The 142,274-nt window shown below is 41.8% G+C and overlaps 3 protein-coding genes across 10 annotated transcripts; all 3 read left to right on the forward strand.

Moving 5' to 3' along the window:
* Window positions 1-1,499: 1,499 nt before the first annotated feature.
* Window positions 1,500-65,393, forward strand: mib1 (MIB E3 ubiquitin protein ligase 1). Of its 5 annotated transcripts, none has more exons than XM_068738036.1 (22): window positions 1,500-2,346; window positions 3,595-3,766; window positions 16,956-17,085; window positions 21,419-21,523; window positions 22,555-22,621; window positions 23,046-23,250; window positions 23,752-23,935; window positions 25,068-25,212; window positions 25,330-25,463; window positions 26,323-26,430; window positions 26,558-26,755; window positions 26,889-27,040; window positions 51,875-52,007; window positions 53,079-53,165; window positions 53,604-53,762; window positions 55,559-55,740; window positions 56,544-56,733; window positions 56,834-56,912; window positions 57,028-57,189; window positions 58,670-58,741; window positions 59,469-59,569; window positions 60,453-65,393. In XM_068738036.1, the coding sequence occupies exons 1-22, from the start codon at window positions 2,118-2,120 to the stop codon at window positions 60,591-60,593; spliced, it is 3,135 nt and encodes a 1,044-aa protein (XP_068594137.1). In that variant the 5' UTR covers window positions 1,500-2,117; the 3' UTR covers window positions 60,594-65,393. The 5 variants fall into 5 exon arrangements, with proteins under 5 accessions (XP_068594137.1, XP_068594138.1, XP_068594140.1 ...); XM_068738037.1 differs by having other exon boundaries at window positions 58,673-58,741; XM_068738039.1 differs by having other exon boundaries at window positions 57,028-57,114; window positions 58,673-58,741.
* A 20,820-nt stretch (window positions 65,394-86,213) lies between these two features.
* gata6 (GATA binding protein 6) lies at window positions 86,214-92,426 on the forward strand. 3 transcript variants are annotated; one of them, XM_068738017.1, is made up of 7 exons: window positions 86,214-86,317; window positions 86,992-87,899; window positions 88,403-88,575; window positions 89,358-89,483; window positions 89,578-89,665; window positions 89,771-89,868; window positions 90,269-92,426. In XM_068738017.1, exons 2-7 carry the CDS (start codon window positions 87,050-87,052, stop codon window positions 90,422-90,424), a joined length of 1,491 nt encoding a protein of 496 aa, XP_068594118.1. In that variant the 5' UTR covers window positions 86,214-86,317; window positions 86,992-87,049; the 3' UTR covers window positions 90,425-92,426. The 3 variants fall into 3 exon arrangements, with proteins under 3 accessions (XP_068594118.1, XP_068594120.1, XP_068594119.1); XM_068738019.1 differs by having other exon boundaries at window positions 89,828-89,868; XM_068738018.1 differs by lacking the exon at window positions 86,214-86,317 and adding an exon at window positions 86,566-86,831.
* Window positions 92,427-120,526: 28,100 nt separating this feature from the next.
* On the forward strand, window positions 120,527-141,916 carry cables1 (Cdk5 and Abl enzyme substrate 1). 2 transcript variants are annotated; one of them, XM_068737999.1, is made up of 10 exons: window positions 120,527-121,228; window positions 128,966-129,037; window positions 129,174-129,266; window positions 130,446-130,523; window positions 134,533-134,641; window positions 135,758-135,914; window positions 136,033-136,136; window positions 138,981-139,087; window positions 139,243-139,450; window positions 140,207-141,916. In XM_068737999.1, the coding sequence occupies exons 1-10, from the start codon at window positions 120,654-120,656 to the stop codon at window positions 140,345-140,347; spliced, it is 1,644 nt and encodes a 547-aa protein (XP_068594100.1). In that variant the 5' UTR covers window positions 120,527-120,653; the 3' UTR covers window positions 140,348-141,916. The 2 variants fall into 2 exon arrangements, with proteins under 2 accessions (XP_068594100.1, XP_068594101.1); XM_068738000.1 differs by lacking the exon at window positions 128,966-129,037 and having other exon boundaries at window positions 121,146-121,228.
* The last annotated feature ends 358 nt before the right edge of the window (window positions 141,917-142,274 follow it).

A 142,274-nucleotide genomic window follows, 5' to 3' on the forward strand; every position in this document is an offset into this window, starting at 1 on the left:
CTGCCAGTTACTTTTAACACAAAACTCTCTAAGTTTTTATGTACTCTGCGTCCAAATGGGGGACCCTCGGGTGTATAATTAAGCTTCTGAAAAAATGATTGGGGGATTTCCTGAAGGGGTAGTCTACAGTGAAACAGGATTAACAGCCAGGCAAGGCATCTGCCCCAGGGGCTACAGGCCCTCAGGGGGCCCAGCCACTCAAGGTTCACCATGTCGTGGCAATTAGTTAGTGGTAATTCAATTAACTGAGAATGTGTTTGTTGATACCGTGTGCACCATTATAAACTGAAATGTTAGCCACCTTAAAGCAACACCTGTATTATTACCTAATCTTGGGGCCTTATCTAGTCGAGAAGGGCCCTGAGTTAAAGTCTATATGTTTAAAGTCTTGTTATATGGTGCAGTTTACCAGGCAAATTGCTGCATAATACTTATACAATGCACAGAGACTGAAAAAAACCCCAAACTGGGTCATGTGGGCTATTATATTGAAGGCCCACCGTAGGTGTCTGATTTCAAAAGTAGTCCATACCATAAATGTGTTTCGGTATTATCAGATCAGCATGTACCGTATCTGGTGAGTATGATATGACTTGAAACTAATTTTTTTATGGAATTAACAATAAGATTTTGCACAATTTAGGTTGATACTGGTTATAGATGAACATACAAGTGGCCTTATCTACCTCACCTTCTGGACTCTGGAGACACAATGAACATCTCCGGAGTACTTATTGATGTCTTTATTCATATTTCTTCTGTCTACTATCTGTATATGGACTTTTGATGTGCCACTGGAAACATTACAGATTCAAGTTACAAGTGTTGATCATGATTGAATAATATATAACTTTTAAAAAGTCTGATGATCATTCAATATGCCAATGAATAGCTATATTCAATGGAAAAAAAATGCATTGCCTTTAAGTGAAAAGAATAAATTCTATTCAGTAATACCAGCTGGTGGCCTTTGACACACTCATGCTGCTGCTGTTGCTTCTCTGTGGGCTGGACCTCATTTAATCATGAGTATTTGAATTAATGTCAGCTGTCATCAGCTCAGAGCACTGTAATGTTACCACTATATATCCAAAGTGCAGTAAACAATATATGAGTGGATGCATATGCAAGAGAATATTCAGTTTTTAGTATGTATTAATTAATTTGTCAATGATGGTTTGTATTCTATATGTTCCCACGCCCATAGAGAAACTATATGTATATTTTCTATGTAATTAAAAAAAGAATTTTTGTTCCACAAAATCAACTAAAACATTGATATTTGTGTGTGTTTTGGCTACTTGTCTGCGTGCACTAAATTAGGACAGGTGGGTTACTTAAAATGATTATTACAATTAAAAAAAACATTTATTAGACACTTTCCAAATATCTGTCTGGATCTATCTGTCTGGGCTTGCATGTTGCAGATGCGCATGCGCACCGTGGGCCAGACTCGTGCTTGTTTTCCCAAGCCTCGCGTCTTCGGGCTTTGTCGTTCACCTCCGTACCTAGTTGTTGCTCGTCTGAGGTCTGAACGATGATTGACAATAATGGCGACGCGTTTATTCTGAGTTGACTCGAGGGGAACCCTCTCTGGTTGACAAAGGGAACGTCTCGGATGGATTTTCAGCTCGACGGACAGAAAACAACAAGGATAAGGACTACATTTACCTCAAACGGAAAGGACTTGCTAGCCAGGAGAGGTTTATCCTGCTAGCATTGCTACAGCTAGCAACTCGGCTCGGCTAGCTTGCTAAGTTGAAGAGGTGGCATTCTTCTGTGTGGAGTGGAGGAGAGAGACACAGCCAGCTTGCAGATCTGGCTAAGCTAGCAATGTGGCTACTTAATAGGCTTTTGGGCTAAACGTTTATTTAGTTTCTCATTCTCTAAGTCAACGCCGAGGAGGCACTGGCTTACAGTTACCGTTAGCTTGTGGAGGATAGTTTTCTAGGAGGCTCCAACAGCCTCCTTTAGGTAGCTAACTTAGCTAGCAGGCTAGCTTTGTGGATTGTTCGTCTCCTTTCCTGTTAGGACTTGCTCGCACTTGGGATTTGTGGAAACTGTCCACCAGCGGCTTTGAAACTTGTAATATTGCACGTCCTTTTTTTTAAGCAAAAATGACTACTGGCAGGAATAACCGAGCGATGATGGAAGGAGTTGGAGCCAGAGTGGTCCGCGGACCCGACTGGAAGTGGGGGAAGCAGGATGGTGGAGAGGGACATGTTGGCACCGTGAGGAGTTTTGAAAGTCCAGAGGAGGTGGTGGTTGTCTGGGATAACGGGACGGCTGCTAACTACCGTTGTTCTGGAGCGTACGACGTGAGGATATTAGACAGTGCTCCAACAGGTAACTTTATGCCAAATGTCGAGTTATGCTCCACGTAAGAGATACTTTATAGATATAGTTTCATGGTCTATATTTTGAGGCTTCTGTGGGTGCAGGAATGAGATCGATAAAACGTTGCTGCTGTAATTAATGTATTACTGTATGGTAGTAAGGCTAAGCTGTCTGCCGTTCAAAATAGTTATGTTGTTGAAGAAACGTTTAGTGTAAACAATTCTCGGAAGCATTCTTCTGTGTTGAAGGCAGACAATGTCAGCTTGACTTCCCCGATGTGTGTATGTGTGTGTGTGTGTGTGTGTGTATGTATATATATATATATATATATATATATATATATATATATACACACACATACATACATATATATATATATATATATATATATATATATATATATATATATATATATATATATTTAAAAACAAGTATTTAAATACATCCTGTCTGAACAGATGTAGCTATGTCACATACAGCACTAGTCAAGATATGCCAATAAGCTGATATATCTATACACACAGGATATGCACGTTAAGAATATGTGATTTTATATTACACCTTGAGATGAAAACATTTCAACATTCTATAAAAGTATATCAGTAAGATGTAGATGTAAAAAGTGTCAATCCTTACAATTTCTCGAATTTCTATTTAAGTGAAAACAATATAACTGTGCTTAGAGTTTAGCACATGTGTGCATAGTTCTGCGTTGTGTGTACATAATAGAGAAAACTTTAATACAAGCATTCAATTTGTAACGCTGCAAATATATAAATATTGCAATCATTTCATCAGTGGGCCACAGGCTCGATCACTATTGTGTTACCTTCTTTGGCGATGTTGACTTAACATTTATTGAAAGGAAAATCTTGATATTGCCACTTTAGATACAACTTCACCATTTTGTTTTGCTTTATGTCTCTGTACTTGTCATAGTATTAATTGCCAACACAGTTACAATTTGCAGCATGTATCCCATTGACTGGCTCCATATATCATAACCTGATGATGCAGTCACGTGATAAGGAGCGGAAGAGGTTTTTTGGTGGTTCTTAACATGATCTTGAAGGATCAACCACATCTTGAAAAAGATGTGATTCAAGCCCTTAACTCCAAAATTAGTCAAGCTGTTCTCACGTTAACAGGTGTGGGATATAGCCCTCCTAAAAGGTAATATGGACTAGGATTATGTGGAATATGTTCCATTGTGTGCACAATTATGTCAAATTGTTGATTAATTCTGCCCCTCCTCAGGCATCAAGCATGACGGAACCATGTGTGACACCTGCCGTCAACAGCCCATCATCGGCATTCGCTGGAAATGTGCTGAGTGCACCAATTACGACCTTTGCACAACCTGTTACCATGGAGACAAGCATCACCTGAGACACCGCTTTTACCGGATCACCACCCCAGGCAGCGAGAGGTTAGCTTAACCCAAACATTAGCCGGTGTTGTGCTCTCACCTTAGAGACCCGCCGTTGTATACGATAGAAGTCTAGCCAGGTAATCCACGCACTTTATTGTGATTGGTGGCCCCGCCCCTATTCGTCTGGCCTTATGTTGCTGTGTGTGTGTGTGTGTGTGTGTGTGTGTGTGTGTGTGTGTGTGTGTGTGTGTGTGTGTGTGTGTGTGTGTGTGTGTGTGTGTGTGTGTGTGCGCGTTTTTCTATCCTGGTGGGGTCCGTGACCTGACATATCACTCACGCCATGGGGACCAATTTTCTCTGTGGGGACCAACCCCTGGTCCCCACAGGCACGAGCATTGCAATCAATAGAAAACAGCCTGCTGATATGCCTGGTGCCGTTTTTTTGAAGAAAAAAAAATGGACCCCACAGAGCTGATTTTCACTACTTTGTGTGTGACCTAGTGGTGAGAGGGGGTATTGCAGTGTGTGTCGTTGCACTGGTGGGGACCGTTTTCCAGACAAAGTGTGTAAGTGTGTGACTCAAATAAACTTCATATTTCATAGATATTATCACAATTTGTGCACTTTAACCTTTTACAAACGAGGCCTATTTGCAGGCCTCAGCTAGAATAAAGATAAGAAATACCTAATTAAGTGTATAATTAAATAAAAAAATAAAAAAAAAATAATTTTTTTAATATATTTTTGAGATGAGAAAAATCATGGAACTATCAGAATACATGTTACAGGTTAACATAAGATAAGGATGGAACACAGCACAACTTGGAAAATTCAAAAGCTCGCTCTGGAAATAGCAATTTCAGGATATTGTTTTTTGGAAAGTATGGAAATCCAAGATTTTAAATATGCTCAGCTCTTAGAACAACTGATATAGGCTCTATATACACAGTTATACATAGATACAGTGAAACATTTATAAAATATAGAGCATATAAAATTAAAAAACTGATTAAATATTCCAATATTTGAATAATTTTTTTTTTCTAAATTCAAAAACACTCTATATCGCTTCTATGTATCACTCCTGATGTTCAATGAATCAAAAGACAGAAGATTGGACCTTTTTTGAGTGTTTTAAGCTCTTTCTAAGCCCTTTTTAGTTGTTTAGTTTAAGGTCAAATACTGCTTTAGGTTCAGCCCACTCTCTCTGTTCAGGGCTGTATCTCAGCCCCCCTTTCTCCGATTTTCACCATTGAGACATCCTTCGAACCGTAGGAGCCAATAGAATTGCTAATAATAGAAAGCTAGATGATTGACAGCACTATTAGCCAATAAAGCTCAAAAACGTCCCAGCTCTGAAATCTGATTTGCTGAGCTTCCAACCCTCCCAAGAATCCGAGGAGTGTCGGAGAGACACGAATCGAACGGATTCACACGGAGCACCAGCAGCTGGACATACATGCAGTGGAAGTACGGAGATATTCCATTTTTTTGCTGAGATTCGACCAAAAGTAAGTACAATATTCGATGAAAGCTGTGTGACTTTTTGTGTTCGAAGCTGAATATCTCTGCGATGGTTTACCGGGGAGAGAAATGGAAACTATGTCCGTAATCTCCGTCAGGCGGACATGCTTTTTCATGCTGCATGTTCGTAGGTAGCACGTTGCTAACGGAGTGTAGCAGCTGTTTTCTCCGGTCTGTCCCAGTCATATCGAGTATGATTTATGATATTTTGTTATTTGTTTGCTTGGCTGATGGGAGATGTGTTTGTCTCATGTAGAAGTGACCTTGTTCATGTTGTTCCCAGGACGCTGAGGTTTCTGCAGAACTATAACATCATTATATTCGTTCTTCGTGGGTTCTCTGCCAGTTACTTTTAACACAAAACTCTCTAAGTTTTGATGTACTCTGCGTCCAAATGGGGGACCCTAAAGTCCAAAGGACCTCCAAGTGTTTTAAGTTGAGACTTAAGGGCAATAAGGGCCTGAAAGTGGACAGCTATAGTACACAGAACCAAGTAAGAGACACAAACGTTCCCCAGTACTTAAACTGAAACTATAGGTTTGCCGGTGTTCTGATATTTATACAAACTGACACTTTAAGCTAGCCAGTGTTCTGATATTCATACAAACCAAAGCTACAAGTCAGCCAATGTTCTGATATTCATACAAACCAAGGCTAGAAGTTAGGTCATGCTCTAATATTCATCCAAACTAAGGCTATAAGTTAGCCTTGTTCTGATATTTATACACACTTTAGGGCTATAAGTTAGCTGTAGTTCTGATATCTATACAAGCATGAAGCTATAAGTTAGCTGGTGTTCTGATATTTATACATGCATGAAGCTGTAAGTCAGCTGGTGTTCTGATATTTATACAAACCAGTGCTATAAGTCAGCTGGTGTTCTGATATTTATACAAACATGAGGCTACAGTTAGTTGGTGTTCTGATATTCACACAAACCAAGGCTATAAGTCAGCAGATGTTTTGATATTAATACAAACTATAGGGCTGTAAGTTAGCCATTGGTATGAGAACCATGGCTATAAGTTAGCCGTGTTCTGATATTTATTCAAACTGAGACAAGAAGTTAGGTTGTGCTCTAATATTCATACAAACTAAGGCTATAAGTAAGCCGGTGTTTTGATATTCTTACAAACTGAGGCTATATGTCAGCCATTGTTCTCATATTCATATAAACTGTGGCTATAAGTAAGCAGTGTTCTGATATTTATACACACTATAGGGCTATATGTTAGCTGATGTTCTGATATATATATATATACAAGCATGCGGCTATTAGTTAGCTGGTGTTCTGATATGTATACAAGCATGAGGCTACACTTAGCTGGTGTTCTGATATTCGCACAATCCGAGGCTATAAGTTAGTTGGTGTTCTGATATTTCTACAAATTATAGGGCTGTACGTTAGTCAGTGTTCTGATATTAATGCAAGTGATGGCTATTAGTTAGCTGATCTTCTGATATTTGTACAAGTCAAGGCTACAAGTTAGCCATGTTCTGATACTGATACAAGCACGAGGCTATAAGTTAGCTGGTGTTCTGATATTCACACAAACCGAGGCTATAAGTCAGCAGATATTTTGAGTCATACAAACTGAGGCAATGAGTAAGCAGTGTTCTAATATGAATACACACCATAGGGCTGTACGTTAACCAGTGTTCTGATAACAAACTATGGCAATAAGTTAGCTGATGTTCTGATATTTACACAAGCCAAGGTTCTAATATTCATACAAACTGAGACTATAAGTTCGGTCATGCTCTAATATTCATACAAACTAAGGCTATAACTTAGCCTCGTTCTGATATTTATACACACTTTAGGGCTATAAATTAGCTGTAGTTCTGATATCTATACAGACATGAAGCTATAAGTAAGCTGATGTTCTGATATTTTTACAAACCATTGCTATAAGTTAGCTGATGTTCTGACATTGAATACAAACTGAGGCTATAAGTTAGCTGGTGTGCTGATATTCAAACAAACTGAGACAATAAGCTAGCTGATCTGACATTTATACCAACTGAGGCTATAAATTGGTAGTTTTCTGATATTTATACAAGCATGAGGCTTTAAGTTAGCTAATGTTCTGATATTTATACCAACTGAGGCTATAAGTTAGCTGGTGTACTGACATTAAATACAAACTGAGGCTATAAGTTAGCTGGTGTTCTGACATTCAAACAAACTGAGACTATAAGTTAGCTGGTGTGCTGATATTAAAAACAAACAGGCTATAAGTTAGCTGATGTTCTGATATTTATACCAACTGAGGCTATAAGTTAGCTGGTGTTCTGACATTCAAACAAACTGAGGCTATAAGTTCGCTGATGTTCTGATATTCAAACAAACGGAGACTATAAGCTAGCTGATGTTCTGATATTTATACCAACTGAGGCTATAAGTTAATTGTGTTCTGATATTTATACAAGCATGAGGCTATAAGTTAGCTGGTGTTCTGACATTCAAACAAACTGAGACTATAAGTTAGCTGGTGTGCTGATATTAAATACAAACTGAGGCTATAAGTTAGCTGATGTTCTGATATTTATACCATCTGAGGCTATAAGTTAGCTGGTGTTCTGATATTCAAACAAACTGAGGCTATAAGTTAGCTGATGTTCTGATATTCAAACAAACGGAGACTATAAGCTAGCTGATGTTCTGATATTTATACCAACTGAGGCTATAAGTTAGCTGGTGTTCTGACATTCAAACAAACAGACTATAAGTTAGCTGGTGTGCTGATATTAAATACCAACTGAGGCTATAAGTTAGCTGGTGTTCTGACATTTAAACAAACTGAGGCTATAAGTTAGCTGATGTTCTGATATTCAAACAAACGGAGACTATATGCTAGCTGATGTTCTGATATTTATACCAACTGAGGCTATAAGTTAATAGTGTTCTGATATTTATACCAACTGAGGCTATAAGTTAATAGTGTTCTGATATTTATACAAGCATGAGGCTATAAGTTAGCTGATGTTCTGATATTCAAACAAGCAGAGACTATAAGCTAGCTGATGTTCTGATATTTATACCAACTGAGGCTATAAGTTAGTAGTGTTCTGATATTTATACAAGCATGAGGCTATAAGTTAGCCAGTTCTATATATTTTCAAGAAACACAAATTAAGCAATGCAATGGTACTATTTCTGCACTGACTCAAAGAAGTGAGGGAGGAACACACTTTTCCTGACATTTGCGGTCCCCAGTTTACCTATCCCCATCCCCCACTCGCGGCAGTCTCTCACTTTCCTGTTGACCATCAGAAGGAACACGAGGCATCAGCAGCAGGCCGCACAAAGTACGGACAGAAACACAACTGATGGCCAAGAAGGAAAACAAATGACAGCAAAGTAAGTAACATTACATAAAACTAAACCGTTAACCGTTTTAGTTGATATTTGTTAGGCTAAGCACATGTGGCGGCTGCGGGCGGCGTGTCGTGTCGGAGCCGAACTACGCAGTGAGTTAGACAGAGAGCCTCTCAACGATGAACGGGTCTAAATGTAGAAACAGTCAGTTGGTCACTAGTGGAAACGGACTTAGTCTGCTTTGTGTTAGTTTAAGTTTCAGTCGGACTTTAGTTGCAGCTATTTTAAATACGAGGACGCATCGCTTTCATCCGCTCCATCTGCTCTGCACGTCCGCACTTACTCACTCATGTAAGAAGCAGGTTAGAAACCCGTTTAGCGTCACCTGCACTGGTCTCTGAAATCCACTACCCTGTCCCCAGAAACCATACTTCTTGTTGACAGTCATGCAAGTTAAGAAGCCAGCTGACTGGAGAAAGCCACTGTAAGCTGATGAATTAAGTGCAGGTTAACACACTGACTAGAGCTTCTTGAACTTCACTCAAGCCAGTTTATTATCTCTATAACAAGTTTTTAAGTATGGAAGATTATTACTTTGAATAGGTTCAAGCATGGACTTGATTAACTTTATCTCCACAAGCTGTAAACATTAAGTTTTCTTGACTTAAATATAGCCAGGTTAACTGTAGAGCTGGTCACACCTCAAATGACATATTACTATTAGAAGTTAAAAGTGATGGATCTCTAGGTAAATAGACGTCACATCAACTGTTCTGTGTTTAACCTCTTGCAGACAGTGCACCATCCACCAGGCTGAGCGCACGCTTAGATCGCCTGAGGAAGCATCACAATCAATGCTTATTCAGGCACATGGAATATGAAAAACACCAAATGCAGGTAATGATGGTGGGGCTCTTTAAAAAGTGATACAGTATTCATAGAACCAAGACTTGAACATCTGATCTTAAATTACAAAGACTTTTCAATGGGGCCTCCTGCACATTATGTTTTAGTTTTAGTAATAAAGAAAATGTGTGTATGAGTGTAGAGATCTGGCTCTTCAGCTCTTTGTGAACGTCTTGTTCTGGAGAAATGGTAATATGTGTTTGTCTCTGGTGTTTAGTCCTCAGGAAGTCCAAACCCAGAGAGGGAGACCTCATCAGCACCAAGCCTTCCATCTGAGCTACTGGAGTCTTCCAAGTGTTTGGTAAGTGTCAAACAAGTAGTGCTTTTAGTTTGTCCCATATGACAGCCTCCTGATAGGTTACTTTACTTTAACCTGGCCTTCATGGCTGGTATGTTATATATACATGTAAATGCATATCTTCCCCCAAATTCTATATACTTTGCCTCTTTGACCTGAAAAACTCACACATTACATGACAGTGGTTTAGCAGACGCTTTTATCCGAAGCGACTTCCAATTCAGATTCTATCACACCGTAGGCACAGCTACGGGAGACATTTCAAGGTGAAGTGTCTTGCTCAAGGACACCTCGACATGCGACTGGTGGAGCAGGAGCCGGGGATCAAACTGCCGATCCTCTGATTGAAGGACGGCCCTGCTCTCCACTTAGTCACAGTCACCACACCATGACTAAACTATGTGTTAATACAGCTCAATATAAGTGTAATGAAACAAATACTTGAACAAATAATACATTTATATAAGAAACAAATTGAATTGGAAATTAAACATGAAACCCTTTTCTTTAACGAACACATTTAAAGGGTTAATTAGCTCTCCATGACAGCTAGCTCTATCATGCACACTCTCCTCTTCTCTCTCACACACACACACACTATCTCTATCTCTCGGTGTGTCTCTTTCTTTTTCTCTTTCTCTCCTTGATGCAAGCAGACCAGTTCATAGCAGTGAAACAATTAGAAAGGGCGAAGGGAGAGACAGAGAACTGCAATTTTTAATGTTGACACACTAAACACCTTTTCTATTTTTCTCTTTCTGAAACTCATTTTCTTGAGAAATGCTAATACATGTGTCCTCTGTATTTGCCTCTCTCCCTGCTGTTTTAGCCCTCAGGAAGTCCAAACAAAGATGGGGAGATCTCATCACGATCAGAACTTTCATCTGAGCCACTTGCAGCTTCCAAGAGCTTGGTAAGTGTCAAACAAACCCTTTGAACTGGTCCTGTCCCTAATGACAGGCCTCCTAATAGTTTACTTCACCCTGTTATTGTTACTTCCCAGTTACAATGCAAGTATCCACCCAGGTAATCAGAAATGACTGATGACATTGAGCCCATAGGTATCTGACAGACTTATTTACACTTTCTTACATTATATCCTTGTTTTTATATAGACTTAGGAATTAAAAAGATAGTGATTTTAACATCACTCATTATTTTGACAGAAACCTCAACACTTAAGAGAGGAAAGGAGACTGTTGAGTCTGACAGTCATGATGGTGCTTCAGGTGCTTTTACACATTAAAGGTTGTGTTTGTTTTTTGTTGGTGATATGTCTTAACTCAACCTTTCATCAAACTTAAGAAAAAATATATATAAATAAATTGACTGATTAATGACATACAGGTCTATCTTTCTTCAATATTTTAATAGGATTCTCAACACCTAAGAGAAGACTGCAAGTGTCTGGCAGTGAGGACCCTACAACAGGTATTTCACACACTAAATGCACGCCTTGGTATTTGTCAATTACCTACTTTTACAAAAATGGTTGAATTAAAAAAAAGAATGTGCTTGCGTTCTGATATTCTACCAAATTTACACAAACTGATTTTGAACTGAAAAAATAGAATACTGAATTAAAATTAGGCTGTCGGGCAGAAATCTGTGGTGGAGCCAGTCACCTGGGCTCTACCTCAGCTGGCTGGATTCTTTCAACGAATTGATTGATCTGCTGCATGAAGCAGACGAGCAGCTTTTGGCTAATCTTCTCAACCAACTCATTCCTTCAAGATTTGCTGCCATTGCCCAGTTGACTGGCTCCTCCCACATACATTTAATTGACAGCCTGATTTGTAAACTGAGTCAGATGATTGTTTATATTATATTATAGTACAGTGGTTGATGATTTTAATAGACTAGGTGACAATTGAGTGGTTGGCATATTTGCAGAAAGTTGGTTGTAAAAACAGTTACCATGCGCAGTATTGCAATCACTGTTTTTTTCATATTTGCGTCCCCTGTTATTCTGTAGTGGCAACCTACATAATTTTCATTATTTACTCTTCTAATAGGACCCCAAATATTCAACAGTGGACAGCCGACCTCTGATGATCCAGACAGTGTTGATCCTGCTATCACAGGTAACCCACAGATTGAGGCCATGGCACTTGGTGTCTGCATGTCCATTGCCCTTTTCTGACTGAACAGTTAAACAGGCATTATAAAACAAGGTCAGATTGGCAGCTTTCTCAAACTCACTTGATGATTTTGTTTCAAAGCTGCAGATTGCTCCAAGTATCACTTTTATTATCTGAAAAGACACCCTGTCTGTACATGGTTGAAACAAAATACAGAATTAACTGATTATTTTTTAGCAATCTTAAAAAAAACATAAGAAATGTAAGGATTAATGATATACAGTGCTATTAATTAAGTGACTGATTGATTAGTGTTTAGCATTTCTGCTTTCCTTCTAAGAAACTTTGATTCCTGGTCAGTAAATGTGCCTACTGAACCTCCCGATGTGTAATTTTGGATAGTGGTAACACTAAAACAGGTATATCACGCGCTCATTGCAGAGAAATATGACCACGTTTAAAAAAATGTTTGCTTTAATTTGAGAGATATGTAGTTAGTTTGTATAGACCACCAGTCTTCACACTGGAGCAAATACATACAGATAATTAAAACAAAGCAGTTAATAAGTAAATTGATGCCAACTTCTGATTTCTGTTATTGATATACTCATCATTTGTTATTTTTACAGGATCAAGATCTAAGAAAAAACAGTGCCCTGAGTCAAACAGAGGTGACCCTAAAACAGGTATTTCACACACTGAATGCTCTCCTTCTATTTTGTTACCTGTTTTTACAGAAAGATAGACAGATAGATAAGAAATTAAAAGAATAATGTCCTATCGTTTTAATATTCTACCTTCTTATTATTCTTTATCACAGTCCTGTTTAATCTGTCACTCACTTCAGTTATGTTGAGGGCTTGTGCATCCTAGCCTGATTGAAAAGGTTTCGATGAATGGCTACATTTAGACATTGAGGTTGTCTGGGTTATCTCCAATTGAGGCTCTAAAATCCTGATATAATCTGTTTTGGCCTATAAATCCGAATTCTCTCCTGTCTACCATATATGTTTATTTGCAGCCAAGCACATGCACATTTCCAATTGGATTTAAGTCAATATGTTATTTATTTTCATGTTTAAAGATGCTGTCATTTTAACAGTACTTTCCTGCTAGAGTTCATGAACAAATTGCGCAGCTCTTGAGGTGGGCAGGTTAATGCTAAGCAGTTGAATTTGGTATGTACAGCTGTGAAAATCTTTTTGAAGTCTTATTACTAGATCTACTGTTCAGTTTCTGACAGGAGAATACATACACCTCAGTCAATTTAAAGTTGACACCTACTAGCTTATATTAAAGTCAACACAATAGGGGTGTCTGCCATCTGAAGTTGTCCATGTGTATCTACTCTCCTGGTACAAACTGAACAGCTGACCTGGTAAATAAGACAATTTCCACAGTTGAACATATGAAACTCCATAAATCAGCCAACTCAAGTGCTGTGTTGGTACCTGAAAAGACAGTAGGCTGCTCTTAAAGTGACAGCAGCTCTATACAGGGAAATGTTTTGACTTAATCCACTTCAAAACATGAGTGCGCAAGTCTTAAAATACTATATATTTTAATGGGTGGGAAAGGAATTTGGTTACTGACCATCTGCAGGTAACATTGTTTTCAGTAAGAGATAAGACCTCTGTACTGACAACAGGAAATAGTGCCATGTAAATATAGTAAATCGTTCAGCTTATGCTATTTGTTTTCTGTTGTGAAGAGAGCTTGATACTTAACGCATTAGCTTTTAATCCTTCGCATCCCAAGTTTATTCCTACTCGTGTAGTATGAATATGATGAAATAACACATTTGATTAAATTAAGGCTGATTGGTCACTGAATGATGATTTACATTGCTTATTTACACCCCTGGCTGTTTTTTTCTTTCTTTGTGTCTTTCTTAGAAACCTCAAAGTCACTTAATGAGATACACGCAGTGGAAAAGACGCTGATGGCCTTCATACAATCTGGGAAAGTACCAGGGAAGTCCGACTGTGTTGCATGTATTAAAGCTTCACCAGAAGCCCTTAAGAAAAGAAGCTGGACCGCAGTAAAGTTCTATGTGAAAAATCGGATCACTGCCATCCAGCGTGAAAGTGCAAAGAGAGTTTACTAAATAGAACTTTACACTAGTGCCTTTCATGTTTCATGTTTCAAACATATAATGCTTTTTGCATTTTTTTGGAACCGTTACAGTGCTTAAAACAGTTTTTGGCACCTCATGCCTTTCATGTTTCACACATATAATGCTCTTTGCATTTTTTTGGTAACTAGCAGTGTTTAAAACTGCCTTTGGCACCTCGTGCCTTTCATGTTTCAAACATATAATGCTTTTTTGCATTTTTTTTGGAACTGTTACAGTGCTTAAAACTGTCTTTGGCACCTCGAGCCTTTCATGTTTCACAAATATAATGCTTTTTGCATTTTTTTTGGAACTGTTGTTACAGTGTTTAGAACTGTCTTTGGTACCTAGTGCCAAAACAATACAAAAGGATGCTTTGAATAAAAGCTTTGTTAAAATCTGAGCTTAATTTGTCTCTCCCCTTTTGTACAGTAGGTCTAAGTGTTTTCCCAGCAGATAAAGTTTGAAGACTTCATTGTTTAAAGGGTAATAATTTGCCGGAGTGGATAAAGATAACATCTATATTGTTGAACCAATCAGGTGAAACACCATGTCTTGTTTGTTAGAACGGCCAGGTAAATTATCTATCATGTATCAACTGTTTAAATGTTTGATTGTATCCCAATAGAAGTAACCTGACTTTTGAGACCCATGGGGACCAGTCCCCAGGGGGGTCAAAAATTCAGGTTTTAATTTTTCTTGAGTGTTTGATGTTTAAAGTAATTTTCGTGTTAACTTAAAATTATCATGATTTTAGCAGTTAAAACCATGTCTCTAGACCCTTCAGAAAGGGTGGACCCCACCAGGCGGCTTCCACTCAGTGGATCCCACGGTGTAGTAAAAACGTGTGTGTGTGTGTGTGTGTGTGTGTGTGTGTGTGTGTGTGTGTGTGTGTGTGTGTGTGTGTGTGTGTGTGTGTGTGTGTGTGAGAGAGACGCAGACATTTGAGAGGTCTTTTGTGCAGACAGGCTCTATCTCTATGCTCCCAGCCCTCAGTTGCCAGGCAACAACTCAGCCTCGTTTTTTAAGATCCAGTCATACCTTTTGTAAAAAAAATCACATTAATGCAACATAGAATTTATTTGAGTAGATTTCCCAGATTTTTTGTGTTGTTCTTGTGTTTATGTCTTCAGAAGGCTGCATGCTCATGAAACATTGCATACAGATTTATTTAAAAAGTCTGTTTCACAGCTGACTTTAGAGCTTTGTCTCTGCAGAAAGCTTTGTAATTGCATTATAATGAACAGAGATAATGAAAACGTTTCACTACATCACTATTTAAGACAGCTTCCTGTTAAGTTCAAATGACTTACAAGTATGTAATAACTGTCTCAGATTTTACCAATCTTATAATAATATAAAGAGTAACACTAGACGTGTACAGGTCAGTGTTTTCACTTCATCTTGTCCCAGCAGGGTGCTACAGACATCATTTGTGCTTAATATTGTTTTATTTATCACTATTGTCACTCAAAATGGCATCGTCACTGCAGGAGCCCTGTTGCTCTGTCTGTGTTTGTGTGTAAAACTACCATTTATATGAACTCCGCACTTTGTATGACAATAAATGCATTTTAGTGAGAAGTTGTTATGCTGTGAAGACAGTGGTGGGTTTACTGTCAAGCCTCCTCAGGAAGTGTTGACATTGTTAGCAAGACATTATATATCATTGTTGTTGTTGACTAACTAAAAGTTGACCTAGAAAAAATAATGTTAAATTAGTTTTAGGTCTTAGTCGGGACAATGGAAGTTGGTGCAGAAGCTGTTACAGTTTGGGCAAACTTTGAATGAATGCCTGTGCAGACAAGATCAAGTGAAATTATTGAAGGCAACTTTCCTTTTCTTTAAAGATGCTCTACACAGAGATTAATGTGGCTCATGTGTAGGAAAACAATCAAATCAGTTCAAAGTGATTTGATTTAAAGACTTTAAATGTATTATTTGGACCTGGTTGTGAGTAAGCACGCTCATTAAATTCCACAACTTGTATTTGATTGTGTTATTGCAAAGACTGTCAGTACTGTGATGACGCTTCATCCATTTCAGCCCTATTTCAGCCAAATACCGTCATTGACTAAATGAACACATGGCCCAACAGCTGGCAGCCTTTTCAACCGAGTACGACTTCATTTCCCCCGAGACAGACGTGGCATAAAGCACAATGGGTGCTGGAAGTCTCCCCGGCGTAGTGGGGTGTTTTGTTACACCGCATTAGATTCTGTCACTAACTGCTGGAGAGGGAGTGGTTTAGAGGTCACGAGCGGTCTGCATTGGTTAGACCCTCACCGTCCAGCTGTCGCGTCTACCACCACGGCTCACACTTGTTTGATGGTTTGAGCTCAGCTATTAATCGCTATTACCTCTTCATTGGTTCGGCTCGTTTAGACTTTTTTTACGCTGGCTTTTCATTTGCATCTGCAGTGCCATGATTGTTGGGTTTGGCTGAGAATGGAAGGAGTTGTCAGTGATGTGTAAATTCCATGTCATTACAAAGATGATTGTTATTCGTAAATGTTACAAGTTACAACACGACCCCTGCCACTTGCACAGCGTGTTTCCCTGAATCAAACGTATACCTAAAGGCAATGGAAAAAAGAAAAGATCAGTGCTGATGTCTTGCCAAATATTTCTGGTTTGATTTGTTTTGCTATCGTCAAACATCAGTTGCTCAGTGGACTGCATGGTTGATTCAGCAGATTAGATGCTGTTAAGGCCACTCACCGTCAGATCTTGATCTGTAGCCATGTCCCATTTGCTGAAAGTAATTTACACCATAACTCCGGAGCAGTAGACACACAGAGAAGGGCAGTAAACGACACAAGGTATCAGAAGGGAGGCATCGCCTCTGCAATGCACATTTGTTTGTAATTTGGAAAAAAATCTGTCAATTGATCCATGTAAACAGAGCCCCTGTAAATACCTGCTTTTGAGTATTCTGACAGTGTCAAATCAGTGTTTTAGGCTTAACCCAAATTAAAATCGTTTTCTTTGTTTTTGAGTAGAGTTCTTTTGGAGTCACGTCGAAAGTCAAAGAAAATCACAGCCAGAGGGATCTTCACCGGTGGCCGGGTCGTGAGAGGAGTGGACTGGCAGTGGGAAGACCAAGATGGAGGCAACGGAAGGAGAGGAAAGGTAATAATGATAATAATAATGAACTTTTTTACAAAGTGCTTTGACAGACAAAGCAAGGCAATAAAACAACAGAGAGCTCAACAGTGAGGCCCAACAAAACGAGACAAACTAAGGTAAAAGTTAAACCATGATAAAACAGAACAGTGGATGAAACAATAAAACCAATTGATACGATAAGAACAAACTAAGGAATAAAATAATAATAACAAAAATAAAAGACAGCCACAAAGCAGTTAAAAGACAGAATCACATCAAAGCTGGTCTGTTTTTAAGAAGTGATTTAAGAGAGATTAGTGTTTCTGCGAGCCTCATCTCCTCCGGCAGCTCGTTCCAAAGCAGAGGGGCCCTTATGGCAAAAGCACGCTCACCTTTAGTTTTGAGTCTCGACTTTGGAACAGCCAGAAGAGCCCCACCCGAGGATCTAAGGCTGCGAGGCTCAACATTTCTTTCTTTTTATATATTTTGGGGCCAGACCCAGACGTGCTGTAAAAGTTATCAGTAAAAACAATTGTAAAACGAACAGTGAGAGGGAGAATGGATAGAAGCCAGGACCGGGGGGATGTGACGTTGTCTGTTTAAACCGGTGAGAAGCTGAGCTTCTGCATTCTGAACTAGTAAGTCTTGAGAAGATAAAAGTATGAATGACTTGTTCCAGGTCGGCGTGTGAGTGGATTGGTTTGAATTTGTGAGACGGTTCTAATTTGAAGGAAGCAGGACTGGACAACTTTTGTAATTTGCAGTTTGAAGCTTAAATCTGAGTCAAAAAGTACTACTAAGTTTCTGGCAGTGAAGTGCAGCATCTTTTAAGACGGTCGATTAAAATTGTCTACTGTGTCAAAAGCTTTACTTGGGTCTCAAAAAATTTAAATAGGTACGGTTCCAGCCAAGAAATAGAGCCTGTAACTCCGCTTTGCCCATTTTTCTTTCTCCACAAGCCAGTGACCTGTAAATACAATACAGAGATGAGATCAGTGAGCACTGAGGCCAGTAAGACAAGTACTCCTGTAAGTCTGCCCGTCAGTTACAAACCTGGGCCAGTGCTCAAAAGATGTTTCTGGCTTTATTATTTCTCATATAGTGAAAAGCATATGATCTTTATCACTCTGCCACTTGTTTTTACATCACCTGAGAGCTTCTCTGGGCTCCAACCACTGACTCTTTTCAGTGGACAAGGCACGATGGTAAAAAATAATAAAAATAAGGCAGAGAGTGAGAATTGTCTCCAATAAATCCCTTTTCACAAGTGAGGTATAAAAGTTCATACATCTTTCCATTCCTTGCTGAATGAACATGACAACTAAATGATTCACTTCCAAAAATGTAGGCAAACTCAGCTTTTTGTTTTTAATTCAAAGCTGCACAGCTAAGTAGATAATAAATCCCTGGTGGTAAAGCAGACTTAGTACGTCTGACAGAGGCCATCACGACCACATGTGTGCCGCTGAGTGGAGCATGAACGCCCTAAAGGCTGCATAGAAGGATCCTTTGCCCTAAACGACCCGAGAAAGGAAAAAACAAGCTTGCATCTCAGGATATGATTCGATTTGAAATGTGCAGGAGCCTCAACCAAACAGGAAGGGCACTGCCTGACTCAACGTGTTTTGTAGCACGGACATGTTGCAGGCAGGCGAGAGCACAGTTGAGTCCTCTGGTGCCTCGTTAAGCGTTGTTCATACTCGCGCTTGGCACCGTAGCGCAGCCCTCCGCAGATTGCTTCCGAGCATGCGAGGCGTTTCTACACAATATGCTGTTCGTTACATTATTTTCCTAAAACGCCAGAGGGCGTACAAACAAAAAGAAGTGTGAAGAATCAAAAAGACAACACGTGTAACCCATAGAATGTGGGTGTACGCGGCAAAAAGCCATAAACCAACCTCCACAATGCAGAGGAGGGATTGTAATAATCTGTAAACTCATATCTCATATTCATGGACTACTTTATTGCCTTTGTTCAAGCTCTGTAAAAAAGAAAAGTATTAAATGCATTATAAAGAAACGAAGGTTGAATATCCTGTAAACAATTTCATTTGGCAGGTAAAATATATACTTAAATGTAGATTTTTAAGACGTCCTGTTTCTAAAGCATTTAAAAAAGAATTGGCCTTCTTTATTGGGGAAAAGTAACAACTCTGATTCTGCTTCTTCCTTAAGTGAAGAACACTTAAGTGAGCCCTGTTAGTTAAACTTTAGCAGCTACAGCCAATAATCCAGATTTATCCAGAAACTCATGTCGACAAGAGGTTGACTTGTGCACAATGTGTTGTAAAAATATCAAAATGTAAGAGTACATTTGCATAGAAATGATGTTGGGAACTAAAAACATTTACGCCTTTGTTTAATTCTGCGGATTGCTATTTCTGTTTACTGAGGCTATAAACTCCTTCCTGCAGGTTAGTCCGGGCTCAAGCACATTATTATAAAGTAATACTATGTCTGATGAGTCCAGCCCAGTCTATTTAGATTTATACTGTAAAGTGCTTGTATTTTGACTCTGGTCCAGACCCCAGAGTATTCGATTTAAGAGCCCCTGCAGGCGATTTAAGACTTAATTCTGCTGTGTTATTTAATGGCATATCTCATTACTGTTTTATGATGCTGTAAGCAATATGCTCTCCAGAAAACTGCTATTGCATGTCCTGCAGCTTCGATGATCCGTTAGTTTAGCATGAATATTACTTCTCAAGGCCAGTTCATCAATTACCGCTGTAAGGGCCCTAAAAGTAATTTAACTATTTGTTTTCTGTGTTTCCTTAAAGGCAGAGCTTTTGAATAAATAATTAATTTACTCCAATACAGCTCTTCTCTTGACACCTTTTCAATATGATGAAAGTTGTCTCATGTGAAAATCCCCAACCCTCTCTTCCAAATTTGAATTGATTTTTCTGTCCCCATTCATAGCTCATTGCTTATTTATGCCAATAACACATCATTTTCCTTTGCTTACTGTGCCCTTTATTTATTTTTTTGCCAAAAGCTGTGAGCCTGTCTTGAATACAGAAGTCGGGTTCAGCATTAGTCATAATGTAATACAACAAGTACTAACTCAAGAAAAGCCTGTGTAACAATGTAGTGACGGATGTGCTTGTTGAGTCTTTATGCAGGGTCTTAATTAGTTTTCAAAGTGCATGCTCAGGTTGAGGGAGAACCATGTGTTTGTTAGCTCATTAATGGTCCAACAAACCGTGAATAGGCTGAGGAGAGCTTTGTAGGAAGAGGTTTAATGACGTAATTTAATAACTTTTAGGTTTTCTGTGATGATAGGAGCGTTTTCTTAAGTATCTCCTGAAAGTTTTCTCAGGTTTTTTTTTCTCACTTTTTTTGTTTTCAAGCCTAAAATGTCTGTAGCAAAACAATTCTTACTGACTGTCGGTATATTTAAAATACCTACATTGGCATGACTATGAAGAGAAAATGCTTTTCGTGCTGACCTAAGCATATTACGACCGCAGTGTGGATCCAGCCCAGCATTATCTTTGAATTCATCAAAGATAATGCAGCTAACCTTATTTGTATACCTAGAGTCTGATTTTCATTCATTATTTCTTAGAGGAATAACAACTGCATTTAATTCCCTTTAAATAGGGTAGACAAGTCTTCCCAACTGGTGAAAAAATGAGACGTACAAAGTTTAGTATTTCTTTTAGAGTTAGGGAAGTTTTCATTTTGTTGTACCACTGTTTTCCCAACATGGTTAAAGAGGACATGCTGATGCAGTAAATCTATACACACAGCCACAGAGTTTCAAATTCAAGGGACGGTTGATTCCCTAAATACTCAGAAATACTAGGAGTTGGATACATCAAGAACACATTAGATTAGGCTTTGATTCTTGGGGTCGCAATTAGATTCAATTTGAACTCAACTGCATTGCAATCTTACAAGAAATACTAAACTTTGTGTACGACCGCAGCGACACAGCAAATTGGTACCCAGTGCATGGCCAGTTGGACTCAACTAGAGGAGTTCAACTTGTGTTAGCAGACATATTGTCTTTGAGCACGGAAGTGAATACTTATGTACTTTGCTCCTGGGTTGCTGTTCTGTAGTTCAACCTTCGCTCTGCCCTTTAGTTCTAAAAGATGATTTCCCTTCAGGGATCAATAAAGTGTCATATTCACCATCATGATGAGGTTTCAAGATGAAAAACACCTGCTTGAAAGCTCCCATTAAGAAAATGATCCCCTTCTGGTCGATATTGTATTTTTACACACAGTATGCCGACACTTTAATTTCCAATTACACCCAGCCAATAATTTATCCCAAAATTAGGAGTAAAACTCAATGTGCCCTTATTTGTCTTTCTCATCTTCCTCCTCCTCTTCCTCCTCCACAGGTGACGGAGATCCAGGACTGGAGTGCAGCCAGTCCTCACAGCGCTGCCTACGTACTGTGGGACAATGGGGCCAAGAACCTGTACAGAGTTGGCTTTGAGGGAATGGTGAGCAAACTTCCAGCCTGACCCTATCGCTCAGTCAGTCTCTCACACACACACACACACACACACACACACACACAGAGCCTCACAAAAGATCAGCTGTCAGGTGGCTTTTGTGTTTGACCGCTGGGCCGGGGCTCTTTCTTTTGCTGCCAGGCCTTTGTGAGAGCCACGCAGCCGGCATGAGTAAGGCACAATTGTACAGGCAGCTGGAAGGGGAAGGTATCTACATGATAAAGGCAAGCTGTTCTTTCTGCTTTTTAGGGGGAGAGAGTGAACATGGAGGTCAACTTTAGAGGTGGGGGGGCAGCTACACACGCGTCTCAAATGAGAAGCCTCTTCCTCATTGGTGGAGACTGCCCTTTCCTTTTTATGAAAGAGGCCAATCGGGTGTCTCGGTTGCATAACAGATTTGTCCTTTGTCATTTTAATAGGCTGATAGGGAAGTAGGTGGCATCTGCCTCTGGATCAAGTAAATGGACTCGACCCCCCATCGTGACTGGTTTATTTTCACTTAGTTTTTTATGGAAAATGATCAAATCCTAAAAATCCTGCTAAAAAAACTACAAAGTTACGGCACATTTGCTTATGTTAAGTACCGTTCCCTGTTAATGAATGTCTGGTTTGTGCTCAGAGCATCGTGAGATCAAAAGTGTCTTTCTGGCTGGATGCTGCAGGATAGACTGGAGTTATTAATTTGTCTGGGCTTGTTCTACTCAGGACTTTAGTGCTCCTTCCGTTCAGAGGAATGTTTGCTCTGCCTCACAATCATCTCTGCCCTCTAACTCTGCCACAGTGGCTGCGCATCTGAGTCATCACAAACAATGTGATGCCTTCTTTCTGTAGCAATGTAGTGTTTCATAGTCCTGCCTTACCCTCAGGGCACTGATATTGTTGGTATTCTAGGCAACTACACTCACACTACAGCATGAAGTGAGTAAATTCTCTGTGCCATCATTCATGGTCCTCCTGCCCCCCCTCTAATGTAATTACCTCGGGTAATTATCTAATCCCTTCCCTCTTTTCTCTCTCAGTCGGATCTGAAATGTGTCCAGGATGCCAAAGGAGGCTCTTTTTACAGAGACCACTGTCCCGTTTTAGGTAAGTGAGCCTGTGATCCGTGTCCGCCGTCATTATTGCACCAATTCTCTCTCACCTATCGTTCTGGTGCAGTGAATTCAAGGGCATTAGGGGAGGTTTCACTTGTAGTTAGCGCTGTTTGGCCACTAGATGGCAGCGCTGCACAGTCACCTGGCTGCCAAAGCCACGTACAGGCTCAGTTCATGCAGTGAGAGGTTTGATAGTATTATTATCCACAAATAGCCACACTTAGTGGTTGTAGTAATGCTTTGCCTCCGTTTTGTTGTTACCAATTTGCTGCCACATATGTGGTTAAAAAGTTTTGTAGAAATTCAACATTGTTGATGCATTGATGTGCAAAACCAATATATACAATTTTTTTTAACACACTTTTAGTAATGCAAATGTTACTATTGAGAGACCTAACGTTACCTTTATCTCCCAGGTGAGCAGAATGGCAACCGAAATCCTGGCGGTCTCCAGATCGGAGACCTGGTCAACATCGACTTAGACCTCGAGATTGTTCAGTCCCTCCAACATGGCCACGGTGGGTGGACCGACGGCATGTTTGAGACGCTCACCACCACCGGCACAGTGTGTGGCATTGATGAGGATCACGACATCGTCGTCCAGTACCCCAGTGGGAACAGGTGCGTCTTTAGATGGACTAGCTCAGATTTATCGGCTGCTGATAAGTGGAACCAATGAAACCGCGTCTCATCACCACAGCGTCCCATAAATTCAGTTTTATATAACCCCCTTTCACCTCATCTCAGGCAAATGCCACCAAACGCTTAAGTACATCTTCATTACAAGATTAAATTATGGTTTGGAACACTTGAGAGAAGAGCCTCTCTAAAAGTTAGTGGTCAATTTGTTGTAAAATATAATTAAAAAGTGGATCTTCTTATCACCTTAAATGTCAACTTCAGTCTGCTTCAAGTACTCATAAAAACTCATAACTGTCAGACATTGATCATTCAAACAAAGGTTTATTATTTATTTATTTTATATTTTCTCATTACTTAATTGTAGCTTGCGAAACCCCAAATATTCCATGCGACTGCTCCGAATCTACTCTTGGTCAGGTATCATATTTTATGAGTTGTGAATAAATATGTTGTTTAACGCATTAATTTCCGTATCCTCAGGTGGACGTTTAACCCCGCCGTGCTGACAAAGGCCAACGTGGTGCGCAGCGGCGACGCAGCAGCCGGGGCCGAGGGAGGCACCTCCCAGTTCGTAGTGGGAGACCTGGTCCAGATCTGCTACGACATCGACCGCATCAAACTGCTCCAAAGAGGCCACGGAGAGTGGGCCGAGGCAATGCTACCCGTAAGAGTGCTAACGTATTTATGTGTAATGTAACGCAGCGTCACATGATACTATCCACCGGACTGTGAAGTTGTGTGAGTGACGGAACATCTTCTAATTTGAAGTACACTTCAGTGGATAGTGTCATTAAAACAAGCGAGAAAATATGTTATGTTTGCTATTTGAAAAATCATTGCTGTTGATATTTGCACCAGACATTTTTGTGATTGTTTAAAAAAACAAAAAAACATTTTGCCTTCATTACAAGAACACAATTTATATGCAGCTTCTATAAATTAGGCTGAATTAATCTAGCTGTGTGTAATATTTCTGCTGTTTCCTTAACACTCAGCCGTGCGAATCCATCATCCTCTGTAAAGAAACGTTGCAGTGTTTCTGCAACAGAGAGACAATTCCTCAAATCACTCCGCGTCCGTGTTGCTGCCAATTTGTTTGTTTTGATCCTTTTCGGTCTTGACACAACTCCTCTATTCTTCCCTTATTATGAAGTTTGTTCATCGCTGCCCAGCATGCCTGAGGTTATGTAACGCCAGTCTACTTCAATATGCCACTTGTCCCTGCCAAACTGCCCCCCCCCCCCCTTCAGCATCTAATGAGCCTTAAAACCCAGAGATGGGTTGTAGCTTTGATCACTAGCCACGGCGGTTTGTCGCCCGCTGCTGCGTCTGCTGCAGCAGCTCCCCTGTTATTGATGGCATCCTCCAGGACGGCCCCAGACCCGCCTCGACACACTCAAAGTGCCTCTTTCTCATACAGCCGAGATCCAGACGATATGATTCAAAATTGGAAAGCATTTTGCTCCGTCCTCTTTGTATCGGCTGTATAGATGAATAATAGTCTAACCAGTAGCAGGGTCTCGTTCTTTAATATCCATCTTGTTTCTTGTGCAAGTAAATGTCCTCTGAATAATGAGAACACATCTTAAATCTGTAATATTTTGTTTTTTTCTGTCAAGTTTTATTTTTGTTACTGCTCTGGGTGGGACAATTGCTTTGTTGAGCTGGTATTTTTTCTCTCTTTGTCCTTCCCAACACTCGTTCAACCAATCTTACAGGCTCTGTTACACAGAACATAGCCCATAGACAACAGCCCTCCACGTACTAATGAGTTTTGTCGCAACATTTACCAACAGACCCTCGGCAAGGTGGGCCGTGTGCAGCAGATCTACTCTGACAGCGACCTGAAGGTCGAGGTTTGTGGAACTTCTTGGACGTACAATCCCGCCGCCGTCACCAAGATTGCCCCCTCTGGCTCCGCTGTCAGCAACTCCTCTGGAGGTACGCGTGAACAAGCAGTGGAGAGAGTGTCATCATGGTTCTTTGTCCTCACTGCCGCCTGTTCTCTTGACACCTAACACGCAATCACTTTCTGCTCTTTTCCCTCCGTTTGGCCAGAGCGTCTGTCTCAGCTGCTGAAGAAACTGTTTGAGACACAAGAGTCCGGAGACATCAATGAGGAGCTGGTCAAGGCAGCAGCCAATGGTGACCTGGCCAAAGTGGAGGACATCCTGAAGAGACCTGATGTGGATGTAAGTGCTCAACATACGGTATTTTGGTATGAGCTGCTGCTGGACTTCTAGATATTAGATAGTCATTTTGCTGTTGAATATCTACAGTCTATCTATCTTGAGTCCATTGATGATTGTAGCTGGAATATCCCTGGCTAAGCTAAGCTCTGCTCTGCTCTCAGTATATTGAGGAGGCTGAGTCTCTCCTCGGGAAGGGCTCTGAGATCCTCCCACTCCTGCACCTCTCTCAATCTGAAAAGCATTAAGGCTGGGCCCAGAGGAGGCACCGAGGAGCATTGGTGTGCACTGCAGCACCGACCCGATTCCCTCTTTAAATCAAGCTGAGATCTACAAACCCTGACACAGGCTACAGGCCAGGGGAAACATCCTTTTGCCACAGGACAGAAGCCCTGTGCCCAGTGTAGGTTATGAGAACTGGTTACGTCAAGTCTGCAACACTGTCCTCACTCAGAGAGCAAGAGCGCGTGTGTGTGTGTGTGTGTGTGTGTGTGTGTGTGTGTGTGTGTGTGTGTGTGTGTGTGTGTGTCAGTTGTGAAGGCTGGCCAGATGCCCTACTGCCTTTCAGTGGAATTATTTGCTTAAAGCTGAGCACATTGAGCTCGGCCAAGTGATCCGCCTGCCAGGACAAGAGACGTCTCGAGACTCCCAAAGGAGTCCACATTAATATTTATGGTCTGAGTTTTTGCACTGCTGCAGTTGCTGATGTAACATGCACACACAGCCGTGCATGCGCAGCCACTCATACAAAGGCTTAAACACGCCCTCACCGAGCTCTTAGCCCCTCAGGTGAACGGCTACTGCAGCAGACGCGTATGGAAATCAACACACACCCATATTCTCACTCTTGATGTGTTGACAGGTGAACGGCCAGTGTGCTGGACACACTGCTATGCAGGCAGCCAGTCAGAATGGTCACGTGGATGTCCTAAAGCTGCTGCTGAAACACAACGTGGACCTGGAAGCTGAGGTTCGTATAGTTAAACACATTCCTCCTCTCTCATCCATTTCATTATCACAAATGCATCTTTGGCTAAGTAAGTGCTTTTCACTATGTAGAAAACAACACTGAGTCATTATGCTGGTGTGTCATTCAGGACAAAGATGGAGACCGGGCAGTGCACCACGCATCCTTTGGTGATGAGGGCTCTGTCATTGAGGTACTGCAGAGGGGCGGTGCTGACTTGAATGCCAGGAACAAGCGAAGGCAGACTCCATTACACATAGCTGTCAACAAGGGACACCTGCAGGTGGTCAAAACCCTGCTGGACTTTGGCTGCCACCCCAGCCTTCAGGTATCTATCACTGCGACGTATTTACGTGTAAAAAAAAAAAGAAGCTCTGTGAGAGTAGAGAGGTCGTTTATGGCAGGGTTTAAATCACAGATAAGTACGAGAATAGAAAGTTACAAGAGGTTTCCCCTTTTAGGATTCCGAGGGGGACACGCCGCTGCACGATGCCATAAGCAAGAAGAGAGATGACATGCTGTCTGTGCTGCTGGAGGCTGGTGCTGATGTCACCATCACCAACAATAATGGCTTCAATGCCTTGCATCACGCGGCCCTTCGAGGAAACCCCAGGTATGAGACACTGTCCTGCTCTCCCGCTTGCTGTCGCACCTATTTGGGGGTCTACGAGGGACCAGGGTGTGTTTAGGTGGAATCTGTGGAGACGGCATCCTCAGGATCTCAATAGTCTCACCTTAAACACCTTAGATATTTTTGATGTCCACACACTGATTCTTTCTTGAGTGATTCAGCATTGAAGCACAAGACTCCAGAACTGGAAAAGAGATTGGAAATCAATTGAGGAATCAGATTATTGGCACCTTGAGACTTTTTAGCCCTAATAACGAATGGGCACCAGACCAGTGTTTGATTGTATACGTGACAGTCATAACACAAATATCTTCAGTGCCAAAATTGTGTAGATTATTTAGACTTGATTATTGAATAATAATTCAACTGATGCATCATTTTTCTCAAGAAGAAAGACATTTCAGAGCATTATTATTATCAAATCTTTTCAAATATTAGTCAAAACTACAACCACTACACTTCCTGTTTTGAGGCCGTGGCAGAATCACTAATCTGTTACTACTAATCCGTTACTTAATCATCCTCCGTCGGAATGAAAGATGTGAGCTCACCACCTACAGGTCTAAAAATAGCAGACAGACTCGGTCGGGTGATTGACATAAACAAATAGATAACTTCATCATCAGAAGTGTGTAAAAGCATGGCACTTCAGAATCTCATTTATTTCACAAATTTTACGATACGTTTTCAGTCCTGGATTATTATTGCACTGTTGAATGTGTACCAAGGAAAATATGCAAAACCTATAGATCAAAGTTCCAGTATTTTTCAAACATGTTATGCAATACACTACTACTGCTCACCATTAAAATTCTCCAAAAGTCTTCAACCGTAGTAAATCTAAAATAAATCAAATAGATATTTGGATACAAATCGATGTTTAATGTTCTTCCACAGATTCCACCTCAATTTAAAAAGAGTTTAAAGCCGTTGAAACTAAAAGAAGTTCAATTCCACTACCTCACTGATCACATTTTATCCTACGATACAATTTACTTTGGATCTCAATTTACTTTGACATTGATTGAAGTTTGAGGCGGGGCTTTAGGTTTCATCCATCTCCCCAACAGATGGTACGGTCTCAAGTTGACATTAGACTACCTTTTAGGCCTTGAAAGCATCTGTCTTTCATTGAATTGTTTTTTATTAGTGTAGTTAATAGCCCTTGAAGTTCATTTGTTGTTTCTTTTTTACTGTTGTGCCGGTCCGTCTCCGTGTGTTGTGAGCAGAGGCCGGCCTGAAGCGGCAGCCGTTCGCCTTGTCCTTGGCTACAGCCTATTTCTGGCTGTAGGAGGTTACCGCTCCACTCTTTGGCTACTTCATTGTTGTCTCTCAATGAGCATATTAAAGATGGCTCAGTGAGACGGCTGTCTGTATCAGGTTGTTCATCCGGGGTCTCTTAAACTGATGGACATTGACGTTACAGGGACAGCGTTATAGAACAGAGCGGCCTCTAGAAAAGTTCACATCTGCTTCACGCGCTGAGCGCTTTTCCGTGTGTACGTGTATGGTTGTGCATGAGCGTGGTTATCCCGGGCTAAATGTCATTCCCCTTCACTGGCATTCATTCGTTTTGGCATGAGGACAAATAGAATCGAGGTCAGAGGGCTGTGGAACACCTGCCACCTGCCACAAGCTTGGCCAGACCCAGCCCTCCACCTCTGGCACACTAAAGCCGGGGCCTGTTTCCTGTGTGGTACACTGACCAACTGAGTCTCAGATTGACTTAGACATGAAGAATAACGATATGAAAACACAAAGCATTGCTTATCAAGGAAAATCCGTTGTCAGTGGGTTAATCTCTCGTGACATTTATTGGCAAATACATTTAATTAACATACAGATTGTGAGGGAAGGACTTATTTTCTCTGACAAGCAAATCAAATCAAAGTGATGGTTGTAATAACAATAATTTGGGACAAATTAAATAACACTTTTAGGGGAAAGACGGGGATCACAAACAGAAAAGGTTCCAACCAGACAGAAATAAAAAATAAAAGGGACAAATAAAGACAAAGTATGAACAGCAACAAAAGTGCAGTTAATATAAATACTTAAAATAATAAGTGTTTTGATATTTTTCTACTTTATTTTATTTTTTATTTATTTTATAAAAGATGCAGAACTAGCTTGCCCGACCGATCTCCTACAGCAGGTCGGTCCAGAGCTGATGATCCTTGAAATTATTTAATTCATTAAATGTAATTATATAGATTAGAGTCTGATTCATCCACATGTTCATTTTATTTTTTAATCATACCCACGAATTGACAAAAAAAATATAGAAATCGCACACACACACACACACACACACACACACACACACACAAAACACAAAATTGGCCATATGGTCCGAAATCCCAGCCTGACTTTGTAGTCCGTGTGGGAAACGATATTACTAGACCACTGTGTTGTCTTTTATTACAGCTTTTAAACTTTAATGAATAATAGTAAACTCATTTAGGAAAGGTCACAGACTGGCAGGGTGTAAACACACTTGCTTGCATTATAAATATTAAAGTGCAATGGGTGTGTAATGTGTACATGTAAACCAGGATTCGGTGTAAAGCAGCAGAAAGCCGGTCCGCTGTAGCACGCATTGATTTAGCAGCGAAAAAGTGCTGGAGTAACAGTATTCTCTGTATCAGGGCTGCTGTTGTGTTGTGTGTGTGCGTTCCTTTTCTTCAGTCCACGCTCTGTCCCCTCGCCTTCAGAGAAACGAAGATATATGTCGCCTTCTCCAGTCTGCCCATTTACTTTTATTTCACGCTCGAGCACCTGCAATATCGGGAAGACAGTCCACAAGTCCTAAAGCCCTCCAAAAGCTCTCCCTAGGTTGAAATGAAAGTACCTTGTCTGCTGTGTTTTTAGTGGAGAGGCAGTTGTTTCGATTGAGTGCTTAGAGGAATTCCTACCACCGAATCATATTTCAAAAAAAGTACCTTTGACAACTGTCATGAGGAAGTGCTTGGAGTTGGGAGTTGATCGGAAGCCCCTTGGATAAAGGGTGTTATATGAAGCCCCCTCCAGTTTATGATCGATGCTATTAATGCTCCCTGATAGTAGGTCCGCGCTCCCTTCCTCGTGTTTAGATTGAGCACCGGCAAAGAATGTCCTGGAATACACGTCTTAAACAAGTCTAATCTATCGTTTTTCATCAAAACTAATACAACTCATGTAAAACGGGGGGAAAAAATTGCTTCCACTTACGCTTCCCCTTTGTAAGTGATGTAAGTTATCTACATCAAATACTAGCTTCGGAGAGCGCGTCAGAGGCCCGTGTGTGTGTGTGTGTGTGTGTGTGTGTGTGTGTGTGTGTGTGTGTGTGTGTGTGTGTGCGCGCCTGCGCGCCTGGGTTTTTTAAGAGTGCAGGTTTGTCTTCCAGCGGTGGAAAGAAGATTGAGGAAGATGTATAGGAAGAACCCTATGGGTGACGGATGAATCTTTCAACTTGGAGTCCCAAATACAGAGAGAAATCAAGCCAACCAACAGGGGTGTAGCAGAAACTGGGGAGTTTTACTATATTTCACCTTGTTCATTTATACACACACATACCACTACAGCGTGTGAAGGCATTTCCTCATAAATTAGACCTAGTTGTTAAGTTTTACAGTTGCTACTAAATTGAAAGTGCTGGTATAACTGGTAGTAACGCGTTGAGGAAGGGATTCTCTCGGACATCCACATTATGTTTTCTCCCAATTGTGTTTACCGCGGCCCGAGCCTGCGAGGGGAGCCTGGCTCGTATCTGTGTCTTCCCCCTCGGGCTGCTGGGAGCCAGTAGCTGTTTCAATACTGTAAACAATACGATTAATAGCCCATGACTCATAAACGGGCTCCAAACAAGCCCTGCAGCGGCGGTCTGTGCCCTTTTACGTGTCACCTCCTTGTAATATTTGCCCTCCTCCCTCTCTCATATAGTGCTCGGCTTTTTTTTCTCCTTTTTTTTTTTAATATGGCATCATACAGGCAAACCCCACATGGTAATCGAGGGCTCTGCCATTAATCACACCCTGCTCCAAAATGCAGTGTTCCCAATATAATGTCTGTGCTAATAGGCGGCAGTATTGTAACGGAGATCACAATTAGATAGGAAACGTGTTGTGGGCTCTTTTGAGGCAATTTTGCGGAATGGGACAAATGTTTGCATTTCTAGAGACTTGCTGCTTTATTCACATGCGCTTCATGGCTGCCAATGATTGAATCAGGAGTTTCTCGCCCTCTCTCTTGCTCATTTCAGACTAGGCTAATCAAGTCAGACTATACTGTAATTGAGTAAGCTAGTGCCTCTTACGGTACGCCAAATAGATTTCATGGTTATTGGTGCAATGGAAAACACTTTAAATTCATAAGAAATGGAGAATACTGTGCTTTTTTTTTTTACAATTAATTTAATACGTATTTTTGTTTATGCTATATCCACATCCTCAAATCAGTTTGTATAATGAGACAAATTGGATAAATCACAGCGTTTAGAGCAATTGTCAAACAAATAATTGTGTTTTTTGTGGTTATGTGGTGTTGAGCACCAAATTAGGACAAAGGAAAAGGAGGGTGGTCAGGAGACGCAGTGTGAGGGGAGTTTGGTTTGATCTGCAGTAACAGCGAGTGGACGTGTGGGACTGTTTGAGAGCAGCCGGCCTGTGATTTGCTGAGCTCCTGTCCTCGAGAGCATCTGGCCGTCGTCTACCCCGGCCTGTCCCAACACCAGTGCAGGAGATATCAGAGGCTGGAGGCCAAGCAGTTTGAATCTGTGCAATCTCTTAACAACTGTATTTTGCACCTTTTTTATTCTTATAGTCTTATTTCTTATCTATAGCACTTTACACTTTACCGTTGTACCCCTGCTGAGCTGCGTTGACTGTCTCCTTTATTTTCATTTGCCTATTCACACCCACAGTGTAATTGACTGTTAGGGTCCAGTGACAGTCAGTTTAGGAGGTGTCTTAGCAGGACAGCCATGCAGACATGCAAGCGCTGTGTTTCTGAAATAGCGCACGCTGCACATCCGACCCCCCCCCCCGTGCTATTTTTGAAACAGCCATTGATAGTGTGGTCCGAATATCAATAAGTTTGGAGGCAGAGAGTCAGGAAAGTGGACCATACCAAAGTTTGGAAGCTAGGATCGGTTTTTATTTATTAGTCAGAAATGAGACATTTAACAGTACAAGTTTGAACAGTGCAGATGTTGTTGGTCGAGGTCACTGCCATGACAGTGATTGTGTCGAAGGAGCTCCTGTAGTCATCAAAGCATAGCTACAGCTGGTTGAAGGGGACCAAATCCATTCAAGAGGTGATTTGGTTCCATTTTACCAGCTTTAGCAAAGCATTGTGGAATCACTGTTTCAGAGATGGGACTTGTTGTGAAGTGAACTGTCACAGAGGCTCTGCTGCAGTACAGTTTAATCCAAAAAGAGCCAGAGACACACACAGCAGAGAAAGGCCATGTTGCATTTAAACATGTTATTAAAAAGCCGAGATGTGGCCCATCACACCATGTCCACCCACTAGTTGAAACGGACGATGTTGTGTCTTCTCCGCTCTCTCTCTGCTTTTTTTTTTTTATCTCGCCCCGTTCACCTTCACCCACTCTGTGTGACACACATTACATTTAACACACTACACCCCATTTAGCACCACACCAATAACACACAGGTACAGTTGATCAACCTTACCTAACTTTCTCTTCTGCTGCCTCCCAGGCAGTCTATTTATCCTCCTCGCTATCTTTTTTTTTAAGTTTTATGCTTGCTCCCCCTCCCAGTGAGCGAGAAAAATTGTTCCCTGAGAAAAGGATAATAATAATCTGTGGCAGTGCACTTGAGTCAAATGTCCCGGAGTCATGAAGCAATTACAGGCTCTGACAGATGGGCCCTGCTGCAAACACGCCGCCGCTGCGGTCACCGAGACGGCCGACAGACAAATGCAGAGGCATAAGCACACACACACGAGCTCTCTCGCTCGCGCTCCTACAGCAGCACTCTGGGGTGTCAAGTCACAACATTAATTTAAAGCAGTCATTTAAGTCCTAGAGACTGATTTGTAGTGTGGAGGGTGCTGTTTGAACAGTGACTGAGGGCAGATTATTTCATTTCTCTTTCAGGGCTCAACAGAAGTACAGTAATGCAACATTTTTCCGCTAAAAATCCATCCCAGTGCTAATGCAGAAAACGATCACAGTGGCACCCACATAAAGATCTTTGATTATGTTTTTGTGTGCCTAAAGCTGACGTTAGTTGTCGTCAATCATAAGCTCAATAAACCATCAAACATTTCACATACCTTTTTTTTTTTTTTTCCAGCTTTCAGTATCATTACTGGTATAAATGTTCCTTTGACACTATTTTGCAAGCGGAATATGAAGCATAGGTCAGCTGTTATAATTATTGACTTTTCTGCCAAGGCACGGATACGGTTCTCCGAGTGGCCAATGACAGCTGAGGGATATACGGCCCTGCTTGTAGACAGGATGGAGGTCAGTGTAGGGCCAGCTTGATATGGCACACCAGAGGCAGGTCTATTTGTAACATACACATGCACATTCATGCTCGCTCACTTACACACACACACACACACACACACACACACACACACACACACACACACACACACACACACACACACACACACACACACTCAGAGTCAGGTGGCCAGGCCGCTCACCTCGTCTAAGGGCCATAACAGGGCAAAAGCCGGGGGGACGACAGGCACTCAGCATTTGATAATGTCAGCATCTGCTGTGTTTGTCACTCAGACAGCAGCTCGGTGCTATTGAGGGCCCGGGAGCAACATGCAATGCAAGCCATGGACTCCTGCTTGTTGAACATCATGCAGAGAGGTCTGAATGGGGGGGAAAACTGAAGCCCAAAAAATACAGCTTCATTAAAAATACAGCTTCATTATGACACTCTCCTAAATTGACAATAAAAAAAGGGTTTTTACATTTCAGAAATTTGATCCAACTTAGTCAGAGGGAAAAAAAACAGAAAGGGATTTATAGACTTCAAACTATTTCGTCATTATGACTTAAGTATGTTTTTAACCATCGTCATTAAACTCAGGTGAAGTGAATGCAGATTGTCAGAGTTGGTACCGGGAGTGTCACCTCCGCTTAGAGGTTTCTTCCATTGAAGGGGAAAGAGTAAGTGAGCCTTACACTCGGCATATCAATTAGTTCAGAATGAAGTGTCTTGTATTTCATTAGAATAAAGCTGTCGTACTACAGGGGCATACGCACACCTTTTCATTGCTCCACTGCGGGAGAATTTTTTGTCGGCACTGATGCATTCCAGCCTTCCGCATCTAAACAACATTTGTAATTGAGGAAAATAAATCTAGTTTTTATGAAGAAGCAATTTATGTACGCAGGTATACCTCAAATAGTTGCGGATAACCGGCCTAATAATAATCATATCCATGTTTATTTCTATTTATCATTTATTTCATGTAGGTTTTTAAGCTAGAGCCAAAGTGGAACAAATGACCTCTAGTAGAGCAGTGTATCGACATTAACAGGGTTTAAAGAGAAGTAAACCTGGTCTAAAACTGGTACAGGGATCGTCTGTGATCACAGGCCAGCGAGGGGGTCAGAATAGGTGAAAGTGCTCGATATGAATAGCTCTCCACCACCCCCCGCCTCATTTCTCCCCGCGCCTCTGTCCATATTCTGTTGCCTTTTATTTGTTTGAAGCGGTCAACAATTGGAATCAGCTGACGGGCCACAGTCGACTCTGATCCTGCATTGTCACTTTTTGATGGTCTAATCTGACTGCCATGCAGCCCGGCAAAGCATTTGGCAAGCATAGCAAACGTGAACAATGAGAGCAGGAATCAGAGGAGGGGAGGGTGGATGTGGGGGGTGGGGGGGTGCGCGGATAAGGGCAGCAGCATAAAGGGAGGGCCGTCGTAGTTAAACACACAAATATTGTTAACGCGGAAGCCATATGATACATAGTATAGAGCCAGTTTGTGGCAGCAGCAACCTCACTCCCTCAGTCCCCCATTCTGCCTCCTCAGCAACTATTTCCTGCTCTTTCAGTTGCAAGTTTTAAACACAAAAAAGGCAGAGTTTTGGTCCAATTCACCTTGCTTTCTTCCCCCCTTGAGCCATGTGGGAGCACTGGAAAAGATTATGGTATTACTGGTCAGGAGCAGCTCTGGCATACCTCTCATGGCCTGCTGAAGTTGGCTCTAAGTTGCAGCTGGCTGAATTTCAAGGGCTGTAATGCAGTAAAATCATCCGATAATGAAAGGAGGCCCTGTTCGTGTGACGATGTCACAAGGCCTCTGTTTGCCCATAGTAGGTGTGAGTGGCAAGTAGCGTCTTAAACGCACTCTGCTGACAGAGCAATCTCAAAACATGACCGCTATCACATTGTGCTAACTAACGTAATTGTCCAATGAGTTGATGGCAGATCTTGGATGAGAGGTTTTTATTGGCCAAGTCAGCCAGTTTTAGAAAGCGGTAAGTTCCCTACAGTGAATGTTGCTGCAGTGAGACTGCCCAGAGACAGTATAGCTAATGTATGAGCCTTCCCACTCACATTCATTCTCTCTCTTCTCCCCCCTCTCTCTCTCTCTCTCTCTCTCTCTCTCTCTCTCTGCCCCCCTCTCTCTCTTTCTCTATACTTTTTTTTCTTCTCTCTCACACCATGATCACAGTCATATTAACAATCTGCAAAGCACAAACACATCCTCAGACACTGCTGTCCTGCATCATTTTCCCAGAACGAGGACAAGCACCTCACCAAGAATACATACTTCTTTACATTCCATAGCTGTCATATGTTCATATGGGTACATAAAGAAGTATGTACACCAAGAAGGTAATCTTAGGTATGAAAATGTCTCACCTTTTGCCAAGGTCAGGAAGTTATCAGCAGCAACATTTTTCCTCACCGTTCTCTCTCTCTCCCAAGTATGGTAGTCTGCACCGTAAGGTGACTTTGAGTGTAAATGCAGTTCAACACTCAAGGCTTTGCTTTGGTTGCCATGTAAGGCTGAGCAGCCGGTCCCCCCGCCCCTGTACATAACACAAGTTTTGCAGTCCATACCATAGTCGACTGTCCCGGTGACCCCCGCTGTCCTCCAGACAACTGGGAGAAACCAGGAGGATCAGGGGGAGGAATACAGCTCCCCCCCTTTTTTTTTCTTCTTTTTTTTACTGCAGTTAGAAGGTGGTCTGGTTCTCTTTCCAGGAAAAAATGTTGAGGTGGTAGATTAAGGAGTTGGACAAAAGCAGCAGCAGAGATGAGAAGAGTTTTTTTTTCTCCTTGGCAGACAGTCCGTGGTGTGAGGTGCCTCTGTGCAGCACCGTGTCTTGTAGGGTGATCATCACGCTCTGGACCGTGTGTCCTGGGAGCAGGGGTGCACCTATAAGCTGACACACTAAAACAGTTTCACTTCTCTCCTCCCACTTCTCTTTCAGTCTGCCTCCCTCACCGCCATCTCGTTCTCCTGTTTCACCCCCCCCCCCCTTTCTATATCCCACCTCTCACTTTTTACCAATATGTAGCTCTCGCTTGTCTCTCTTGTGTCAGCAACGTCCCCAGAGGCGAGCCGGAGCGCCTGCTGATGTTTGAAAACGGGAGTGATCCAAGTGGAACAGGAAGCTATTGTGAGCAGGATTTGGGCTTTAGGCGCAGAGGCAGGCCATAGGTCACATGAAGGCGTTAATGCCCACTCAGCACTTGTGGATTGGTCCTGGCTATACCCCCACCCGCCACCACCACCTCTCTCTCTCTCTCTCTCTCTCTCTCTCTCTCTCTCTCTGTACCTTGTTCTCTCTCTCCCCACACATAGATCACTGTTTTTATGGTAATCTGTTCTCGCTTCCCTTTTTTCTCAAACCTCACCTGTCTGTGCAGAGGAGGGTGGAACAGATCAATAACCATTTGCATGGCGGCGAGAATTGTTCAGCGAGCCTCTAATGAATCTTTGCCCCAGACCAACACATTCCACAAGTCAACAATGCCTCCAACCGCGCTGAGCCAGCCAGCCGGCCGCGTGCTGAGGCAACGGGTGTAAAAACAAAAAAAATGGTTTAGGGAAGACCAGCTTAAATTTGAGTTTCAAGACTTGGTGGCAGAGAAATGGAATAAACAGGAAAAAAAATTGCTGCAGTGTTTTTTTTGCAGCGGAAGGCTTTGGAATAGCAATGAGGGGAGGTTGAACTGGAGGTGACAGTTGGTGGATGAGCCCTGGTCCTAAAGGTGTGACGTCCTGTTTAGGAAATGTCACAGCCACCCGATAGGGTGAGCAAATAGCAGAGAGAGAGGGGGGCTGAAATTCCTTCCGACACTCAGCGGGATGAAGGTTGGGGAACGTGTGGTGTCTGTTCTGGTTTGGCCGATAGCACTGCAGCACTGTGTGCCCTGCATGCCCTGCCTAGCCTATAGCAATGCGTTACACCGAGAGAGAGAAGAAACTGGGTTACTACCCTAAGTACTGTGGGTTCAGCCAGTGACACACATCTACTCAGCCAACCCTTGCTGCCCAATACCCCCCCACCCCCCACCCCACCCACATCTGTGTTAATACACTTCTCACAGCTGTGTGCCGTCAATCCCCCACCCCCACCCCCACCCCCCGTTCAGCACTCCTGACCTGCCCGCTGTTCATTATTCTGATGCTTCGTCATCCCTCCGGTCGCCACGTTCCATCCTTTTGCCCCAATCAGCCAACCTTGGACCTAAAAGTGTGACGTGTCCTCAAACTTACCTCCCATCAATTTTAGAATGGCAGTGCACCCCCGACCCACCCCAGCCCCTCAGTTAAATTGAAAAGCGGTCTGGTAAGACCACCAAAAAGACAAAAAAAAGAACACATTAAAAAGTCCCAGTAATTATAGTATCCTTAGTCATGGTGGCAAAAAAAACCTCTTGGAAGGTGTCGGACGCAGAGGGCGAATTGTGCATAAGGGAATGTCTCTCCACACCGGTGCAGGTCTGAGTTAACGAGTCCGTCATTACATAGCGGCAGAGCTGCAACCATGAAGCCTAATGAGCCAGAGAGCTCTGCTGCTGCAGCATGTCCGGCCAGTGCCAGGAACACGAGAGAGAGAGAGAGAGAGAGAGAGAGAGAGAGAGAGAGAGAGAGAACAAGATGAGAGAGATAGAGTGGAGAGTGCAAAGAAAAAGGGCTAAAATCCATGTGGACCTTAGCAACTCCCCAGCCTCCCTCTTCCATCTCCTCCTGCATCCTCTTCCTCTCCATATTTAAAAAAAAGCTTTATATTTTTCCTTCTTTTAAGACAAGAGGAACAAGAGAAGAGAAAAAAAAAACCTTCAAAGGTTGTCTCTGGTTAAGTTCTGTCCCAGTGCTGCCGCTGCTGCAGAACAGTGCATTCCACTCCCCCGCGACTCACCGGCAAACCATGCGGTTAATAACTGATCGCATCCGAAGAAGAGCGAGAGTGAAGAGACGGGACAGGAGATGTCGAGGCCCGTCAGGGGTAAACTCCGTCCGAAAGAGCGAAGGAAGAGCATATATTACCTGTCAGATCAGTTTCTTATCTGAGCCGCTCCTCCTCCTCCTCCTCCTCCTCTCCTCCCTCTCCTCTCCTCCTCTTCCCGTAGTGAAGAGAGCCATAATGACCTAGAGAGCGCTCCAGCTGCTGCAGCCATCGTGTGTGCCGGGTGCACGCCTGACTCGCTGAATCAGCTTCTATGATTGGGGGGAGGAGGAGGAGGAGAAGGGGTGGTGGCGGGCGGGTTGAGCGCCAGAGTCAGGGAGGGAATGAGGGGGGAAAAGGAGAGAAAGCATACACACACACACATTCCCATACAAACACAAGTCATACCTTTAGAAGAGGAAGACGTAGAGCTGACATGAAGAGCTGCCATTTGGAAAAAAGGGGGGGGGGGCAGAGAGAGAAGAGGGGGGAAAAAGGAGGGGTGAAAATCTGCAGCACTCTCCTCTCCATCATGTGCATTCTGAGGGAGAAAGCTGGGAGGATGCCCTGGTCGGTGGAGGAGGCAGAAAGTGTACCAACCTTTTTCTCATTCCATCGACACACACACACACACACACACACACACACACACACACACACACACACACACACACACACACACACACACACACACACACACACACAGCCCCAGAGCTTCATTCTGCTCCTAAAATGCGCTTTTATTATTCAGTGGAACTTTACACAGCAGCTTAGAAGAGGGAGTTTATTGAATGGGTTGAGAGCAGAATTGTGATCGAGGTATTTAAAAAAAAAAAAAAAGACGTAGCTGTGCCTCTGCGGTAGAAGACAGCTGTACTTTTAATAGTCCCTTGTGATCCATGTAAATTTGATTACCACTGTCAGGGACTAGAGACAGAGGATATTGTAATATCTTTTTGGTATTTTTTGGAGTTTTACATTTTTATTTTTTGCGCTTGCGAATCTTTCAACATGCAGCTTATGCATTCTTAATAGTGCATCTCCAGGGTCACCTTTATTTACTAAGGAAAAATCAAGTAGAGATGCTGCTGCAGTTTCGGGGGGGGCGGGCGGGGGTGCAGAGAGCACAGGAAGAATACCGTGGCAGCAAATTAGGGACACGAGGTCAAGCAGCCAAAGGCTTGCTACCCCACAGTCCACTGTCCACAGTGCAGAGGGCTGAGCCGAACAGTTAGCACTTTGTGGGGAAGCCAAGCATCTGAAGCACGCCTCGGCCCCTGTTGCCGGGCTGCTCCTGTGTCTTGTCTCACCACCTCCCTGACCATATTTAGTCAAGCAGTGCAAAAAATAGTTCCCGCTCCGCTCCACTCCACTCTGCTCCTCTCCTGCCCTCATCCCCCTCCCCTCAGCAACTGTTGGCTACAGGCTCCGGGAAGCCTCCCTTCCAGCTCCCTGCCTATCGATTTCACCGGCCTGGAAGGAGAGAGAGCAGCGTTGGGCCAGCTAGCCTCTGCTACCATTTGCTGCGCTATTTTTAGTAGCTCCAAATAAAGTGGTGTCTCGTGCTTCCACTTGTATATTCTTGATTCTCCTCCCCCCCTCCTCCCCTGCTTTACATCCTTCACCAGCAGCTCCACCACCTCCTCCCCTGATACCACCCCCTCACTCGCTGTGTCCTTTTGACCACCCCCAGTCTCTATCGGTCTTCTCTTCTAACAGAGCTCGAACACGCTGCTCACAGAAGAGCTTCCGTGTGCTCACCTCTACACTTAAAACCACCGCATGTCTGAGAAATGGAGGAGAGGGAAAAGGGTGAACGTGTAGTGCAGAAAAGCATGACATTTTATTTTGTTTCCCCATTTATTTATTTATTTATTTTTACACTGCTTTTGGCAATGCAGGGAGATAAGTGGCAACGTTACCTCCGAGGCGTTGAGAAGTTCGGGTTGCTTTCTCCTCTTTTTGAGCTCTCATTAATTTTCAAGTGTCTTTTTCAAGCTTTCCCGAGGCGCGGCCACTGAAGGATCTGTTTAATTAGTTGGTCTCATCGTGGGGCACATCTATACTGTACAGAAGCGACGTCCTCTGTGCCCTCCTATCTTTCTCACTCTCTCCTCTTATACCTCAACGACGGCGCACGAGTCCTCTTGCTTACGCCCAACTGCATTTCAACTGCACAACGCCCCGGGAAGTGTGAGCCAGTGCTCTTTAAGGTAATCATATAGAAACCAGGCTGTGGTATTTTAGTTTAAAATGAATGAGATTGTTAAAACGCACAAACACCCTCAATACAGCATGAACATCTGTCAAAGTGTGTTTTCATGAGCCGGAGTAAAATGTCACACAATTCTCTGTTCCTTGATTTGATAAGCCTTTTTAACAAGCTCCCAGTCATTCTACCCTCACTTTGCAGTAATATCTCAGGCCTTTTTTTTCTAGGCGGAGATAATTCTGCATAAATTGCACATTAATTAATGTATTGTCACTGCAATTTATAGCTTTTGGATTGCTTTATCTTTACGGCTGTTAACAAGAATTGACCATTTGCCAGTCAAAATGGATTCCAAGTTAATGTGTCTGCTCAAAACGTGTCCGTACACGGCCAATCAAAAATGCAGAATTGCAGCTATATAAATAAAAGAAACTTAATGTTATTGCTCTAGAGTGTCTATCTATGTATACACACTACTTAAAACTGAATGTGCCAGACAGCCTTAATTCCCTACTGTGTGTAAATTCCCACACAGTACATGCACTTACTGTACACGTGCGTTTGAAGCTGATGGTGTTCATTAATTCCCGACTCCGTTGGTTAAGGTTTCTAACCATCTCCACCGATGATGTGTGTTGTGTATCCCCAGTGGGTCTCCACCCTGCCTGCTCCAGCCACCCAACCCACCAGTTTAATCTCAATTACATCCCGACATCCCATCTGCCCCCTGAAACTCAGCCGCGCGGCTTACATCTTCCCGCCATGATGAATAGCGCGGGGCCGAATGTTTAGCTGAGCAGTTAATCGATCAATAAGAAAAGGGTCGACTAATGGATGTGCTTTCTTTCACCGGATGAAGGGGCGGGACGTGTTGTTCTCCCATATCTCCATTCAAATTTAAAAATGTATTATAAAGCAGATTACTGTTCAGAGGATGGAATAAATGCAACATTAATTAAGCCGATTACAAGTTTTGTTGTAGAAACGTTGATTTTTGAAGCTATTCATTTCCCGTCGTCGTATTTATTAATCTAAATTAAGCGTATCGTTAAAAGGAAAATCAAGAAAAGTTGCAGGAGTATTCGCTCTTGATCCTGTTTCTAAATCATCTGCGGTGTTTTTAGACTTTATAAAAGGTTAGATAAAGAGTAAAGATCACCGCGTGTGACGTAAAGTGATGTAACAACTCTATCCGGAAGGTCCACCGCTGGTGAGTCAACGAGTGACTGCTGTGTTTGGTGCAAGTTAAACAAAAACACACAGTCCCCACCGTGAAGCGTAGTGATGGTGGCAGCAGCCTCCTGCTGTGAGGATAGTTCTCTGCAGCAGGCTTTTGATCATGAATCTGTAGCAGGACTTTAAGATGGTTTGTTTCTCCCTGATCTCATGCACCATAACAGAGCTTAGCCAGTGTTCACACATAGAGTCGAGTCTGTAGCTGCTGCCAGATGTGTCTACCAAATATTGACTTGCAGGGGGGAATATAATCAATCATTTAGCTTTTTTTATTTGTACTTAATTAAGATTAATTTGTAGAGATTTGTTTTTTGCTTTGACATTTAATAGTTTTGATCAATTTCAGGAAGACGGATTGCTTCCACTGTGATTCCTTGTTGTAAAACTATAAAACATTAGTTTTTGGTTCTTTCATGTAACGAGAGCTCATCCCTTTGAGTTTAAGAAAACGAGAGGCAGGTCTCCTCTCGGATTGGAAAGTTTTGCACCGGGAATTCTGCTGGTGGTCTTGTTTGGTCGTTCAGCTTGTTTTATTTCCTCCTGCCCCCCCCCCCCCCCCCCCCCCCCCTCTTTCTGTCCACCACCCTGCCCCTCCCTCCTCATCCCTTTACACAGTGCATCATTTGAAGAGGTGAGGCTGTTGAGCGCTCGGAGGAATAAAAGTGATTTATGAATGGGCCAGCCTACCTGGGTGCTGGAGGGGGAAGCCAGTGGCAGTCGGTCTCTCTGATCCAGCGGCCCATTGTTCCCTCCAGCCTCACTGCAGGGGAAGCTCCTCTTGCCTCTCGAGCCTCTGATCTTTTCACCGTGCCTTACCGGCACCGCATGCCACCGTCGAGTGACTCACAAACCACACAAATACTTATGCACTGCAGGGGTGCGTATGTGTTGCGAGACCACTTTCTCGGAGGCAAACGCACACACACACACACACACACACACACACACACACACACACACACACACCCACAGTGTGCTTCTTACAGTCTATGATTGTTTGGCAGTCGGCCACTCAAGTAGCTGCGTGTATACTCGCTCGTAGTTCATATTAATACGCTTAGTGTGAATTGTTTTTTTAATGATTGTAAGTGTGTACGATTTTCAGATGTTAGTACACGTGAGGAGAGCCAGATGGACCGGCCAACAACACTATCGGTGAAATAAAGAGAGGTGACAGGGAAGGTGTTGTAGCTGCTGAGGACAATGTATGAGTCCCTCCTTGTCACCATATGCTCACACACACACACACACACACACACACACACACACACACACACACACACACACACACACACACACACACACACACACAATACGTGATGGAAGAATATTAGGGTTTTACATGGTACATTTGAGGCGGGATGTCACTTAGGCATAGTGATTCGGCTATTAGTGTTTGTGTGTTCATCTGCCGTCTCTATGATCTCCCCATTTTTACAGAGTGATGTATGATAATTCCTGATGGTGGAGGAGATAAACTAGGTCAGGGGAGAGGGTATGCACAGGTGCCTGGCTGTAATTCATTAAAAGATAACCGATCGCGGAGATGTGTCGAGGTAACCTTTGGAATCCAGGTGAACTGCACTCAGTGCGATCTTGTAGTCCACGATGGGAGGCCAAATCCTCATGTCGGACAATTATCAAAACCTACTCCATGTAGTCTAGAGAGACCGGTTCTGCTGATTAATTTTTTGCAATTACAAGTGTCTCCTTAGTATTCTCCGTTATTATCTTCAGTTCTTCAATTAGACTCGGCGTAATGTTGTTGTAGCTTATTCAAGTAAAATTAGTCACTGAAGAGCGTCCCCATTATAGCCTGGGTACCAGTTTGCTGCAGCATGCCTTGTGACTTGATTGAAAAGTCGCTCAATCCTGAATGCCCTCCCAGTGTCCACCTCTGTATGAGCTGGGACCAGTCCAACAGACCAGCCAGAGGACAAGCTGATACAAGCCCCAATCCCCCTGTGACCAATCAGAACGCCCACACTTCCTCCTAGGGCTGGGCCAACAGTGGCTCTGAGCCAATAGATAAGCTCAGCCGTGCTGTAATGCTCTGTCTGTCCTGTGGCATGCTGAAACATTGAGTCCTGACTGCAATGTTGCTACAGCACATGTTGGAAGAGGGAGGAGGGAGGGAGGGATGGATGGAAAGAGAGGAAACGAGGGATCAAGGGAGGGAGGGACAGGGAGGGGTGCATCTCTTTCTGAAGGGACTCAAGGACATAAAGAGCTTTTGGGAAAGTGACTATAGCATGTAAAGAGAAAAGCTTGCATTGTGAAGGCACTATAACCTCTGACGGTATGTTTTTTGCCCACTCGCCAAACCTAGAAAGAGCAGGATTTATTTGTGGCACTTAAAGTGCCTCAGCAATGCAGGTAATAAACATGACAGAGCAAGGTGATGTACCTCCACAGCACAGCTGTCAGGCATCTTTAATAATTTTCCTCCCCCCCCGTTTAAAAACAAATGTAGTTTATCTATTTACTCGATGTATTAGAATAAGTAATATAATTTGTTTTTGTGTTTGATGGTACTTTAACATCCGTGATGGCACTTTAGTTTGTGTTTTTTATGAAACACTGAGAAGCCTCCTGAATATTTCTTAGCTGTGTGAGCGCACATAAAACATCAGTATAGACCTTGAAGTATCGTAAATATGGTTTCACGTGATACAGAACTCAAGAAAACATGTCACTGAGTATGTTTTTAACTTCATAAAGCCGTGCTTTATATCAATATAATATATACAGACATAAGTATTAATGTCACCCTGTATTTTTATTAGGGTTGTCTAGTCCAACCTAAGTCCTTTTACTATTATTTCATCGTATAGATTATCTTTTTTAATATTTTAAATCAAGTGAATGAAGGGTCAGAAATGGATCAGGCTTCATGTGGTAAGCTGACAATATAATTGTAAGGAATGCCTGGCTGATTGGGGTTTAGTAGCCCCGGTGCACTCTGAGGGTCACACTGAAGCCGACGCTCAGCGCTCAACCAAAGCTTAGCTGTTGAATAATGCACACCATGTTACCTTGGTAACCCCGTGCGGACACTGAAGTCAGTGGCTCCCATGTAAACGCAGTACGACAGGTCAGGGAGGATAAGGGTGTGTGTGTGGATCCTTGTGTCCGAACAGGCAAAGAATATTGAAGAAAAACAACAGCGGTCCAGGCACTTTAAAGCATTACATTATTGGATGTAGGCGGAGTAGCTAGCATGCAAAATTGTTGGAGAAAGCTTCCATCTATAGAGCCATGGATCTGTGTGGAATACATGGTAGTTTCTATGGAGCCTTATCTGTGTAATCTATAGTACATTCATTCTCCATCTCCCCCCCCATCATTATCAAGTTGGCTGTGAGACGTTTTCTACTCTGGGGCGTTTGGCCTGTTGTCTCTGTGCTTAGGGGAGGCAGAAGCTGATACAAGGCCCTTTGATCCCTATTATTTCCCTCTGCAAACAATAGATTTTAATTACCAAACCGCTCCGTCAGCCACAGCTTCTTCCTCTGAAAATTCAGACTCATCAGCTGCAATATGGAAACTTATTTGTGTCACTTTGGATCCGTTCTGCCAATTACTGTGGAGGAGAATTTGATGGTGCGTTTTTTTTCTTCTGGTGTGTTAAAGGGCCGATACTGAAGGAACGCTCACAGGGTTACAACACACAGAAATGATTGTTTCAGGGGGAGGGGGAGTGTAATGTGTTTCTGGGGAGGCAGGCCGGCCGGGGAGTGAGGGGTGATTTAAAGTGTTAGATTTGCAGTGAGACCGTAGATCACAGAAGCCTCTCAGACCGTCTGCCCGTGCGGTGACAGCGTGGCACGCTGCTGAGTCGCCGTCGATCGAAGGACCTTCAGCCTGGCTGAATTCTCCACCGCTCTGCAAAAACCCCGAGTCGATCCCTCTGTTCTATTTACTGCTCTGTACCTCGGTGTTGAGTCTGTGGACGCACGTGCAGTTAATTTCACCAGGCAGGAATACGTCTGATTTTGTTTCATACAAACTGAAAGGAACTTTATAATCACAAAACTTCCAGTATCTCACTCCCAGTTAATGAGTCATTGTCGGTCAGAAATGAAACATTGGCTTCACAGATAAGAAGTCATTTAGATGCTGTTAAGTGGGTGAGCTTGTGGCTAAAAACCTGAAAACGATGCAAATGACATAGTGGCACAACATAAAGACTGCTAATGACCTAGAAAGTTAGAAAACATGTACACATTGTAGTTTAACAAAGTGGAAAGTGGACTTTAGAAAAGCACAGATGGTGCATGCGTTACCTTTAGGTTTAGAAAAGGATGTATTGAAGCCTTGGTTTGGGTTTTCACCACCATCTCAACAGTTACAGGGGCCATAAAATCCCCAATATGCTTTTAGTACCGCATATTAATGAGTTCAGTTTCTCACTTTGGATGAGCACAAACAAGTCGCAACCATCAAAAAACAAAACATACATACATATGAAAATACATACCTTGACTTAAACAGTATCTGGGATATATTGATCTGTCAATAGAAGAGTTTGTAGAAAATGAGTTGCAGATGGTTTTCTTTGCTCTGTTAGCAGCTCAGTTTGAGGCGCGATGGCTGTTATGACAGCAGAGAGAGGCCAGTGAGTGAGGACGCTCTGGTGACAACATACCCACGTCTGTCTGTATCTTTTGGCTGATAAATAATTTGAGCTTTCATTTCCTCTGCCTCTGTTTGTATATTTTGTCCGACGTCAAGTCAAGCGTTCAAAGTGCTATTATCAAATCCTTCAAAGTCTTTCAGCTTTATTTGCACATTTAAAGTGCGTTCACTCCGTCATGTCACTCTTATGTCAACTACTTGCGAGTCATTTTCATACAGCAGGTTGATTCCACTTCAGTTTTATTAATATTTGTTCAACTGTCCCCAGATTTGCACCACCAAAAGACTAAAGATGAATGCACAACATTTTTATTACGTTATGACCCAGGCCTGTGCGAATAGTGATGCTCGGTAATTCCGTGGTTGTTTTATAGGTAATGATACTATTCAGCGATATAGTGTGCATGATTTAGGTGGCTCTTTATTCTAATATAATCTACATGTCCTCGCTTTATCTTTTATGTCGGGGTTTTCGCTTTTTTGGGGTAAAAGGATGTATATTATGATTATTAAGGCCGGTGCTGAAATGAGAATGAGGCTTTTTTCAAGGTGCTGAGGAGAATAAAGTGCAAAGGAAGAGTAGCATGGGAGAATAATTGGGTCATCTGGAACCAATGGGACATTACCGCGCCATTGGGCTTCTTCGACTGTCTTGCTGCCCCCTTCTTCATAAATTGCTATGAATCAGGACGCCCATAATACCAGGTAATTTAAGGCTGATTAAATTTCAGCCTTTATAGGCCCCCCACATACTTCCCAAATGGACAGACAACTGTACCTGAGATGTTTGAAAATGCACCTGGCGTCTACTAAACAACCTTCAAGGCACAGGCGAATAGCCAGAGTGATAACCAAAACATCATAGAAATGCACCTCTTGCCCATCTTCCCCCTTTCCTGGTTTATGCAAATAGTCCTTAATAAAAGCATGCTCACTCAGGGGCCTCAGGTACAGGCAGGAAGAGGAAGGTCACATTGTGGGGAAAATTATTCTCTTCACGGCATGGTAATGAAAGCCTTTTTTTATTGAGCGGAGCCAGCTAGGTTCTTGTCCTCAGCTCTCTGCTGCACTGCTGGCCTGGACGCTATCTGTGTTTGTTTACTCCGTCCAGAGTAGCTGTGGGGCGGCCATGACAAGGTGAACTAGTAGCTAATTGCTTCTAGGGCTGGACTGATGGCCAGGATGAACTTTTATGGATCTGGAAAATCAACCAGTTATATTTGTTTTGGGATTATAGGCTTCCTAAATTATTTGTCATGTCAAATATCTGTTGTGCTATTTAGAGACAGCGGTGGAATTGACAGTTAAGTTCCCCCTTTTCGTGTTAAAGTTGTGCCTTTATCATCAAAGACAAGCAATATGTAAGCCAACATTCTCATTCAAAACAGCATCTTTTAAGATCAGTGAAATCTTGTCTCTAGCCCTCCCAGCTGCCACTGACTTAAGGACTGTGTGCCTTCCAAACCTTTCACACATGATGAAGAGTGACTCCCTGCCCAGAGAGGGAAGAGGGAAGAGGAGGGTTCCATTTAGAGTTTGTGAATGATTTGTTGGGAACAGGGTTCACTATTTCAAAGGACCTGAAAGTATTGATCCTGTCCCCGATGAGCTGACACCTCATGTATCGTCTGAAGTTGTCTCAGCTCCAAAGGCCGTTCCAATAAGGAATATATAGACAAACCTCATGGAACATTGTGACCTGCTAAGTTTCTTGAAGGCAGCGTGGATAAAATAGATCTGTGTGTTTGACCATATAACCACTGTCCCAAAGCAGGTGGCACCTTTTGGCGACTGATTTCCAATGCAGAATCTCTTTTCTTGAGCTTGAAGCCTTAGTTAAAGGACGGCGGTATGCCAAACACGTCTTCTACATCAGAGTAACCATATGTTTGTGCGCGCCTATTAATCTCATGCTGGATGTTGTTGACTGTTCCCGTTTTGCCCCGTCCTACCCAAGTTATTGTCCCCGACTCTCACTTCCTGTTGTAATATGGCCGCTGACCACCACACAGATGGCTGTCAGCCAGGCGAGGGCAGCAGAAGGGGCCTGTCGACCCCTACATTACACACACACACACACACACACACACACACACACACACACACACACACACACACACACACACACACACACACACACACTTCCGCCGTCTTGCATACAATGACAAACGGCAACACACACGAGCTGAGAGTGTCGGAGAGCGTCCCGGTCAAAGACAAATTGCAGCCCGAGACAACAGGCTCTCCTGAGGGACTCTTGAGATCTCTCACAGGGTGACCCAGTTCCATCACGTCTCTCCTCTACCGTTCCTTTTTCTCAGCTGCACGTCCTCCAGCGTTCACGCGGACCGTCGCTTTGGTTTTAAAGTTCAGATGCAATAAGGTGATCCTCACTTCACTCCTAAGTAGCAGCGTCCTTCTCTTAGCAGATGACCTGAGTTGTCTAAATGTTAACTCCCAGGTCAAGTCGGCGTCTTCTGCTCAGTAAAAGGTCTGCAGCCTGAGCTGACTAGACTCACTCTCTTTTTTTATTTTTTCTGACTCCCACTTTACAACCAACCTCAAGGTTTACACCACCCTCGGCCACGGCTAACATTGCTTACCGAAGAGATAAAAAAAACAACCAGGATTTATTTATTGGTTCTTAATTCACTCTCTATTTTTTCTGCCTTTACAGCAAATAGCTTAACTGCAATGCAGCAGTGCCAGTATGGGGCATTAATATTAATGTCCAACCATTTTGCCCAGCGTGGCAGGGAGCCTGTCAATCTAGACTTCTATTGGAGGGGCTCCCTACACCAGCAAGCACCTGCCCAGCACTCCAGTGCCTGCTTCTGACACTAGGAGGCGCCGGTCTGCCCGTGTGCTGTTGCAGGTGTGCATTTATTGGTCGGTTGTTTGACATATAGGAGATATTTCCAGCCAATCCAGAAGGCACAAATGTTGTACATTGCACCAATAGCAGGAAGAAAATGGGCACAAAAAGAACAAAGGCTTTATGTGGGACAATTGCCCTTGATTCTGATGGAAACTGTTGTAGAAAGAAAAAAAAAAACTGCATTCCTGTATTATCTATCAGTCTTACTTGAAATAAGGCTAAAAGAGTGCTGTTTAACCACTGGGATTGAGTTTTATGTTACAGCTTCAGGCGAGAATGTGATGTGGCAAGGTCTTTTCTTGAATAATTTGCTTGTTTAAGTCTCAACTCGTGCCCAGTGGGAGCGCCACGGATGAAATTACTCAGAAGTCCCCCCCGAGATGGTGAATCTACAGTATGCAAGCAAATAATTCTTTGTAACAAAGGCGACACATTATGAATGTGAGATTAGGCAGAGAGAGTGGGTGCGGTTGCTACCTCATTTAAGCGGCGCTTCTCTGCATTAAGTGGTATGAAGATGGCTGCAAGCAATGCAGGTGTGTGTGTGTGTGTGTGTGTGTGTGTGTGTGTGTGTGTGTGTGTGTGTGTGTGTGTGTGTGTGTGTGTGTGTGTGTGTGTGTGTGTGTGTGCGTGCGTGCGTGCGTGCGTGCGTGCGTGCGTGCGTGCGTGTGTAAGCCTCTGTGCAATGAGAGAGAGAGAGAGAGAGCAAGGGAGCGAGCCTGGGATCAGTGTGCTGCGCTGTTCATCACTGCAGCAGTACAGCAGCCTCGGATCTCTGTCCGTACAGAGGTGCTGACTGCCCCCCCCCCCCCCCCCCCCCCCCCCTCTCGGCCCCTCTTCCTCCTCTTTCCTCAAGAGGGTGTGCTGATGATGCTCTCTTTCATTACTCCACAAGGAGGGAGACAAGATGTAGGTTTAGCAAAAAAACCCGCAGGGAACCAGCCATCCTGATTACCTTCAGCCTTAAAGCCTGCCAGCATTTCTTTCTTTTCTCCTTCTTAATAGTAAACGGCTTTTTCATTGATTGCGCAGGCTGTGGCCTTCTTGCTCTGTGCTCGAGCCCATTTCCTCCCTTTTAACTCATTGTATGTAAACACTCAAGTGCTCGCATAGGGGGCCGTTCAGCCATATCAAAAGTGCCTCCTTTTGTCGCAGTTCAAAGATATGCCCCGCATGATTATTCAGGGTTAATCAAGGTTGGAAGTGTTCCCTCCAGCAGTTTGCAGCTTTAATGCTCATTGAAGGTACATTGTGTACCTTACTACAGACAAGACACAAGAACAGTTCAGGGATATGGCTTTTAAGTGCCGCCTTGTTTTATATTCCATAGCATTTGCAATAACTGAGGAGCTGTGTCGGTAGCCTTTGTTTCCCCATCACATATCCCCGATTGATGAACTGGTCGTACACTAGATTACGGCTGCGTCTCATTTCATTTTTCTCATGTGCCATATGCCTGGATGTTTGCCCAGGGGCTAAAGCAGGAAGAGGAGGAAGAGAGGTAGAGGTTGGGGGGTGAATAGATAATAGTCCAAACACTAAACTAACGCTAGAAGGAAGAAGGGTGCTCACTTTCCCTTATTTATTTCTAATAACAACATTATTACAGCTTAAGTCGAATCTCATGGAGGTTTTATTTTTTTTTTCCAAATGTATCACTGCTGCGTTTTTCTGATCTAATAAGAAATAGAAACCTGTGTGGCTTCCTATTACTAGTAGTTTTTTTCCAATGACAAGGAGGAAGTGACAGTCGGCCTCCCTCTCTCCTCGCTGTGACTCCCTCTCTCCCCGCTGTGACTCCCTCTCAGTCTTCCTCTTGCTCGCTTGTCTTTGCACACAGCCTCTAAATGACCTTCAGTGGCACAGCACTGACGGGCTACTTCTGTTAAAGCAGCGCTGCTCAAACGATGGATTTTCCCCCATTCCCACCCCTGTCTGAGGAGACCCGAGTGAATGCAGCTAAATCTTGTGTAATTACCAGTTTGCCTCCCAATGATAGGCTTGCGTTTGCATTTATATCATCAAGGGGAAAAGTGGCTTCCCTTTTTTTAACTGAAGAGATGATAGCGGGACAGGTACTCTAAAATAACACACAGCGCTCTTGTAGCACTCAGAGCTTGATGTAAATAACACTCTGCTTGGGAAAGCAACTCCTCCCTAAGTTGATTTAGTATTCTTGTCCCTATGTGTGAAAATGGGATATGCTCTGCCGTAAAAAAAAAAAAAAGTGTTGGAATATGCTGTGTATCAGCAGTACAGACACTGCGATGTGTTTGCTTACAGCAGCTTGTGTCTGGCCCCCAGCTACGATACAGTCACAGATAGATTTGTTTTAGCGGTTTACATTATAACATTTCGACTATACTTTATGTATCTTCTTGGGCTTTTTTTTTTTCGGCATGCTTCACAGCTCAGGCCATTCAAACACTCACTTTTTTCCTCCATGTGTCCTCTGTGCAGTGCCATGCGGGTGCTGCTGTCTAAACTGCCGAGGCCATGGATCGTAGACGAGAAGAAGGACGACGGCTACACCGCTCTGCACCTGGCTGCCCTCAACAACCACGTCGAGGTGGCTGAGCTGTTGGTGCACCAGGTAACGACACACAAGCACGCGCATGCGTATAAATAACAGATTTTTTTTAATGCATGCTTAACACTGACAACAAATGCAGTTATTCATCCTCCATGAGAGGCCCTTTTCGTTTACAATAATGAGCCCAAAGCATAGCTGCATCAGCTCAGCCTGAACTTCTGGCTCCCCCCGCCTACAGACCATTAAGAGCAGCTTCCACTGCACTCCCTGCAGCCAGCAAGCTGTAGACCAGTTGAAGCTGCTATAAGTGCCTTTTTTTATTGAATCCATACGGTTCACAGAGCCTCCAGGGGTATTCTTTAGTGCTGTTGGGCCCTCACATCCTCCTCTTCTTGCAATCATAGGTTCGTGCTCTTTTTTCCCTTCTGAGATTGCAGGTTTAACTCTCTCAGGATTAACACATACAGGAGTTTACAGCAAAAGTCACCTGACCGAGCGGGAACTGGGTTAATTTGGATATGGTGCAAGGCAGCGATGTTGCTGCAACATTCCAACGCATGAACGCTCGCTGCGCAAGCTATACCTTTCAGCGGGGACGGCCTTTTTCCCAAGTCTCTGCAATGGGCTGGTTTGCAGTGATGGCTCAGCTTTCTATTCAGTTATTGCACCACACTACAAGGTGCACTGCAGATTCCCTGCCAGCCAGCCAGCCAGTCTTATTACTTGGGGATTTCACACACCACCTGATCACAATGCTTATCTTCCCTCCACATCTCCTCAGCTGAGGTGTTCGCAATTGGAAATGACAATCACATGCAGCGTTATTGTGCGATGCATTTTTTTCCAACCCCCTAGGTGACACTTTGTTGGTCGGCAGGGTTGAAGGAAAGAAGGAAGGTTCTGCCGTGGCACATAAAGCCAGAATGTTTGTTACAGTCTTTCATGTGCTGAACATTTATTTTACTTTTCAACTGAATTCTTTTTTTTTTTTTTTTTGGTCCTGTTTTATCCACATTTATCACTTGTCTGTCATATTCACGTGCACATATGTGTGATTCATTATGGTTGGTTGGTAATGTATACACAAATGCCCACATGTTTATTGTGTGTTGTGCTTCCCCCCCCTTCAAGGGCAGTGCCAACTTAGACATCCAGAACGTCAACCAGCAGACGGCGTTACACCTGGCAGTGGAGCGTCAACACACCCAGATAGTCCGGGTTAGTGGACCCTCTTCTTATTCTTATGCTTCCATCTGTTTTTTTTCTCCTCCTTTCCAACACAAACAGTTGTTCAGTTTCTCATTCTGGACTAAACACAGAAGGGAGTAGAACAACCCCGGTGCAGCCCCATGTTTTATTTACACGGGTGGATGTCCTGCCGTTGAATGTGGTCCTGCCTCAGATTGATGCTGTGTAGGGATAATGCTCTCTGAGGCTGTGTCTTGGTTAGTCACTTGGCGTAGTATTGGATTGAGATTGCCACGTTGCCATCTTGTGGACTCAAGAAAAAATGCACTCCATAATTGGGGAGTACAACACTGAGGCACTGAGCAGAGACCTTAAAGATCAGTACTGAGGCATTTGCATTGTAGCAACGAAATTAAAGTTGTTTCACCGCTTCTGTCTGACTGTTTGTTGACGTGTTGTTCTTGACAGCTGCTGGTGCGGGCGGAGGCCAAGCTCGACGTCCAGGACAAGGACGGGGACACGCCGCTTCACGAGGCACTGCGTCACCACACACTGTCCCAACTGCGACAACTCCAGGATATGCAGGACGTCAGCAAAGTGGAGCCCTGGGAACCCTCCAAGAACACAGTGCGTATACATCAATTATTAACCTCACTGTTCCTCCTAGATCACAGTAATTTGCTTGGGTCAAGGTTCCTTAAGGTATCATAAGGCATCGCGGCATTAAAGTGAAATGAAACGGCTCTGTGTGTTGTCTAACAGCCAAGAGATGCACTTATCAACAAGAAAACAACAAACTGAAAACACTTGAGGCCACTTGTATTCATCAGGAATTGTGGCACCTCATTATCCAATAGGCGGGTGTGATTCATTTAAACATCCCCAAATGTATTTGACCACAAAAGGCACACACGAGAATGCAAGCGTGTTATGAGAATTTAAGATTACCTGCCATGGCTTTACTGCCACTCTTTAAAAGGCTCAGTTTAAAGTTTAGAGTCTAGTTCCATTTATATTCTATACCTGTTTTTCTCCGGTTGAGGGTCTGGTTATTACCCAGCATAAATTGTGAAAAACACTAGGAAACACCCTGGACATGTCACCGGTGTATAGCAGGGCTGAGGCACATACAAACATGTTCACACCTAGGGACAGTTTCTGCCTCCTTGAGACAGAATAATGCAGCTTTTGCAATTTGCTGGAGATTTTGTTATGTATCTGAAATTAAAGAGCAGTATTTATGGGATTGAGAGGACAACAAGTTATTACCAATAGCTGCATTTTGTTCTAGTAATCCTATAATATCTCAAATGAACTAATGAATAAACACATGATTATGACATGGTTATGTTTTCATACCAAAGCCTAACGGTGTCAGATCTGTGTTAAATTTAGGTTTGGAGCACGGTTGTAATTCTAGTTGGCAAACACTAATCAGACTCATTGAGAGATTCCAATTAATATGAGCTGTGTGTCTCTGAGCTGTTAAAAGAAGCAGAGTGTGCAGAGATAACCTGTGTAACACAGGACAGACAGCAGCCCAACAGTGCAGCCAACCAGCTCTCTGCAGCCTCTTGACCAGCCTGAACGAGTTTGTCCCTCCGTAGAGGCCGTGTCAGACCTGAACCCTCTTCATGTTAACGCCACATCACTAATCCCTACAGGGACGAGTTTAAGGCTACGGGGCCTAGCTGCAGCTACAGACTTACCTGTCACCTTCTGTCTCCCTCCTTCCTTCTCCTCTCCTCCTCGGCCTGCTCTCTTGTATCCTGCTTCCTGCCCTCCCTGGTTTCCTTGCGGAGGAGCGGAAGAGACAGACAGCAGGCCTAATTGAGATATGTGCAGTTGGGTCACTCTCCCATAGCTTTCTCCCCCCCTACGAGATGAGAATTGAATTAGCCGGCCCGGTGGCTCCATCAGCAGAGATGTAAAAGCTACTGGTTGAAGACAATCAGACATGGAAGGCCCAAATTGCTGGAGAGAGAGAGAGAGAGAGAGAGAGAGAGAGAGAGAGAGAGAGAGAGAGAGAGAGAGAGAGAGAGAGAGAGAGAGAGGCTTTGAGTTGGGCTCGACTGAGCTGGAGGAGTGAGAGAGAGAGACAGGACAGTTAATGGGATTTTGGCTTTGGGACGAGGGGGGTCCTGATGCCTGACAGCCATCTTAAGGCATGTCTTTGATTGGCTAATTAGTGATGATCTGATGGTACTTTGGCACGGTCCATCTGAATTGAACTCCTAAGCCATCTGAATAATATCAAAATCAGGACTCCCTACTCTCCTTGCTTTTTACTCTAGTGCAGATGTGTACGGAGGAGAAAAGACACCGGTCCCACTGGGTTCAACTTGAAAACAATCTTTTATGTCCAAAGTGCCTGATGTACTTCTGATGTATCTGTTTTTGTGTGTCTGTCTGGCTCCCTGCAGTTAATCATGGGCTTGGGCACCCAGGGGGCAGAGAAGAAGAGTGCGGCATCCATTGCCTGCTTCCTGGCAGCTAACGGAGCGGACCTGACCATTCGTAACAAGAAGGGCCAGTCCCCTCTAGACCTGTGTCCAGACCCCAGCCTCTGCAAGGCTCTGGCCAAGTGCCACAAAGAGAAAAGCAGGTAAACATCCCTTGAAGGGATAGTTTGACATTTTAGGAAATACACCTATTTGCTTTCTTTCCAGGAGTCGGATGGGAAGATCAATACCACTCTCATGTCCGTCCGTTAAATATGAAGACAGTTGGCTTAGCTAAGTGTAAAAACTGGGAACAGAGGGAAACAACGAGCTTCTCTTGTTGTAAGTTGCTTTGGACAAAAGTATATGAATCCAATGCGATGCCTGGGCTGCAGGTAAAAAAAAAAAACACCCACTAGCACGTCTAAAGCTCAACTAGTTGTTTTTACAAAAACTGAGGTGAGAAACCGTTAATTTGTGGTTTTACGGCAGTTTAACTTTTATGCTTTGTTTATTTTTAATTTATGGATTAACGAAGCCTTCATCAGAATATGTCTGGTCATATCAAAACAGACAAGCAGACCTAGATTTTGTGACCTATTTTTTACTTTTATGTGGCCAAATAAAACGTAACTGTTAAATCAAACTGACTTGGCGATTAAAACAAGAAGAAACCTTTGTTACACACAGATGAAAAACATGAATTTAAAGGAATGTGTTTGGTGTTTTTTTAATATATTTATTCACCTACGCTGACTTAGAAAAAGGAAACATCTCAGGAAAATCATCACCAACCTTATTGATTTCCCTTTTTTGCTAAAATAAATTTAATTTGTTTGCGTTTGTCTGTTCCTTTTTTTAGTATTTCTCTCTTTGTCTCCCCCTATTTTCTTTGTTCTCTTCCACCCTCGCCTGCTTGTAATCTCTTCCGCTCTCACACGCTGTGGTTTTATTCTCAACGTTCCAGCGGTCAGGTGGGCACCCGCAGCCCGTCTCTGAACAGCAACATAGAGACCCTGGATGAGTGTATGGTGTGTTCGGACCTGAAGAGAGACACTCTGTTTGGGCCCTGCGGACACATCGCCACCTGCTCCCTCTGCTCGCCTCGCGTCAAGAAGTGTCTCATCTGCAAGGATCAGGTCCAGTCGAGAACTAAGGTATCAGAAGCAGCGCCACTGTTTGTCCTACCCAGAAATAGTACCACGATGAAGAGCGGATGCTTTTATTTTTGTTGTTGTTTGATTTGTCCCTCCACAGATCGAGGAGTGCGTAGTCTGCTCTGACAAAAAAGCAGCCGTATTGTTCCAGCCCTGTGGCCACATGTGCGCTTGTGAGAGTAAGTTACACCTCTGCATCTTTCTGACCAGCTGCTGAATTTCAAAACAAAACACACACACTGTGTATAGAAAAGACTCTTGTATTCTGACCGATATGTGTGTTGTTGTCACCAGACTGTGCCAGCCTCATGAAGAAGTGCGTACAGTGTCGGGCTGTAGTGGAACGCCGTACCCCCTTTGTTCTTTGCTGTGGTGGGAAAGGTATGGAGGATGAGGCCGCTGATGATGATGATGATGATGATGATGATGATGATGATGATGATGATGATGACCTTAGTGAGTGAATCTTCCACACGTTCCCTTTTAATTCCCCTTTATTTTCCTTTTTTCCTTCTTTCTTTTCTAGTTTCCACTTCTTCTTTTTTATATCTTCTTTAGCCTGTTTTATATTTTGCTTTGTTGCTGCCTTGCTTATGCATTTTATTTAATTTTGTTTGCATCATTAATACATTGTCATGTTTGTTTTTTTCATCCTATAGTAGATGTGTAGAAATGTACAAATTAAGTCAGACGTTTGAATCAGTTAATCTTACTTTCCACTACTAGATCTGGCATGTTTTAATCATTGCAATGATTTTGATCATGTCATCTGTTCTAGCTTCTATTTAGATTCTGGCTGAAATGGACAGTGGCTTCACAAGTGCTGGGCTGCCTTGTTTGAAAATTCGCCCAACTAGATCTTCCAAAGAGACCGGATTTTGTGTGTCAGATCATAATCTTTTTATCAGTCGGATTTAAGAAGCCATTTCTAAATTGAGTTTTGCTGACCCGCGCTGAGTAATACAATAATGTCCTAATATACAGACAGCCTGATGTCCTTGTTTCATGTTTCTCTCCCCTCTTAAAGTTTGACAAATCTCATTCGCATAAAACGGATGAACTTAATTCTAAGTATATGCCAAACTACCTGTAGTATTAATGATATATATGCATATTAATACCGACATGAATGTGAAAAATAACTGAATTAAAAAAACATAAAATAAAACTGAATGTCATCAGTTTTACCCCAAATTGTCCATGAAGTCAACGTAGTGTGTAAATAGATTTATTTTTTGGTTGCATTCACAATCCATCTTCTTGTCTCCGAGTTGAACACAGTTTTGTATTGCCCATGACTTTCTTTTAGTGGTGCATCTCACCAGTGGTTACTCCTGTCGTGTTTTGTTTGAGTTAAAAGGGAAACTGTTGTAAGTTCACTAACTTCATGTTTACCCCCGTGTTCATTATTTTACATTTCCTCCACGTGTCAGCTTGTTGGCAGGCAAATATTTCTTGCCGTCGTTACCAGACGTGCAAAAAAGTGAATGCAGACCCAAACACTTCATACACTCATGCAAGGGGCAGCATTGATTGTTTATCTCCTCTCTCCCTTCATCCCAGTAACACTGACTGTCGATGTCTGTTACAAAAGCAAATCCAATGCACGAAATTCATCCGTCACTTTGATTATTTTGACTCCCTACTTCTCTGATATGTACTTCTAACTGTGAGTAAAAGCATTCGACTCATGCTTCACATTGGCTGACGGCAAAAAAAGAAAGAGAAAGAATCACTTTGCCGCTATGCATTTTAACTATATATTCTACATAGAAGAGGCTCTATTTCCCTTTCTTTCCAGCTTGCTGGCTTTTTTCCTTCAAATTCTTTCTCTGAACCTCCCTTAGAGGCTGTAGTGAGTAGTTTTGGTCCCCAGGCCAGCTGTTGAGCTGGCAAGGACGGCTCCCACTATAACAATGTGACTGGTTATTCCCAGCAGGGAGCTCTAACACTATGGCAGGGGGATCGCAGGATCTTCTCCAGCCCAACAATCTGGCACTAAGTTGGTGTAAGTATACCTCTATGATCCCCTCCCTTATCAGACCCTTTTCTCAAAGAGCTCCTCCAGTGCTGCCCTGGCCCCTCTCCCTTCCCCTTAAACCCCCTCCCCTTTCTTTTTCAGTGACACACACACACACACACTCTAAACAGGATATGCCGATACAGTATATTTGTGATGCAAAGGCCGAGAGAATCACATTGGTGCTCACTGTCTCTGGCAGATGTTTGCCAGCCTGGAATGGAGTCCGCAGTAGGGCCTCAGTCCAGTTAATTTGTTGAGTGCTCACATGATAGATTTCAGGTAGTTTCAAACTGGTATATCATTACGCTCATTCATCCTGTAGCTCCTACGATGCCTGTAGTGTTGTATGATGTTCTGTCCTGTGTTAGTTTATTTTTCAGATAATTACAAAGTACGCGTTTCTGAATTCAAGTCACTTAAAAATGAATGCAATGCCAACACAAACTGCTAGAGCCCGATATATTTATATTTGTGATCCATGCTTGTTTGTACACCACATGTTTTAAATAGAATCTGGCTCCCAGCTTGTTTCAGAAGGGCAATGTCGGTGTGGCTGCATTTCAGTTTTATTGGCAATATAGTTTATCATTACGAGGAGGGGAAGTTTGGTTTGGCCGCTGGCGCAACCTCTTTTGATTTGTTTTAGTCTCTCTGCTGGTAACTGAATTCCCTTTTTCCCTCAACATGTCCGTGCGCTGTTGCATCCAAACAGCCAGCGGAAACATCCCCGCTTTGCAGAGAGACAAGGACAACACTAACGTCAACGCTGATGTACAGAAGCTCCAGCAACAGCTGCAGGACATCAAGGAGCAGGTGAGTCCAAACTGTCTGCAGTGTAGAACAGAGGAAGGCAGGCGTGGTACTCTCACTTTGAGTATTATTTTCAATATTAGTGTGTTTTCAAAATGTATCTTTTTATTCTTTAGACCAAAAAAGCAGAAAATGGTCAAAAATGTCCATCAAATTTTTCCAGTTAATGTCTTCAATTTCTTTTTTTTTATATTCAATTACAATCATAAGCTTGAGCCATCAAATCCACAGCGTTTTTCCTGATATGTTCTTTAAATGATTAAATCATTAATAGACCACACGCGGTGGTGACCTAAAGGTTAGAGAACAAAGCTTGTGACCGGAAGTCATGGGTTCGATCAACCCGGACCGACAGGACATATATGGGTAGGCAAAATGATGAGCAGCGCTTGCCCCGCCCGAGAACTGAGGCGCCCTTGAGCAAGGCCCTTAATCCCAACTGCTCCAGTGGAGCCGCTGGGTGTCCAGCAGATCAGACGGAGGGTTGTACTGAGGTTGTACTGGACAGCCTCCATGTGTAAATGTGATCAGGGCGTTTCTGAAAATGAGAGCATTGCTTTCAGTGAAACTCCCCCCTGAATAACTGAAGGTGAAAAGAAACATCTGCTTTAGAAGCAGCCATGTTAAATAGTACCAAGGAAATTCAAGGCACCAGCATTTCTGCTAAAAAATTATGTTTTACTGTAATGTGGCTAAGATGGGCACACCCTGTTTGTTTGTTTTTTAATAAAGACACAAACCAGGTGTGGCTCGTGAACCACCAAGGCAGAATAAAACCAAACAGGGTGATGTTTCATGTTGTGTTTAAACGGATATGTACAGCATAAAAAAGTTTTTGAAAGTTGAAATGATTTTTATCACAACAAAACATGCACTGTGATTGCAGACTATGTGTCCGGTGTGTCTGGACCGGCTGAAGAACATGATCTTCATGTGCGGCCACGGCACCTGCCAGCTGTGTGGGGACCGAATGAGCGAGTGCCCCATCTGCCGCAAGGCCATCGAGCGCCGCATCCTCCTTTACTAGACCCCCCCCCCACCCCCCCCCACCCCCCACCCCCCACCCCACTATCACAGACACCACAGACTCTATCTCTTCTCTTAAGGCCCTCACCGAACGCGCCCGCAAAGCCACAATCACACCAGCTGCTGCTGCTGCTGCTGCTGCTGCTGCTCACCATCCCCACAGCACCCGAGTCAGCCAGCCGAGGGCGTTCTCACACGTCTTATTTGACACGACAAATGCTCTCTTAATGGTTTGTGTTCAGATGGAATTTCTGTTACAAAACAAGGAAAAAAAATATGAATTTACTTTTTTTAGCAGTTTTGCTGTTCTGTCGTGTGTTCTAAGAACGTCTTGCATCACACGCGTCGCCTTTTTCTCTCATTTTTCTCTCTGCCTTTCTTCTCCCGCCATCATCTTCTCACTCTCCTCTCTGTGTGATTCTCTGTTTTTAAACTTGATATGTGTGAAAGTTCTTTTCTCCGAATGAGTCCACGGTGGCTCCTTTTGGCCTCCTGGTCCTGGACTTGAACTTTTAGGGGCTCAATTTGTGGATTTCACCCCAGAACGGCTCCCAGCTAATTCAGAACTGTAGAGGAGGTGATGAAGAGGTCGGCCCACATCCCCGGTCCCTTATGATGTAAAGTTCTCGCTCGTCTGTCGCAGTCAATGCCGGCTGCAGTCAACTTTTATTGTATTTGTAAATCTTTATGCACGTGTATTGGTATCGGAAGCTCCAGATGTGGATTTTAACCAGATACACCCGTAGGTCCCCCATTTGGACGCAGAGTACATCAAAACTTAGAGAGTTTTGTGTTAAAAGTAACTGGCAGAGAACCCACGAAGAACGAATATAGTGATGTTATAGTTCTGCAGAAACCTCAGCGTCCTGGGAACAACATGAACTAGGTCACTTCTACATGAGACAAACACATCTCCCATCAGCCAAGCAAACAAATAACAAAATATCATAAATCATACTCGATATGACTGGGACAGACCGGAGAAAAAGGCTGCTACACTCCGTTAGCAACGTGCTACCTACGAACATGCAGCATGAAAAAGCACGAGCGCCTGACGGAGATTACGGACATAGTTTCCATTTCTCTCCCCGGTAAACCATCGCAGAGATATTCAGCTTCGAACACAAAAAGTCACACAGCTTTCATCGAATATTGTACTTACTTTTGGTCGAATCTCAGCGAAAAAATGGAATATCTCCGTACTTCCACTTCATGTTTGTCCAGCTGCTGGTGCTCCGTGTGAATCCGTTCGATTCGTGTCTCTCCGACACTCCTCGGATTCTTGGGAGGGTTGGAAGCTCAGCAAATCAGATTTCAGAGCTGGACCTTTTTGAGCTTTATTGGCTAATAGTGCTGTCAATCATCTAGCTTTCAATTCCAGGCAATTCTATTGGCTCCTACGGTTCGAAGGATGTCTCAATGGTGAAAATCGGAGAAGGGGGGGCTGAGATACAGCCCTGAACAGAGAGTCTGAAGCAGTATTTGACCTTAAACTAAATAACTAAAAAGGGCATAGAAAGAGCTTAAAACACTCAAAAAAGGTCCAATCTTCGGTCTATTGATTCAATGAACATCATGAGTGATACATAGAAGTGATATAGAGTGTTTTTGAATTTAAAAAATACTTTTTTATTCAAATATTGGAGTATTTGATCAATTTTCTAATTTGAAATGCTCTATATTTCATAAATGTTTCACTGTATCTATGTATAGCTGTGTATATAGAGCCTATATCAGTTGTTCTAAGAGCCCAGCATATTAAAAGTCTTGGATACCCATACTTTCCAAAAAACAATACCCTAAAAGTGCTGTTTTTCAAGATCGAGCTTTTGAGTTTTCCAAGTTGTGCTGTGTTCCATCCTTATCTTATGTGAACCAGTAACATGTATTCTGATAGTTCCATGATTTTTCTCATCTCAAAAATATATTAAAAAAAAAAAAAAAAAAATTTTTTTTTTTTTTTTCTTTTTTATACAATTAATTAGGTATTTCTTATCTTTATTCGAGCTAAGGCCTGCAAATAGGCCTCGTTTTTAAAAGGTTAAGTACTTAATTTTTGCGAAACAGAATGGCAAGTTTGTGACACATTACTGTTTTGCACCACTTAAAAGGTTCCATGAGTGTTTTCAGCTTCATGTCGTTGTTCAGTTCGGCTGTTGTGACACTGTGTGCCGACTGAAGACCGGATGTTTGGCAGTTTTGCACTAGAAAAGCCGAGTCAGGGTAAAAGCTCTTTTCTGCACCGACTTCGGAGGTCCACTTCAGCTCATTGATAAAACGCAGATGGAGTTGTAGTAACTGCCAGGGAACACGCACACACCCGTGTTTTTGTTAACCAAGCTGTACCAGGAACGGCGGTGTCGCAAAAACAACCTTTTTTGGCTGCGAATTCCACGGCCGCCGTGTAGCGATCCAAGAAGAACCCACACACTCATCCAGCTTCTGTCCAGTGATGTTGTACCTGTTCGTTGTACACACAAACCTACATGATGCAAACACTTCTGTAACAAGAGTATCTTGTCACAACTTGATGTTAAAACTGTTGAGACTTGGTGGTATTGTCTGACAAAAAAAAAAAAAAAAGTACAATTCAATGAGCAGTGCTAATTTACCATTGACAACGCTGTCCCATTTGCTTCCAAAAATCGACTTGTTAAATAACTTGTATGGGGATAAGGTGCTCTTTATCTTGTATTTCTTTTATTTAAGTGTTTCCTTTTTTTCTTCTCAAAATCAACATTTATTTGAGCTAGAGAGTACAATCTATTAGAACACTAAGATGAAAATGTAGAATAAATTATTTTGCATTGCTGCCCAAAAAATAGGATGTATAGGTAACACTGCCTTCCTAATATGTAGCCTCAAAATCTCTCTAACATTCTGCTTTGATATTAATGTTGAGATACGTTTGTGATGTTTTTCGTTGGCAATAGCTTTCTAGCAGTCATCAGTAGAAGCATTTTTCTTTCTCTGAAATGTAAGCCTAACTTATTCATTTGTGAAACAGAAAAAAAAAAAGAAAGACATTTTGTCGTCAAAAGTGTCAAATATGTTTTCATCAGTGTTTTATTTGGGAGGAAAGCTAATGATTTTATAAAGACAGAACTGCCTTACCTGTTTTAAAAGGCAGTGGCCCATGTGGAGACTCAGCAAGGAGGCTAGCTTGCTCTATGTGGGAATTTGCATCCGCATAAGAGCATTTTTTTTTTTTTTTTCCTTACTTCTTTTGACTGAAAGCAACTTTTTCGAGTACAGTCTTGATTCTTTTCATTGATCATGATAACACTTAAAGCTAGAAGCACTAATACGCTTTATGGTAGTGTTGTCTTGTTATGGTTGTTATGAAAAAGCCTATTTTGTACTTTTATTTTCAATACCTGTAACTGTCCTGTTGGAAAATGTATCAGTAGTATTTTCTTTGGCATGAATGTTTGACATATGCAGTACGACATGTATCATGGAAACCGTTCAGTCTGTATTGCTAATAAGTGCTTTTAAAAACAACCATATAGCTGAAATAAAGTTCTACATGAACCACGGGACACTAGAGGTGCTGCTTGTTTAATCTAACTTCTACCGCATTGTTCGTTGTTTTTTTGTTTTTGTTTCTCCAGTTGAGCTCGGATGTAGTCGGCATCCCTCTTCTGAGCGGAACATTAGCATTTTGTTGCTTTTCTCCCGCTGTGCAGCGTCTGCCTCACAGAGGAGACAGGGTGGCAGAGATGGGAGGTGTGAGCTAATTGAAAATGCTAACACCTCATAATGACTCAGCACCAGTGTGTGATATAGGTCAGCTATGCTAATCAGAAAGAGAGAGAGAGAGAGAGAGAGAGAGAGAAAAGAGCAGGAGTGAAACACTCAGGAGAGATGAGAGAGAGAGAGAGACCTGAATAGAGTGATGCGTTTTCTCCGGTGAGCGGATGACATGTCGCATGGCGTCTCCTCCTAGCACTAAGAAATTATGACCAAAGGCCATTTATGTTCTAGCTCATTGACTAGTCCATTCATAACCTGGACATCTCTGGGCCGGGCTCGCACGCAGCAGCAGCAGCAGCAGTATGCAGCCGCTCATAACAAAGACATTCATCACGCTGTCACCCTCTCACTCCGTCAATGCTCGCTGACTGCAGGGGAGGCCCTGACACCTTTTTATACCCTCTCAGATCTCTGGGACTTGGCTCGAGGCCCAGACAGTTGGTTGTCATTTCTGTGGCGCTTTGTCATTTCACACTCAAGTACCTGTCTTTAAAGCGATGGGCCCTCATATGGGTTACCTGTTACGGGCGTTAGACAGCGGCGTGAATGGCAGCTGCTGTCGTTTCCTGCGTGGAGAATATAACAGTATGTGGCCATAAGTATGTGGACACCCCGGTCGCTTGAGCATGTCTTCTTCTGCAGCAAAAAGTCCTGCAAGAGCTGAATATTAATGCAGTTTTTGCACGTCTATATACTTTTGGCCATCTGCTGTATGACAGATCATTAGAATAGTCTGCAAGCTGACTATAGAGACTAAATAGACACATTCAGGGGTGAACGTCCAGGATCAGGCAGATGTCCATCACTCTGTCCGGCCCTGGCCTGCCGACTGACTGTCAGGGTGTTGGAGACGCCGCTATCTCTCCCCTGGCCACGGTCTGATCCTGGGGAGGATCCCTGACCGCCACGCCTGCCGGTTTCAGCTGCTTGAGGGCTGCAGTGTTTGCTGACTGGACTGCAGGGGTTGTTGCTCCCACACCAGGGGTGTCAGCTAATCCACCGGCTGCCCTGCGGAGTGTGAGTGATGGTGGCTTGGCACTGCGGGCTTCACTGAGCAGCAGATAGAGATGAATTGGACCCCCCCCCCCCCCCCCCCCCCCCGGAGAGAAGAGCGGGCAGCCGTGATCAGGAAAATGACTGTGACCGTGCTTTAAGTCTCTGCTGTGATCGCTGAAAAGGGTCAGTGACATCCATCTGCCGGTGGAGTCAGCATGCCGCGGGGGAGGAAAGTCGACGTGCCCCCTCGGGCTTTGCCCTTGGGCGGCGGTTCTGAAGTTTTGACCCGACAGAAAATGAATACATTCGCTCCACATTTACTGTGAAACAAAGCTCTGACGACAGGGGGTGTGACATGCAGGTTTCACAGCACATCACAAGGTGGCAGTACATCCAATGACTAAACCCTGTAGCCTCGCTCCTGTCATACATGCATTTGTATTTGTGGTGCAGAGGACGATTCAGCAAAATGTACAATAAGTCATGCTGGACGCATTCTATTTTGGTGATAACAGCAAGTTGTAGGCCGCATCACTCAACTAGAGGTTATTCTCTCGTTGTTTCAGAGCAGTAGGCTCCCTTTCAAACAGAGCTGTTGATCCTCACCTGAGCTGGCAGCAGCAAATACAGCAGCTTAATTTTACTAATCGCATCTTGATTTTAGAACTTGAACTTAATGTGATGTGATGCCAGGTGTGCTCTGTTCCTGTTAGACACAGTTAACTGTCTGAGCTCAAAAGAAAACCCAGAAACAAGAAGTGAATACTGTTTGGCATCAATCTTTTTTTCTGATTTCACTGTATTGATTCATGAGGTCTCAGTGGAGGTTTATTCCTACGTCTGGCTTTGGGCCGACAGAAAAAAAGGGGCAAAGTTATTACATTTAATCACTGCCATCTGCAAAACATTGTCTTATTACACATTATTTTTCAGACTACAAATTCTCAATGTCAGTGTTTCTTTTTTTTTTAAACTTATATCTGCAGAAATCAATTCCTCCCTGGATTCAGTCGGACCACACAGATAAATAAAAAGGGGAGAAATACTTCTTTCCATCTATTTTGGCCTCTTGGGCTTTCCTTCCATGTTGGAAGGAATTGATCGCTGGCTGTCTGAAGGTCCTCTCTTTCTCCCTCATGTCATCCAGTTCAGAAGTCTGGTTGAATTTATTGTCTCAGTTTATGGTCGGCCTGAGCAAAGTGCAATCTGGCTGTCTGGGCTCTTTGAGAAGGGAAGGGCCTGAAGATTTGTTTGCGTCACATTTTGGGACCAATTTTTGGACTTTTAATTGGGGACATTGGTTAAACTGAGGACAAAAACTGTTTTAGTTTTAACTGCTGGTTCATTTATAGTTAGAATACAGTTTAGCATACGTAAGTTGTGGTTCCAGTTATCGCAAACAAAATTAACTTAAGGTACTGAATGTCCCTAAATGTGATATAATCCCACATGTGTTTGTGTGTCTGTAGGGTGGATTGGTGTACCTGAAGGCAGCAGCCCCACCTCCACAGTAAAGCCATAAACTCCTACAGATCCCTCCTCAACAACATATAGGCCCCTGACGTGCTGATTGCTTTATTGATATTGATCAGGGCAAAGTGTCAAACCACTCGTCCATCTCTCTCTCAATGGTGGGTAGTTGTTATTTATGCATGCAGAGGGAGAAGGTTAACACAAACAACACTCAGTGAAGTCCTGCATATGTTGGTATAACACATCTGAAAGTAAAACAAGAAAGAAGTCATTTGTAACTTGTATTTATTCGTAGCAAAAAAATTATCTTGTATATCATCTACTTTTTTGTGATTAAATAAAAAAAAAATTTGTGTAAATGAAATACAATATTTGTTTTACATTTTGTATTATACAAACATAAATGAAATGGTAGACTATGAGAACAATTTCAGGTTTTGCAGATCCGCTATTCCTTACACAATACAAATTATTTCCAGTTCAGCGTTTAAGAGGCCCCACAGCTTTGATTCTGAGTTGTTTTAATTATCTTCATGATTTTTGACAACGTAAAAGTTGGCTTTCAACATCCCCGAACCAGATACTCTGTGGCTTTTGACCTATTGCCTGTCGCCGCAGTCAGTGCTGTCCTTATCATCCCAGCACGATTGGAGGCTGGAGCCTGCGAGCCACATTTACAGTGCAAATGTTATCGTTCCAATGACACTTTAAACAGTCTTTATCAATATATAGTCATTCAAGGTTTATGAGCTTTGATAAAATGCCACTAGCCATGCAGCGCCATTATAACGTGTGGCTACGAGACGCATTTGTAGATTGTAATTATTATTTTCTGTGGATTATCTGAAACTTTTAATGCTCAACAGGTAAAATAAACAAGTCTGCGTGTCAAGAGGACGAAGTGGACTAAGTGCAAAAGATATTGATTTCCTCCTCAGGAAGAGCGGCGTAAGGGCAAACTACAGTGTGAGTTTGGCAGAACCTTATCATCCTATTATCTTTAAAACAGTGGGTTATCATAATTGCTTACTTAATAATTCTATAAAACTGTGGAGGTGCAACCTTTGCCTGGGCAGTAAACTGTAGAGTGCTTTTGATGCTGAGATTGAAAAGATTCCTGACGGGGTTAGAAGTGCTGCAACCTATTCATTTTATAAGGTAGATTACAAACACAAACACACCAGTGATTTCCAGGCATGTAAAATGTTTTAAAATGCATAAATAATTAATGAATAAGTCGATAATCTAACCCAAACAGCATGACTTTTAAAGAAGCAATATAATGCTAATAATATAAATCATATTTTAGATTTATTTATTTTTTTAAAACGTAATAACTACCAGTACTATCCAGTCCAAACAAGGTGGTGTTGATGACACTGTTCTCCAGCATGGTGCCAGGTGAGGATTTCTAAACCAGGTTAGCTTTGGGATCAGTGTTTAAGCCGCATGTGAGTAGAGAATTCAACCGTTTGTAATCCTTGTGAACTCGGATAGAGACAACAAGGAAACTCCCAAAGCCAGAGTTAACTGAATTCCCCTGAGCAATCCTTTTTTTTTTTTTTTTTGTTTCTTACAATTTGTTTCCGTTACTGAAAAAAAAATGGGAGGGGGGGCTCTATGGAGACAGCAAATGCTACAAAGACACGTTGTATAACAAAACAAGCGCACATCTGACAGGTGCTTGCCTCCGCCGAGCAGGCAGTAACCTTGGAGGGAGTAGACAGGAATGCAGCAACCCTATCTGAGCTCAGAGGAAAATACTGACTGAAAAGGCCTTTTTTTATTTTTTTTGTTCAGAGAGAAAAATCAATATTCCAGAGTCCATCACACGGGCAGGCATTTTCATGTCCTTTTTTTGTTCCAGGTGGGTTCCAGCTATGTGAAACAAGCTCAGAGTGACCCCTGGAAAAAATAGTTAATGCCTAACTTCTTTATCTTTGTTTTACAGCCAAGGGTTGTACCTCCAAATCAATACATGATACACAAATATCCCAGGGCTCCGTGTTCTAGACAGAGAGCAATGACGAGAGCTTGAGAGTTAGCTCGCTTCACACCACCTGGCAGAGAGGAAAGTCTTTTTTTCTAAAGGCCAGGAGCTTGTGCTAGAGTCAATGTAGAGAGACGGAGGCTAGATTATATACTTCTGGGGAAAGAAAATGCAAGAATTTATCAACACGTTCACATTTTGACAGTTTTAAGGTTGTACCTGGCTAAAGTCTGGAAAAATGTTTGGAAATATGTTTAATCACTTTCTTACTGAGAGTTGGACAAGGAGATTGATACACTCTTATGGAGTATTAGCATAGGCTCATAAACTGGAGATTTTGTGGCGGCTAGACCTCCGGTTCCGGAAACTTAAGCCAATATGGAAGTGCCTTAAACTTGCATTCTTTCTAATGGCCATCAGGGGACGACCACTCTGGCTGCAAAGTCTGATTGTATAGAAATATGTGAGAAAAGGACCTTACTTTTCACTTGATTTATTACCTCAGTAAACATCATTGTAAACATGAGGTTATGGTCTCAATCGCTAGTTTCAAGTCTTCTTCATTACAGTATGACGATCATTTAGTAAATGATGGTCTTATTTAGAGCAATAGAGACGATGAAGCAGGATGTCCTTTAGGACGTGGCTAACTTGTGATTGTCCATCTGTTTGTGTTTTCACAACTTTAACCCTTTCACAGTGTATTTTCAGTGCATAGAAGTTCATTTTAACCTTTTTAGTCAATTAAAAATCTCTTATTTAGCTCCACCCTCTCGTGTCACTTCTCCTTGCAAAAAAACAAAGATGGCGACAGCCAAAATGCTGACGTCCACTTCTTAAATAGAGTCTATGATGGCGACCAAGACATAGTCTGGTACATAATCTCCCGTTACACCACAACACTAGTTTTTGTGCAGTTAAGAACAAGATTCAATGTGTTAAGTAGTGAGCTTTAGAGGAGCTGGTAAGCTAATTTTTTTTAAATGTATTTGTTTACAATTAGCTACTTCTTGCTTTGTGTCTGAAACAAGAGACTAGTACTGACATTTAATGAAATATTTTCAACCTGCACTGGAAGAATTTTCACTCAAAAAAAACCCAACAACTCCGTGAATATTAAGGTTGAAGGTCTCAGCATGCAGGCTGGGAATGCAGCATCTGGACCTTGATAGCAGACCGGCAGACTTTCCACGCTGTTATTCCAAACCCCTTTGGATGGACAGCAGAAACTCACTAGATGTTTACAGCAAAGACCAACAAGCTTGAAGTTTTCTCTCCTCTCTGCGTCTACGCTGGCCGAGATAGTTGATATCTGTCACTGCCTGGCACTCTGTCCCTGCAGACCTTGTAGCAAATCAACAGGGCAGCTCCCAGACAGATAAAATGCCCCATCAGAGTTTCAGAGGTCTAAAGGAGGTTCCAGTTCCCAACCAGTGTTATGGTGAGAGAAAGGAGCATCCACTCAGGGAGCACAGACAACCCCCCCAGTTCTCTGATAGTAACTGGTAATCTCTGAGGTCGACATGTCAGTCAGGTCCTGGAGACAGATGACGTGAGGCCCCTGATAGGCTGTCTCCAACGCAGGAGACACCAGCCGGGGCCGCACGGGCTGCTGGGACAGAGAGCAGGACCCAAGGCGACGGACGGATGGCGGGGCCGACGGGGGAGGGCAGGAAAGATGGAGACAAGGTGGGTCAGGGAGGTGGTGTGGCAGAGGAATGCCAAGGCAGAGAGGTGGGGGTCATGGAGGAGGTCTCCTGATGAGCGGAGAGACAGTTCTCTGCTGGAGATCGTTGCGTGGCTGACAAAGTTTACTTAACACCAACCCCTGTGAGCTCAGGTCAGCGGGGGGGGGGGGGGGGGGGGACCCTGTTCGCCTCCAGCTCAGAGAGTTAGATTGTTGATCTGGAGAACAGTGAGGAGGTAGAATGGGGAGGGGCCTCTGTTGTACTTTTTATTTTTTTGGGGGGGGGGGGGGGTGGGGGGAGGGATTTTTCACAACATCCGCGTTAACATATTTGGTTTCCTGACTACATTTAAAACAAATGTAATGCTTTTCTGCACCTGACTTTCAAATCCCAGATGTTGGAGTTTCCCACAGTAAAATCCACCAACAAGGAAGTGAAAACTACCCAGCTTCTCACAGTAAAAACCTCACAGTGGTAACACAAAAATAGAAAGGGATAAATGTTTGCAGCGATGGATTATTAATTAATATCAGTTCATTCAATTCTAGCCTGGAAGGAAGAAAATAACAACTTTCAGCCCATTAAGGCAACAGTCATCCTGTAATCAACTGGTTGGGAACATGGTTTGACCTCAGTATTTACAAGGCCAAAAACCCAGACTGTTTACCTGAATATAATTGTTTTTAAATCTCCTTTTCTTTTGCATTGTGTTTTGATGCATTTAATGGTTTTATGTGAAGCTCTTTGAATTGCCTTGTTGTTGAAATGTGCTATACAAATAAACTTGCCTTGCCTTGCCTTGAATGTCTACCTTATTATATGTATACTTACTTAATACGTTCAACAAATCCCATCAAAAGACCAACACAAGCAATATCATAGTTTAAGTACCCTTTTCAACCTCTCGAAGCCAAATCCGTTCAGTCACAAATGTATTGGTTCATTTAATAATAATACAAATTTAAAAAAACAGCTGAGCCACACTTTCAGTTGCGGATTAATACACACATGGCAGCAGGACAGTGTATGTGGAACAGACTGATTCATTTTGACAACATTGTAGGTCTGTGGCACAAACTAAAAAAAACTATTATCTTATTATCTCATTATTCTTTCAGAATATATTTTCAGTAATCATTGTTTTGGCTTTCTATAAAACAGCTATAAAATGACTTGTATTGGTTATACTACATACAAACATCCTCTGTGTTTGTGTTTATCATAACGGTATTTCCAACTGGCATCAGACAATTTCACCCTTACAAGAAATAACCATCTTGGCCCTGCCTCAGGTACACTAAATGTAACACAAATGCCACATTTGTCCACTTTGTTTCACTTTTTTTTTGGCTCTGTATGCCAAAAGAGAGATATACTTTCTCTAGGCAACTGACAAAGGCTATCAGTATTGCTTTAATATGTCAACAAATCCAGAGTAATCTTGAATGAGTAGCGATAGTCATTTGTTTAATGTAAAGATGTTATCAATTTTTACAAGCTGGCAGTGTTGGCTCACTTCTCCCCTGTTCTTTAATCAGAGTAAGTCTTCACTTGAACCGAAGCGCAGCAGACAGTATCCCTGGATGGCAGCTACTGCCCATGACTCCTATTAGATTACAGAGATTTATCGAACTGGCTTCCGCTTCTCAGATAGGATAGTGACAACACTTATCTCCAGATATTCCCTTATCAAAAAACAATTTAGTGGGAGAAACAGACATTAGCCCAGATTTTTTTACACTGCCGAGTGCTCCAGTTTAGCCTCCTCAGTACAAGGGTCTGTTTGCACTGTGCACACACATCTGCCCGGGTAGAGAAGCATCAACATTGCCTTAGTGCTCTCTTGATGTCACTGCCATTACGTTCGCATCAAGCTCTTGGACTTTGAGACATGATCAATTCTGCTCGGAAGTGGAACGCTGAAGAAGAAAGAAACAATAAAGGTGCCACAAACCGACTGTAGAAAGAAGAGCCGTGAAAGTTGTCAAGTTTTTGGAAGCACTGCATGTACATTTGGGCACCAGTGCTGGGTGTGTGCGGTTGACCCAGCAGCAGGGACGGGCCAAACAAGCCGCACTCAGCAGCTGGCGAGAGAGGTCACCACAGGAGACGGAGCCGGTGGGTCACCATGAGGTTATCCTGACCTGAGCCTGATTTTATCAAGAACCAAGGGAGGCATGTGTTTCTGTATGGTTGTTTGTTTTGTTGTTGTACGGATGTGTGTGCCTGCCCATGCCCGCTTGTGTGTGTGTGTGTGTGTGTGTGTGTGTGTGTGTGTGTGTGTGTGTGTGTGTGTGTGTCAGAGAGTCGATAGAAAACGAGGGCTAATTTTATAAGCAGCTACTACGATTTTGACATCGATGTTTGACAAATATGCATGTGGGAAGCCAGAAGGCCGTCTTGGGGAGTCGGGCAGACAGATAGCACTCACTCCTGTTACTATGACCCTGAGAAGATAGCTGGAAGAGAAGTGAAGAGAGGAGAGAATAACTGGGCACTACAGTTGTATGGAGCATGCCTAAGGCTTTATGGAGCTAAAAACAAAGTTTGACATCCAATAATTGACCGTGTTCTGCAAACCAAACCTCTTTTTGGGGGTGAGCGTTTTTCACCAAACACCTGTTGGCATGTCAGATGAGATGGTTCGTGTAAAGCCCATGTGCCCAACAAGCATTCAGACTATTTGTTCTTTCCATGGATGATGCCTGTAAAAGGGGCTGCAGGTGCTTGGGCCAGGGGCACAGTCTCTCGGGGCCATGTTAACTATTAACACGGCCATAAAACACTGTTACTGATTACTGCCTCCCGCTCTCGAGGCTCCCACCGACCTGAGTCCCAGGTAGGAATCCCTCTAGGTGTGTATTTGCGTGCTCTTACGGTGTGGCTTTTTACACACCGGCCTTCGCCAATGCGTGGTGTTGGAAAGCAGCCTCCCCCTCTATAGTCATAATTCTTTGTTATTCTTCTTCCTTTCCCTCCCTTTATTCCACCCCTCCTTGCTCCCTCCCCTCCCACGCACACTTGTTCACTTCTCTCCCTTGCTGAATCTTTTCAATAACCTTCACGGCAACCTTTATCCTTTCGGCCATAAAACGCCAAGACGTAAATATGTCTTGTGCAAAGTCAAGAGGAGCCATGTTGGTAGTGCCCCAGGTACTTTACTGTGGGGGCAAAAGTCTAAGGTGGAGAGGACGCTGATGAATGACTCACCGCACATGTACAGCACGGCATTCTGCGCAGAGATGAGGAAATGTCAAGGTGTTGTGCTGCAATGCGAACACGCTTTGCGATAAGAGCCTATGTGACATTACGTTGTAATACTTCCATCACAGTGCAGGAAGATAAAGACTCTCATTAGCAATTTAGGAATTGTTTTCTAGTCAAGTGAAATGTCATTAAAGGTCTGTAATGCGATGCGTTGACTTTAACCGGTTAGTTCACTTTATTTAGTCAGCCGCTGTCATTAACCGCTACATGCTTCCAATTGCTCCTCGCTTTGAGATGACACAGATGAGAAGATGTGTGTCTTTAAGGAAATACTTCAACATTTGGTGGAATGCACTGATTCACTTTCTTTTCTAGAGTTGGATGAGAGTAGATCGATACCAATCTGTTGTCTGGGCGTTGAGTTTACAGCGAGACACAGGAGGAGATTAGCCTAGCTTAGCAAAAAGATTGGAAGCAGCAGGAAACAGCTGGCGAAGCTCTCTCTTTAGTTCAGAAATGTGTCTTCCAACACCTCTACAGTTCAATAACTAACTCACTAACTTGTCTTATCTCGTTTGTTTAATCAGCAGGGAGTTACGTTTATAAGTCCTTAGAGCCTATAACTCCCCGAAAAAAATTATATTTTAAATTTCAGTTTTTGTATTTGTAAGACACATGTTGGGATTGTTAGTAAGCCTCGAAAGTCTTGATAGGTTAACATTTGAACATTAGAGTGGATCGGGCTAGCTGTTTCCCTACTTCCAGTTTTTATGCTAAGCTAAGCTAATTGACAAATAGACCTGGGAGAAGTTGACTATCGACCTTCCCATTGAAATCTCAGCAAGAAGGCAATTAAGAGTTTCCCTCATAACAAAGTCAACACCTCAAAAAGAATTTCAGGAATCGATACATTTTTATTTGCAGCTGAAATCTACTTTGAAGAAAGAGTTGGTTTTGCACTTGACTTTTTTGTCCAGACTAACATAGATATCACTGTTAAATTCTTTCTAATTGCCACTTTTTAATATTGTTAGTGCCACAAACTAAACCCCATTCATCTCCATTGATTAGGAGTGGAGGGAGAGAAATCCAAATCTCGCAGCAGCCAAATATAAAGCAATATAGAAAAAAAAAATCAAAAGCCGTATATCATGCTGTGGTCATCTTTACAGTTGTTCCACACATTTTATTTTACAGTTCACATTGAGTCACACTGCTGCTACCGTCTGCGACCACAGCTCCATCTTCGCCTTGAGGCATTATCATGTTTTGTTAATCATGTTTCATGGATAATATCAGCTGGTCCAGACCTCAGACCTCAGCGATGTCTGTCTGCCTGCATGCGGCATATTGAGGCTATAAATGCTGCGTTCTAGCAGATCTGTAAACACTGGGCTTAGTGGAGCCTAAGCACCTACGCTGCTGATCGGAGTCTATCAAAACAAACCGCACACACTGGCCAGGGTTTGTCTTTGTGTCAAAGGGCCGGGGTCAAACTAGGCGACTTCTCCTTTTGAAGTTTATCTTTTATTTTTAAAGACAGTTTGAGTTCATAAAAAGTATCTACTAACAATGTTCCAGCTGCAGGTGTACCACGCAGTCTATATATTTTGATATTGTGATTAAACAACTTAAGTTATGATAACAGCATTCTTGTGAAATGTGGACGTGACTTTGACACTGAACGGAAGTCAGGCCCATCGAGACCTGAGCCAGTGGTGAGTTAGATCAGCCTCGTCTTTGGCCTCTTTTGTTGAGGCGTGCAGTGCAAGTCACAATGAAGGTTTCAACTGTACGTGCTGCAGATCGCACTGATATGGCCTCCTTTTTTCTTTTTTTAAATAGGAGACCGAGGAGAATGGCAACACCGCGTTTAATTTTGCCGAAATATTCACACAAGGAAGTTCTGCCATTCAAAACCAATCAGTTACTGTGAAGTAGAAGGGATAGTGACACATTGTTTTTCGACTAAGCTGCAGGTTTTCCGCCAACGGGGATAAAAACCAGTCCCAGATATTATACTCCCACCATGGGCAAACATGCAAACACAGCGAGCCACTGCTCCGCTTGGTACAGTACACACCGTTAGAGAGGGCACAAAGGAAGGCGCATGATTGGTGTGTTTGACAGCGATCTGATAAAACCATAATTGGAGCATGTAGAATGCATATGTTTTTCAGTCAAACAAAAGCCCTGGTCACGCCATAGAAACTGCTGCTCAATGTTTTCATTGTCTGGCAACTGACTAAAGTGAAAGAGAGGGCGACAGAAACCTCCAAGTCCGTCTGAGAGTGTGTTTAATGTGTGCGGAAGGGGAGCTGTGCGAGTGTGTGTTTGTCTGCCTGTGTGCTAAGTGTGAGAGGCGAGGTTACACGGTCATGGAAGGACAAGCGCAGTGCCAAGGCGGCCATGTCTGGTGGCACTCCAGACCCCTTTGAGTGAAGCTCAAATCTTATCAGATCTTAGAGGGCTTATTTGTTCTTCTGACTGAAAAAGCTATAGACACATTTGAACACGTTTTCGCCCGGAAAGAAAGTTTAAATGTATTTAGGTCAAGGCCAAACGTTGGTACTTCCTACTTGGAGAGACAGTTTCTTTGAAACATTGTGTAGCATGTTGCTGCTATTTCTGCATGCGTTCAGAAGGTCGGTTCACCCGAATCACGCAAAAACACATTTTCCTCACCTCTAGTGGTTTCTAGCCGTGCATGTGCAGATCGTTTGGGTTTTATTTGCCAAGGAGATTTATAAGTCCCAGACTGACATTCAGGCAAAGGCATTGTTTTTCATGCACTGGTCAATTTTGAGATTTGGGCTATTTTGCTTCCATTACATCTTCTTTCAGACTAGTTGGGGAAAAAACATCCAAAATACACATTAAGGTGTTTATTAAGGTGTTAAAGCTAGCACTACATAATGCCTCATTTGCATATTTAAACATAACATCTCAGAAAACATGTAACACAAAAAATATGTAAATAATAAACTGGGAAAGTTTTATGTTGATATATTTTTTTATTTAGCCTATTCACCCTGTTCAACCCAAGTTTGGGTTTGTTCATATATCATTCATTACCTGTTTTATGTAATATTTATTCCTAAAAACATGGCGAAAATCGATTTTTTTTTAATGGATGTTGAGGGTATTTTAATATGTTTGGAGTGATACAAAGATATCCAAAATTACTTCTGTAAAAACCTTTGACTCTAATATGTCAATAAAATGAAACCCGGCTGGGTGACCATGGCTAAGTGGAGAGCAGGGTTCGATCCCCTCCTCCTACTCGCTAGTCTCATGTCAATGTGTCCTTGAGCAAGACACTTAACCCCAAAATTGCAGCTGTGCATACGGTAGATAGATACTGAATTGTAAGTCGCTTTGGATAAAAGCATCTGCTAAATGACTGTAATGTAACGTAACCGATATTCTGATTTCTGTTCTGGAGATGTATGCAAAATCAGCACATATTTGCACAATATGCCTCGTGTGCATATTCAAACATAGAATGTCAAAAAACTTGTATTAAAAAAAAAAGAATTACCTCATTGTAAGTAATCAACTGGGGTTTCATGGTGATATCGATTAGTTCATTTTAAGGCTGTCTCCCCTTAAAGCTCGATTTACTTACTATACTTACTGGTTTTAGGTTTGAATTCATATCAAATTTGAAAGCACCACCAAAACAGTAGATAGCTGTATTGTACATGTCTGCTTCAATATTAAACCCCACAGTGATACTTTTATTCATTTTGTGAAACTGAGTGACTATGGGATGATTTCATCTCATTGCCAAATAGAAAACAATTTTCATGCATTAACTGTGTTCAGGTTCTTTCATGCACAGTGATAGAGATGGCTTTGCTAGATGTTGAAAAGTAGGAAACTGTTGAGCCTTTTGCTCGACTTGCTTGATGACGCTGCAGTTGCTACATGCATATGCACTTATCTGAGAGCGGACAAATGGGCAGTGATGGCCTAAAGATCAGAGAAGGCAGCTTGTGAGTGGAAGGTCGTCGGTTCTGAGTGTCTCTGGGGTCTCCCCTCCCTCATTACCACAACTGAAGAGCCTTTGAGCAAGGCCCCAAACCCCAACTGCTCAGTGGCCAGCAGGTCAGACTGTGGTTGTACTGGGCAGCTTCCAGGTGTTAATGGAATCAGGGCGTTCCTGAAAAAGAGAGCATTTCTCTCAGAGAAACTCCTCCCTGAATAAATATAGGTGGGGAAAATAAGATGAAAGGAAACAGAGGAGAGCAGCATTTACATTTATTCAAAGTACATAGGTAGGAAACCAGGAGAGGAAAGTGAGAAAATGTATTTTTTGTATTTTCTGTGTACTGACTGAGAAAGAACAGTATTAAGTAGGAAGTTAGTTCTGGTTTTGGACAAATGGGCCTTTTTCACAGCAGACATATTGTCTTGTAATAGCAGGGGAAGCACAGGTGTTACCGCTAACATCAACAATGACTCTGTTGTATTCAATGAGAATTGCGACAGTGAGCCAGCATGCACAAGTCCAGGACCCTGAAACTGAAGCATTACATTTTATTATGTTCACCGTGCGTTTCCTGCCGTGTCAGAATGAGAAAAAGGTTCGTTCTTGATCAACATCCCAAGTTGACACCTATATTAGGCTGCTCCATCTGTCCCCCAATTTAGACTCTAACAATTGGTGATTGTTTCAGTTGCACCGTACTCTCCTCTCTTATCTTCCTAACAAGCAGCTGAGCCTCCTCAGACCTTGAAAGCATGAGTGGGCCTGCAAGGTCTGCCAGCTGCTCTGTACATAATCCACTACAGTGCCAGGCCCAAGAATCCAACCTTTCGTATCCCCACCTCCACCTCCACCATCACCACCACCACCACCCACTCACCTCCAAATGGTCTGTGTTTTGCTATCCGTGACATCACCTCTGCCCAAGGCTGTTTTCTCTCGAGCTGGGGCTCCAAACAGCTGATTCAGGGAAAGTCACAAAGTGTACTGGAGACCTGACCTTCTCTCCTGAGACAAAACATATAGAGAGGGCCTGGCTCCACAGGATGGAGGCGTTAGCGTGGAAACAATAACACGGCCTCCGAATCTACACTAGAGATGAGGCTTGGTTTTCCAGAGACAGAAAGACTGGCGGCCGGGCGTCTGTGATGAAACTCTGCGTCCACGCTCCATCCCTCTTTGATCTCAAATCATTTGTTGTGTGGCGGCTTCCAAACTTCCCTGCTTGTGAGATTGCATGCGTCTGCGGGTTGTCAACAGTCCAATTGAACTGAATTTCTTTGTGTTTTAAAGGCCTAAAGAACTAAAACAATGAAAAACAGAGGTAAACAAAAAAGATTAGAGCCATGAAAACATACAACATTTGCTTTCTTGCCAAGAGTTAGATACTACATGTTATGCTACAGCCTGCTGCCGGATAGCTTAGCTTAGCACAAAAACTGGAAATGAGGTAACAGTTAGCTTGGCTCTGTCCAAATGTAAAATAAATATGCCATAAAGTACATATTTAGCGTACAGACATGAGAGTGGTTTGGATCTTCTCATCTAACTCTTGGTAAGAAAGTGAATAAGCATATTTTAAAAAATGTGAAAGTTTTAAAATGATCTGTGACCCCTCGGACTCACTTTGTGACCCGTTGGAGGGGTCCCGACCCCCAGGTTTAAGACCAGTGTTACTCAGTTATAAAATCCACTGGATTTTAAACACCAACATTTTTTAACTGCAATAAATCAAAAGCATTTTTGGCGCTAAGAGACATAAATTAAATCTTTATCTACTATTAATCTTTGTTATGAAGCATATCTACATCCAGCCTAAAATAAACTCTAATCTTTTTTTGGTTTGACACAGTGTAGATTTTTCTTTTTCAGTTTCTATGCAGCTGTGGCCGAGATGTTACTCTCATGGTAAGTTTTTCCACTTTAACACATAATACAGTTCCACTGTCACAGATGCAATTAGTGGCTAAGTGTGTTGAGTTGTACACCTCTGCCTTATCTTGTTTTAATGGCTTTTTAAACACTTAAGTTTTATAGGTGATTGATGGGGGGGGGGGACTTATCTGACTACTGGCTGTTTCCAGGAAGGGTTCCTTTGACGTGGGATCAGACTATAGAAATGACCACGGCTCCCTGAAGTCCCCAAAACATTGCTAGATTCCTGCTATGAGTCGACTGCTTGTTAAACAAACAAGAATATGAACTAAGATATTAAGACTGAGCCAACATTTTTCTCTCAATCCTCATGGTCTGTTCTGTCTGTCTTGTGTCATAATAAGCATTCACTTTTCTACAACCAAAAATGAAAGCATCAGCGGAGCTCTCTGTCATAGTGAATGGACTTTGATTTTTTGCAGACAACTTTCTGCCGATAAAATCATTACAAAAATGAAGCACAGCTTAAAAGCTGTTCAAATTTATTTCACTACCCTATGCGGCAGGAGCTCCTTCCCTTTATCTGCTTAATCCCACATCCAATATGAGTAAGCACAACCTGGAGAGCGTGCAAATTAATATTATAATTACATGCAGCAAGTCTTTGCTCTACTAATCCACTTAATCCCTCATGTTATGGAGCATTGTGCTTAGCCTCACTTTGTCCTATCAACGCTTTGTTTGAACTCCATAACAGAATAAGCCCTGTATATCAAATCTTAAAGTGAATTATCTATGATTATGACCAACTTTTTCTTTTTATTTCTTTTTATCTCAGTTTAATTGGAGCATTCCCACTGATTACCAGGGTCCTTGAAGACAAGAGCAGCACAAGTGATGCTAGTTGATGCATGTTTTGGAGCCAAAGTTAAGGGAATAGGTCAAATGAACCCTGACGCCTGATGTCAGGCTGATGTGACATCATGACACTGAAGTGATAAGCTGAAGCTGCTGGAGACACAAACGATAACCCATAACAACAGATAAATGTGCCTCCATCTTTCCCAAGTCACAGACACACATGCATCTGGAATGTGCACCATCGTTGGTGGCATTTTGTGTTCTTGTGGCCAAAACAACACAGACATCAAGCTTGTCGAGTGTGATGGTGCAGGATTGTTAGCAGACTGAACTCCCCCCAGAAAATACACTTTAAATACTGACTTCCACACTCAAACACACACACACGCACAAATTCCCACTCACACTCAGCATAAGCAGGCAGGTGAGCAAGGTGTTCCGTTGTGGGCGAGCCGAGGAAGCGAGGACGGTACATGTCCGAAATGACAAAGGTTGCTTTTACACCTGTCACGGCCCGTTTAATCATCTACCACTTCAAACAGGAGAGTCTGGCGCTCGCGGCCTCCCAGCAGCCTTTGCTCCGGCAGCTCTGGACAGGCTGCCAGTCAGTATAAGGACAGAGAGAAACAGACCTCTGCAGGTATAAAACTTAACTGTGTCTTCCATAAAATAAGAGCAAATAGGTCCATGTTTTAAAGGCTGCAGAAGCAAGATACAGAGGTAATAAATACAGGAAAAGGCTTTCAGAGGTGCTGTGGCTAATTTAAGATGAGGAGAAATTCAAAGAACTTCCCTCATAAATTGATCTAGATGTAACTGAACTGATGCACCATGCAAGCATTTGCAAATTTACAATAGATGAGTTGAGTGTTTTTTCTTTTCAGTTTCAGTATGAGAGATAACCTTTTTGTTTGTACAAACAAAACATCCAATCTAAAGTTAAAATCGGACCCTTAAGGGGATGATGCATATGGGTCAGGATATATTCATTCATACATTCATACATTCATTATTATACCAGATCATTGTGTATAAGCATACACTATAGTGTATGCTTATACACAATGATCTGGTGACTCAGAATCATTTATTATAAGACATTCAATTTAAGAAATTGAATTTAAAAAAGATGTACTTTTTAAGAGGACTGACAATTTTACAACCATGTGTTTTAATCCAATAGTGAGGAGGTATGCAATTAATTTATTCAAAATGCATGCTTTATGAAAAAAATAATGATTACCTTAAAACTCACATTGAATATCTACAGAATATGCTGAACCAGTCTCACCTACTATATTCACAAAATGTTTATATTTTTATAATGCAATCAATTATATTCAATCTCCCAGTTTAGAATTCCTTATTTTAGTGATGAAACAAAAAAATTATTGCTTTATGATTGTCCAATATAACAACAGCAAATAACAAATAAATTTCATCTGAAACTATGTGTGTGTGTGTTTGTGTGTGTGTGTGTGTGTGTGTGTGTGTGTGTGTGTGTGTGTGTGTGTGTGTGTGTGTTTAAAATATGAGCAATGTATCATTTAAAAAAACTTTCTGAAACATGTGTAGTCATATTTATGCAATCAAATAATTCAGATTTTACATTTACAGGTACAGTAGCAGATAAAACTCAAAGATACTGTTGATTGGCAATTTACACAGAAAAAAAGGTACATTTTATTTTGAAAAAATCATTAAGGTGCAAACGTCCCCCTTTCAAATGTAAAATATTTCCTCAAATCAAAATGAGTCTTCCATTGTAATTAAAAGCCTATTACAATATGTTTGGCTCTACATACAACCATTCATTGTCTGGAAGATAAAAGAGAACAGCTGAGTGGTGATTAAAATGATGAATTGAGTCTCTTTCCTGCATGTTTTACATGAACCTACAGTCGTTTCTCATTAATCATAATCGTGACATCAGAGACCTCCGTGTGTATAGGGCGTGTTAAATGTCCACAATGTCTTTTATTAGCCAATGTCACAGAGAAAAGAAATCCAAACTGTTGCAGAAGCTTTTCCTCTGACTCACAAAGACACTAACGAGCAATCGGGCCACTTTAAAAAAAGAAAAGAAATAGTATTGACCATCATCATAACGATTAATAATTCATACTGGGAAATAACGTGATATCGATCCTTGTTTTCGGGAATCTCAGCGTTATGCCCTCGTTATCTCCACAACATCATGCATATAGCAGCAGTATTGGCTAATCAGGAGCAGGCTATAACAAGTTGAGTGTTGGAGATAATCATTATCAAGTCGGTACATAAGGCACTGACACCTGAAGAGGGTCGACCATTAGCCTGCACACCTCCTGAAAGAAACAAACATTATTCAGATAAACCTGTGGCCGTGGTCAAAAAAATAAATCAATAAGAGAACAAACTCTGATCATTTTACAAGGAGACAGAGGCTTAAAATGTACATTGGCTAGACTTATTGTTATTACTGTTAATATTATCATTTTTATTATCATTGTTATTATTATTATTTGTTGTTTTCTTTTGTTCTAACGAAACCAATATTGCTACAATATTTGTATAATATTGTATAATACTACGGGACCAGAATAATTATTAATATCGTTGAAATTACCATTCTCATATGTAAATGCGATTTAATCTAATACTTTACTGTATTATAATATTCGTTTTATTATTATTATTTGTATTATTATTATTATTATTATTATTATTACTACTATTATTATTATTATTATTATTATTATAGGCAGCAGTCACAGCAGTCAGTGTTCGTCTACAATAACAACATATGTGGTTTTCTAGTGAATTTATGGGAAAGATAATTAGATTATAGGCCTGTGTCTCTTTACCGTGGCTGACATGTATGCAGGCCCGCAGTGTTTGACCGTCTGTGGATAAATGTGGAGACAGGGCGGCGTCCTGCCACTTCTCCTCACAGGCTCCGTGTGTCAGAGCAGCACACTTTGACATCACTGCGAAAAACACCTCGTTCATCAACTCGAGGCTCTGCAGCCAGAGAGTAAGAAGTTAGAGGGGGGGGGGGGGGGGGGCAACAGGATTCTGTATCCTCGCACCTCCCTGACAACTGCTCACAGAGACGATGGGATGGGAGACAGTAGCGCGTGGTTGGGTTACTCCCTCTGATAAAATCACATCTCCAAAATCTCTCTGGCTGTCACACGATGTGTCCGCATTGATACCGTGTTTACAACTGAGAGCAGACAGAAGACTGAAGACCTACATGACGGCACAGTGTGTCTCCGTGCGTAAATATAATGAAATATCCCCAAAAGGGAATTCATGTGAGTGGAGTTATTAAAGCTGTGTGGGAACTTGGAACTGCAGTCTAATCAGATCCAGTGACTCCTATTGACTTCCATATCCAACATAAGATAATAGAAACAAAGAGCCACAGACCATTTTATCTCAAGCAGAAATACTACAGTCTCAAAAATAGTGGCAACTGTAGTGTAGGCCTATACAGCTGATATTTAACTCGTAGAAGTATTGCTGTGTTTTCCTTTATACATGGACACACACTTAACTCGTAAGGACGTGGTTACACATCGGCCAAAAATAAAATAAAAGTTTAAATTAATAGTATTATTCTATGTAATAATATAAGTAGTTGTATTTGTGACAACAGAAGAAGTAATAATAATAATAATCATAGTAGTAGTATAAAAAGTAACAGTAGGCTATTAATAATACTCAGTAGTGTATCGGTTTTAGTAGCAGAAGTAGTAATGGTAGCCATAACAGTAGTGCTCGTCACAATAGCTGTAATAGTAATAGCAGTGGTAGAAATATTGTTCATTTTGAAAAATAAATAAAAACAATTAAAAAAAGACTAATTTCTGAATATAAATATAAGGATTGTTAGCAATACTGTATATTAGTGTATTCAATTGTGAGTCCTGCTTCCAGTACAGACTGCATTGAAATAGTAGTGGAAGTCCAAGGGCCTCCAGTCTGCATTTGGTCAAGTAGTTGCAGTAGAAAGGTATAGTAATATATATATATATATATATATATATATATATATATATATATATATATATATATATATATATATATATATTACTATTACTAAGTAGTATATTTGCAATATTAGTGCTAAATTAGCAATTAATTGGTGAGTACAGCTGTTTCTAGCGTACAGTTCAGAGTGGTAGTAGATGGCAGTAATATTGGTAATTATATTAGTAGTACTTTTAATAGTACATGTTAGTATTAAATGGTAAATAGTAAACGTTCTGTATATTGCAGGGGCCCTTTAAAAGCAGCAGTATTAGTATTAGAAAAAGGTCTCCCTGCGGCCTCCAGTTCGGTAGTATTTGTAGTAGTATTAGTCGATCAGCTCAGTCTTCAGTAATCAGCTCACCTCCCATCCAGACAAAATGTAAACAGACACAACTACTTGCTGAATGGCTGTGAGTGTGATGAACCGGGCAACTGTTTGTGAACCTCTGTGATGAACACGCACGAGGACGAGCTGTAAATGAGTGAATGATTCGATTGACACCTCGCTACTTTTGATCACTTCACTCACCGCCATGTATATTCTGGCTGAACGAATCACCGCGGCTCAGAGGCGCGCGGAGAGTTTGTGCTGCTGCACAGCTCGAGCCACTTAATCCTGAAAGAAAGCGTCTGACTTAAATAAACTAATTAGGAGGGAGATTTATTGATCACCGCGGTGAACATATAGAATAAACGAAGAGGAAGACGTTAGCCTGAAGCTCAAGACTTTTAGTTTGAATGAAGATCAGATTGGGAGCGGAAATTAAAAATACGCGTAGGATAAAGAAACCTACATTTCAGTTGTCACATTACTCCTAAATAAAATACATTGTATTAATTAAAGGCGTATAGTAATTGTGAATTTAGTTAGCAGTTATACGTGCATCTTAAATAAAAAAATATATTGATGTAATAATCAGCCAATTGTGGAATACGTATTTAAATATTTTACTAAAGTAAAAGTAGCAACAATAACAGTATAAACAAATCTGTCTTCAGTAAGAATACAGAGGTATTATGATATGACGTGTTATGCAGACAACCCTGGGATTGTTATATTGTTATATAATATATATTAAATAATTGTGATTGAATTGTCAATGGTTCATTAACGAGGAAGTAGCATTTTACTGTGACAGTTGGTCGATCTGGAGCTAATTTTAATTCCATGTTATACTGTTGGTAGTTTCATTGTGTGATAATTTGTTCTATTTTATCAACCGACGATTGTTATTTATAAATCACAAAGTATAAATCACAAAATGGATTAAATGTATTACATTTAATGTTACATTTTACCTTTTTAATCGGCGGAAAGTTTTGAATAAATTTCAGGAACTGATTTAAACCAACGCTTTAAAAAAAAGAAGCAGCATAACGATATACTGGAAAATGAAATAAATCATATATAAGGTTATAGACTTTAGACCGGTGTTGATTAAATACATTTCATTACATTAAGAAGCAAAACAAATAAGACACTCCATCTCTGTCCAAAACATAGTTGTTGGAAACTCGTGAATGCAAATTATTATATTTCAGTCACAATCAAGTCGCTTCCCTCTCTCTCTCTCTCTCTCTCTCTCTCTCTCTCTCTCTCTCTCTCTCTCTCTCTCTCTGTCTCTCTCTCTCTCTCTCCCTCTGTTTCTCCGTGTGATTGATTGGTGGAGTTTAAAGGCTGGCACCCCCATCGTGTTTCCAGCCGCTCACACTCCTCATGATTGGTCCGCCTCCTGCAGCCGCAGCCACCAGAAGCGCCTCCTCTCATAAACCTCGTCAGACCGCACGAACGTTTCCCATTACTTCCAGGAGAAGCAGCGGCTCGCTATTAGGAACTTTGCGTGCGACCTATGGCACATAACTAGCAGGTATGTGGTGGAAAGCGACTTATGTCTCCTCTCCTTCTTCTTTTCTCTCTCTCACCGTGTTTTCTCCGTCATGCCAAACTAAACATCTGGCGGTGAGCGCCGCAGGACCTCAACCATCATTTCGGGGTATTGTTTTATCGCTCCAGCCTGCCTCTCGGCCTCTTATCTGTTTCGGGTCTTATCAAACGGTTATCTCTTTTGCTGTGAAGACATATTGCGTTTTGTTTCCTATCTGTTATGTGTATGTGTGTGTGTACTTGCGTTACGTGTGTGTGTTTGTGTGTGTGGGAGGACAGAGATTTGACATGGACGGATCCAGCAGTGCCTCTTAAGAGCGCTTGATGGGAGTATGGACGTCACTGCGCGCATTGGATGTGTTTTATTGGAGTTATGCTACGGAGCCGCAGTGGACATGCCGTAGAATGAATAGTCAGATCCATAGTTAGTTGTTTTTTTTATAACTGACAGAATGTAGGCTGCTCTTCAAAAGATGAAAGCGAGTTGTGCAACAGAGGTAGATTTTTACGTTTCTCTTGAAACTCATGGCGAGTTTTTATCCAGATGTTTTGGGGACACATTTAAAATTCAGTTGTGCATTACGAGTAAAGCTTATTTTCTCCTGATTTTCTACAATCCTAACGGTTCCAACTTTTCTTTTGTATTGTTTGTTACAGGGTAGACTACTCCCTCACGATTTTTATTAACCCTACGGTGTATGGAAAGGGCTCCTGGATGGACCTGGGCGAAAACAGCTGGTCCATGGTCAAGCGAGAAGTATCCAGCAGCCCAGGCTCGCCGGCTGAGCATACCTACCTGTCCGGTGACAGCAGGAGGGACGGTCCCACCTCGGATGAGCTGAGGACACCTCCGATCGACCTTGACGCACTGGGGCACCGCCGCTCCGACGGCAGGTCACTACACTCCTACGTTCACTTCGGACACCATAGCAACACCCTGGCCCATGCCGAGGACATCCCGCTGTTTACGGATTTAGACCAGGGCGGCAAACTCGTCCTCACGAGCGGAGCGCACAAGGCGAGCTTGCTGGTGGACCCGACCGACATGTACCAAACACTGGCCATCGCCGCAGCCCAGAGCCAGACTGGATATGATTCCTCCTCTGGTGGTTATATGCACTCCAACCCCAACTCCCCCGTGTATGTCCCCAGCTCGCGGGTGGGCCCCATGATACCCAGCCTCTCGTATCTGCAGGCCAGCGGCTCTGTGCAACCCAGCCACGCCGTCTCCAGCCACTCGGTCTGGTCGCAGTCCGCCCCGGAGAGCCCATCATACAGCACCGGGAGCCCGCACACCTCTAGTCGGTTCCACTACCCTCCAAGCCCGCCCATGAATAACGGGACGCCCAGGGACACCGGCTACAGCAACACGCTGAACGTGAGCAGCAGAGACCAGTACGGCCTGTCTCGGCCCCTCAGTGGGACCTACGCGAGTCCATACTCTCCATACGTTGCACCGCAGCTGTCCCAGCTGCCCTCGCCTTGGACCGGGGGACCTTTTGATAACACGATGCTGCACACCTTGCAGAGCAGAGGTGCACCCTTGATTCGAGGACCAAACGGAGGTAAGAAAAAAAAGAATGCAAAGTAGAAAAGGACATGATGGAATACTTGTCATTATCACAGTTTGGGTTAACGATAATGAGTAAATTCCTTTAATCAGGTATGCAAATGCTGATGCGTCTTTAAGCAGGGCATTGAAATTACAGTTCACACTGAACCTGATCTCTGCGGAGGCCAGAACTTAAAACGATCAAAAGGAATTAACCCACCCAAACTATAGTTGATAAAGTACCACAATGTTTAAAATTGGGCCTCATTTAGTCTGAAAGTGCGCACGTGTGTGAGTCCTGCAATTAAGAACAAAAGTAGGTCAAAATATGTGTAACCATGGAATATTCTAAACGTTTTAAAAAGTTTAAATATATGAAAAGGGATGGATCAGATCAGATTTAATTAGTTTCACCCTTCATAGCGAACTCCAAGATAACAAAGTTCCTCGTGAAAAGTGCAACCTGTTGGCATGTTATTAAAGTTTTGCTTTACTGACTAAAGTATTTCTTTGTAGTTTCAGATATTCTCGACGACATGGGGGAGAGCAGAGAGTGCGTGAATTGCGGCTCCATCTCCACGCCTCTCTGGAGGCGCGACGGCACGGGCCACTTTCTCTGCAACGCCTGCGGCCTCTACAGCAAAATGAATGGGCTGAGCCGGCCATTAATTAAACCACAGAAACGGACGGTAAGCAGGGGGACACTTCACCGCTCAACTTCCTCCCTAATCGTTTCAAACAACGACAGGAGGTTATCGCCGATGATATCCATAGTGTCTGAATTAGAAAAGAAACCTTTTTGTGATGTATCAAGCTATAGGTCAGGGGATTTCACTTAATCATTTTGGTATCATTGTATCTGTGACGGATAATGTCAAATAAATGATTTTGTGCAAATGTATTAACACATTACCTAAATATAAATGTATCAGCCAGCAATTATATAAATTAAGTTGATGCGAGTTTGGAAGAGTTGCTCTTGAAGAGGTCTATTAGTGAATGTCCCATAATTTAGTTTAACTGAAGGCACTGATTTAATTAGATTAAAACCACATTTACATGGGGATATGTTTTAACATAATTAATCATCTATTTAATCCGTCATCCTATTCAGTGCTTGTGTTTGAGTAATCACATCTTAATGGGTGACAATCAGGGCAGATCTGTTCCTGGTGCCATTACGCGCATTACGCACAGTTTTTACATGGAATCTGAAGTCACATATAGACTCCTTGAAAATAAACATCCTGTCAAAAGCCGTGAATGGCAGTTGAATGGAGATCATAATAGGACGCGTATTATTGTAAGGAAATAGGGCGTGCATGGTCGAAGTGTAATTAAATTAGTGGAGGGTGGCTTTCACTTTAAATACATTTTCTTTAACTGTGACAGACAAATACTCCACCATTATCTCTGTTACAGTTATGTATTGATTATAATCATTAATTCAATGTTACGTTTTTCTCACCAGTCGACCTCCAGAAGAATCGGCCTGTCCTGCGCTAATTGTCAAACCAGCACGACCACTTTGTGGCGCAGAAACGCGGAGGGAGAGCCCGTGTGTAACGCATGTGGGCTCTACACAAAACTGCACGGGGTGAGTCAAAATGTGATGTCACATTTCTTTAAAGCGTATACCCACATCACACATCAAAATTATAATTGGTCTCTATAAATTATCAAATCTACAGGTGCCTCGGCCGCTCGCCATGAAGAAAGAAGGAATCCAGACAAGAAAAAGAAAACCGAAGACCTTGAATAAGACGAAGGGATCCTCTGGTGAGTCACTGATAATTATTAATCATACTCTTGTGGATAATTATCATCAAAAAGTTGTTTTTATAATATGATCTCAACAATATATTTTATATATATATTTTTTAGGAAATAACAACTCTGTCTCTATGACTCCCACATCCACATCTTCTTCTAATTCTGAAGATTGCTCGAAAACCAGCTCTCCCACGGGACAGGTGTCAGGGGTAAGACTTTCTATTATTATTATTAATATTATTTTATTTATTTTTAGATTAAAATGTCTTCTTGCCAAATTTGAATTAAAATAATGAAATATATTATGTGGAGTTTGTTTTGAATTAAACCTGAAATAAATCATTTGAACATACCATTCTTATATACCGTTCTTTTTTATTTCAAACTTTTTCCTTGATGGATCCCCAGAGTTGAATATTTTGTAGTGCACAAACTGAAAGTTTTGGAGCATTCATGTTGCTCAAGAGCTGGTGCTTTTTTGGCATCTCAGTCCAAAAGCCAAACACCAAGCACATTCCACATAGAGACAACTGCTTTTTCTATTCAATAAATGTCTGCTTTGACAATATAATTAGGCTAATAATGCAACATTGTGTTTTGGTGTTGCAGGTCAGTTCGTCTGTGCTGTCCAGCTCAGGGGAGGGAACCGGCTCAGCGGTGAAGTACCCGGGACAGGACGGCCTGTACACCAGCGTGGGTCTGTCCCAGCCATCAGATGTAGCTTCAGTGAGGGTTGAACCCTGGTGCCCCATGGCCTTAGCTTGAACATCTAAATCTTTGGAAGGACGGCAATCCGTGGCCCCTCTGTCTGGATGTGTGGAAGTATTCAGTGGGCAATGTTTGTTTCCTTCCTCGCAGCTGATGCGAGAAGAGTCGGACAGGGTGGAAAGAAGGGTGAGGAGACCTTCAGTCACACTGCAAGCTTGAACCGAGCGTGGAATAGCTGGGATTGGTTTCCAGATTGGTGTGGGGGATCTTGTTGCCTTAAAAAAAACAAAGGGGATCCCCAGGCCAGATGATCAACCAGGTGGCCGGCTTTGGATGGTGTCTGGACCCGCCATGCACTCGATATCTCATCCCATCCACCATGGCACAGAACCAGATCTCCTTTCTTAAAATAAAGCCATCATGTACATAATGGATTTCCTCTCCGAAGAAAAAGCTGTTGATTGGATACCACTGCTTCATAAAGCTCTATATTCTGTAAGGACATTTAGATTTTTCTTTTTGTTTTCTTTCCACAACTGGAATCATGCCACAAGTGCCAAGACAACTTTTATGAATCAAAAGAGAAACGTATTTATAAATCTTCCATTGTTGAAAACATGGCTATGATTGTTAATAAAGATATCAATATAGAGTAGAAGTTAAACCATTCTGATGTCTTCTTTTCTAGTTTTTTTTTCGGGTTGTTTTTAGTACAGTAGTGTTGAATCTGCACGTTTTCCACTGAAAGCTCTTACTGTATTTGACTGAAACTAGTTTGGTTTAAACAGGGTATAAATGACTATGTCATAATGGTTTTGTTTAATTATTTACTGAAATAATGCAAATAATCAACTCTTTCAGACAATTTTTTTAAATTCTGAAATGTCAGCTGTTGGGTAGCATTAAGGTACTGCAAAAACTCTTTGGGTGCCTTGTTTGAACAAAGCACACCCAGAATAGCTTTAGGCCTACTGACCTTTATGTTACAAGACATAAACTGCAGAAGAAGACTGTTGACTGCACTACCTGACTCACCGTAAAATGTGTACTTTTCACAATGCAAGCATGTACAAATGCGTCATTTTACACCAAAATTAGACAGAAAGCAGAAAGTGAGGTCACCTCTGTAAAAACGCATGTTATATTGATGACTTTGACTAATCCCTGTGAGGATTAAAGGGAGTGTAATGGCCAAGTAGCTTAACATAATGAGGTGTTAATTGAAAAAGGGAATAATAGAATCAAGCAAGTTATATAACAATGTGATGTTTTTATCAGAATGCACATTTGATTCTGTGGTACAGATTTTTAATTCACAGCCGCACGGATGGAATGCAAAATGAAAATTCAAGTGGTTATGTTTGTCTCCATGTCCTCCATCAGTGGTGTGGGCGGAGACTCAAAAAGCCATTTCATGCCAAAACACAATCATTGGGCCATTTAAACCTGAAGGCAGGTTGATCAGTTCCATGTGAAACTTGGCATAAAGAGGGTTATTTCTTATCTTTTTTCTTTCACAACTTGCTTCATCCAAAAAGGGCATGCATTTCATTTTTCTGGATTTATTTATTTTTTTGAAATATGTTTATTTTTGCTTCCTTTTTTTGCTGTTGTTTTATTTTCTATTTTTACAAGAAATTATTTTATTTAAATTTCAGTCCAATAAATTGTTCTGGTAATGCAAATGACTTTACGGTTACCCTGTGTTTTACAAAAAAATAATCAGTATTAAAGCTATGGAAAGAACCCCGTTCTTGCATAATATTAATATTACTTTTGTGAGAGGCAGTCATAGCCATGTTCTAACTCCCCATTTCTCCCTGGCGGAACACAAACTGGCTTTACATTCTCTGATGTTTCCATCATTGGGAAGGGAAATCAAGACTGGCTCATGCAAGGCAAGGATATCTGTGGCTATATATGGGGAAAGAAATGTTTTTTAAAAATTGCATCTCAAACCAAAAATGATTCTTGCAAATTTTGATTTCCAGCTTTTTCTGGGTGGTTTGCTTCCACATTCTGCTCATGTTTCATTAAAGCAAGCCTTTATTCTTCCTGACAGCTTTTTTACTTAAGAGTTTTTTCTTTTCTACCGGCCCCCGAAGGCTCAAAGCACAATCCACTTTCCTGTGTCCTCTTGAACCAGCAGCTCAAAGTACCTGTCACAATGTTTACTGTACTTAAGCGAATATGGCCTGTGAGTAATACCACATGAAAAGATTTTAGAGATGGTTAGGATTTATGTCTGGGCTTAACGTTATCTGTCTGCTCTTTGACATATTGATTTAGCTGAGTTTATTGAGTGTGGAGGAATGTGCTACACAGCAACAACAGCCACATCCACAGTTTAAAGATGAACATTGTAATTGCACCTATTTTTTATTTTGTTTTTGCAAAAGATCAAACTTTTTTGACAATTTATTGGAATCATACAGCCACTGCCATTTGTTTAAGACAAAGATCATCCATCATCCATTTTTTTTTTTTCAATGCTAGTGTTAATAGTGTCAAGTTTGGCTGTAAACGGCAAATGGAAACGTTTGCCGTGTGTTCTCTGGCTGCTGGGTGTTACATGAAAAACAATTTGTGCACCGAGACCACCAGGCATTAAGTCCTTGAGGCGCCACGCAGATAAATTACAAAACCACCTTCAGATATGTAAATGAAAACTAGTGTTGAACTCAGAATACGAGCAAATATTTATAGGTTTCTGAATTTACGAGGTGGCCCTACCTTGGCACTGTCTGACTAGTATCCATGGTGCTGGGAGGGAGGAAATATAAACACAACATGCAGAAATACTCCCTGCATTCTCATGTGGATGGATGTTCGCATGAGCTGAGGGTCACATCAACCACCACGTTCACACAGAGTGATGCAAACGGCAAGCTTGCAGTTATCATCTGTAAAGTGATGTTTGTCACATGAGTTGCAGCTTTGGGACAGAGCGGGAGTGATACGTGATCAAAAGCTGGAAAAAGGGGAGAATAGAGGTCGACAGACAAAGAGGGAAAATGCAGAGATCTTGATGGCTGCACAGGGTTGAAAGTCCTCCCAAAGTAAACAGAACAAGCTAATCCAGCAGCAGCAGCAACAGCAGACTGCAGGCCCCAGGGCTGTTTGGCCACGGGGCAGCAGCACAGTATGGCACAGTGGCTCCCTCAGGAGATGCCCGCTGATCTTTCCATGTTGCCTTTCAAAGGAGAGCACTGCTGGCCCTGCCTCCGGAAGAGATGGGATCTCTGACTCAGCCCTTTTGGGTTTCCTCGACAGACACGGGGGCACATTCTGGGAGAAACAACACTTAAACAACACGATAGCCGTGCTGCTAATGGAGTCTTTTCAGATTTGGAGTGCCATCAAAAGATCTCAAATGGAAAGTGAGTTAGTGTATCATTTATTGTTCTGGATTATTATTCTGTGATTTATTTGCCTTGTCAGAGTCATAGAAAGCCAAACTGTGCTTCCAAAGCTTTGTGCACACAGCATTTTGCCTTCTTAGTTAGCAAACATATCCACGACTGAAAGAATAAACGCCCCTTCTCCAACCCTGTCGTAAATATATCTCACATAGCCTTACTCACAGGAAGTTTGTTGCACAAAAGGGAGGTTCAGTGCGAAGCAATGATGAGAAACTCAACTCAAAATAACAAAACAGCAGTTAGAAGCTTGGTTCCTCACAGTGTGGATATTACGTCACTATGTATAGTCAGTGTTATTTATTACAGAAACAGTGGGAGTGTGTTCAGGGAAGGTTGGGTGTTGGAACGAATGACACTTCTGGTGGGGAGAGTGACGCGTATTACGCGCGTGTGTGTGTGTTGTAAGGAATGCAGGAAGTTGTAATAGGAATAGGGCCTGATGGGAATAAAGGCTGAAAGCGGAGGAAAAGACAAAAGGAAAATGCTTTCTTGTGATGAAAAAGTTCCTTGACAACCTACGGTACTTTAACGTAAAAGAGAATCAAAGGCTATCAGTTACATGGAAAAGAATAGTCCAGTTGTTGCTTAAAACTCGCCGTGAGCCACCATGACTGAATGTAGTCATTGTAGTGGAAACAATGAATTTTACAATGACATTGACAAAGAAACTGAATGTAAAGTGGATCTGTCACATAATGGCCATTACTTGATCTGTTTGATAAGGTCAGTTATTGGCATCAACAGTAAACCGGTGTATTGGACTGGCACATCACTATAGTTTTCCTTATAGGGATGTTTTCATGTGAATTTGGGTAGTATTTCTCTGTACCTCCCACTCCAACAGAAACAACAGCAACAGTACAGCATTAAATATAACACAGGGCCTTATAATTGTATACGCGGTTGGGATCTTTTAAGAAAGACTGATGTTTGGAATGTTATTCCATGCAAAAGACCTCAATCAACTAAGAAAAACAACACCACAACGATGACAAGGTGAGGAGGGGGTTGAATGTGTGGCCTTGAATTTCACTGTTTTTGTGAGCAAGTGACCTTCCATAGTTTTTTTTTTAACATTTTTCCTTTGGTTGCTAGAACTTCTGTGGCCGGTATGTCCTCCATCCCTCACCAATGAAGACTAGATGCTGCAGAGAAATAACACATGCATGTTTATTCGGAAAATAATATTTCTCTACAATATGCAAACATTCAAGACAAATACAACGATGTTGCGGTTAAAATGCCTGGCCTGCCAGTGAAAAAGCTGGTCACGTTTTGTGTTTGTTCAATCTGTTGTTCCTCCTAACGATGCAGACTGCTGGGAACTTTGTGCTACGAATGGTGTGCCAAACTGGCACAAACAGTAGGTCATTGTAAAGGAGAGTTGTAGACAGTTTGTTTTTGAATGAGGGCAGTGTGGAAGCATTTCTGTTTTGTGGTAAATCATTGACACTCTTTTAATTTAAACAAAGGACTACAGAGTAGAACATAGACTTCTCCCTTGTAGAAGACATTCAACGGTACGTACATTTGTTGTACTCCTGTACGTACATATGTCCCCACAAATTGTAAGTGTTGTGTAATAGTTTTAATCCGAAAGTCTTATATAGGACTATTTTTGGTTCCATGGTGGAATCTACAACATGAGTGTGGAAGGGAAGGGAAGATAGGTTGGGCACTAGGACCCAGACAAGGGACAGAGTCTACAAAAAGGGGCGGGAAGCTCACCTGGGCCTTTCTTCCGTCACTGAAACACACCTGAAAGAGAGGCAGGCCTTTGTTTGGTGTTTGATTTGGTAAGCACCTTTTCAAAAAAAATATGTTTAAAATTGTGATTTTAATAATACAGCTGTAGAACTATGAAATATTTATTTTAGCCTCATAGTATAAAGTTGAATATTTGTTGAATTATTGTGTCATTTATACTGAGTGGTAGAGTAGCCATCTTGCATGTGCGCTTTATTGTGTGGTTTGAGTCACCTCAGCTTGCTGTGAGCAGGTAAGTGTGAGTGTTGTAGAAAAACTTTGATTTGGCTTGATTCGCGTCCAGCGGTGGATTATTCGTAGTTTGCTCCATATGTTGTTATAATTTCTTCTTTTCATACATAACTCTACACTAACCTCCCTGACAGTGCAGTCCAGCCACACATTGTTTGTTTTCTTTGTTTATTTTTTTGATTTATGTACTAACTGCAATTTACTCCATCCCTTAATTTATTATGGCTTGCAAAATTCCTTGCTTCCACCTAGTTGAATGGAGAAAGTCTTTTATTCCATGCATTGTCAATAAAATCTATTATCGGTATAGATTATTTTTTTATAAACTCAATGCCATTTTTTTTTCAAGTAACAGCTCTGTGAGTCTCTAAAGAAAACTTAACTTAATTACCAAGCCCTCTGCCTAAAGGGGTCTGGGCTTTGAAACTCAGCCAATAAATCATGTAACTCGTGTAAGTATTTTCTGCTGCCGCAGTCCAAAGAGTACGCAGAGATTCTTGGGAGTTCAATGCAAGGTTACAGCTATCTCTCCTCTCCTACTAGCCCAACAGTCAGCCTTGTGGCCAAGGCGTTTTGAATTAGGTTCAGCGCTCTCGTGCATGGGAACCCGAGCTCGCCGCCAAATGCAATACTCCCGGAGTATTTCTGTCAGAACCCCGGCCCTTTAAAAACAAAACAGTGAAATCACAGCAGGGCTGTTTTAATCAATTAAACATATGTCAACAAGCAACATGCTAATCATTATGTCGACGGGGAGAGCAAATTCTCTCCTGGTGATGTATGATCAGAAGTCAATCATGACTGTGAGAGGACAAAACTAAGTTCAGTTTTAAGATGAGAAATAAACTGTTGATAACATTTTATAGAATAATATAGGCAAACATATTTTCAGTTTGCCATTGGCATTATCTGTGTTGTCAGGTCTGGTGTGAAATGAACAAAACAATAAAGGGAGTCAGAGATGGGATTTTTTTTTTCCCATGCTCCATGATGTACGTTGTGTGTTTGTGTTTGTTTGACTTGGATGGAGAGGTGCGGGGGAAACGGTGCCTTCCTGACTGCTATCAGACGTTTAGCTCAGAGTCTCCGGTCTTCTAGAGAATCTGCGTGGAGTCATCGCTTTAGTCATTTGGGTCAACCGAGAGCTAAGAAGTTTGGTGGGACTTTACCAGCCCTCCTACCCAGACTGAAACACAGCATCTCAGACTTTAGGACTTTAGAATGAGGTATGCTTGTGTAAACACCATTTGGCTCAGGGAAGACTTGAAATGCAATATATTTTCATCTAGAGCTCAAGATAGCAGCACAGCCACACAGTTAAGGCTGGGGATGAATTGCAGGATGCAGCAGCTTGACAGAAGAGCCCAGTGAGGCTCCTGTCTTGCCTGCTGATTGGACGTCTCTCCACTGAGACCTCTGATAACCAAATGAGCATCTAAAATAAATAACAGGCTGACGCATGGCAGGCTCCCAAACAGAAGAGACAGCTGCTCATTAAAATCTCAGCAGTCATTGTAGTCAGGTTTTTATTAACCATGTATTTCACTTTTAACATATTTACAAAAATGCAAAAAGTATATTTGAATATATGAATATAAGTGAATTTACAAAGCCAACATCTCACAGGAAAACTATCACAAAATTGTGTTTCGTAGCTTCAGCCGTCTCTTATGATGGCACTGTAGTAGTTGCTGAGATCTTGAAATGTAGTGATTCCATTGGAATTGCAGTTACTGTTTTGAGAATCAAGGTAGGTTGATTTTCCAAGGATAGTTATGTTTCTTCATTGATTAACAGTAGAAAGGTCACTGAAAACCACCTTTGCATGTTTTCATGTTTTTTTACAGACATTTTCTACAGGTGGCAGCTCTCTGTGACGAGTTTCCCGAAGGGTTACAAGTTCACACTCACGGTTTTCGTGTGCAATGAGGGGTGATGAGCGACACTACAGACCAGCTCACTTTTACCAGTTTATTATTTTTACCTCATACAAGCTTGTTTTCACCCTTTATGATTGTCTGACTGCTCCTGGTTGTTGCCCCTTTGGACCTGCTTTAAAAAAATGTGGCTGCATTCCAAAATGTCAGCAAATACATTTAACTGATGGCTGGACCTACAAAAATAAAACCTGAGTAATAATAATGTGTAGTTTTCCTTTTGAAAAAACATCCCCAGTAGCATAGACTGTATGAAGTCTTATGTGAACCCAGTGACTGAGCACAACAACAGAGCTGCTTCCTCATGCTCCCCTGACCAGGCAGACCCTTTGGCTGAGGCGACCAATTAATTATAGACGTGACTTTAAAACTTCCTGTTTTTCCCTCTTTAATTAAACCAATCTTCCCTGCTGCCCTAAAGAGAGGAAATCCCTCAAAATAGTTCCCAATTTCAGCACATTCAATTATTTTGTGCCCAGTACAGATTGCATCGGTGGTGTTAATGTACGGACCAGCAATGTTTGATCACAGGGAAATTATGTCTGTCATTTCTTCCTGCTCCGCCCCCAAATAATGTGGGAATTGTGAGAAGAGTTTGTGCCCAACGCTGGCAAAGCCAGTGCACAGACTACTAACTACGTGCCCTCAGTCAGGCCCATCCAACATCAATCTCTGCCTGAGATGTTTATTATTACACTCATGCGGTCACTTATTCTGAGAGGAGAGGGAAAAAAAAAAATTCCCTGATTTATGCCTCCACTGTTACCCTTTCCTGTCCTCATTTATGAAAACAAAATTCCAGTAAATTCCTGCAGTATTAACACTAAGCAGTTATGAGGTCAAGCTTTCACTTGCATTGCACAATTCAACTAGCCGACAACAGTCCACGCACAGATATCGTGCTGTTTGCTGCAGCTTCACTGCGCGCCATTGTTATTGCCACGTATGTCGAATAAAGGAGTCCCTGACCTTGACAGCAGACACGTCTCTCTCTCTCTCTCTCTCTCTCTCTCTCTCTCCCCTTTTTAGTTGCACTAAATCCACAGCCAGTGTTCAAGAGCACCAAGTCAACTTGAGTGTTATCATAAATGCACCACTTTTCTTGAACACCTGCCAGAGTTTTTCAGCGGTGCCCTTTTCAACTTTGAACTGAAGCTCACCTCCAGGCCTCACCCTCACTGTTTTTCACTGGGAAACAGGAAAAAGGAGGAGAAAGTGAAGACGTACGTGGATGCAAAAAAACAGGGGTGGAGCATTTTAAAAGGGGGAAATTTATGGCGAGTGTGTCTTTGGAAAAGCCTGGAGTTTGGCCTAATTTAAGAACGGAGCCCAGTGGGAAGTCATTTTATTAGTCATATTAGGTGAATGCCATCTATTGTTCTCTGCTGTGGTATCTTTATGCAAGATCAGTGAGGTTGTAGGTGAGTCTACTGTAGGTGTGTACCATCAAAGAGCATTTTATACTATATACAGTGCTGTGAAAAAGTATTTTCCCCCTTCCTGGTTTATTATTTTTTTGCATATGTGTCACACTTAAATGTTTCAGATCATCAAACTAATTTTAATATTAGACAAAGATAACCCGAGTAAATACAAAATGCTGTTTTTAAATGATGATTTAATTTATTAAGGGAGAAAAGCTATCCAAACCGACTTGGCCCTATGTGAAAAAGTAATTGCCCCCTAAACCTGATAACTGGTTTTGTCACCCTTGGCGGCAACAATTGCAATCCAGCGTTTGCGATAACTGGCAATGAGTCTTTCACATCGCTGTGGAAGAATTTTGGCCCACTCTTCTTTGCAGAATTGTTTTAATTCAGCCACATTGGATGGTTTTCGATCAGAAACGGCTTGTTGAAGGTCATGCCACAGCATCTCAATCAGATTTAAGTCCAGACTTTGACTAGGCCACTCCAAAACCTTCTTTTTGCTTTTTTTGAGCCATTCAGAGGTGGACTTGCTGGTGTGTTTCGGATCATTGTCCTTCTGCATAACCCAAGTGTGCTTGAGTTTGAGGTCACGAACTGATGGCTCAACATTCTCTTTCAGAATGTTCTGGTAGAGAGCAGAATTCATGGTTCCATAAATTATGGCAAGTCGTCCAGGTCCTGAAGCTGCAAAGCAGCCCCAGACCATCACACTACCACCACCATGTGTGACTGTTGGTATGATGTTGTTTTTATGAAATGCTGTGTCAGTTTTACGCCAGATTTAACGGGACGCACACCTTCCAAAAAGTTCAACTTTTGTCTCGTCAGTCCACAGAATATTTGCCCAAAAGTCTCGGGGATCATCAAAATGTTTTTTGGCAAATGTGAGACGAGCCTTTGTGTTCTTTTTGGTCAGCAGTGGCTTTCGCCTTGGAACTCTCCCATGGGTGCTATTTGTGCCCAGTCTCTTTCTTATTGTTGAATCATGAACACTGACCTTAACTGAGGCGAGTGAGGCCTGCAGTTCTTTAGATGTTGTTCTGGGGTCTTTCCAGACTGATTCATGTCAGTTACTTTGTTTCTCATCTGTTCTTGAATTTCTTTACATCGTGGCATGATTTGTTGCTTTTTGAGATCTTTTAGCCGACTTCCCTTTGTCAGACAGGTTTTATTTAAGTGATTTCTTGGTTCAACAGGTCTGGCAGTAATCAGGCCTGGGTGTGGATAGTGAAATTGAACTCAGCTCATTTATCAAGGGGGGGCAATTACTTTTTCACATAGGGCCAAGTAGGTTTGGATAGCTTTTCTCCCTTAATAAATTAAATCATCATTTAAAAACAGCATTTTGTATTTACTCGGGTTATCTTTGTCTAATATTAAAATTTGTTTGATGATCTGAAACATTTAAGTGTGACAAATATGCAAAAAAATAAGAAACCAGGAAGGGGGCAAATACTTTTTCACAGCACTGTATATCTATATCATGATATACCAATTTTACCCCATTACTGCTGATTCTTATGGGCCGTACTATAATATATTAGTATATAAGTATTTGGTCTTAACTGCCTTTATTTTGGAGAAAGGCTTCTCTGTGACTCCTTTTCAATTATGGGTTTGAGATAGAGGATGACTGACCACGGAGGTGAATTTCATTTTAAAGCTTTTCTCTTAACATTATTGTTGTGTACATTATGGTGTTGTGCCCTAATAAGTTGCATACCAGAACACACATACAAATAAACACATCATTTGGGATTTTGGGTCCAAACATCTTAAAAATCAAATAATTTAGATGACATCAAAGACACATTTTATTTTAATTATTCTTTTCATTTTTATATATAAACATGCTACATATATTTTTTTTAATGGATGGTCTTGTCAAAGGTGTGGCCATGCTATAGTTTTGTTAGCATAACATTGTACTCATCAGCATCATTGTTGTCAGTTCGCTATCCCCTAGAGTTGTCAGTCCCAGGTGGTGGACTTTTTGTTGTTTCATCAGGCTTGTCGAAAATTACAATGTAATGCAACCTGGAAAACAAGATATCACAGCTAAAACATGTTGGTTTCACATTGTTCCTCAAGTGGCTGAATTCCTGTCGTTCTACAGTCTGAAGAAAAAAAAATTCTTGTGATTTGTTAATTTGAACAGAGAGGAAACCGGCCTGCTGACTTATGACTTATTTGGCAAGATCAAGAGGATCATGGCCTTGAATGCAGAATAAGTCAAGTGTCGAATTACACTCATACCACAATTGTCACAGTGTTTCCGCCAAACTGGACACTTTAGAGGTGTCAATTGCAATAGCTGACACCTACGCTAAAGAGTATTTGTGCTTTTAACTTCATGCATTACCGTTCATGCCATGTACAAGTACAAACCCTTAGATCGTATCCATTCGGTGAGTGGTTTGACAATTTATTTTTGCACGATTCAAGTTCAAGTCAAGTTCTGAAGCAAAGTAGAAGAACAGATAGAAAGAAAGGGGCGCCTGATTTGGTCGACTGGCGGTATGACATCATCAAGGAGGAAACCCAAGCAGGCCTTCTAGCTGTCCTGCTAGAGGCCCCCTCAATAAACAGGCTGGTTATCACATCACTAACATTTATTTAACCCTTCTGCAGAAGGTGTTCTGTAGAGGGTGTTCAGGGGAGGGAGCTGCTCCCGACTCTTTTTGGCTGACCTATTACCAACCTTAACCGATACCCTAAACACACACACGCAAGTCCATGCTGATTCATACTTGTATCGTGTAGAGACACACAGTTGCTGTCTTCTCTCGGCCATTAAATGTTTTAGACTGCTCTCAAGACAACCCTATACACCCCCCCCCCCCCCCCCCCCCCCACATACACACACACACACACACACACACACACACACACACACACACTCCCTTGAACTCCACTACTCTCCGTCTCCCACTTCATCCAGTCCTCCCAAGTTTGGCTGCCTCTGTGAGACTGAGGACTGAAAACATGACTTCAGCAGAGAGAGAGAGAGAGAGAGAGAGAGAGAGAGAGGTTGTAGGGTCAAGAAAGGATGAAAGGATGAGGGGAATGCTCCTATCCCTGGATTCCTTACTTCCAACTCTATCTTCTTTTTTTTTCCCGGTTGCAGCTCTCTCCCACACATCTCCACACCCAAGCGCCAGGCTCTGTGTTTTCTTAATTCATTACTTAAAGGAAAGAAATGTAGCCCATACGAAAATAAATACGGCTCTCTTGGATCAGACCATGTGTCAAAGTGCGATAGCTCCTAGGAAAAGACTTGTTGTTTTAACCGGAGGAGGATGGAACTCTCTGGCTCTGCAGAGCGTCTGTCACTCTGCTCTCTGTCTCCGTCACACAGCACAGACCAGCAGCATGCACCCTTATCGTATGATTTAGACCTAAATACATTACTTTAAAGTGGGTGACACTCAGCGGTGAAACCAGATTCACTGGGTGTCACTCTGAAGTTAATGACCCGAGGCTGTGGGTTTTGGTTTAAGCACAACTTTTTTAATATTCTTTAGGCATACACAACTTTTTTCACCAACCAGCCTAGGTTGGACCATTTTGTCCCAGACTGAAATATCTGAACTACTATTGGATGGATTGGCATGATATTTTGTTCAAACATTCATGGTACCCAGAGGATGAATTCTAGTGACTCTAGTATTGCCCTGACTTTTCCTCTTTTGCTACCATGAGTGTGTGTTTTAGTGAAATGTCTCCACAACTATGGTGCCACCATCATGTTAACATTTGTGTTGTCCAATGTTTTGGTTAAATGACCCGATACTTACTAAACTAATTAAATTCTCATCAGCCTCAGCTGTACTTTGTGTTAATTGCTAATTAGCAAATGTTAGCATGCTGACATGCATAACTAAGAGAGTAAACATGATGAACAAACCTGCCATGTTATGTAACAGCATGTTAGCATGGTCATGGTGAGCAGTTGTCATGCAAGCATTAGCATTTGCCCAAAGCACTTTGTGTCATAGCCTCTCAGAGCAGTTAGCATGGCCGAGGACTCTTACACAGCGTTCCAAATTGCATACTTTTTCTTTTTACTTTTAGTACACACTGCAGCTGCCCTAAAGTGCGTACTGTAGTATGCATTCAATTGGGACAAACTACTTCCTCATAACATTGCAACTTGAACTTTTACCCTCTTGCTCATATATCTGCTGCGCAGAGGATTGTGGGTCAGAATAGCCGGAAGAGCATGCTGGCTTGCAAAATGCAAAATGTGACCAGGATGCAGTAGGACATCCTGGGTTTTTTTGGCATACTGTATTTGACAAAAGTATTGTACCATACTACATAGTATGGTAGTATGGGTTTTAGAACGCACAGTCTGTCTTGTAGAAGGCAAATATTTTGTCTTGGTTACTTCTGCATATATCCATTATTTCAAGCTTGAATTTTAGTATTAATATTTAGGATATTTTCATATTTAGGGATGGTTGTCCCTAGCATTTGGAAAACTTTATTCTATAGTAAATACTGTGTTTTCTAAATTACTTGGTGAATATGGCACAACGCTGCGCTCATTCCTCAATGACATTAGCATTTAAATACAAAACTGACAAAAAGGTATCAAGATAAGTATTTGGGCAATCATTTTTCTTCCTATTTACAGCTTCTTGCTGTTTGTTTCTGATTAACCCAAGCACTTGTCATTAGGAGTCCGTAGCCGTCTTCATGGAGTGTTCGCTTCGGGTGAGGTCTGTGAAATGGCCAATTGAATGCTCTGTCAAGCAGAACCTTACTCTGACCCTGACGCACACGCTTGCACGTGCATGCACATGCACACACACACAAACATTTACTGCACTGGCACAGTCTAGCACAATCCTTTGCTAGAACATCAATAGTTTGTTTATAATTAGCCCTGGCACCTCTTGACTACTTAGAGAGAGTGATTGTTTTTGAAAATGGCCCCTGGGGTCCTGTTGACTGATTGGCCTGCGGTGGTTAGAGGGGGAAAAGGAGGGGGAGAATTGAGGGCCTGCAGTGTGCAGTAGAGGGTCTGTTGCTGGCCCATTGCTGCATTCCTCTCAAGCCGCTCTGGACCCTCGTCTGACAGCCACTCCGATAATATCCCAGTCAGATAGAGTCGCAGGGGCGGCGTGTCTGAGCCCTGTTCTGAATCACTCAATTAGTGGAGGAGGAGGAGGACGAGGAGGAGGAGGAAGAGGGGGGATCTGAAATATCTTTGTTCTCCCAAAAGACTCTCCAGAGTAGTACACAAACAGCGTGAGCTCAATTAATTGCAGCGGTGTTTATGCAAGAAAGAAATGCAAGGTGTAAATACAGTTTGTGTGGTCTTGTGGCGAGTTCTCTGTTGGTGGGAAGAGGTGCGCGTGTTTTTGTGCTGACTGTTTATAGACAGTAACATCACTGCCCAACCTTGGCTCTACATGGGTGCCAGCACCTGCTAAATACATCTATCACCCTACAATAAATTCAAAGAAGACCTGCATCTGAATGTGCACTACTGTGCGTCAGGAAACAATAAGTTATTTTAGTTATAAGACTAGTTATGATAATGATGTCCAATAAGTATGCAGTTTGTTTAACAAAAATCATCATCTAAGGTTCACTTACTAGCTTGTACTTGGACTGAAACTATGTGGTTGTAAGCGTGTTTTTACAATTTTTATTTCACCATTGGGTTGTGGGCAACTTGCAGTGTATCTTTTATGAGCTGTCAAACCGGTGAGTGGTTTCTATCATTTGCTTGTGATTTGTCTATTTGCAGATGTTATCTTAAGTTGCAAGGCATTGAACTCTCTTGTCCACTGTAATAATAAGTTGTAATAAACCAAGATTATTTTTTACGATCTCAATCTTGTAAACTGGATTTTTTTAATAATCACCAGAGATACATGTAAGCCTAAATTGAGGCAAAGAAATTCAAAGAAAATGGGATGACGCCGCAACTAAGCGAAGACTAAAACATAAAATTGGCTCTGGAAGTTATGTAACATATGTTTTTATATATTTTTTTATATTGATATGGTTTATATACTTTACATATAATGTGTATACTCTATTATGTTATATTTTACTGGCATCAACATGACTCACAGATTACTACGTCAATCCTTTGATGAATATGTCTTGTCTACTTTATTGCATTATGAGCAGCGGCGGTGTTTGTTGGCTCATTTTTCATCCGGCACATTGGGACTATATGGTTATTAAGGGCCATGGTTTGATTTCAGCTTAGACGGAGGACTCTGGGTTCAACAGTAAAAAGAAAAACTCACCCTGGTCCTCCACTCAGCAAACCCGCTTTCTTCTTGGATTGGTTTCTCCACCTCTGCTCAGACTGGCTGCTCTGCCAGCCTGCGACTGACCCCTCACCTCCCACTGACCCGTCACCTGCAGACACCCTCTGTGGCTGCCTTTGATGCAATGTTTGCTCTAATGTACAGTAGGGGTTAATCACACACCTTGAGAGAGCGACGTGGAATTCCATACAATGGGTCCGCTGGCCGGTGTTGTCTGAGGGATTAGAGATTAAAGGGCAGCCAGTGTGTGAGGTAAACAGCAGAGAACAATATTCTACTGACTCCACTTTTAGTCAGCGGATGTTGACGTCGTCCTTCTTTCTAAGGGATCATTTTCACTGAAAGGCCGGTGGCTGCCAAGAGTATGTATTCTCTCCTGGAATTCCCTACAGTTGGGTGTGAAAGAAGTTTATTTTAAAGTATATATAAACGTGTCCTATGTTACATTACTTACTGTCTTTAATGATAGTATATAGTTATATACATGATATTGTAGATATACAGCAGGGCTTAATTAAATGTGTTAGTGGTGTAACTTTGAGGTATTGTCCAACTTCTTTATTAATATTGATATGGTGCATTTTAATGTAAGTTCAGGTTTTATTTGACTTACATCATTTATTGTCTATATCTTCTTGGATCAGCAGTTCTTGTGTTACTTTATTTTCTTTGGATCTTCTTTCCTCCTTCCTTTTTCTCTTTTCATAGACCTGAGCAATGAATTTTAAAGCAATTATACGTTGTTATTTTATTAAGATGGCTGTTTAATATGGCTGCATATGAATATCAATGTTGCCATACCACGTAGTAATTAGGGTTAGGTTAGTTAGTTATTGGGATCTTTGGTTAGTCTTAGGTGTTTAATAGATTGTGAATGTTGCTGTAGAATACCCTACATGCACTTTTCCAAATCTAGACAACATGTTAGTAAACATATATTTAAAATATTATCTGCTTACTGTCTGGGCCCTGTTTTCAAGCATCAGATAGCTTATCAGGATGTCCCATTTCACATATCTCCATTGTGTCTTATGATTGTACTTATATAATGTATTTCAACTTTGTTGTGAATAAACTGAACTTAACATTAATTATTTGATGTTTAATGCAATAAAATATTTAAATTACACACACCACAAGAGAAAATACTAGGCCCCACCTCACCGAACTCAAAGCCTCAGTGAAAATAATTGTTATATTGTTTCAAAGTTGTGGTGCCTTATAGTAGTTTTACATGTTTCAGTGTTATCAACAATTTATGGAAACCTTTTATCCAAATTAAACAAAGATGTTTTGCAGTGAAACCTAGGATAGCTCGGCCATAACCACTGCAAATATACCACATCTGTCTCACTAATGTTCCTCTCTCTTTCTCAGAAGAGTTTGGGGAAAAAACAACGTCATTGATCTTCTAATCTGGGAAGTAACCCAACATGTTTGTAATATTCATTCAATCTTTCAGCTTCGGTGCAAAAACTTGCTTGTGCTGAAAGACGAGCTCCTAAGAACAGAAAACATATTCCCTCGATCGCTGAGCGCCGTGCTTAGGAATGGTGTTGTTTGAATGTTAATTGTAACAAGACACTCCCTCAAGAACATGGTCATTCACATGCTAATTGAAACTGAAGTACATGAGTTATAGTGTAATAATTTCTCTTAAAAAGCACCATTTATTTTTGTGACAGCAGAAAACAAACCAAACTAAAACGGTAGATACCATCTCACGGGAAGATATCTGTGACACATGATGAATGGACAGTGAATGCAGATCCCCAAATAGGGACTGATTGGAGAAGATTCATAGCTAAGGAATCCAGGACCAAATTGATCAGGAGCTGACCCTGATCAACAAAGTGTCTTTGAGATTACACTATGCGGATCACACTCAAAATAAAAACTGTTTATCAAAATCATGTTGTTGGTTATTTCTAAAACACTTATTTAGTAGCTATTGGGGTGATGCTGTTCGCAACATTCACACATTCATATATATATCTTGAAACAGGTTGAAGTGGATTCACATTTATATTATTATTATTATTATTATTATTATTATATATTTATACAGGTTTTAGCTTTTTTCTGCCACATAGGTTAAAATGTATGAGTTAGTGTTAATCACTTCTGGTTCCCTTGACTTGAAGTCAATGTTTTTTTTAAGTAATTTTGGTTGTTTTGTTCCTCGACATCAGCAGATATCCTATTTGTGAATTGTGAAGCTTTTACGTGTCCTAAAAAAGGCGGATTCTGACAAAAGTCTAAATAAGACAACTGAACCACATCACGCTGAACACTAGACGGCCTTTAGCTTAGGGGTGGTGACATAAAGTCATGCGACAGTGGTGTAGTTCATTAGCTTTTTACTTCTGCCGATTGCATCCACGCTTCAAAAATCATAAAGGTGGTGTTCATTTGTGAACATAATCTTGTGGAACAAAACCTGTAAGTATCATAAATGTTTGTTTGCCACAGAGCTTTTTTTCTGCAACATTTCACAATCCACTGGATAACTCCCATCGGCTTTTTGTTTGTGGAACCAGTGTGATGCTAACTTCCAGGTTGGCCTACAGAAATACGTCATCCCTACAACACTCTGTCATCATGCACAAACATGTGATGCACACTGTGATAGATTACACAAGTTAAGCAAGTGTCAAAAGTTGATTATGGATTTTTGTCCTGAATCAATAGCTGCTTAGAGTGTTTTGGAAAACACATCCAAAAGACAGACACAACAACATGGTTTATGATGTAAGGTTAATTTGATAACACAGTAAATTAACACACACACACACACACTGGTATGGTCATTTAAATCTCTGACAATTCATTCAAGATAATCATAATACCGTTTTGTAGGTAAAATATTCTACCTGTGAAAATAAATTAAAATTATCTTCATTTGAAAGGTACAAGTATAAAGCAATGATGAAATGTAAATGGAAATACTCAAGTAAAGTACACACTTTTACCTTTAGTACTATGCGTGTGATGAACCTGACATCAGTCTGTAAAAAAGCATTTACTACATTCCCGGTGTTACTGTGACAGCAGCACGCCGATGATGAAGCCATTCTTTTTAATCAAAATATCGCCTGAGCACTCAATGATTTAAGGGTGAATCATGTTATGTCAATGTTTACCTTGGCCCTCAGCCTCTCACATGTTGTGCAATACAACAGGAAATGTTTAGGGGGACAGCAGGGAGTGGGGCTGCACACAACATTATGTCTGTCATTACATTATTCTTTCAGACCGCAACACCTGATGAGCACCAGTCCCACACGGTTCTCTTAATGCACCTCCAATAACTCGTTGTTCAGAAATGAAATAAAGTCCCCACTGGCTTGTATAAACCATCTGTTTTATTTCGTAACAATTGTTACGATGCAGCGTTTGATTATATGTCATGTGTGAGCAAGAAGGGTGTGATTTCATGTTTTTCTTTTGTTGCCTTTCATCACTGAGCTAGAGACAAACATGTGCCACTATCAAGAACCATTTCATGCTTTCTGAGTGATAAGATGTTTGAACGTGAAATCTGTTTTAAAATAGCTTGATTCACCTACCTTCCACTAGAATCTACTTATTTTGTGGAGACAGGTGATGTTTTAGAGTGGCCACATAATAACATTTTTCTTCACAATGTTGAAAGACATGAAGCCTCTGGTTTCAATGGGAATTTCTGGTGAGATTTCTGAGAAGAGGTGTCTGTAGAGTCAGATCCTGCTTGTGAACGGGCCTGGTTGCTCTTTGCACAACGTCTTCATCCCTCCCTCCCACTGGAATCTGATGACAAACTAGGTTTAACCTCCCAGCTATGAGTAGCTGGGTTCAGCTTCTTATTGCTCCGTGTGGAGGAGTTGCTTGTCTGGTGAGAGATGAATTCCAGTGACGGGTTATGATTCAGGCCAGAAGGAGGTATGGATTTAGGTTTCTTCCAACATGCAAGCACCTTTAGTCACTGTAACAGACAGGGACATGACTCTGCAATTTAAAATGTAAATTTGTTAACAAAAGGGGATTTCTCTAGTTTTTTGCATTATTATCAGTTGAATCCAAAAGTTTCAAAGCTTAAACATACAGCCTCATTTGAAGATGATTAATGGAGTTCATAGAAAAGCATTCGGATCCTTTTGTTTAAGTTAAACCTGCTTTACTTGATTATTTTGGCCACCTGAGGGGAGCTCATCAAGCTGTTAACACAACATTGAAATTTTCTCACCCAATTAAGTTGATTTGCTGAACATATTACACATCCAACAGATACGGAGCAACATTAGCATTTATTTTGAGTCCAGCCAACTGATGTCCGCCCAATATTCACTCAACTTTAAGCTTTGTTCTAACTCCTGAGGGAAATGTTTGGCCTTTTAGCTGATAGATGTTCCGCTGTGTTCACCAGCTAGTTGCTAAATGTCCGACATTTGTTGCTCGACGGGTAGCAAGAAAATAGGTTTATAAGCAATTCTTTGCTGAAAGCAGCTGCTGTATAAGGTGCTAGTGAGAGCAGTGAGAGTAAACAAAAACAGTAAGGTTGTGGGACATAATCAAAACTATGAGCTGAAAAATGCTCAAACACTTGCCAGTTGTGCTATTGTTGTAATGCCAAATAGTGCCACAAGGTGGTTACTCTTTTTGTTATCATACACTGAGAGTTGAGAGTTGTTTTTATTATACTGCTATCAATTAGCAGACTCTTAAAACTGATATAACTGACGCTATTACAGCATCTACTGTTAGCTCTTAAAGAGGCGACATTGTTGTTTACAATGAACAGTTGCCTCTCTGTGTTCTTGTTGCTAGCTGGGCACAACACATGAAGCCTGACAAGATGGGTTTTTGTGTGATATGTGATATCAATCGCACAATGTCTGGCTTGCATGCAAGGTCAATGTTGTGTATCCATCACCATGAACATCAAGTCTTTTGTTATTATCACTGCATAGTAGAGCAGAGCACTGAGTTGCCTCTCTGGTATAGAAATTTATGGAAAACAATGGTTATCTGAAATACTGGAGGTAGATTCAAATTAGGATTATCAGGATTGTTAGCAAAATGATTGGTTGTGATGTCAAGTGATTTGTGTTGGGTTGAAAAATGCAGAACCACTAGTATGGCCCTTTAAAGTGTACCATAGCCTACATGTTCTGTGTTTACAGAGCTCTGGCCATGGTTTGCTGGAAAGATCTACATGACGCTGGCCAGTGTACGCTGGTTTAAATATAGGCTCAGGAGGAGATAAAAACAAGTGAAAGCTCAATTATCTCTACTTCAAAGCAGTCAAATTGTCAATACTTCCCCGTGCCATTTCAAGTTGTGCCAGTTCTTTCATCTCAGCCCATGGTCCTTTAGGGCCAGGCACTTACATGGAGTCAGGAAGTCATTGGCACTGCTTGGCATACAAGGATGTCGGCTAGGCACTGTATAGTATATAGAGACAGTCATCCTTGTAAAGGCATTTATTCAGCCAGACCTTGTTTCTGTACTTTATGATTTAATGGTGTCCCTTTGTCGGTGCTAACTTTCCTCTTAGCTTCACTGACTTTCAATGAATGACTCAAGACAAGAAGAAATCCAGTTGTATACTACCCTTGCTGAGGAAAACCCCTGACCATACAGAAACCTGATCTTTCTCTTATAGTCACCACTTGGTGCCACCAGCTACACATTCACATGACAAATCGTGCACATTTCCAGCCTAGGTGTTTCCTCCCAAAACCATTTCATGGACAAAAGAAACCAAAAAGTGCTGATGTAGCATGAAGGATGGTGTTTTCATAAGTGGTTCGGCGTCTCTGTCACAAAGCCTGCCACACACCACTATCCATTATCTTTCCGTGGGACAGGGGAAGTTCTCTTGGGGACCTATTGTATGCCCAGTGGAGTTTTGACTATGTGTTTGTGGCACCTCTACTGTGCATACAGGAGGTGTCGGGAGACCACAGCTGGAGTCTGGGATCCCAGAGGAAAGTCTTGGCTCCAGGGGTCCTGTCCTCCCCTTCGGCCCTTGCTGGGCTGCTGGGGAAGCCAGGAGTAGGATGGGAAGGAGGGGGGCCAGCATAGAAGCAAATGAGCAGAAGAGGTGCTAGGCCGGCTCTTGCCCTCTCACTGACAGGATCTGGTCAATGTCCTGCCGCCAAGGGTCGCGGCCCAGCTTACGCACACAAACTTATCTCCAGTGCATCTGCCGGGCCGCCTGCGCAGTCAGGCTGTCTCCATTGCGGGCCACGGACGTTTTCCTGCTGGGGGTGAGAGGAGGATGGTGGGAGGAAGGGAGAAGGGTGGGGGAGATGCAGGGGGGAGAGAGGGAGCTTGAGGCAGGGAGGGACAGGAGGGGGCTCAATGTGAAACTGCCCCTGTACAGCCGTGCCAAGTCGCTGAGCTATATGGAAAACACAGGCCGCCTCCAGGGTAACAGGACCACTTCTGATTTTCTACAAACAAAAATAGCTCCGATGTCTGGCTACGACCTCTCTAGTCTCTGGCCCTCGTCGCTCTCTGCGTGTCTGTCACATTCAAATTCCCACACGAAGACAAAGCTCATGTTCGAACCTAAACAGCCCTCAAGACCAACTTCAGTCACTGTTGAGAAGGGGAAAAAAAAGAACACAGAAATGTAATAATTGTGTGGAGCCGAGCGTATTTTTCATTCCTTCTCCTCTCTCGGATGGAGATGACCTCTTGGCGACCAATTGTGTGGACCTCAATCGAGGTCCCTTTGGTGAGCCATTTCATCATTTAAACAGCACGAGATCCAATTCTCATGACCTAATGCGTTGTAGAATGCCTGAAATCTGCTGCTTGTGTTTTCTCTTCTCTCCCTCAACCCTTTCTCATCAGCAGCAACAGGGATCCATAGCAGGCAGCTGCTGGGACAAGTTGGTGAGCTTGCAGTGGAGACAGGACTGAAATGTGTGAACTTTTATAATATTTAATAGTTTATAGTGTAGATGCAGACAGGAAACACAGTGAAAAAGAGGGGTACGACATGTAACAATGCTACCAAGGTAGAAACAAACCAGGGACGTCAACATTTGGTTTATATACCGTTTTCTAATTTTGGCCTTCATATCCATTGGTGTTTATATAACATTGTACTTGTCAAAATAATTGCTGAGATCTGGGACCATGGTGACATTGCAAGTCTGTCGGGGCAAGAAACAACAAATCAGAGAGGTATTACACAAACCAACAGTTTATCTAAACAACTTTATTTAAAGTAAATCTGACAGTGAGCACACTCAAAATGTTGGTATCAATTGCACTAGAAAGCTATGTGCTTGCAAAACTATGACAAGTATGGTAGGTCAAAGTTGAACCAGGGAGTCGGTCTGTAAACTGTGATGGATGTTTACAATTGACAATTTGGATAATAATGTAACCTTTGTTTGCTCCTTCAAATACGTTTGGCTAACCTGGGGTTTTGGTTTGAATCCCAATCGTTTCGTCACACTAGAACGTAGGTTTTGGACAATGTCCAAATTAATCATTACTGTCAGTTCAATGACAACGTTGCATCTGTGCATGGAAACTACTGTGCGGTCAGGGTTAGGGAAAGATGGTTGGTTACGGTACAACATCCAAACTCTGGTCCTTTACATAAAATTTAGACATTTGGCACTGAATGTTAGGAGTAAATTGTGAGCTCAGAACAGTATGGACTGTAACTGAAACCTGTATGGTCGTGTTCCTTTCCCAATCTGGCTTCTTTTAACAATGTCACTGTGTTTTCTGATATCCGAATTTAGTTGAGTTCAACACTTATTACCAATGGAGATAATGGCCAAAACTACAACCCAAATTGTAGTCAACCAAAATGATAATTTAATGCATATAAAGAGCTGAATACATTACTTGAATAAACTTCTCTTGTTTTTTGTATCTATTTTACAGACCAAATCATCAGCAGTGCCTGATAGAATAAAAAAACTCTAAACTGATCTTTTGGTTTTTAGCTTCCTTGGCTTTGATTCTTTTGTGGTCTGCGGGTCAGTTACCTTTTGCCTGTAAAACAGAGCACTATTCCCCCCTATACTAATTCTAAAGTCCCAAGACCTGCAATAGATCCTCCAAGTCCGACATGACAGCACACTCAACACTGACACATGCACACCTATAAACCTTATGCACACAACTCCCCTCATCTGCTACTCATTGGGTGCACTGTTAAAGCAGGACATTTAACACAAAGGTGAAACCGTGCGATGGGTGTTTACAAGGCGAAGTTTAGCAACGTGACCTCCAACGCAAAAACTGTTTGACAGTGACTGAAGGAGGAAGGGAGCAGCAGGGCGAGGGCCTGATTATGGCGGACTGCTTTTCAACCTTTAAACGAGAGAAATTGCCTCCTATTCCTCAATTGTGAAGCCCATAGGAAGTAACTTAAATGAGGAAGTTTTCCCTTCAATTTGCACCTCATTTCAGAGATTTTAGGCAACGTTTTTAGCACGTAGTTAGGATGGAGGGTGCAGGGAGAGGAATAAGGAGAAGAGCAGAGGAGAGACGACCTCCTTAATGTACATTCTGTTCTGCTTTGGCTGTGATTCCCAAGGTTGCCTGTCTAGGGTGTGTGTTTTTGTGTGTAGGTGTGTGTGTGTGAGTGTGTGGTGGTGCCAGGCACAGCATTTCTTCTGGCTCACACAGTGTTGACCCTGCCCTGTACTCTCCTCCTACTATGGGCGAGGCTTGGTGGTGAAGCACGTAGCAACACTGTGCTCCATACTGATATGTGCATACACAGATAGGCCAACAGACAGACACACACACACACACACACACACACACACACACACACACACACACGCACACACACTCAAAGAATAAAGACTGTGACATTAGCTCCTTGCAGTCAAAGTTCAGAATCTGCAGAAAGGAATTCTGCTTGTTAATGTTTATTTCTCCAATATTTTTTCTTTTAGCAAGTAGCAAAAAGCTCAGCTGCAGTCGTTCAGCATGTTATCCATGAACTACTAGACAATGAGGCTGCTAATCAAAACTGTGTATTATTAATGACAAGGTGTAAAAACATCAGCACGGGTCACATTTCTCTTCCACTTTATAGGTATTATGGATTGACTGCTTTAGAGGAAAAGAAGAATTCAAATAAAAGTCTTTTCTTCCCTTCATCTCTACCCTCCATTAACATCACCCGACACTTTCAACCACAGCTTTTATAAGTGAGACAAATATTGCAATTGCGAGGTATGTGAAAGTACATTCCTGCAAATGTTTTACCCTGATTTAAGGCTTTCTTGCCCAAGTTTGAGTCTTTAAAACCTCACTGCTCATGTGTGCAAGCCCACGTCGTCCGATTGTATCTTGCAGCCAGTCCACTTTACGTCTCTCACCCACTCGATTCCAAATGAATACAAATGAGTGTTTTCATTGTGAGACAGAACGAAAACAGCAAAGTATGTTACCAAAAACACTGGCTAATACTCTTAAAAGGAGCAAACTAGTCTAAAAGAAAAACAAAAGTAGGAAATTCTTGCAAAAAAAAAAAAAAAAAGCGGTGGCCAAATTGTTTTTTTATGTCTGCATTTGGTAGAAGAGCAAAAAGAAGATAAGGAAGAGCATTAACATTAATGGTTAATAGTTAATGCTCATATTGTACTCCACATTAATTTCTAGGAATTTAAAATATGTTTGTGTTAGGCATCTAGCTGTTAAATCATCCAAAGCATGTTACAATAGTGCACCAGTGAAACAGGCCTACATTCCTAGACTAAAAACATTACAAAGTGACTAATAGGAAGGAGTGCAAAGGTCAAAGCAACAGGAACAAGTCACTGGATGTGACATGAATTTGTTCAAAAGCAGTTCAGATTTTCACATACAAGATCAACTATAGATCCCACCTTACTACTATACTATAAGAAATATAAAAATAATATCTGACCTAATGTTCCCAACAAGTGATTTCGTCATTGTTGTGGAATTCTTAAAGATGCCAGGAACATGTCAGAAATATAAAGGAGGTTTTGAATAACTTTAACTCTGCCTGCCTCACGGTCGGACGGAAAGCGTGTACTCATGTGTTTATAGCAACAGATGATACTGCTGAACATTTACAGTTCATATACAGAGACATGTATGACAAAATCATATTTTGTCATACATACATGATTTATTAATCATGGTGGACGGTCATGATATGAGTATCGGCTAGCTAACTGAAGCTGTCAGATGTAAGGCAGAAGTCACAGATCCTCAAACGTCTTCTTCTGGATCTGAAAGTTGTCTCAGTGTAAATCTCTCAGTTCAGGACCTGGGCTGACCCTCAGAGTTAGCCTTTGTTTGGCAGACGCCTTGGCCCCCTTTAATCTTGTGAAGAGATAAATCCTTTGATGGACCTGGCCTGACTCAGTTGAAAGTGCTGCCCAGCCATCTCCATAGATCAACACAATATACGGCATGTTTGATGTTGGGGGGCTGTGGCACGCGGGTGGGCTCTTTCTCCACGACCTATAGCAGAGTCATCAATCCCGGGCCACAACCACAGACCCCACCAGCTCTACACACCTCCTGTCCCCTCCTCCTCCTCCTCCTCCTCCTCCTCTTCCTCCAACCGTGAACCCGACCACAGCCAGCCCTGCCCTCTTGACCACAGAGGACTAACACTCAACTAGGATAAGCATATCTGTGTGTGTCAGGCACAAACAGGCAGACTCTGAGATGGCAAGCGTTTGATAGCCTTCACAGACACATTCCTTATTCAATATACCTGACTCTAATAAAAGAATACTTTTGACATTTGGGGAATCATGATCACTAACTCACTTTCTCACAGAGAGTCGGGGGTTAGTCGTCTGGCAACCTCACTGACGACAAGACTCCAGGAAGTCACTGCTCCCAGCCAAGAAATAGTCCGGCTCATAAACCCACATTGTGTTTGTTTTTTTGCCCTTTCAGATTAAACAAACAAGATTATTTAAAAGAATTAGTGAGATTCAGAGGTGCTGATAGGGATTGTGTTACCTTTAGACAGAGCCAGGCTAGCTGTGTCTCTCCCTGTTTCCAGTCTGTGTGCTAAGCTAAGCTGACCTGTTGCTAACTCCAACTATATATTCACTCCACACGCATAAGACCCTGAGATATAGCAGCCTTTTTGCGTCGCTAAAGAGTCTTGCGCCTCATGTTTTTTGAAGAAGCACCTCCAGTTGAAAAAAACCCAAAACAACTAAGAGTGGAAAAACGGCCAATGTCATTGTTGTAGTTTCTCATTGTGGTGACTGCTGGGTCCCCAGAGCTATATGACTTTATCCCCGTAGTTATGTGCAAATTAGTGCTTAACTTGAGATTAGTTGTTTTCATACTGTAAACTGTACTTTAAACTCTTATTTAGCATATGGTTCATTGTTTGTGGTAAGCTAACGTTCAGTGGTTGCTGTAATAATAAAATAAGCAAACTGCAAAAATCACTCTGTCTGTTCAGCCGTCTTTAGTAACCACAAAAAATGCAGTGCGGTGCAGCTTGCTTTTTCAAGTCTGATCAGGGTTATAGATCAGGGTGTTATAGATCTTCCCATTTAAATTCAAGCAAGAAAGGAAATAAGTGCATTTCCCAAAGACCAGTGCAGGTTATTTCCTCATATCTTCATGTGAACTGTTGACTCATCAACACTCCCTGGACAGCAAAAAAACACATTTTTGCTTTATCTGTTTGTCACTGATCTTATTATCCATGATTTTTTTATCATATGAAAGTGGATGATCCTTTCCACTGAGTACATCACTGGTCTTTAAAAGCCAACGATATAACTGAGGTGAACTTCAGGGAGCTCTCTCGATTCCTCTGATAAGACCCTGGTCCCATTAAGATGAGCTGTCCCTGTGCGAGAGCTCAGCGCTGGCCTCACGCACTCGCTCTTATCTAAATCCTTCATCAACAGGCACCTAATCTGACCACGGCCGCTAATGTTGATAGATTTGATTCTCCCCTGGGGAATATGGGAGAATTCAGTGTCAAAAATCAAACAAACCATTTCATTATCTCATCGTAGATAGGATCAGGTATTGTTGTTATATATAGTTTTCTTGCTTGGGTGCAGTAAGAGTTAAGGCACTCTAAAGGTGATGCTGTCATGCTTTACTGGGCCATGTATTTGTACGCGTGTGCGTGTATATGTGTGACACATGTAAAGAGTGAGTCCTGGCAAGACCAACTAAGGCAAGCACTGACATTAGCACCCCTGAAATAGCTTGGCAGGCATTTTAATTGCTTTACCCTGCAATGGCTCAAAATGTTATTGGTGTAAAAAATAAAAAGAAGAAACAAAAAAACCCTTTCCCAGGCGTAGGATTACCAGAAACACTAACCGAACGTCACTGACGAGGAGTTTCTCCAAACGAGAGCTAAATTGCACGATTTTAATAACAATAAATACCTCAATGACTGAATTATATTCCCTATTGTTGTCTCTGAACTTTGCCCTCTTCCTTCCACATTCTGTCCTCTCACCTTAATCCCATTTTTCTTTCAAAATAATAATAAGAATTGGGCTTATAATCACACAGTATTGTGTTTCTACCTCTTGGGGCAGTGAGGGAAATTTATGATGCATGATGGCATGTTTGTCTTTAATCATTGTGAAAGTAATAGCAGAGTCATGTGCATGACGCCTCACAATGAGGTGCTGAAGTACTTCATAAGTAGGAAACTTCACACAAACACAGGAAGCTCAGAGTTTCTCATCGAAAGGGGAGTCTTTGCTGCGGCGCTGCAGGGACTGATGGGCCGCTCAGATTAACTGGGGCCAAAGAACCTGCAGTTCCTACGCATTATTGTTGTTCAGACTGATACACAGGGAGGCATCAGAGTAGAGATCTGCAGGGTATGGAGTTGTTATCCCAAGCTAAATGTTAAATGTAGATTATTGTTTTTATAGCATTCTGGTTGTTGAGTGTTGGAGACACTTTTCTTCAAAAAGTAGTCAAGATTTAAAACTTCTTTTGTTGTATTTTTTTGGAGCACAAGTGAATTCAAATTAACATTTAAAGAAAAACATTTCTAAAGATTATTCATCAGTTGTGATATGTCTGTATATACATCATTAATCTTAGAGGATGAGTGACTAACACAATATCATCAGTGCCTTTAACCTGTGGTAGTTATAGTATATAAGCAATAAAACACACTGCCAGTGATTTTAAGGCACATACACTGACAGTATGATGTTCATCCACTTTTTTTAGCACTTCAGTTATATGTGCTCCTTTGTGAAATTAGGAATGGAAGAAACATGCAGCAAAGTGCAGATTTGAGGTCCAAGAGTGATCTCTAGTGGTAAAGAAGCGCTATGTTGTTTGCAGTCCCAACAAAGCAAAGTATGCACTATACCAACACAACATTTTTTATGATTTAATTAAGACTAATTTAACATATTGTGTCTGTTTTGTTAGACCAACTCTGCAGATGAGGACAGGATTAATGGTGTTTTGGCTTTAGCCATATTACAAGTTATCTGTCTTTATCATTTCTTTATGGCATCTGCAACATTTGAGTTTATGTCCCATTGTAAAGGAATTTAACATTGTATCTATGTATACACATAATGTATATGATCAAACATGGTTTAATGGGAACATTTCCTAAATTTGATTTTGAGTGATTGATGAACAACTTTAGTTGTCACAACTATAGTTTGTTATTGGTGTCACATTACTATCAGACATTGTTGCTCCCATAATACTTGCTTGTGGGACTTTACCAGAGTGCATTAGAGAGATAAAGAGGTTTCATTAAAGTTAGATCTTGTGGTGATGTTGAACCGGAGAAACATGCCTGTGAACTACTGGGTTAAATGTCTTCCTCAGGTAGCAGTATAGTCATGAGTGTGATTGTAATTATGAACATTCAGTTTATCACATGGACAATTGGTTTTGAAGCAAGGAGAAGTGCATATTTGTAAAACAAGGTTAAAACCCAAATTGTTCATCATTCCCAAGATTCCCCTCCTTTAGTCTTGTGGCCCCATGTCAAAATGTTAAGACTTTTAGTTCATATTGTGCTCAAAGGGAGTGTAATCCTAAATAAAGTTGTTTGAATTGACCCAAACGAACACACAGGAAACCTAATAGAATTTAGTTACGGGAGCACTGATTGTGTTCTGGGTCTAATGAAGAAGCTGACATCTGCTTTCTGCTGCTTACATACATTTTTGTTCCCCCAGTTTAATCTGGCCAAGGCAGGGAGTATTTAACGTCACTTTATTTGCTGAATAGTGCAAACAACAAACCCATTTTGTCAAACAAATTTGTAATTCATTTGGTGAATAAGCAGCATTCCCCACACGGCTGTGTCCCTTTATTGTTTTAGTCAATGCTATCTTAAAATTAAAAACCTAAGCGTATAGGCAACAATACATTAGACACCTTCAATTAAAAGGCAAAAAGACTGATTATCCCCAGCCCTGCCTCTCTTGACCTCTTCATCAAAACGTGTTGGCCATCCAACGGCATGTGCTCCTACATAAACTGCAGTGGTTGTCACCCAAAAACCACTAGGTGGCATATTTAATGGGGTTATGTCGACAGAGAGAGAAAAAACAACAACAGCACACGCAATGCATGTCAAGCAGACAGATGGCGCAATTGCTGCAGAAATGCTGACTTGTGCGTATTCAAAAAATGATCTATTTTCTCAAAACAAACAGAGACAGGCCCCTTACTGTCAGCGCCCATTGATCATTGTGCACACAACTGCTCCTTCCTTGTGTGGACTGAGGAAGCAGCAAGCGGCTCTTTCGCCATCCTTGACTAAAATGTGTAATGCAGAATGCTGTAACGCTTTCCTGCCATTATGTTGGACATTTTTCTTGTAGGAATGTGTTTTTCCAAATTGGTGCATAATGCAAAATGTTGCTTGCAGGCTGTTATTGTGCAGGTCAGACCTGTTTCAGAGATACTGTTCTTAGTTTATGTAATTTTGGGCATACCCTGCTGTCAGAGAAGCGAGCTTCAGCAGTCAGGAAAAGGTAGAGAAAAAAAACACATGTATTCCTGACAGCCCATTGGTCCAAATTTTCTGTGTGCTGCCACAATACTGCACACACGTGACCTCCCTGTTTTCACCCAGTTGGACGCGTGTACTTAAAAGACAGGCCACTACCATTCACCAAACACAAGCCCGATTAACACAATATCGATGCCAGCAAGGTAAGATCGTTACTGCGGGGGACTCGGATCACTGGGAACGGACCATGGCGGCTGCCACGAGCAGCAACACATCAACGCTACAGATCAAGCACTCCAGCATCGAGCATACGCGGAAACGCATAGACCCGCGGAGGAGGCAAGCGGCGTTGTCCTTTCTCAGCAACATTTCCCTGGACGGGCGACCCGTGCAAGACGATGCAGACGATCAGAACGAGGAGGAGGACTCGTTCGAGGCTAGGACTAGACAGAGCCTGGTTTCTCCGGAGCGCTCGGCGCGCGGGGCTGCTGGCGCTACCGCAGCTGCTGCCGCGGCAGCAGCGGCGGCGACCACGGCCGCCCAGGCGCTCGCTTTTGCAAACCAGGCTCTCCTCGCCGGCGGTCGGGCCGGTTTCGGGACGGGTCCCGGAGCCGCACCGGCGGGCGCAGACACGGAGGGCGACGCTTTCGCGCCCTCGACGTTCAGCTCGCCGTTCTCCGCGGTCCCAGCGTCGACTAGAGGGAGGCTGCAGACGTACACTCAGGGAATCCTGCCTGCCGCCTACTCCAGGCAAACCTCGCAGAACTACAGCCTGGAGGGCGTGCAGATAGCCAACTCTGCGATAGAGCTGCAGCGATCAAGGTAACTGTGTGAGCTGCTTGGGAACATGCTGTACAGTGTGACTTGGTGTAAGGCATGGCGATAAAGGTGCAATCTCGCCTGCGGGATCTGCACAGTCAGGCCGTTAAACTGAACATCGCTGTCATCATAGCGAGCAAACCAAACTTCACCATGTCCCCCTACCAAAACAATCCTAGGAGAAATGCATAGGAGCAGTCAGTCCACGTGTTTAGTAAACTCACTTGTCAGCTGACTGTCAACATTTCATTATTATTTACAACATGATGCCTCTGACAAACCCTCTAGTGCAGTTTATTATTTTTGCTTTGCTTTCACCACCAGCCTACAGTAGCATACAGTAGATTATAAGGTCTCTTTTTTTTCTTTTCACAATTTGGCACATCAGTTGTTGACCTTCTAATGCATTAAAAGTGTTTGTGTTTTGTTTCCTCACATTAACCATGGCCCTGAATCAACTACCTCTAGGAACAGTTTCCTTGCCCTTTCTTTTTTTCTGCAGTCTGCCCGGACGCAGCAATACACAGCAGAAGGCTAAAGTTCAGCTGTTTGTTTATGTGTTGCATACAGGTGGTCATACTCTTATGATTGACTGTTATGCACAGGGATGGATAGATACAGGATGATCACAGCAGCAGCTGTGACCTAGTTTCCCCAGAGAGGAGACTCAGCAGCACACCTCAGGAGTTTATTTTTTTTACTTACTTGTGCACATGCTCATTGTCAAATTTACTAGACCTCAAAATATTTTCAGTGAATGTCATTTTAAAACCCTGTCACACACCTGCCGTCTCCGTCTCCTCAGTGTGATGTAAACGTGCTGTAACTCTACACCTCCTGTTCAACTACATAAACAGGGGCTTGCTGCTCCATGTGGATGTCTTTTAGTTGTCCTCTCTGTCTACTTTGTCTTCACGCTGGAGGCACAAGGAGAGTTCAGAGGGTCTAACCTTCGCCGCAGGACAGCTGTCGGTAACAGTCGTCTCATGGTTCCCTCAATGTCAGATCCTGCTGTCAGATCCTCCCAGTTCTGCTTTCCATTCAGAGCCCCCCTCTTACCCAAATCCTCTCCTCACTCTGGTGTCTCTGGCAGACTTCTCAGGAAGCTCTGCTTCATGGGGAAACACTCAATAGGCATTTAGTTCCCCTTCCTGACCTCATGGAAATTGGGCTGCCAAACCAACAGCCTCCGAAAGTCTTAATCTGTACTTTTTGATCGTGAAAGAAGTCCATTAAATACATTTTATAACACTCAAGGCAACATTATTCATTTAAAAGTGCAATTTATTTTGTGAGAGGCCATTTACAGTTTACTGACGCTCAAAAAGTACAGGGAATAAACAAACCTTTAGAAACAACTTACAATGAAGACCAATCCATTAGCTGCAGCTTCAAATTAAGCAGAATTGAAGTGAAAACAATGAAAAATGAAGAACAAAACATCACAAGGCTCATTTAGCTGTTTTGGAGTGTTCAAGCATATCACACAATCTTCCTCTGCAGATGGTGTTTGCCCAGTTGTCATGGAATTAAAGATGTTTATATTTTCATTGACATTTAAGGACCTTCTGTTCATGTTGGCGCAAAAGTCGAGATTGAAAGTTCATTCTTGACGTTAGAAACAACAGTTCTCGACACGAAAAGTTGAGCTTCAACTTTTGAGCCAACATAAACGAGAAGTCCTTTTTAAAGCGCGTAGAAAAATGGAAATTAAAAAATCTGCAATTCCATGGCAGCTGAGAAAACTCCACCTGCTGAGTTAGATCATGTGATATGATCGAAAGCTCCGGAACAAATGCTGAATGGACCTTGTGGTGAGATTGTTCCGTCAACTGTTATGGTTCAAACAGATATACATGCTGTATATGTAATATATGGTATGATCGTGTTGTTGTGTAGGTATGTGGTATTGAATGACATTGCATTTCACAAAATTACACCATTTGATACATTTAAATGCTTCATTTCATGCTTCATATTTCATGCTTCATATTTCATTGATTTATATATGTACTACATATTATGTTAAATGAAAACATTTTTCATGTAACAAAAGAAGCCAAGCGTCTCAAATGTTAAACACAAGCAGCCGTTCGAGAACTTTTCCTCCATGAAATACAGTCAAAAATCGGCAAAATTATTATATAAATCATAAACTGTACTCAAACAGCCTTTAGCCCGTGCCAGTTTTCAATTCTTTGTGCTATTGACACATTTCGGTTGGTACCAACAAAAGTATTGCGGTTCGACACCCAGCCCTGTTGCATCTCATTTGTCAGCCGGTTATACAGAATGAAGTCGTTAAACCATGACTGTGCTCTGCCTTTTGGACAGTGCTTGGAGGATGTCCACACAAAACAAATTTTAACGTTGAAAAGTAAGCAACCTGTTGATGGAGCGCGGCCGTATTCCTGCGGCGCGTAGACAGACGAGCGCTCTGCACAGTGCCTGGTTTGTTTTCTGAGGTCAGCTGGTGGAAACGTGTCCAGAGGTCCCTGGCTGGGAGAGGCAGGATGCCCAGGCTTTCTGAGAAGCAGCCTGGCTCTGCGCTCTGTATTTTCTGTCCTCCACTTCCTCTCCCAGAGGCATCAGAGGCACACTCTCCCCTCAGACTTTTAGCTTTCAGTCCTGCTCCCATTCAGGAAGTCGCAGAGCCTCTGATGTGCTGCCAAAACAGACTTTCTAAGGCCAAAGCTGCTTTAGACCATATCCTCATCAGAATCCAATGCATGAAAATGATAGATGATTTCATATTCAGCCTTTCTTCCATTCCTCAGCCTTCATCTGTCATGAATCAGCATGCCAAGAGCTGCAGCTTTAAATATAGCATACCTATTACCATCTGGCCTTGTCTGCCTAAGGGGGAGAGCTATTTTCATTTTATCCTCTCCCCCATAAAACGTATCCAGGTGTTTTCACGTCCTCTTTTAATTACATTCCCAACATCATTAGGCATTGCAGAATGAATCATGTTCTTAATAGTAGTTTTACAAGAGTTTTTTAACATGAGGCAGCAGAAGTTGTGGCTGGAAAACAAGCAGCACAAGTCATTACACTGGCCCTGTGGAGTTTTGTGTGATTGGGTCACATACTTCTGGTTATGAGGTTGATTGTTGTTCGCTGAGGTCATGGTTGGCATAATCACAGGATTATATAAGAATGCTTAATTTTCCTTCTCGCTGTCTGAGCTGTCAGCTCACACTTACAAAAAAAAGCCATTAAGATTTGAGTGAGAAACCCACTTCAAGTATAAGACGGAGGGTCAGCATGTGTTTTTCTTTGTGCACTTATAAGTTGAATCCGGGAGTTACGTTTCCACATCATGTGTTGCTGTGTTTCCCACCCTGAACAGCTACCAGAACAATTTTATGTCTTTCTGTTTCTTTAACTTCTCTTTTTTGCCCATTCATTTAAAAAATATATATATATATTTTTTTTTAAATCTGCTGATTCATCCTGTTTGTACTCCCAGTGTGTTTGAGGATCAGAGAGGCTGAACTGTTCTGACTGGATTTGTTTTCTTCTTTTTTTTTTCTTCCCCATCAGAATAATCACATTTCCGATTGCCTTGGCTGTATTTGTGTGAAGAAACCCAGAACATGACATTTATTTCCACTCCGCGACTCTCCGGCAAAATGGAAGGCTATGACCTGTGGCGAGCTACCAACAGGGCGTACGTGTGAAACTGTTTAATCTCCGCATCTAAATAGTCCACTTGAGTTTTATAGCATCGTTGCATGGCACTGCTGGGCAGGATTATCAATAGCCTTTTGGAAACGGTTTCATTGCAGCAGGATGGCATTGTGTTTGCAGTAGGAACTGCATTTATCAAACATGCCTAAATAAAATCACTCGGGGCAACAATAGCAGGGACTGTGTTGGAGATGCTGAGGGATGCTTGTTGTGGCCCCTTTGCCACTGATTTATACTGAGGTTTCTTTAAAGCTTTTGGCCCGGCCTTGTTAATGTCAAACCCGGTAAATACAGACTGTTCCTCTAACTGTAGTCGGTAGGAGTTGTGTCTGAAGTGAATGAGTGGCCGGCCCAGTGTTATTGTTTCCAGGATTTGTAGCGGCCTGGAAAACATCTTTTGCATTAAAAGCACGTCCTGCTGGTGCTGTCGACCTCCAGGTCCTTGGATCTGATCAAAGTCCTCACAGTTCAGCTGTGTCCTCGTGAACTGGGAACATTCCCTTGGGCCCCACTAGTGAATGAGTTTTTAGGATCAGTAACAATTCACTGAAATTTTGAAATGGAATAACGACAAAGTGTCACACAGAATGGAGACCGATGGCTGCAATAAGAGGTTATTTCTTCTTTGGCACAGATTGTGGACACAGTGTAACACTCCTTGCAGAGTAGAAGGACATGTTTGGATTTTTCAGTCTGTCCTAATGCAAATGTCACGCCTGTATGTACAGTGAGAGCTATTAATCGCTGTAAATGACGTGACAAAATCTACCGTACATTCCTCCTTTCCTGCAAAAATCCAGCCACAGCTTATATGAGGCATCAGCAGTCAAAGTTAATGCAATGAAGCTTCGAACTTTGCAAGCTTTTTAGTACAAAATCCCATCTTTTTGTTACAATCACTCCACTGCAGCTCTGTAAGGAAACACTGTCCAGGATAACCCCAAGAGGGAATTATACTAAAAAGACAGTAGCTCTGAAGGAAACACACTTGATTTGTCTAAGTCACACTTCTGAAGCCTCATGGGCATAGGCTGAAGTTTACGATGCATTTATTTTTTGCTCAGAGCAAGAAATGTGGATTTGGTTCCCTCTCTCTAACTTAAAAGAAGTAATCACTTCACAGTTGGTATGAGGAATGATTACAGCAAACAATAACTCAATGTGCACGTAGTATGAGTATATTAAAAGGCTACAAATCCAAACCTTCGGGCCAGCTCAACAAGCTGAAAACACACATTATTATTATTATTACCTTTTTATAAAATTGTTTGGCAAAAGTGGTAACAAACAGTTCCCTACACATCTTGCTGACAGAGAAATATTAGCACCCAGTGGAAGTGTGGGCCACCTGGTGAATCAAATCAAATATTCACTCTCTTCTAGCTCTGTTTTGGTCTCAACCGACTCCTGAGAACCGTATCTGGCTCATTGGGTGATGAAATGCTCCATTGTGTTCAAAGCTAGATGCTAATTACTTTTCCTGTTGTTTCATGCTAGGCTGCTAGTGCTCAGTGGATCTGTCCGTTTTTTTAAACAGCTGCCTGCTGCATCTAGTGAGAGTGCAACGAAACAGTAAAGTTGTTGACCCTACAACCAAAAATAGAAGCTGAACAGTTTTAAAGCACTCTGTAGAGCTCTGCAGTGTCGTTTAATACTTCTCTGTCGGTTCCGTGCTACATGCCATACCTCTCACATTACACATCAATCATTTGATCCATCTATTCATACAAAAATATCCATTAGTGCAGCTTTAAGTTAAGCCTTCAATTAGAAACTCAAACTTGTATTCAGTTTTGGATTAAAGAGTCAGATGAGGTGATTTTTACATTCTCATTAGTTAAGGACAGTAATATGTTTCACACCAACGTCCCATTTCAGCTCTTAATGTATCAAAATATGGAAGCATGACAACATGGAAATGTTTTCGTATGACCTAAATTGTTGTAAAAGCTTCATTTAATATTAAGTAGTTTTAAGAATGAAGTGATGCGCCATCATGAGAAAGATATAAGTCCACTTAGACTAGTCTCGGATCTTTATCAAGCCAATCTATCTCCTCCATCAGAAGGATGATGTCAGACTGACTATAAATCACATGATCCCCTCATCTGACCATCAGGCAGAAGTCACGCCCCTTCATGTCAACCATGTCAGCTGTCCATTGTTCCACTTAGGACAAAAATAATGTACTGTTCTTTATGCTCTTTATCAGAGTGTTTCATTCTCCTCCTCCCAGTTTATGATCATTAGGGTCATAATGTACAGTGCAGAAGGTTAGCCAGTATTATGGCTCTCGGTTTCTTGTCTGGGTCCTCATGCACACACTCGTCTCACCCCGTCTCCTCAGACATACACTGTTCACTCAGCCTGTCTTGGTTTAAACCCTGGGAGATCCTCAAGGACGCAGTCATCTTTTGTTAATCTGTCCTCATGCGCTGTCGTTCATTAACCAGCCACTCTGCTTTACGCTCTGCCGTCTCCCCCTTTTTTGAAATGTTCAGTGAAGAAGGGGTGGGTCAGGGCAAGTGTCATCTGCTTGTTTAATGCTCTACAGCATTACATTGTGAAAAGAATTACGTGGTCCAAGATTAAAGTCCTTATGCGTGGTGTGAACAGACATTTGTTTGCAATCTTACTTGGCTTTGCCAACTCTGCTTCTGCAGATTTATTGATGGACCCCTTGGGAGGATGCGTCACGTTTTAGTTATTTCACCACTAATGTGTTAATTTCCACTACTTTCGAATGTGGCCACTTTATAAAGCAGATTAATGATGTTGGATTATGTCGTTATTGTGGCGCTAAACATACAATTACAATCTAATTTTGGAACAGCTCAGGCATACTTGGCTATCACATGTGGGGTTTGTTTCTTAAACTGGCAGCCGATCATATAAAAGTGGTCCAGCAGAATTAGCCTGTTGAGCCGTGCAACCAAAGTGTAAAATAAAGGCCATCTGTGACAAAATGTGTTACACAAAGTGCTTGCCGAGCCAGCTCGTTATCCTCTTAGCGGCTCTGATCCTGGGAAATTCTCTGTGATGTATGCCAGATTGAGGAGTGATCATTGACCACACAGTGGTGTTGATGGATGACCATAACTCGACCGCACAAGATGTGTTTTTGTAAATGAACCACACAGAACAAACGGAGACGGGTGATGATTTCACACCATTGTTTGACCTTTTACTCCGAGGCCTCAGTGACCACAGTCGCATTTAGTTTCAGGGCTTTGTATCGAACCTTAATGCTTTTTGAATAGTTAATAAAATGTTTGTGACATCGAGTATTAAAAAGTGTAGAGTATCAAAAGTTACCATTGTCTGCATGGTCAAATTCTTAGGTTATTTCTTCGATGAGATCTTTGTCTAAATCTAGAAACCTTTCCAACTTTAGAGAATATTTTCTTGAAGAAAAAAATCTTTATTTAACTCTGATGCCGAGAGCAGTTTTACACATTTTGTTAATATTGCCTCTAGTCCTAAAACTAAGGTACCTAAAACTTGTATACTGTATAGTATGGCACACATGTCAAACATTTTCAAAAGATACCAACAAATAGTTTTTTTGCTGGAAAATAAGTGATGGCTATCTCCTGAGCTATTCAGTTTCTCAGTAGTTGTGTAAATGTATAGTGAGGTTTATAGCGGCTTTTCCCATTTATTGACCCATTGACTTACACAAAGTAGGTAAATGGAGATTTGGTTTGAAATTCCTTGCTCCGTCTGTGAATGCTGATACCTCGGTTTTATTCTAAAAGCTAGACTCTCCTCAGCTTGTGAGGAAAATGGATTGACTTTAGTGCCCACTCTTGCCATATTAGGTATTGCTGTACTGTGGAATTGGCTTTGATTTAGTGTTGTACCTTTTTAATCAAATTGCTTTGCAGTACTATTTGTCCATGTGTTTGATCACAATGAGGATTATATCATTATTTTGCCAGAGTTGGTTCTCCTCTAAGCTGTTTTGCAGAGGGACAGTTGGTCCTGTGTTTGCTACGATGATGCCTCTTCACATCTTCTAACTTTCGTCTCTGTCTGTCTTTCCAGACGGAGACTCATCTCTCAGCGCTCTTCGCTTGAAACGCTAGAGGACATTGAGGAGAATGCTCCTCTACGCAGGTAGCGAACTGCACTGAAATACCGGTCCCATTGTCTAATATACTGTATACGATTCTGAGACGCTCAGTGTGATGCATCCCACTGGGATTCTCTGTTTTTTGAGGTACTGATGTTTTGTGTTTGTTTTACATTTTAGATGCCGAACCCTATCGGGTTCCCCCCGACCAAAGAGCTTCAAGAAGATCCACTTCATAAAGAACATGAGGCAACATGATATTCGCAATGGAAGGTATGAAGGCAAACAACGCCACCCATTAGTCAATACAAGTCCTCAGTGGATAATGGCAGGCTGCCCCAGTCAATGAACTGCAGTGTGGATGTTTTACAAGCCACATCATAAGCAGACCTGGCCCACTCACTGCATGTCATTGTGACTCATAAATGAAACGTATTCGATTGAGAATCCTCTCCATTTCACACAGAGTATAATCTGATTTCATTTCATTTGAATCTTTAGTTGATCACTGTTAAATCATTTTGGAATCTCACCATGAAATCACTGCAAAAAGCTAAACCACATATCATTGTATCACAGTGCACATAAGCATGTATGCAGCGCACAAATCCCTAAATATATAAAAATAATGGTTACTGTTGATGTGTTACTGGGTGTGCAGAATGTAAACAAAGGAAAGATGGTTGTTTTATTCTAGGCCAGGAGTCCCAGGAAGTGTTTTCTGCTCTGGGGATTTTCACCATTATCACAGTCACATTCTTTGGATTTGAAATCTAATTGAGTTAGTCGGCTGTTTTTCAGGGTATTCTGTGATGCAGAGTGTAGTTCTGGTGCTTTTTTAAAATATTTTCCAGTTGAATTGCCCAGATGTTAGTACAGTATCTCTTGTTTAGACAACCAGTGCACCATCTTGATGAGTTTATCCTGTTATATTAGGACTCCTAATAGGTAAAGTTGTTCTTCCTCATATGCACATCCATATCTGACGTGGAATAACCGTGAGCTGGATTTTTCCACACTATTAAGAACTGCTTCTTGATCAACAGATGCTGAAACACGTCGTGACTCACGTGTCGTTTATATCTGACTTTGATTTTGATCCAAGTAGTGCGATTCATTATGTGTCTGTGAGTTGCAGCTGTTAAAAGAAGCGTGACTTTATGTATTCTTCCCTATGTGCTGCTGACCCTGGTCATGCATGCATGTTTACACACGTAATATTTATTCTAAAATTAGAAAATGTTAACCGAAGTTACCTTATTAATAAAATGCATCAAACCCCTGACTACATGCTACATGTGCTACAATACCACAAAACAACACACACTTGTTTCACACAGTTTCATCTCATTCTCCTCATTCTTATTTTTACTACACACTCTCTCCAACTTTAACCTGTGGATCTTGTCAGATAGATATTGATTAGCTTGTTTACCGTTTTTGTTTTTATAGGATAGTCCTTATCAGTGGCAGAAGATCCTTCTATAGTGTATTTTCTGTCCTGCCCTATCGAGATTGTAGCCAAGCAGGGTATGTATCCTACAGCATGCCGAACTTATTAACCTCCAGCCTGTGCTCCCTCTTTCCCTTTGTTTTCTCATCGCTCTTTTCCTGTGGATGTACTCTCCTCTGACTGGTGCATACATTGCTATGGGTTGGTTTTGGTGGATGCATTTTTACCATTAAGGTTTGATAAATGAATGAACAGCGGGCTGAAATGGGCTTAAAAGGATTCATTTTGTCAATTGTTGCCCAGTGTTTGTTGCTTGTATTGCTTCTTCCCATAATGGCTCCCGTGGCTTTTAGCCACTCTTCCTTTTTTTCAACCCATTTTTGTCTGTTGCAACTGTCGCTGGCTTTTTAGCATTTAAGACTCACCTTTTCCGGCGGGGTTCTTGTTTTTTTCTTTTTTTTTTCCTGTTCCAGATTTAGAATCTTTAACTCTGAATTTATTTCATGTGTTGTCCACTGGTTTAATCAATACTGGCAGACTGGAGTTCCTGCTGCGTGTCCTGCACACTGTCATGACAGTTTTTCCAGTTACATTTTTTTTAAATCGTAGTCTTGTTAAAGAGTTTACCTCTCTTGGAGGTAGAGAAGGAAAAACATTTCTGGCTTATCTGTAGATGACACTTGGTTCCAATGTAATGGGAACCCACCTGGCTTGGGGATAGCTCTGGTACAGCCTACGTTCTGACGAGTCACCCCCCTAGTCACATGAAACAGTGTGTTTTGGAGGAAGTGAAAGGGAAAAAGGGAAAGATAAGCGCCAGAGAATACAATGCACAGAAATAAAAGCTTCACACCGGGGCTTAGTGAAGAGCATAAAGGCTCAATCCGTTCGTGGAATTTCCAAAGCCAGCCAATCAGTTTAAGGTCGAGGGTTAATAAACCCCCAGGGATATCCAATTTGACTGCTCATTGCTGCTATTTGACAGTTTTCTGTTAGACTTTAGTTTACAAGTGTTGTAACTGCAAAACAACATTTTATTAGACGACCGGGCCCCAAAAGGCTAATTGCATTTAGTCTCTCTCTCTCTCTCTCTCTCTCTCTCTCTCTCTCTCTCTCTCTCTCTCTCTCTCTCTCTCTCTCTCTCTCTCTCTCTCTCTCTCTCTGTGTCTCTCTCTCTCTCTCTCTCTCTCTCTCTCTCTCTCTCTCTCTCTCTCTCTCTCTCTCTCTCTCTCTCTCTCTCTCTCTCTCTCTCTCTCTCTCTCTCTGTGTGTCTTTATGATTACTGTAACTACCACCCCCATGAACAAAATTGAAGACAGTTCTCCTACAGTTACAACACTAAATAATTAATTTCAAAGGAATGGTTTGACATTTTGGGAAATACACTTATCAGCTTTCTTGACAAGACAAATATTAACTCTCTCATATCTGACTGTTTGATGTGAAACTATAACAATAAGATAGCTTGCTGAGTTTCGCATTAAGTCTGAAGCAAGGTAAATGTGCACATTTCCCCCGAATAAACCACAACATTTTATTATAATTGATGCCGATACTAATATAGGATATCGGTCCGATACTTACCCAAATAGCTGGATCGGGTACCCTTTACAATAGGCTGACCTCGTATCAGTTATCATTATTTTAATAGATTATTCAATACATTTATATCTATGTATTTATTTGATACATTTTGTTTTACAAACTTAGTTTGTGAGGCATACAGCTTATTAATTAAACACTGTTATCGGATTGAAAAAGTCAGATAGATGCAGCCCTACTTTTTACACTTTGTATTTGTACCGAATTAACAAAGAGATATAATATGTTATTTTGTTAAACCTTAGTTTGGACAGAACCAGGCTTGTTTGTTTCCTCCTACTTCAAGTCTTTATGCTAAGCTAAGCTAACAGACTACTGGCCGCAGCCTCATATGTAGCGTACTGATGAGAGTGATGAGTATTCATCTTCTCATCTAACTGTTGATGAAAAAGCAAATAGGTGCAGTTTTTTTTTCTTCCAAAATGTCAAACTATTCCTGTAAGGGAAAGAAAACATGAAAGACATCTGTTTATGGGGCGTCACTGACTCATGACACCTGGATGGTTCTGGGTTCAAACCCCACTGGGGTCAACTGTGGCTTTTCTTTGCAGACTTTGCATGCTCTCCCTGTGTTTGCATGGGTTTCCCCATATGCTTCAGTTTCTCTGACCCTAAAAGATATGCATGTTGGGTAACGCTCCTAGCATTGCATTGTAGTCGCAGTTGGCCTCTGGGGTAAAAAGTTAGATTGGTTAAATGCAGAGGAAATTTCCTCACTGGGATTGATCAAGTATTATTTATTGATGCTCATGGGTTTAGTGTAATAGGTGAAGCTCAGGCAAGACTGCAGGGGAATATTATTACAAGTCAATAAAAGCCAACTTGAAACTGTTTATATGAGCTGTAAAGTATTTGGTAGTAAAGTAGCCAGCCAGGGTCAAGATGTTTTTAGTCATGTTAATATTTATGCTTTGTGTGATTGATGTTGGATTCAGAGACTTTTGGAAGGGCATGGTGAGCACTTATAACACTACTAACATACAGATGTTTGAAGCCACTGGTTCCTGTCCATGCATGTTACAAAGCAATGTCAGCTTTTCTTATATTTTTCCTTTCATTTCTCCTTACTCTCAGCAGACTAAAGCACAACCGTTTTTTTCTGGATCGCTTCTTGGAAAAGCTCTCTCCCTAGAAAGCTTTCCGTCTCGTATGTTTTTCCCCCTCTTTTTTTTTAATCTCCACTGTTCTGGGAGACGTCTGCTGCCTGGGGATCTCCATGTCTATGATGCATCCATCATCAACGTGTCCTGATGTGCCTGTTTGCCAAATAACACTGTTTGCATTATATCAGATTGGCCCCGCATGTCATCAAAACACTGGGAGAGTCATGTGAGGGCCGACTGTGTCATTTATTCCATTTATCTGGGCACCATTTTTAATCAGAAAGCATGACTGAGCCAGGGAAGATAAGGGCAGAGTAGAAAAACAAGACAGTGTTACGATTTAATGTCTGCTGACATTCTGAAATTCAACCACAATGTAAATATTGTGCTAAAATAAAGCTGAAGTTAATATTACACAAGTGTAAGTGGATATTTGGCTGCCTTTTTGTCCTCTTACTTTGACATGAAAGCAAGCCCAAGAGACATTTCAACAGATACAAAAGAATCTCAGTTTTCTTAGTTTAGAAATATGAATGCCAATTCTGCCTTTTATGTTTTTGAGCATTTTTTTTTTCCAACATCCTTTTAATCATTAATCTTAAATTGCTGGAAAGAACTTGAGTCTTCAGCTTGCCATAACCTCTTTGTTGTCATTTATTCAGTATGACAGAGTGTAAATAAAGTGGACTGCATGTATGTAACCTCCTTTGTCAGTGCACACACACACTCAGTAGCCTCTACTGGCAGTGACCTAAAATCTTCAAGTGAAGTTAAATTATAGAAGTAACTAATGTCTACTTCAATTAGTATATCTTAGTATGTAGTTTGCTGCTATGATTGATTGAAATACTGAAATTCCATTTTAACAATCACTTAATGGGCACACTTTTTTATTTTACATGTGATTGCCATGTCTACCCAGCAGACATTAAATACAGAAATAATTGGCCGATACAAAATGTGTGCAGTCGAGGGCTCTCCACTGCCTGCTCCACTGACACACTTTACTCTCCAGCAGTTTTCTACTTCAGAAGAACATTTGACCTCCTGCAAATCTCCCACAGCAGTATGGCATTTCAAGCTTTGGTGAGGCAGCAGTTGAGTCTGAAGAAGCCGGCCTGCTAGAAAGAAACTGTACTCACCCTCCATCTGTCCTCCCAAGGTTGCTCTTTACTTCTGATTGTCCTCAGAAGACCCAGGCAGTTACAGAAACTAGTCCAGCTGATGAGTGCAGGTTCGATACAGGGCTGTGAGGTAGAGCTGGGGAGGTGAGCTAGGTCAGGCCTAAGCAAGAAAGTTAAGGAAAGGGATGGGAGTAAAAAAGAAGCTGTAGGAAGGTTTGTGTGTACGGTGAAAGCTCTAAAGGTCTTGTGTTCATTAGGGATGTCAAGCTGGAAGGAGGAGGGCGTCAGCGGCACCCGTCAGGAGGCGTCAGTGCCAAGGAGATGGTGATCGGGCTGGAGGGAGTGGAGTTAGGAGCTGATGGAAAGGTGAGATGGCAGCAGAAAATATGCTGCGTGGAATACAGTCATCCTTTAATTGTTCATAATTATATGGATGTAAGACTATATACAGCAACTATTTAACACAATGTTTAATTCACACAAAATAAAAATAATATTGTATTGGTGCATCATTTTCTATTGCTATTATACATGTTTATAGAGTATAATTAGTAGTATGTGTACATGACATGATTTACTCACATTCAATGTTTTGAATAAAATTAGCAAAAGTACCAATTACTCTACACATGACAAAGTTACTCTGAGCTACCACTGAGAGGGAAGAGGAATACTTGCTCATTTTCAACAGTTTGAAAAATGTATAATTTATTTAATGTTTTTGTCTCCCAGAGTAGCTTAAAGTTACTAGCTTTTAATGTGCAAGATGTTTGCTGTCGCTTCATAAACGTTCCAAAAGTGTCAGCTAGTAGTATAGTAGCTACGTCACAAACGCGTCTTTCCTCTAAAATAATGCAAAATTATTCTGAACAACTTTTCACAATATCTTCTCATTCATGTGTGTCAAATGTGTGTCCGCTAAAGACATTTGCTCAGTCACAGCTCATCGATGCTTGAAATTTGAAGGAAAATTAGATAGCTCATCAAATTGATAGTTGCTTGCTACTACAGAACCTAGAGTGGTACTAAGCTAGCTAGTCAGCCAAATGATTTGCCTTTTAAGTACTTACCTTAAACATTGCACTGGGTTTTTGATAAATTAAGAATGTTTACATGTTTCATATGTAATAAATCAACATAGTTTTTAGCATATTTGAACCAGGCGATAGGCTTTTTTTCTTTGCAGCATTTTGTCATAATTTGAAACCTCTGGCGTGATTAATCACATTATTAAAAACTGCATTCCATTTAGGAAAGTAAGTTCCAGGCTCCTGTTATGTGCATGCTGGCTCACTGGTGTGATAAACTGGACTGGTTACACTTTGAAACTGGCACACCCTTAAGATTATTGGTACCTTTTCCTGTTTTGACAAGCAAGTGAAAACAATACATTATACCTGTTCAACCTGTTGGATTAATGGAAAGCCCAACTTTGTTTAGGCTGTTATGAAACAGCCATTATAACGACACCTGTGTCTGCAGACTGTGTCCTACACCCAGTTCCTGTATCCCACTAACGTGCTGGGTGGTCGAAGAAACACCATCGACTCAACCTCGTCCTTCTCTCAGTCTCGCAACGCCAGCCATAGAAGCCTCAGTTTGGGCCGAGCCAACAGCAACCAGAGCAGCATAGACACAGGTCAGTCGACTGGCAACGAGTACTTCACTTTTTCCCCTTTTATCCAGTGTGTTTTTATTTGGAAAAGGAAGTGTAAATGTTAACTTCTAGCTTAAACTTGTGTTTGTGTCCGTGGCAGGGAATGATTTGGGGGACTTCCGCGATTACGACCCCAATCTGCTGGATGACCCGCAGTGGCCTTGTGGAAAACACAAGAGAGTCCTCACCTTCCCCTCCTACATGGTGAGTAACGCATCATAACTACCAACAACAAATGCAGCCATGTTTTTGAACCACCTATGTTTTGACATGGTTTGTTGAAATGTCCTACAATATCTCACTGTTAACGCTTTTTTTTTTTTTTTCAATGGTTATTTTTGTCATTATGGGCCTTTTGTGCTCTGTTTTTCCACGAACAATAACACACCAGAAAGATGTATCGCCTTGGCAGTTTCTTAAAAATCGTTGAATTTTATCAGTTGTTTTTGAAAAGATGCCAGGAGGATGTTTCAGAAGGTTTTAATAAGCAAGGTCACTGGCCCAGACTCTCTCCGAAGTTCTGTGACCTGAATGAATACACATCATTTATCCCAGTGTAGTGGGCAGTTAGTGTAGTGTTTTCATCCCAGCACTAACCCCTCTCTTACTTTCCCGGAAAAGAGCAGATGCTTCATCGTGTTTGGAAAAAAAAAAATAAAACCTGACTAGACTCCCACCGGGTTCTTTCCTGGAGACTGTTTTTGTTACGGAGACTGGCAGAATACACAGCAACGAATGACAGAGCTAAAATGTTAAGTCAAGGCCAGGCTATGTGTTTTGTTGTGTTTTTTTTTTTGTTCTCTTCCTCCAATTACAAAACCCAGCGTCTCACAACAATGGCCATTGTGTTTGCTACAGGAATGGAACCAGTAAATTGTCATCATTTCACAGATTGAACACAGGCTATTTAGAAGACATGACTCTCAAGCAACAACTTTCAAGCTGAGGATAATAATAGTTTTTGTACTCTGCACGCAATTGAGAAAATTTGTATGACCTAGAACACCATGAATACAATTTTGAATGTGGTTGGTTTAGTGGCTTGTTGATTTGTGTAATGGTATCCTCACAGTAAAAACATGTAATAATGAAGTGACATAAGTTAGTGTGAGACATGGTCACAGAAGAGTTTATTTTCTGTTACGCAAAGTCCGTGCCGTTCTGCTTTATGTTCATTTCTCGGTGGTAAGAACGTCAATAAGCATTCGTTCTCCTTCATGGTTCATGATCAGCAACGTGGTGTTTAGTGTGAATGCCATTATTCATACTCGAAGAGATGCCTGCAATACCATATATGCATTTTGAGAGTCGTCCTTATATTTATAGCACTATTGCATTGTGTGTCCTTAATCGCTTCAATCAGTGGAAAATTTAAAAAAAAATTATAACTTCAGTGTTAGTTTTGTGCATTTGGCATCACTTCTGTCCTCTAGAAAAACACAGTTTACAGTAACAGAGGAGTACCTAACGATTAATTTTATTGTTGATCAATCTGAAGATTATTTTTTTGATTATTCGTTTCATCATGAAATTTCAAAAACTATACATCTTCTAGAGCCCACGGTTAAATCCTCAAGTCTGACCACCAGTCCAAAACCCAAAGATATTTTATTTATTGTAGTAGCTGAAGCTGAAACCAGCAAATGTTTGGCACATTTGCTTGAAAAATGACTATGGAATGATATGATGTGATACAATGACATGAGTTGCCAGTTATCTTTCATCCAATCATTTCAGCTCGGCACCAAAGTAACTGCTCCGATCTGGGAACACTGACAGTCCAACAGCAAAGTCTGCCTGGGAAAGAAACACCAACAGACTGACAATCAGCTAGTGTGTGTGTGTGTGTGTGTGTGTGTGTGTGTGTTTGTTTGTGTGTGTGTGTTTGTGTTTGTGTGTGTGAATTAATCCAACAAGCCAAAAGCAGTGGTTTAGATAATTTGGCTTAAGTGTTGGAGGTCAAACTGAAAGTTGATGAACCCTGTGTGCTATAAGTACAGGAAGTCAAAGTTGAACCAAGAAATATTTACAAAGGATATTTTGGGTAATTATTTTGATTATTTTATCCGTGAAGGTAATACTGCTTGTGTTTCTTGCCCTGTCTGACCAGCAATGTTGCTATATTCCTAAATCTTTAATGCTGGTGAATGTTGTTGTTGCTAAGAAGAAGAACATTCCTTTTGCCTCCAGAAGGTCTTAAATTTAAGTTGTGGATTCAGCAAAGTGCTAGAAATGTACTTTGTTCTGCAAGGGTAATTATACGGTCTTAATGTGACTCGCCCACCTGGTACTCAAAACATGTTATAACAAACACTAAGGGCTGTCTAATGGAAGCCTGACGAGTCCCTGATGAAGGCAGGGAAAGCTTGGTCAGCAATCAAATAGGTTTTGTGTTTTCCAGATTTGTCTTTTTCTTATCCTTAACAAATCCTATGGAAAGACCATTACCTGTGCTCAATATTTTTCAACATGCATGCGCTGTCTGTGGCGCTCAGGCCCAAACAAGCTCGGTCATTTTCTAAAACAGCAGGGCACTGTAGTTCTTAGCTAGCGTTACTCAAACAGGAGTAAATAATGACGTTAAGGACTATTTGTCATCGGCTGATTGACGCATCATTCTGCTGCTGTAAATACTCACTAGCACACAAATGTGTGTGACTCAAAATAACCACAGTGGATGTGTTCATTGAGGTGAAGGAACAAGTCACCCAGTGTGGCTCATTGGAGTTTTTAATAGTGTTTGGACAACAATGGCGCTCTGTGGCATAGAAGAATAAGATACATCAGGCTTTGGATGCACACAGTGGGGTTTGTGTGTTAGTTGGATCAATTCATTGTTATTTCTGGTCTTTTCATGGGATTTCTTGACAATAGGAAAGATACAGAATATAACCAGACTTATCCTTCAAGTGACACGACAAACAACAGCCACTGGTAAAGCCATGTTGTGAGGCAGTGGAATCCAACACTAGGGTGTGAGGATCCAGTCACGCTGCCCAGTGCTGAAAGTCTGGTCATTTTGACACCATCTCTGGTTTTCCTTTTCAGACTACGGTCATTGAATACGTCAAACCCTCTGACCTCAAGAAGGACATGAACGAAACCTTCAAGGAGAAATTCCCCCACATAAGGCTAACACTAAGCAAGATTAGGAGGTACAACGGACAGACATGTATCAGTGTGTCATATTAAGCATGTTTCATGACAAAGATGATTTCACTTTACCATGACCTGTTGTATTTTTCTTTCACATCAACATATTTATTTATCCCTTTCCCTTCCTCCTCCTCTGCTTTTCGCCTCCCTGCAGTTTGAAAAGGGAGATAAAAAAGTTGGCCCAGGATGAATGTTGCTATGAGGAACCGACAGTGGCCATGGCTTTCGTCTACTTTGAAAAACTCGTTCTTCAAGGCAAACTAAACAAGCAGAATCGCAAACTCTGCGCTGGAGCTTGTGTCCTTCTGGCGGCCAAGATTGGCGGCGATCTCAAGAAACACGAGGCCAAGCTCCTGATAGACGTAAGTCCCCTCACTCGCATCTCCAAATATCATAACTTCGATGCCTCTATCATACTTTGATGATAATTTGTGTGCTCACGTCGCACCAGACTAAATTGTGAGATCACTCAAATCAAAGTCAACAAATCACACACAGGGAAAACTGTCTGTGGTGAAGTCTGTGTATTCTTCTGACTAACAAGGAAATAGAGTCTGGAGGGATTCTTTTTTTTCACCAGTCATATTTCCGTGCTGTGAGCGCAACAAACAAAGCTTCCGACTTGTATCACAGTTTGAAGTCTTAAGCAGCACCAGAGCTAACTCTGATGACATCATGAGGTTTATTTTGACTTTAGAAAGCTCTCTAGAATATCTTTTTTCACAGCATGGGTACTTCTCATTAAGATTAAACAGATTTATGTGTATAAAATAAGTGGAGTGCCCTTTTAATGAAAGCTTTAGAGTTGCAAACATTCCCCCCTTTAATTTAGATTTCTGTAGAACTGCAAAAAAAACTAAAACTAATTTATTACAGTCCATCTGTCAAATCCTAACATTTCACCTACCATTTTCTAGTTGGCTTGTAGATTCTGGTGATTGCATCAACAGTAGGTTAGTCAAACATCCAATCTGTCATCTCCTCTCGTCCAAATCTCCTGTGCCAATCCTTATGAAATGCTGGTTTAAAAATAGCGCGTTTAATGAGAAGCGATAAGCAATGCAGGATCGCACATATCTATTATTTAATATTAACTCTCTTTTTTTTTTTTTTGGCAGAAACTGGAAGAGAGGTTCAGAGTGAACCGCAGAGAGCTGATAGCCTTTGAGTTCCCGGTCCTGGTGGCGTTAGAGTTCAACCTGCACCTGCCAGAACACGAGATCATGCCCCACTACAGACGCCTCCTGCAGACCTCCTAGCATTAGTGACCCATCAGGAGGACGGCCACCGGGTTCTCCTTCTGATCCTCTGCTTCCCAAGGTATCCATCCTTCCACCTCTCTCCTCGTCCCCATCTGACAGCCCTAAGGTACCGCTGGTCTCTCAACTACAGCCGACAACACTCTCCTTCCTCCCAGAGACCTGAAATCAGCCAAAGGGACACACATTTCTAAAACTTTCCTCCATTGTTTGACTTCTACATTCATCATCACTACACAGACTTCTGATAAAAAGAGTTGAACCGTCTGCAAACAGGTTGTTTTTCTAGTTTGCATGTTCTTACGTCTTCATCTTCACTTTGTACATTTTACAGCTCTCTTGTTGATTAAGAGAGCTTTTTTTGTTTGAATCTGATGGTGAACTTTTTTTATCTCAGTTTAAGCAACCAACGATTGTAACATTTTTATCATCTCTTTTCATTAATCTCTCTTTTATACAATCCGATATGATTGGTTGCTGCCTAACGTGCATACAATTTAAACGGAAGCCTTTTAAGTGGCTTGTTTTGGCTGGACTTCCTCAGAGTGACTCATCTTTCCGCAAGTCATCGTCTTAAAAGTGCACTTTTTGATTATTGTGAGACATAAGGGGGACATTTTTTTCAGAGTTTTAATAAGCTAACCCTGAAAAATAAGACGTGTTCATAAACACCACAATCATTTGAATGGACCGTTTGAATTTTCTCTCTTATGGTATATTCACAGTTTCTAGCCACAACTATCCGCATGAAAAGTATTGATTGTTTGCATAACAGGTGCTTGCAGACAAAATGGGACTTCCTATTTTCACTGAAGTATTCCATTCATTTTCTACCAGTCAAATGCTTGCTATGGATTTACAGAGACCAGACCCACTTTTATCAATGTCAAATTTCCTGTGCTCTATGTTAGAGTGTATTGCCAGCACATTTACGGTGCTATAACGGGGTCAGGGAGGTAGCTGAAGAGGTGTTTATGAGTGCAAAGATGCCATTAAACCGTGATCAGGATTAGCAGCAGGGTGTGTGGACTAAGACCCTATCCCTTCAGGCTTCGGCGACACTTCATCTGACCTGACCTCTAAGGAGAAGTAAAATCTAAACGAGATCCCAACAGGGATCAATGATGGATCAAACATTTGCATGTAATTTGAATCAGCATTTGTTTATTTTTAAGCTAAGTTGTTTGAAAAAAAACAAAAAATTAGAAAATTGACAACAAATGTGACCAATTTCAAAAATACTGTTCCATTCATTTGGCATGTATCTCAACTTGATTCTCTTTTTTGTTTTATTATCTTGAAATTGTCTCACACAATACCACAGAGTATTGAGAGAAAAAAAGGTATTTAATGCTGCTCCAAGTATTGATGATATTTTAGCTGAAATGATCACAACATTAAACCAAATTGTTGAAAAAAGCAAGAATTGTGCTGATTTAAGGTGAAAAAAATACAGATTTTATTTCTGTTTGCAAGCCCAAAGATTTCGCTAAAAGATGCACACTGAAGACTCATGGGCGACACTTATTACCTGTGTATGTTTGTAAATAAATTGCTTTGCTTGTTCAATCAAAACAAGACTCGGACATGTTTTTGCTTCACCTGATGTAGCGTGTATTATTGAGTGAACGGAAACTACTCTCTCTGCCTCTAAAATTCACCTTTAGTTTTGTGTGAACACACAGTTGAAGCCAATGAAAACTTTCTTTTCAAATCTGAAGTGCTTCACATTACAGTAAAGAGTAACTTAACACCAGGTTGAAAATCAGTGTTTTGTTGCTCTCTCTGGTGGAGACTTTAAAGCCTATTTTATTTTTTTGTTTGTTTGTTGCACCTGAACCCACACCCAACAGCGATGTTACAAGGTGCTGGAGTACACCTGTGCATCACCGTAGCTAAATATTAATGGCAGAGCAACGATTAAAGT

This window comes from Cebidichthys violaceus, unplaced genomic scaffold (genome assembly GCF_023349555.1).
Source record: "Cebidichthys violaceus isolate CVI_PGR_0920_01 unplaced genomic scaffold, fCebVio1.0.p SCAF_8, whole genome shotgun sequence".
NCBI classification, from domain to species: Eukaryota; Metazoa; Chordata; class Actinopteri; order Perciformes; family Stichaeidae; genus Cebidichthys; species Cebidichthys violaceus.

What these genes read in the sequence shown, in the direction of transcription:
- mib1 (XM_068738036.1), top strand. Translation starts at nt 2,118, where the DNA reads ATGACTACTGGCAGGAATAACCGAGCGATGATGGAAGGAGTTGGAGCC. An exon ending in GAGTTGGCTTTGAGGGAATG is followed by an intron (nt 21,524 to 22,554) that starts GTGAGCAAACTT and finishes TTTCTCTCTCAG; the next exon opens with TCGGATCTGAAATGTGTCCA. An exon ending in TGAAGAGACCTGATGTGGAT is followed by an intron (nt 25,464 to 26,322) that starts GTAAGTGCTCAA and finishes ATGTGTTGACAG; the next exon opens with GTGAACGGCCAGTGTGCTGG.
- gata6 (XM_068738017.1), top strand. Translation starts at nt 87,050, where the DNA reads ATGGACCTGGGCGAAAACAGCTGGTCCATGGTCAAGCGAGAAGTATCC. An exon ending in GATTCGAGGACCAAACGGAG is followed by an intron (nt 87,900 to 88,402) that starts GTAAGAAAAAAA and finishes ATTTCTTTGTAG; the next exon opens with TTTCAGATATTCTCGACGAC. An exon ending in TCTACACAAAACTGCACGGG is followed by an intron (nt 89,484 to 89,577) that starts GTGAGTCAAAAT and finishes TCAAATCTACAG; the next exon opens with GTGCCTCGGCCGCTCGCCAT.
- cables1 (XM_068737999.1), top strand. Translation starts at nt 120,654, where the DNA reads ATGGCGGCTGCCACGAGCAGCAACACATCAACGCTACAGATCAAGCAC. An exon ending in GAGAATGCTCCTCTACGCAG is followed by an intron (nt 129,038 to 129,173) that starts GTAGCGAACTGC and finishes TTTACATTTTAG; the next exon opens with ATGCCGAACCCTATCGGGTT. An exon ending in AGTTAGGAGCTGATGGAAAG is followed by an intron (nt 134,642 to 135,757) that starts GTGAGATGGCAG and finishes CTGTGTCTGCAG; the next exon opens with ACTGTGTCCTACACCCAGTT.